General features: G+C 37.4%; 1 protein-coding gene and 1 long non-coding RNA gene across 3 annotated transcripts; one reads left to right on the top strand and one right to left on the bottom strand.

Annotated features, from left to right (window-relative positions):
• Nucleotides 1–35064: 35064 nt before the first annotated feature.
• On the bottom strand, nt 35065–98419 carry cdh2 (cadherin 2, type 1, N-cadherin (neuronal)). Of its 2 annotated transcripts, XM_030160575.1 has the most exons (18): nt 97831–98419; nt 94242–94447; nt 91823–91911; nt 90141–90249; nt 58351–58571; nt 54218–54385; nt 52620–52775; nt 51140–51284; nt 50672–50844; nt 49081–49218; nt 48446–48631; nt 47791–48044; nt 46971–47113; nt 45776–46009; nt 44721–44954; nt 44337–44476; nt 39591–39755; nt 35065–36412 (listed from the first exon to the last, which is right to left on the bottom strand). In XM_030160575.1, the coding sequence occupies exons 3-18, from the start codon at nt 91880–91882 to the stop codon at nt 36206–36208; spliced, it is 2733 nt and encodes a 910-aa protein (XP_030016435.1). In that variant the 5' UTR covers nt 91883–91911; nt 94242–94447; nt 97831–98419; the 3' UTR covers nt 35065–36205. The 2 variants fall into 2 exon arrangements, with proteins under 2 accessions (XP_030016435.1, XP_030016434.1); XM_030160574.1 differs by lacking the exons at nt 94242–94447; nt 97831–98419 and having other exon boundaries at nt 91823–92088.
• Nucleotides 98420–101702: 3283 nt separating this feature from the next.
• Nucleotides 101703–117891, top strand: LOC115437837 (uncharacterized). Its single transcript, XR_003937987.1, has 3 exons — nt 101703–101931; nt 103771–103774; nt 117881–117891. It is a non-coding gene; the product is annotated as an uncharacterized LOC115437837 (long non-coding RNA).
• The last annotated feature ends 26288 nt before the right edge of the window (nt 117892–144179 follow it).

Here is a 144179-nt window from a genome sequence, read left to right on the forward strand (position 1 = left end):
AATCAGAAATGTTCATATACTGTATGACCAAAGCAGTACCTATAAGGCACAGGTGTCAAATGTGCGGCCTGGGGGCCAAAACCGGAAGGTTCCAATCCGGCCCACGGGATGAATTTGCAAAGTGCAAGTTAGGGCATTGAACTCAAAAATAATATCATAATAACTCATAAATAATGACAACACCATTTTTTTCCTCTTTGATTTAGTACAAAAAACATTAAATTATGAAAATGTTTACATTAACAAACTATCCTTTAACAAAAAAAATGTGAATAACCTTAACAAATATGAACAACCTGAAATCTCTAAAGAAAATTAAGTGCAATTTTAACAATATTCTGCCTGTTACTAAATGTTTTGTGTCTTTGTAGATCTGACCTATAATGCAGATGTATAAATGATAAGTTGAGGCAAAATATTGATAAGATTGTACTTATATTTCTTAACAAATTTAATTTTTTTCAGGTTATTCACATCCTTTTTGTTTGGATAGTTTGTAAACAAAAGTAACTGAATATATATATATTTTTTGCACTAAAACAATTTGGAGTTGTCATTATTTATTGGCTATCATGCTATTATTGTACTGGTCCGGCCCACTTCAGATTAAATTGGGCTGAATGTGGCCCCCGGAAGAAAATGAGTTTGACACCCCTGCTATAAGTATAGCACTAATGGATAACTTGAAATTAATTTCAGAAACCATGGATGTCACATCTGCTGGACTATCTGGACCATCTGTCTTGTTATCAGCACTCAGCTGAAATGGTATAGGGTATAGGGGTTCATTAACACCTATGGAATGAGCAGTTTACACATTTGGAAAAAGGCATCATCAGGTATGTGCATGGTGTAGAGCAACATATGCTCCCATTCCCGTACAGATATCAGGCATATTATTATCACGAGCATAGTTCAAAGACAATGCTAAACTGCACACTGCATGTACTCTGGAATAGAATAGAATAGAATAGAATAGAATAGAATAGAATAGAATAGAATAGAATAGAATATCATTGTCATTGTAACAAGTAAAACAAAATTAAAAATGCCACCCAATCTGTGCATGAATCATATGCAGAACCTATTATAAAAAACACACATACAAATAAAAGCATCTAAAACAAGCATGGTTTCATTGTAGAAGAGTTCAGGAGTTGAACTGACCTGTTGGGCAGGTAGAATCCTATATCAGACAAGAATGAGACAATATTTATCTACAAAATTCAAGCAACTGGTCTCCTCAGTTCCCAGATGTTTACAGACTGTTGTTAAAACAAGAGGAGATGCCACACAGTGGTAAACATGGGCCCGTCACACTGTCTTTGGAGACATTCTGCTGTAAATAAACATTTGTTTTTGCTTGAAATGGTGCATTTTCTCAGTGTAAACATCTATTCTATTCTATTCTATTCTATTCTATTCTATTCTAGTCTAATCTATTCTATTCTATTCTATTCTATTCTAATCTATTCTATTCTATTCTATTCTAATTCTATTCTGTTCTATTCTATTTGCTGCTAATTCTATTCTATTCTATTCTATTCTAGTCTAGTCTAATCTATTCTAATCTATTCGATTCTATTCACTCCTAATTCTATTCTATTCTATTCTATTCTATTCTAATCTAGTCTAATCTATTATATTCACTTCTAATTCTATTCTATTCTATTCTATTCTATTCTATTCTATTCTGTTCTATTCTAGTCTATTCTAGTCTAATCTATTATATTCACTTCTAATTCTATTCTATTCTATTCTATTCTATTCTATTCTAGTCTAGTCTAGTCTTGTCTAATCTATTATATTCACTTCTAATTCTATTCTATTCTATTCTAGTCTAGTCTAGTCTAGTCTAGTCTAATCTATTATATTCACTTCTAATTCTATTCTATTCTATTCTATTCTATTCTATTCTATTCTATTCTATTCTATTCTATTCTATTCTAGTCTAGTCTAGTCTAGTCTATTCTTGTCTAATCTATTATATTCACTTCTAATTCTATTCTATTCTATTCTATTCTATTCTATTCTAGTCTATTCTAGTCTAGTCTAGTCTAGTCTAGTCTAATCTATTATATTCACTTCTAATTATATTCTATTCTAGTCTAATCTAGTCGAATCTATTCTATTCCATTTGCTTCTAATTCTATTCTATTCTATTCTACTCTTGTCTAGTCTAATCTAGTCAAATCTATTATGTTCTATTTGCTTCTAATTCTATTCTATTCTATTCTATTCTATACTATTCTATTCTATTCTATTCTATCCTATTCTAGTCTTGTCTAGTCTAGTCTAGTCAAATTTATTCTAATTCTATTCTCTTCTCTTCTCTTCTATTCTATTCTATTCTATTCTATTCTATTCTATTCTAAATTCTATTGTGAATAAAATGTAAGGTTATGAGATGTGCACATTGTTGCATTTTTTTTTTTTTTAACACTTTCTTTTTATTGTTTCTTTTTCAAGAACATGTAGCAGATACAGACATACAGAAGGACAACAAAAAAGATACAGAAAAACAAACCTCAAAAGAAACAGAACAGAGTGGATTGCCGTGTCTCTACAGTTTACTCCAGTGCTCTTATCGATAAGATCGTCCTTATCCTGTCGTTGTATAAACAGACCATTTCTCCCATTTTTCTCAACATTGTTCTTCTTGAGTCCTTATCTTATGGGTCAACAGTTCCATTACATATATCTCACTCAATGTTGCATTTTGTTTTTATTTACATTTTACATACTATCCCAATTTTTTTGGGAATCGGGTGTAGACTATATCAACAATTTACACACAAAAAAACAGATCTGTGGGCCTGACAGAAGTTCAGTTGGACAGGAGAGTTTATCAGGATCCCTGCAGGGTAGAAACTCCACTGAGTTCTTTTAAACAGAAGCTGTTTAATTTAAGTGTGCGTCCAGTGAGCTGGAAGAGAATTACTGTTTATCTCTACAGGGTCTCTATGCAGCAAAGAGAAGCATCAGGTCAGCACAACCCGCTGCAGCCAAATGGACAGACAGAGATAGATGGATGTTCAGAACACCTCAGAACCAAACAGCTCATAGGACACATTTTCTTTACCTGCAATTTAAGATGCTTAGCTTAACAAATCTGAGTGAAGCGAAGATAGACGCACGGGATAATGCACTATCCACACATTTTTCTTCCTTTTTACTTTCCACTCTGTGTTTCTGTAGCTGCAAATTGAGAACAATTGAAACACATGGCATGTTAGAAATCAGTTTGACTACTCTGGCACCTACCAAACTGTGAAAGTAGGACTGGCAGTGCAACCATATGCTGTGTGCCAGATCCTTCTTGTTACACAAACACAACTCAGCACACGCACACACGCACACAAGTATTTAGCAGAAATATGATTGATTTCCTGCTCTTTAATATGTACATCCTTTCTTCACGCCCTGTAGTTTTAATGCCAGTAAAAAAAATAAAAACAAATGAAGCCCTATTGGAAACACACTCCGATACCTATAGGTTTTCTCACAGTTCCAACACCACATACAGGGGTGTAAGAAAATATCGGTTCTGCAATATATTGCGATATTTCATTTCACAATACTGTATCGATATTAAAAAGTACTGTATCAAAATTTTTAGGTATTTATTCAAATGGAGATATGGCAGAGGTTCATTTTTGATTTTTGTTTTTCTTTATTGTTTATATCTTATTTATTATTCTTTAACACTTTTTATTAAATAATGGTTATTTGAATTATCCTAAAAGCACTTTTTACTGTCTGAGAGGCAGATGTTATAATGTTATAATGGTTTTACTCATCATTAATAAGAACATTAGTTAAGCATTAATAAATACTGAATTCATCATTTATAAAGCAAATTTCTGACATGAATACTCATTAATACATGGTTTATCAGCACAGTTATAATGTTTTTACTCATCATTCATAAGCTCATCTACAATGTGCTTAATGATTGTATTTTCATACTTTATAAATGATGGATTCAGCAATTAAAAATTTAGTATTGCATCACTTACAAACCAGTTATGATGTGCATTTATGCTCACACATACACTATTCAGACATGTACTAATGGTTAGTGAATATGTTAGTGGGTATTTTATACTAACTCACACATTTATTTTCCAATAGATGTCATATAAACAGTTATTAATACAGGAATTCATTATTTCAGGTAGTTATAAAGCACTTAGTACTCATTAATTAAGTATATGGTGTGAGCTCGTCTAAAGTGTGCACTATTTATGACATATAAAGCATTTACAAATGAGATTTAAAGGGTGGCAATGCCTAAAGACTCACAAAAGTCTGAGTTATTCGAACAAAGGGCTGACAAAGCACATGGGATTATCAAACAAACTGCATGATTGAATGAGGAATGATTATGATTATGAATGATTAGTAGAACATTTATAACCATGCTTATAAACCATATACTAATGGGTATTCATGTCAGAAATATGCTTCATAAATAATAATTCAGTATTTGTTAATTCTTAACTAATGCTTCATAGTGTGTACTTATTATAAAGTGTTACCTAATAATGTTCTGATGTTAGTTCTGAACTAATAGAATATGAACATTTGAACAGGATCTTAAACTGTAGTGTCTGTAAAACAGAATTTAAGTTTTAACACAAGAACATTTTGTGATATAGCATTAGATCCTGTTGTGATCAATAAAAATGTGTTCAGTATTTGTGCATATTTCTGGTGTAATTCAGTTCTTCCAGGAAATAATCATTTTAAAAAAAGAAACAAACAAAAAAAAAAAATCAACTTTTTTTCAGTATCATGATATATCGTGATATATCGTATCGTGATCCTAGCACGATGTGTTTTATATCATATCGCCAGATTCTTGCCAATACACAGCCCTAACCACATATATTAAAAACAAAGTCATTTAGATTTGTAAGCCTGAAAGAGAAGTTTATGAACCAGCATTCAAGGCTTTGTAATGAAATTACAGTGTTTTGTTTTCTGTTTTTTCTGGCAGGCAGCACATTTGGCCTATGTGATAAGAACAGAATGTAACCCTTTTCTAAATGGAACAATTTCTTCTCTTTAGGCAAAATATATGTGAAGAATTATTCATGAGGCACACTTTTATAGTATCCGGCTCGGCTTGTAATTCGTTGGTCACATGGTGTCATTGTATCTGGATGATAAACTGACTGAAAGCAGCCAAAAGGACATCCAGGAATTCTTTTGAAGTGCTCGGCGTTGCTCATATCAGTTGTATATGAAGTATAATGAGGGACCTCCTTGTCACTGTCACCCGTGATAGATTCATTAGTCTCCGAATCACGGGGCTAATGGAGAGATCACCCAGTAGGATACAAAGGAGAGATACTGTAGCATGAGGTTACAATGCCACATGAGCACTGAAATAGGATGCGGATTTATTTATCATGTTAATGTATTCGAGAGGAGCTCATTTTTTCTGTCACCATGTATACTTGACTGGATAGAGATTAGCCGACGAGTCAATGTGACCTTTCCGTCTGTCATTCCTTTTTCCTTCACACTGTCTGTTGCACCCAGCTTTGGTATTTTTCACAGACTGTGCGTTCGAAGTGAACGTGAACTTGGATTAGGGAAGGTCCTTGGCAACCGCAGCCTTTCTGCAGGACGATAAAGAGCAATCTCCAAAGCTAAAGTGCTTCTTGATCCACTGCCTTGGACGACAGAACATTTGAAGAACGCCTTCAGGAAGGAGCTGATTGGAGACGTTTACTTTAACCTGATCAAATATGCACTTATCACCGCACTCGCATATGAAGGCAATTATGATTTGGAAAAGTAAATTCTGTTCTTGTAGTGTTTGTTTATTTAAACTTGTCAGTATTAAATGTGATAAATACAGAATGAAAAGAAAAAAAAAAATGCTAAAATCGGTTCTCTGCTTAGTCTGACTGAAAGCTTATGTATTTAAATGATCAGAAATAACAAATAAAAATAGTACTATACCCAAGGTGAAATAATGATAGACAGATATTTTATTACATTCAGTTTCTGAGTGTTTACGCTAAGTTTCTGAAGAGTCTTTGAAAGACAAACATTTCTCGACAGGCATCACAATCCAAAGCCAAAATGGATTCATAGCGCAAAAAAACCATCTTGCCAAATGTTTGTAAAGATTAACCACAGTCTAACTGGCAGTTTAATTATTTTTGATTGCACATTATTAGCAGTGCTTTCAGTACACATTTCTGTGTCTCTTGTTTAGCAAATGAGACCCATTGTTGATTTCCTATTTTTCCATGTCACCAGAGTTGAGGACAACACTGTTGGCACCGAGGATGAGTGGAAGGAGGAAAAAAAAAAAAGAGCACTGACAGGCTTGAGCAAACAATCTCAGCATGATCAAAGCTGCTGAGTGGAAGAGAACACTGTGTACAGTGATTGGAGAGAGGGAAGAGGAGGGCACTGTAGTGAAACAGATCACCTCAACACAAAGTTTCTCTGACACTGCAGTTCATGGCACAGAGAACGGAGGTGCAGTTATAGTCCATTAATCATTACAACCACACTAATGTCAAACAATAGCTTTGTAACCTACGCAGACTCCTGTATACTGCACTTTTTACAGCCAGGCAGAAAGTGAGAGCGATGCCCACTACATAATTAAACTGTAGTCTTTATTTCTTGGAGTATTATGTTATTTCATAAGGTGTGACAATAGGGAGCAACCGGTGCTGTACAGAGGAATAAAAGTGACAAGGTAACAACCTCCATTCTGTATCACATTCACAGTCTGCCTACTTGTACATAATTATCACATTTCTTCCCTGCAGTGAGGATTGCTGGTGGGAGCTGCATCCCAATAGAGGGAGAAAGACATGTGACACCCATATTCACCAAGTCCTGTCATTAGACGCTGAGTTGAAACAAAGTCCTAATGGCGACGCATTGGAATAAGGAGCTGACAGGGGCAGGGCGGGAAAAGCATGTAACGAGGTGACAGAATTAAACAGAAGCAGTTAATGGAGAGTGATTTAGAGTTAGCTGAATTGTGCAGAGCTGTATATAATGCATTACAGGTTCATTTCTCTGATACCACCCTGTTATTATTACAGGTATGAGGCTTGTTCTGGCATATTTTCATTCATATCTATTACAGCTGGAGGTAAAACTGAAGAAATGTAAAAAAAAAAAAAAAAAAAAAAAAAAAAAAAAAAAAAAAAATATATATATATATATATATATATATATATATATATATATATATATATACACACAAATAAAGGATTCCATTTTCCATTTAGAAAAACCTGAAGCTAGTCTGAAATTATAAAACAACAAAACCAAAGCTTTTTATATTTTTCTATGCTGCTTAGGATTTATTTGCGACACTACTATCAATAAATATGATACTTTTCATTTATTATATAGAAAACTGGGGGGAAAATGTGTTGTTGTCACAGTGAGAACATTTCAGATATATATGTAAATGTATTCCAATTTGTGGTCCTATCTCTGGATACATTTATTTGTTAAGAAGCTAATTAAATTTGCTAAAATTACAGATGTGACTGAAAATACAATAAAAACAGCACGTGTGCATTATGTTACTGTGATTTAGAGTTAAGTGAATTATGGAAGAAAAGGAGAAAAAAAACAATTCAAATAAAGGATTCAGTCTTCCACTTAGATCAACTTAAAGCTAGTCTGAAAGTATAAAACAACAAAATCAAAGCTATTTATATTTTTCTACGCTGCTTAGGATTTATTTGCAACACTATTATCAATAAATATGATGAACTAGAAAGAGATACTTTTCATTTATTATATAGAAAACTGGAAAACTTTCACAGTGAGAACATTTTATATATATAAATATATGTAAATGTAATCCAATTTGTGGTCCTGTCTCTGGATACATTTATTTATTAAGAAACTAATTTAATTTGCTAAAATTACAGATGTGACTGAAAATATAATAAAAACAACACGTGCATTATGCTTTTATCATAAACATCCTAAATAACTTTATTGCATTTGCATTAAAGATGACACTGGTAAATTAGTTAGTGGGTTCTGTGTTCTGTGCTCATATTCAGCTGAGGATTCTCCTTTGCATATACCAATCGTTGCATATTGTAAGTGCATATATGACTGTGTAAAGCAGACACTTCTGGGTCAATTTCTTGGCTAGATTTTAATCCAATCTGTTCCTTCTAAGTATAATTAAAAAAAACACTGCTGAGGAATACTGTACCGTGTCCCAATTATATTTCTCCAAATGTTCCCGTCTATATTTCTGCAGTGTGCAGCCCCCACTCCTCCCACTTCTCTGTTTGGGTAACAGGCATCTGAAATACCTGGTTTGTCTGTAGAGCTTTTCACAATGCCCCAGATCCATCATTGCTGGGCCATTGAGGCACATTGTGTGCATCCATTAACTGTATCTATGGTGGAACCTTACAAAAGGCCAGCTTGAAGAGGGTCACTGGTGCGTGGGCCTATGCCATCATAAATCTGGTGCAGTCCAGAGCAGAACCTCCCCTGTGCTCAACTAATGGCGCTCTAATCGCTGGTACCCCTTCCTTCTTGGGTGGGGAGAAGAGGTGTGGGTGTGTGTGAACGGCTGAGGGTTGGGACGTGGTGTATAAAGCATTACTCATTTGTTTCCAAGCTCTAAGACCAATGAGCCTGAACTAATCACCAGTTTTTTGTCTTTTCCATAAAAGTGTTTCTGAAGAGCACAAATTGGCTGACCATTTTAGAGACACTTCCTTTGTCAAGATATTGATATTAATCATTGTCTTCATACACGGTCCAGCACAGTGTTAATATCCATATGAATAAAATATAAACTGCTCATAAGGGACGGTCGACCCTTCCCTTGCTTGCCTTCGGAGGGATCTCATTGTTCCTCATTATTGAAGTGGGTCACTGGCTCCTCACCTCTCAGCTCACCTGTGGAAAAACATACAGAATGGGTTTCAGAAAACCTGAAATATTAATGTTTCTCCACTTGGATTCAGTCTTTATAAACATTATAGTTAGCTTCTTGTTTCGCCTTAGACATAGGGATTGTTAACGGCATATATAATATTAAAAACTGCTACTATACAGTTGCGGAAAAAAATATCAGACCATCAAAAGTCATCAAAAACAATCAAGTACTAACTCCTGTGTGTGTCATGTGACTAAAACAGACAGAAAAGAAAACATGGAATGCCTAAAAGCACTGTTTTTGTCAGTACAATGCCATAGATATTGATGTAAGAACTTGACTGATTTTGGTTATAATCAAGTAAACATGGAAAATGGCTAGATATCAGCTCTGAAATTAAACTCTTATGAGCTATTTTTGTTGTTATTATTATATTTGTCCAAACAAATGTACCTGTAGTTGTACCAGGCATTAAAATTAGCAAGAAATTAAAGAAAACGAGGGATGGTCTAATAATTTTTCCCACGATTGCATGTGTTGTTGTCATTAGTCATCTCCTTTAACTCTTAACTCTTTATCGGGCAAGTGACTATTTTTGGTCATTTCCTCAAACATTAAATATGAGGCCAATCCCATGCCTAAGTCAGATCAAGAAGCATGTTGGTTTTTATAACACTATACAGTGATTCAGAGATTTTAAAGAAATTCTGAAGCTGTAAATAGTGAATATGAATGATTTTTGTCCATTTATGACCTGATAACAGTTGTTTTATTACATGTGTTTATGTTTTATCAAGTGCTGCTTGGATGTTTTATGACAAGAGGAGGAGACTGTTGTCACACCAGCTGACGAGGAGGTAGATGACGATGTCCAATAACACACTAAGGTGGAAATTTTGAATTTCAGAGCAGAATGCCCTTTAAAGCAGTGGCTCCCAACTTTTTTTGGCTCATGACCCCATTTTAACATCACACATTTCTGGCGACCCCAGATATTAAAAACTGAGACTTTTTTTTTGCTAAAATTAATCTGTTTTTGATCATGTAATCGTTTGCTCTACTATGTTACAAATAAACGTTAATTTGAGACGACATTTAGTCTATATAATGTATATTTTTATGGACGGAGGCAGAAAAAACAGGTGTAGATTACTGCACAAAGTGAGAATTTTATTTTCCTTGGTCAGGATATATACAGTCAGTCCAGCTTGAATTGACTGATTGATTGATTGATTGATCGGTTGGTTGGTTGATTGATTTCAAACATGCAAAGAAACAAAATAAAACAAAATGAAGCAAATTAAGACAAAAACTAAATAACATTTAAATGAATCTATCTTCAAGCACATACAAGTCTGAATTTTGCATGGTCGAAAAGGAGTAGGAAGAAGTAGAAACTTATTTAATCCTAACCCTCAGTGCCTTTACACCTTATATAATACAATTTGCCTAAATTTTGCATCAAACCACAACAAATACATACTGCAGTAACTGAATTATACACAACAAAATGTTCATGGCAGTACAGTCATACAAACAGACTCAACAATTCAACAATTTTCTTCAGTAATTACAGCATATTTATCAATGCGACATTATCCATAAACAAACGGGTCTCACTGTCATTATTAAATACTGTACCTCTCAAGAATCAATTCTTTATATCTTTTTTTAAACTGAATTATGTTTGATATTTGTTTTATCTCCACACACAATTTGTTCCACAATTTCCGCAATCAATTATTTACAAGGCTGACAATTAATACTGAAAAAAACAACAACTCAAAATATGAATTATGAAAGAGCTGCAGCATCTGAAACCGACCACAATGAACATTTGACAGATAAACAGAACCACAGTGCTTCAGTTTCAGCTTCACAGTTTTATCATGTCTTTTATGTATTGTGACTATCTCTCTCAACTCACCATATATTCTTTATTTGTACGTTTTTTTTGTTTTTTTTTTATCAGTTACTAGAAATTTCAGGTGACCCAATTTCGATTCTAGGTGACCCCACATGGGGTCCCAACCAAGATTATAATAGTTTTGGATTTTTCATTATAGTTTAGTTTTATTTAGTTTTGACTTTTTTTTCCCTCTAATTCAGTTAGTTTTAATTAGTTTTTAGAGCAGGTTTGCTAGTTTTTATTAGTTTTCTTTTTTTTTTTTTCTAAATGCTTATTTTTTAGTTTAGTTTTAGTATTAGTTTTAGTTTTGTCGCATCTTTTGGGGACCAGAAGACGACTGTAAACCACAAGTGACCACAAGTGGCGGACGGTTAAATATCATACGGTGTCGCTAGCTAAAATTGCCAGAGTGAAATAAATCGATTTCGTATCAATCTGACATTGACAAAGATGAAAATTAAGGGAATTTTTAATCCATAATTTGTATATGTTTTAGTTAGTTTTGTAAGCACACAATACAGTTTCAGTTAGTTATCGTTTTTTCTTTTAATAATAGTTTTTATTTATTTCAGTTAACGAACATGTTTTTTCAATTCTAGTTTTGGTCATTTCATTAGTTTTTCTTAACGATAACACTGGGTTACAAAAAAAATGTTTTTTGCAAGTTGTCTGGGTTTTTTCAACTGAATTAGGACCATTTTGCACCGCTAAATCCAAAAATGACATCTGTTTTTCTCAATCAGGTCAGGTTTTTGTGCTAATTTGATTTTGAAAAATTTGATCTTCTCACAAAATTGATTACATTTTTGTGACTTTATCAGTTGATTTTTTATATAGTTCTCCCCAAAAATGGTTTTAAGAGAAAAAAAATCATTTTCTAACAGGATTCCTGTTTGGTACAATGGTGTATTCACCGCAGATGTAGCAGAATATGTCAGGCTTATTTTTGCAAGATCTTCTAGTCGAAGCCATTTCATTCACCTGTAACATTAGTCATAAATTGGCAAAAGTAAAATCTTCAGAACTCATTTATTGCAAGAAATATGAAAGAATTTTGTATCATATGATGTCAAAATGCCCATAAATGTAAGCAAAAATGTTAAAAAGCCAATATGTAGCATAGTTCAGAAAGTTGACCTGATTGAGCAAAATTAATGTGATTTTTGGATTCAGCACACCAGAATTATCCTAAATCAGCTCAAAAAACTTAAACAATAAATTTGTTGTTGACCAGTGTAATAACCTTGGTCCCGACCCCAAGTTTGAAAAACACTGCTATAAAGGGTTAACAACAGTAGTTTTAGTATTAGTTTTAGTTTTGTCGCATCTTTTGGGGACCAGAAGACGACTGTAAACCACAAGTGACCACAAGTGACGGACCGTTAAATACCATATGGTGTCGCTAGCTAAAATTGCCAGAGCAAAATAAATCAATTTTGTATCAATCTGACATTAACAAAGACGAAAATTAAGGGCATTTTATCCATAATTTGTATATGTTTTAGTTAGTTTTGTAAACACACAATACAATTTCAGTTAGTTATCGTTTTTTCTTTTAATAATAGTTTTTATTTATTTCAGTTAACGAAAATGTTTTTTCAATTCTAGTTTTGGTCATTTCATTAGTTTTTCCTTAACGATAACACTGGGTTACAAAAAAATGTTTTTTGCAAGTTGTCTAAGTTTTTTCAACTGAATTAGGACCATTTTGCACCGCTAAATCCAAAAATGACATCTGTTTTTCCCAATCAGGTCAGGTTTTTTTGCTAATTTGATTTTGAAAAATTTGATCTTCTCACAAAATTGATTACATTTTTGTGACTTTATCAGTTGATTTTTTATATAGTTCTCCCCAAAAATGGTTTTAAGAGAAAAAAAATCATTTTCTAACAGGATTCCTGTTAGGTACAATGGTGTATTCACCGCAGATGTAGCAGAATACGTCAGGCTTAGATCTTCTAGTCGAAGCCATTTCATTCACCTGTAATATTAAAAAAACCATTAATCATAAATTGGCAAAAGTAAAATCTTCAGAACTCGTTTATTGCAAGAAATATGAAAGAATTTTGTATCATATGATGTGAAAATGCCCATAAATGTAAGCAAAAATGTTAAAAAGCCCATATGTAGCATAGTTCAGGAAGTTGACCTGACTGAACAAAATTAATGTGATTTTTGGATTCAGCACACCAAAATTATCCTAAATCGGCTCAAAAAACTTAAACAATAAATTTGTTGTTGGTCCCGACCCCAAGTTTGAAAAACACTGCTATGAAGGGTTAACAACAGAGCGATACAAGGACATTTTGCAGCATGTTGAAAGACTGCAACCTGGAGTAATTCTTAACTTGGAAAATGCAGAAATACATTCACGCTCTTGAGAAAAATGTGATTGTTTTTTTTCTCTCTCACTGCTTTATCTGTTATGAAGGAAGCTTTGTGAAATTTGCACTTGAACTACTGTATATTTCAAATTATGTGACAGTTTGTTTAATGTGTTTGCTGCGCTGTGAATGCTGAGCGTTTTCCCTGTAAGCGTCACCATGCTCATACAAGAGTCGCCTAATTTGCCTACAGGGTCCTGGAAATGGCAAACTCCCTCGTGCTGTATAATATCATCTATTTTTATAAACCAGGATAAGCAGGATCTGGGATACTTATGGGATGCCTAACACCTGGTATCCCACAGTTCTCTCTAAATTGTCTGAATCATTTACTTTTTTTTTTTTTTTTTAAATACCATTTGTACCATTTGTTCGTTCTTCTCTCCACCAACAGCTTTGTGGGCAGTTGGAACAGAACATCTCCCACTGGAGTCTGTGGGTGTCCTCTCAAACCAGAGGAGCTCCTGCTGGTTTTCCTACTGAATCCTACCCACACACATCCAAAGGTGCCCCCTACCCACCCACTCATCACCACCACCTCTATTAGCCAATCGCTCCATGCAAGTCCTGGCAGGCATCACAGCATCTAAAACACAAACAAACATGTCCACCTTAATACTGTCCCCTGGTGCCCGGAGATGCAGAGTGGTGCTATTGGCACAAAGACAGCAGTGGCTCTACCTGCTAAAGGGCCCCTAGTGCTGTCCTCTCCTTCATACGGTGCATGATCAAACCTCCGAGGAAGATTCAGTTCAAGTACTTAGAGGACAATGGCTTTTTTGCTGCCAAACACTGCAGGGTTGATGGAATGTAAGTCACTTTTCACATCAATTACACTATTTGCATAATAGATCATGTCCAATGCTTGATGTCCAATATTTTTGCTTCATTTCTTTCCCTTTCCTCTGTACCACCATTCTCTCTTCTTCATTGCTGTGTCCTCAAAGCATAAATAAGATATAAGCACACAATATATTTTTGTGTTTTTACATGCACCATAAGAGCTTTTTAATGATGCACATTAAACACAATGCACTTTGCATAATAGACCATGCACAACTTTCCTTTCCTTTCCTTTCCTTTCCTTTCCTTTCCTTTCCTTTCCTTTCCTTTCCTTTCCTTTCCTTTCCTTTCCTTTCCTTTCCTTCTTTGTTCTTCAGTCCTTTCCTTCTTTGTTCTTCAGTCCAGTATCCTCCAAACAGTATATTTACTCACTGACATCCAGTGCATAAATAAGATATTAGTGTACAACTATACATTTTCTTTTTTTTTACATGCAGCCATAATGATGCAACTTTTTAATGATGCATATTTATTTAGAAACCTTTTGCATAATGGACCATGTCCAATGTCATACAATACTTTTCCCCTTTCCTTTCCTTTCCTTTCCTTTCCTTTCCTTTCCTTTCCTTTCCTTTCCTTTCCTTTCCTTTCCTTTCCTTTAATTCCCTTTGATTTCCTTTCCTTTCCTTTAATTCTCTTTGATTTCCTTTCGTTTCCTTTGATTTCCTTTCCTTTCCTTTAATTCCCTTTGATTTCCTTTCTTTTAATTCCCTTTCCTTTCCTTTCCTTTGATTCCCTTTGGTTTCCTTTCCTTTAATTCCCTGTGATTTCCTTTCCTTTCCTTTGATTTCCTTTCCTTTCCTTTGATTTCCTTTCCTTTCCTTTAATTCTCTTTGATTTCCTTTGTTTTAATTCCCTTTGATTTCCTTTCCTTTCCTTTAATTTTCTTTGATTTCTTTTCTTTTAATTCCCTTTGATTTCCTTTTCCTTCCTTTAATTCTTCCCTTCCCTTCCCTTTCCTTTCCTTTCCTTTCCTTTCCTTTCCTTTCCTTTCCTTTCCTTTCCTTTCCTTCCCTTTCCTTTCCTTTCCATCCTCCCAGTGGTATTCACTCATTCAAGCCCAGTGCATAAATAAGACATCGGTGTACAACACTATATTTCTCTGTTTTTACATACAGTCCTAAGAGCTTTTTAATGGTCCTTATTACATTACATAATAAGCTTAAAATATGACATTTATTGCAGTAACCCGTTATTATCATTGAGGCGTATGGAGAATTACACATGAGAGAGTCTTATCAGATGTTCATTGGAGCTAATTTTCACTGTGTAAACATGAATGTCATCCTTGATGAGGTTGTGCCCATGAGTCCAACAATGCTGATAGATGGGCAGTGATCCACCTGTGTGTTAGTCAAGACTCCTCTGCTCATCAACGACAAACAGTACCTTGCTTCTCCCGTAACAAGTCCAGAGGCATAGCAAACATAAAAAAAAAGGACAAAATCTTGAATACATACTCAAACAAGCAAGCCTCCAAATAAATAAGGAGACCATGTTTTTGTGTACCTGTTTGATGTTGCTTGGTAATGACTTCAGAATCATTCATGCATACACTGTGCTTTATTTAATGGGATTCTTACAATGCATTTAAAGGAATTTCGCTGTATGCATTCAGTTGGTGATAAGATTATCTAGACTGATGTACAATGGCTCATTTTAGAACCGGTGGAGATTTCGTCAAAAGAGATTATATGATTATATGGGTAATCCTTTTTCGGTTTCTCTGAATGAATAAAACACACTAAATATACTGTACCTAATACACCAATTTCTGCTGATGTGCTTAGAAAACTAAAACATGCAAAGGAGACACAAAGGTTTGTGTGAATCTTAATATTACAAATTCAAGTCTGCAGCATTCTGAACACATTCTGCTCACACTTCACCCCAGCAGGTAGGTGAGCTAAAACCTTTGAATATCATTATTTCTTTCTGTGTGGCTACTGATGTTTTTCAACAAAATTTGCTCTTTCCTTCCACCTTCTAATTAGTGTAGAATCTTTGCACTAAAGCTTTGTCGGAGGAGTTACACAATAACTAGGTCTCAAACTGACACCAGTGTCTCCATAAAAAAATAAAATAAAATAAATTAAAAAAATCCACAGCACTCTCAGAAATGGGGAATAATAAATGCAGACTCCATCTCAACCCACTGTAATACAATAAAAGTATAATTTACAGCATCACAAAGCAGACAGAACAGAGCAGAGTAGAGAAGCAGGTAAGAGGGAATCAGGTGAAGAACTGAGGCAAGCTTCACCTTTTTTCTTATTATAAAGTGTGATTGATCACAGTATCACGCCATTAATGGTGTTGGAGCTCACATGGAGACACTGGGATAACAAGGTCAGGCTACCACATTATTGTGCAATGCTGTTCCTAGACAGGGTGGCAATATCCTCCACTTCTGACTCACATCTCAAAGTCGCCTCATTCAGCCTGACTCATATTATTGCGAATTGGGATAGCGTTACTATTTATAATCCCATTAGAACTCTTTTTTAATGAATATTTTGTCTATGAATGTTGAACGGCTGAATGACAAGGACTCATTGGCGCTGGTTTTCAGGACTAATGCATCTTAATGACGTCTCTCTGGTAACTGTTTAAGACAATAATAGCCGGTAATGGCTCATAAACTGTGGCATTATTAAACTAATCATTGATCTCAGCCTCATATGCAATTGCTGTTTCCGTCCATGGATGCCTTATTATTGATGCATTTTTGCAGAGGTGCTAACCCCTTATGCAAAGAAAATATATTTCTCTATATATTGACTGTCAATATATTACTGACTGAAAAATGTATTACTGTATAATATATATTTATATTTAAAATATACAGAATAATATATTGCGTCAATATATTTTGTATTATATTACAATATATTGAAAAATACATAAAGAATTGCCGCTTTCCATATATTGAAACATATATGACAACATATTTACTTATATATGTAAATATATGTCATTATACAGGGTGGGGAAGCAAAATTTACAATATTTTGAGGCAGGGGTTGAAAGACAGTGTATGACCAATTAGTTTATTGAAAGTCATGAGAATTTATTTGGCACAAGAAAATTGACATAATAGAAAATGTTTTTATTCTATGTGTCCTCCTTCTTTCTCAATAACTGCCTTCACACGCTTCCTGAAACTTGTGCAAGTGTTCCTCAAATATTCAGGTGACAACTTCTCCCATTCTTCTTTAATAGTATCTTCCAGACTTTCTCGTAATAGTTTTGCTCATAGTCATTCTCTTCTTTACATTAGAAACAGTCTTTATGGACACTCCAACTATTTTTGAAATCTCCTTTGGTGTGACGAGTGCATTCAGCAAATCACACACTCTTTGACGTTTGCTTTCCTGATTACTCATATGAGCAAAAGTTTCTGAAAAGGTATGGATAATAGTGTTAGGTATGATTATGACATCAATATATGTTTGGTTTCAAAACAATTGACGTAGTGCCTGCTGAGAAAAAACAACTAAATGTTCATTGTAAATTTTGCTTCCCCACCCTGTCAGTTTAGTAATATACTTCATCATGTATGTATGCATATATAAATACATATATTGTCTGGTGTATTACTAAATATATGTAATTATATATTTAGTAATACACTTCAAAATATATGTATGTAATATATATATGTACATCTTTTTCATCCTATGTTGCCAAAATGACTAAGGTGGCATCTTATTGAGCTTTTTTTTTTTGGTTAACACTTTTTTCATGTATATCACAATGCATATTTTCATGAAATATGTTATTATGCATACCAAGTAATGTAAGTGTTGATAAATATCTGCTTTATGTAAACTTGTGTCAATGGAAAGAAATTGAGTTTCCGTAAAACTATATGTAAAAATATAGGGCAGTTTTTGTCTTCATTGCAATATATGTTTTATATGTATCAATATATGATTAAAGCATATATTGCAGTATATCGGAAAATATATGCACAACTTTCCCGTATATGGAAATGTATTTTTTAATATAATGCATTATATTTTTCAATATGTTGCCATATATTTTTGTTTCATAAGGGACGCATGAACTGTGGAGCTCCGTCTGAATGCAGAGCTACATGTATGGACATTTTCAGCTGCAATGAGGCAATTTGTAGAACATATGGACACGGGGTTACATTCCCAGTCGTCGGATAAGCCGAGGTTGTCGATGTATGGAGATAATGAGCTGATGCTGATATTTTATATTAATGCAGGTTGTCATTGTCACTGTATTTTGCATGTAATTAAACTGAATCCCTGTTATTGTTACACTGCTGGCTGTACTGTTGCATTAAAGGCATTTCTCAGGTCAAACAGCTTCATAAAAATTACATCACAAATAGAACCAAACTCAAGCGTTGGAATTATACATGACAAAATAGCTCTCTTAGTTCACATATCTCCGTTTAACTATTCATCTGACATTTTGGCACCTGACTCTGCTTATAATTTATTCCTCACATAGAATACAGGATTGCATGACACTGTATTTGTATTCCTCAGCTGTTTTTTTTTTTTTTTTTTTTTCACTGTAGACCATTACCAGAAACAACAACAATATTCAAGTAACATTCAAAGACCCACGTGAAAAGGCACGCTTGGCATTATTGTTCCTTTTCCTTTTGAATTGTTATTGTTTGTGCACCTGACCAAAACCACTTCCAGTGTGTTTTACATGCAGATAATAAAGCGGTTTCAGAGTTCTTAGTTCTTTTTTTTTTTGTGTTTGGGGCTTTAAAGCTATGAAGATGATTTATCCGACTTGGCAGGCGTGCATTTGCGCTTGTTTATAAACTGACGACTTTATGAGGTTCTAAGCATTGGCACTGCTGTCTTCATCTGTCTTTTGGTACTGCTTTTTTTTTTTTTTTTTTTTTCCCCCGACTGTAGGAGAAAACAAACCATGTAAACATTGCATTTTTGTGTGTGTGCCTGCGTGTAGGGGATTTAAAACAACCTGTCTGAGGAGGTAAAGCAGATCCATTCCATTACAGAGCTAAAGAATGGACAGATTGTATGGGAGGGGGGGGGGGCTGATCTGGACGTTAAAGTTGCATCGGGGTGTCATGAATTTCCTGGGGTTGTTCTAATTTAAGCCACGATAACAACCTACACACCTACTGAAACACTGCGGATAAGAACATCTGGGCTCTTTGTGTATTTGTTTGCCCATAATGCAATTCTCCCTCGCTATAAACAAGTCAAGTAAGGCAGTCCTTTCACTGCTCCCGTTGAGGATGCTTCTTTGTTCTCTTCGACTATGCTGTTCTTTTTTTTTTTTTTTTCTTTTTTTGTGCTAAAAATACAGGTGCGGACAAACAGAAAACAAAAGGATAAATACATATATTACAAATTTAGAGTTCAAGAAATGTTTAAAACGGTGCACTCGCATTTTTATTTCTGGCCTTTTTCTCCCCGCGGCATAGCACTTATTAAGGTGTTATTATAGCGATGATAAAATAGAATGGTTTCTCATATGGGATGTGGCATTTTGTGCAATAACTAGACTGTATACCAACATAAATCAGGGGAAAATATCATCTGGCGGAGCAGCGTGTACCATTTTTTCAATCATTTGTGTCCACAAGTGACATGCAAATGAGCCGAGGACTGCAGGTTAGCAATTAGGCTCAGTGTGACATTAGTGAAATGTCCCCTGAGTAAAATACATACGTGGATTTTGGACCTCTGAAGGACACAGCTTGTAAAAAAAAAAAACTTTCTGTGACAGAGTGAAGCCATTCCCAGTACAAGCCACTCTGCTTTTGAAGCTCCACTCTACTTAGAATTGAGGGTAAAGGGTCAAATCAAGAGAAGACGGCATTTGTAAAAACGATGGCCTGGAGAGAGATTAGCCGGCGCGGGGTGAAAACTCATTTAACATCATCCATTCGGCGTGTAAATCTGTTTTACACCTTTTGAGAGGAGCTGGGGCAACGTCATATTAGCATGAAATACCAGTTTGAGCTATTTATTATATCATGGGAATTTTGTCAATTGAATTTAGAGTGTAAAAAGGATTAAAGAGAGCTTATAATCGTTGTGTTTATCACTGCTTACCCAATCACAGTGGATGGTTTGTCATATATGTCAGGGCTGACTAATGATATTGAGTAGCTAATTCATTGCTATGTTACACTAATGGTCTGTAATTCATGTAATAAGTGGCATTTTACAGATGTCAAAGGAATAATAGCCTGATTAAAACATAGCCGAATTGATGCACACCCTCATATGACATCTTCCAGTCTTTGACAATGTGTGAATGAAAGCTGCTGTTCTTTAGTCTGACTGTGGTCGGGAGTTTTGTGCTGGCCTCTTCTGAAGGCTTGACACTTTAGCCTTTGGCTATCCATACAAATGGGTGACTACAATAGAGTCAGTAGACAGGAAAGACCGGTCTACCCACTGGCCTCTTTTCTTCTCCTTATAGACAATAATATAGCAGCCGAGTTGTACAATCAGCAGCGCATTGATCTGTGGGTCGCCCAGCCTTCAGCACATTTATTAGCTACTGATCGTGAAGTCCTTCACTTAGGCAGCGTAAGACCACAGTGACATATTTGCTCTCATTGGAAGAAATTATCCAGTTATTGCATGGATGTAGCCGAGGGACATAAAGTCTTAATGACAAGAGGGTGATGGAATGTCAAGTGGTTAAAAGCGTGAATAAATATAAAGGCTCTGGAGGGAGTCTTTGTTTCTTTCTTTTTCTTTGCTGTTTTTATCTCTCCCCTCCTTCCATTTTGCATATTTTATTTCACAGGCATAAAATAAAAAAAAAAGTATTTCTCTAGAGTGCATAGTTCCCATTTGCTTGTGCTCGATGTAATTGTTTTTTTTTTTCTTAAGTCATTTTCAGGACGTGATAAAGAAGGAAAGTGCACGGGCGTGTGAAAGATAGAAAGAGAGAGACAGAGAGAAAGAGATGGCCTGGATTGTCTGTAAATGTGTGCGCATGGTTTACATGTCCTTTGTAGAGCACATCAACCATTCATGCAAGAGAAACCACAGCGAGATGAGAAATGCCTTCCGTGCACTCGCAGGCAGCAGAAAGTGACATTGAACGTTCATATACAAGCTGAAAATCTCATGCTCAGCCGATATGCATCTTATGAAAGAAACAGCGTTCATCATTTTCGTCTCAGTGTGCCCCACTCTCTCCTCTCTGCACTCCCTCCCTCCACCCTCGGTTGTGTGACCGGGGGTGTCACGGCGGTGTGTGTGGACTGAGAATGATGGCAGGATGGGGCCTGATAAATGAGAGCTGATAAATCAGTATCGTGAACAGAGGCAGAACAATATCTGCTGAAACAGAGGGTAAGCTGTTCGAGGGATATCTGCCTGCAGTTGCTGAGAAAGGGGGGAGCTGTAGATCAAAGTTGCAATGGTGGTGTGTTCTCCAGAACCGGTCCTTTCCACTCTGTGTGGGTGAAGCAGTCCAAACAAGCTGATCTAATATTACACTTAGGGCAACAGAGTAGAAATGAAATTGATTGATTCTACACAAGTGACTAAATCTATACACAAATACATTAAAGACTGCATATGCCCTGCATGTGTGTGTGTGTGTGTGTGTGTGTGTGTGTGTGTGTGCTCTCTGTCATCCAGCCTACTTACTTATTCATTCGAAGGTAGCATGCAGGGGCTGGGAAACCATAAGAAATATGCTCTTGCTGCTGCGGGCCAGAAATTTCTATCGATAGCCTGGGTAGCATCCATCTTCCCAAAGTCCACCAAAGGTCAGGAGCAGCATAACTTAGACGGCGGTTTGCATCTGATTCTAGTCTGTATTCTGCATGTTTACTGACAGTCCCCCCGTGGAGGCCGGGTGGCTCTGTGACACTCGCTCAGCACATCCACACACATCGGCCGTCTTGTAAATCTGCGATGGTGAGGGGGTGTTGGCGAAAGCGTTGTTTCACAGTCAATAAAAGCAGCCCTGGGGTGCTTGTAAGAACAGCAATCTGCAGCCATTTTCCAAAGAGAACATCTTGGGAGTATTCTGGGGTTATAAGTTGACTTCTTCCTCATATTTGGTGTTATTATCTCAAATAAAAACTAAAACAATAATCTGCCCGGCACATATTGCAGTATCTAATGGGAAAAGATATGGAGTTACTGGAATCCAATGCGCCCATGAGAGCCAGCTTTCACTCCAGGATAGACAACAAAGCCCTCATAGCCAGCCAACCAATGAAAGCACATTATTTATTTATTTTATTGAATTCCTAAGGTGTTTGCTTTTTTTTAATTTAATGTGCATTTTGTATGTCAGACTTTCACCCAAACTGGCAGATAAAACCAATGTCATTCCCATCCAACCTAATTAGCTTTGCAAATCATTTTCTGCATATTTAATTGCCTTGCATTACTATTTTTATTCATTTGTCAGCTAGCTAAAATGTGCAAATGAGATACTGTTTTGAGCAATTATTTCACCCATACTTGCTGGACCATATGGCAAATAAATGATGAAAAGATGCTTCACACACAATAGTCATTCTAATTATTGTTCAGTCAGTGTCATGATTGTAATCACTCAAATGTATTGTTCTTTAAATTATTTCAGGGGTGTCAAACATGTGACTCGCGGGCCAAAACCGGCCAACCAAAGGTTCCAATCTGGGCCATGGTAGGAATTTGCAAAGTGTAAAAATCACGCTGAGGATATTAACAGTCAGGGGTGTCAAACTCATTTTAGTTTAGGTTCCACATACAACCCAAATGTGATATCAAGTACAATTATATGACATTATATCTATAAATAATTACTCCAAATTTTTCACTTTTAGTGCAAAAACCCCCCATTAAATTATGAAAATATTTATATTAACAAACTATCCTTGAACAATTAAATATGAATGACCTGAAATCAGAAGAAAATTAAGTGCGAGTTTAACAATATTCTGCATGTTACTAAATAGGGATGCACCAATACCGATACAGACACTGATTGTTTGGAAGTTCAATAAGGCAGGGTAACTGTGAAATGAATTGCCCTTCAGGGATTAACCCATCTAGCAAGGCCCTTACTAAGCACCAAGTGGGCCATTTTGGCACACTTGTGGAATAATGTCAAAATATTTTCATAGTTTGTTTTTAATTCTTTTACACTTTTTTCTATTTCATCAACTTGAGCCGTAAATAAAAATACCAAATACTCAATAACTGTCACATTTTTTAACCCTTTTAATGCCATGTTTGTGATGTAAACAAACCATTTTTTTGGATGCAAAAAACACAATTTTTTTTTTTTTTCAATATACTACATAAAAAGTGGATCACATATTATTTGATTTTTGCAGCCTGGCATATGTCAATGATTAACTCCAACATTGGTTAATTTGCATTATTATTTTTGGCGCTAGGTCAAATGTTCAAAAATACTAGCATCTGTCACCAAGTGTGCGTAAAATGCACACCTATTAATCAAACTATTAAATATTATATATTGATTTATTTTTCTGCTCTAATTTGATTTTATTTTTGTAAATAAAGGTCAGCCCTAACCATACATATCAAATGGAAGAAATACAGGGTGGGGAAGCAAAATTTATAAGGAACATTTAGTTGTTTTTTCTCAGCAGGCACTACGTCAATTGTTTTGAAACCAAACATATATTGATGTCATAATCATACCTAACACTATTATCCATACCTTTTCAGAAACTTTTGCCCATATGAGTAATCAGGAAAGCAAACGTCAAAGAGTGTGTGATTTGCTGAATGCACTCGTCACACCAAAGGAGATTTCAAAAATAGTTGGAGTGTCCATAAAGACTGTTTATAATGGAAAGAAGAGAATGACTATGAGCAAAACTATTACGAGAAAGTCTGGAAGATACTATTAAAGAAGAATGGGAGAAGTTGTCACCCGAATATTTGAGGAACACTTGCGCAAGTTTCAGGAAGCGTGTGAAGGCAGTTATTGAGAAAGAAGGAGGACACATAGAATAAAAACATTTTCTATTATGTCAATTTTCTTGTGGCAAATAAAGTCTCATGACTTTCAATAAAGTAACTGGTCATACACTGTCTTTCAATCCCTGCCTCAAAATATTGTAAATTTTGCTTCCCCACCCTGTAGTGCATTTTGGGCACACTTGGGAGACAGATGCTAGTCTCGTAATTTTCTTTTGTTTACAATGTGAAAATTTTAGTTGGTGGCCAGAATTTTAAAGATCATACAAAAATGAACAACTTTTGAATTCTAACCTTATTTAAATTGTAAAAAATAATTTAAAAAGTTTTTTAAAACAAAGTGCAAAGTGTGCCTAAAAGGCGTACCCGGATACTGGAGGGTTAATGTAGTAGTGTGAATCAGAATGTGAATACCAGTATTCTGGTATCGGTCCGATACTAAGCACGTGTACTAAGCGCTCATACAAACACACCGATACCACTTGACAACAGTGTGATGTTCACCTCATAGTGCAGCAGGTACACAGCCGAGGAGTAATGTCAGCTGTGTGGAGATATTTGGAAATAAACGATGGTGACAAAAGTAACGGTGACTGTAAGTTACGTTGAAGACACAGATGGAGTGTATTGTCCGTCCTCTTCGTTCATTCCATTCGTAATTCTGTCCGTTTTCCAGGAGCCTGCGGATTCGTACCCAGAGCCATAAAAAGATCATCATATTATCTTATATCTAAGGCTCTGTGCGTACCTAGACGGAGAAGCAGTACCACCTGGAACTGTGGAGGTAGAGGATCTGTTCAAAGAGCGACTGTGTGAGTTAGAGAAGAACTACTGACATATTTATGACAACTAGCCTCATCAATATCAACATTAGTATCCACATTAGTATTATCTCCTCTGTCGTCGCCATGTCTGTTATTACTGACTTTCTCCTTTTTCTTCTCAAAAAACTTTACTCTTCTTCTTGGTATTTGGCCAGTATGGTTAATTAAGAGCGTCGCCTTCTGGTGGATTGATTGAGAAACACTCATTCCAATGCATTAAATGTCGGTAACAGCAATTGGTTACAGTCAGACTAATGACAACGACAACAAAGCACATTTTAAAAAGTAACTTAGAACTGTAATGGTATTATTAAGTACTCATATCGGTACTCTGTTTCGGGAAGTAATCAAATGTAAGTACTTGTACTTGATATGGATAAAAGTGGTATCGGTGCATCCCTATTACTAAATGTTTTGTGTCTTTGTAGATCTGATCCATAATGCACATGTATAAGTGATAAGTTGAGGCATAATATTGTTCAAATTGCTCTTATTTTTCTTTAACCCTTCCATTGGTCCCTACAGTATTCAACAGCTGTTCTCTTGTATATTTATGGATTTTATTATTTTAGTTCTATATCAGCTTATGCATCATCCCATACATTGCAACTGATACCATTATTGTAACTTTACTGTTTTTGATAAACCTGATCTGCAATAACATGTTTGACTGTAAATCAATTGCTAATTGCTAGTAGACTGTTTTTTGTTTTTTTTTACTTTTTTTGCATATTATCTCCATGAAGTAAGCAGTAACTAGTATTAGAGTATGCTAAAATGTGAGAAAACATCAGATTACCAGCATTAAACATGGTTTTATTTCAGAGTTTTCACACAGTATATCAGTAAATACATGTTTCTTTGCTTCAAAAATTAAACCCACGATGTCCAGCTAAGTCTATGAAAAATAGGTTCATAAAAAATTTTTAATCACACTGTTATTTTTTTCATGCCTAAAGAGGAATATACACCCTCTGGAAAAAAAAAAAAAAAAATCTTGACTAAGGTTCTCATAATTCATGCATAAAAGGGTTAAAGATTTCATTTCTTTTCAGGTTACTCGCATCATTTTTGCTTGGATAGTTTGTAAATATAAATATTTTCATAATTCAATGGTATTTTTTGCACTAAAACAAAAAGTAAAACTGGAGTTTTTATTATTCATTGGCTGTTTTGCTATTATTTTACTGGCCTGGCCCACTTGACATCAAAATGGGCTGAATGTGGCCCCGTAATAGAAAATGAGTCTGACATCCCTGATCTAGAGTATATTTCTGCACCTCATGAACTGTCTGAGTTTTTTTTTTTGTCCCCATCCATTGTTTCATACTTTCACACTACATGTCCATAAATGTCACAGAATTGTATGTTTTAGGTGTGGATAGTGGAGGAGCTTTGTAGCAACTTGCCGTTATGTCCTGGGTCTCTCAAATTGCCAACATTCCTTCAGGGATAATCCGCGTTGTGAAATTGAAGTGCAGTACTGGAATATCAATTCTTTTTTTTTTTTTTTTTTCCCCAGCGAAGGTTGAAAAATGAAACAGAAGTTGACCGCTCGGTGGATGTGAAGCCACTGGAACAATCTGAACATCAAGACGACAGTACAGCAAGGTGGGAAAAGCCTGTTTAGAGGAGTTATGGGCCCCAAATCTACAACGGAGCTATGAAGCTGTTTGTCTTTTGTATATAATTCAGCTGTGTAAAGCCCGACCCTTAATGTATGCAGTGACTGGCTGCTCAATTAGTAACTCAGGGTACATTTAAGTCATAAAAAAAGGATTTGATGAAGCCCTTTTGAGACAATGAGCCTGTTTAGATGACCGTAAAAGCACTGGCGGCTCGTCAATAGAGGGCACGAAATGTTGATTCTGGCACAAGGAACAAAAGGTTAAATTTTGGTGGTGATCGGGGGAACGGGGACAAGACGTGGACGTGAATGGGGGGGGGGGCAGATTTTTTGTTTGTTCGTCTGACTGTTAGCAAGATAACTCAAAAAGTTATGGGCGAATTTTGATGAAAATTTCAGGAAATGTTGATACTGGCACAAGGAACAAATGATTAAATTTTGGTGGTGATCGGGGAGGGGGGGGGACTGATCTACCTTGGCAGAGGTGTGCGCACTCCAAGTGTTTTTCTAGTTGTATTTCTGTCATACATTCGCACACAGTGATGGTAGACTGAAACTTCCTGTTACTGTCTTCCGCTCATGTTTGACTATGCAACTTCCATTCTCTACGATTTTTAATTGTTTATACAAGCCCAGATGTAAAAGAACGAAATAAATCAGATTACCATAGACATTAACATAAACATAACAGTATTGGAGAGAAGTCCAGGTGTGTTAATCTGATTTCTCATAATCAGATTACTGCTGTTATCTGATAAAACATATCAGATTATACCAGGGGTCTCAAACATGTGGCTTGGGGGCCAAATGCGGCCCACCAAAGGTTCCAATCCGGCCCCTGGGATGAATTTGCAAAGTGCAAAAATTCCACAGTCAAGGGTGTGGAACTCATTTTAGTTCAGGTTCCACATGCATCATCTACAGTCAAAGAATAACAGCAGAATAACCGACAAAAAATAATGACTGCATATTTTCTTCTTACTTTGATATGAAAAAAAATTGTATTACATTATATCTATAAATAATGGCAACTTCAAATGTTTGCCTTTGTTTTAGTGCAAAAAATAACATTAAATTATGAAAATATTTACATTTACAAACTATCCTGTAACAATAAAATGTGAATAACCTGAACAAATATGAACAACCTGAAATGTCTAAAGAAAATTAAGCACAATTTGAACTATTTCCTCTCTGTTAATCAGTGTTTAGTGTCTTTGTAGATCCGATCCATAACGCACATGTAGAAATGATAAGTTGAGGCATAATATTGTTAAAACTGCACTTATTTTTCTGAAGAAATTTCAGTTTTTTTCAGGTTATTTAATTTGTTTTTGTTTGGATAGTTTATAAAAGTAAGTACTTTCATCATGTAATGGGGTTTTTTGCACTAAAACACAGACAAAAATTTGGAGTTGTCATTATTTATAGGTTTTTATGTTATTATTTTACTTGTCCGGCCCACAGGAGATCAAATTGGGCTGAATTTGGCCCCTGAAAGAAAGTGAGTTTGACACCCCTGGATTATACTGTTTACATGATCACCTGAATATTCTGACAACTCCACAAATCGGATAACACTGGTCTACAAGGAAAATGCTTCCAGAATAAAAGTAATGAAATTTTACCACATGAGAGTAACTGATAAAGAAAAATCAAGTCAAAAATGCTGGTTGGCTGAACTTTCCAAGATACAGCCTTGGGTCAAAATGTGAAATTCAAGAATTAACGAGAGAATGGGTTGGACTCAAAAGGAATATTTGTCTCAGAGCTACAAGATCTACTTCAAAACACTGTCTGCACATTAGAATACATTCACTTTACAGGTTCTATTTAGTGGAAGATTTATAAAACTATTATATAAATGTACATAAACCAATATATACAGGGTGGGGAAGCAAAATTTACAATATTTTGAGGCAGGGATTGAAAGACAGTGTATGACCAATTAGTTTATTGAAAGTCATGAGACTTTATTTGCCACAAGAAAATGTACATTATAGAAAATGTTTTTATTCTATGTGTCCTCCTTCTTTCTCAATAACTGCCTTCACACACTTCCTGAAACTTGCGCAAGTGTTCCTCAAATATTCGGGTGACAACTTCTCCCATTCTTCTTTAATAGTATCTTCCAGACTTTCTCGTAATAGTTTTGCTCATAGTCATTCTCTTCTTTACATTATAAACAGTCTTTATGGACACTCCAACTATTTTTGAAATCTCCTTTGGTGTGACGAGTGCATTCAGCAAATCACACACTCTTTGACGTTTGCTTTCCTGATTACTCATATGGGCAAAAGTTTCTGAAAAGGTATGGATAATAGTGTTAGGTATGATTATGACATCAATATATGTTTGGTTTCGAAACAATTGACGTAGTGCCTGCTGAGAAAAAACAACTAAATGTTCATTGTAAATTTTGCTTCCCCACCCTGTATGTGTAATAACACTTAATCATATACCTTGAAAACATCAGCGAATCGGCACTTTTGTCATTTATTTTCCAATTAATCTTATTAAAATACGTAACATTTAGCACATTTAATGTCTGAAGCAAATCATTTCTAAAAAATTGTAGACCAGTGTAATGATAGTAGTCTTGGCGTGCATGTAAACAGGCTCACTGAGACACTAATCACATGTGGGACTGCTCCACATAAAGCAGAAAAAGTAGTTTAGGGGAAACCTTCATGCAACGAAAATATATTTCTCTATATGTTAACTGTCAATATATTATTGACTGAAATATGTATTACTGTATAATATATATTTATATTTAAAATATACAGAATAATATATTTGTCAATATATTTTGTATTATATTACAATATATTGAAAAATACATAAGGAATTGCCGCTTTCCATATATTGAAACATATATGACAATATATTTACTTATATATGTAAATATATGTCATTATATATTTAGTAATAAACTTCATAATGTATGTATGCATATATGAATACATATATTGTCTAGTGTATTACTAAATGTATGTAATTATATATTTAGTAATAAATTTCAAAATATATGTATATATATGTATATATATATATATATATATATATATATATATATATATATATATATATATATATATATATATATATATATATACATCTTTTTCATCCTATGTTGCCAAAATGACTAGGAAGGCATCTTTTTGAGCATTTTTTTTTAGTTAACACTTTTTTCATGTATATCATGATGTATATTTCATGAAATATATTATTATGCATACCAAGTAATGTAAGTGTTGATAAATATCTGCTTTATGTAAACTTGTGTCAATGGAAAGAAATTGAGTTTCAATAAAACTATATGTAAAAAATATAGGGCAGTTTTTGTCTTCATTGCAATATATGTTTTATATGTATCAATATATGATTAAAGCATATATTGCAGTATATTGGAAAATATATGCACTACTTTCCCATATATGGAAATGTATTTTTTATTATAATGCATTATATTTTTCACTATATTGCCATATATTTTTGTTTCATAAGGGAAGTTTAACTGGAGTAACTGATTTTAGGAAAGCAGAAAGAAAAGGGAATGCGATGAAACCCGCTGTCTGGTTTGAAACCCTCAAAATTTAAAGAAATGCTTTTGCAAAACAAATCTCAGCCAGTTGCAGTTGAAACAACACCTTGAGGTCAGACAGTTTGTTGTTTAACATTTCATCTGACTGGACACCATGAAATTCTATGTTGCTGCTGGCGCATGGCGTGCATAACTATTTGTACTCGTACTCGGTGCCAGACAAGGTCAGTTAAAAACAACTCAGTAGGATTTGAGTTCTGGGCTCATGTAGGAGGGAAGCATGAAAATAGTCGTATTCTTAAGGGGTACAGGATGTGGAACTGATTAACAGAGCAGCTACACTGATTACAACATCTGGAAAACAAAAGGCAGGTACGGTTCACTGGTTCCTCCCTAATAGACATTCATTGGTTTTGTGTGACGACTACAAAACTAAACTTGCTCCTGTCTAATTTGCTTGAATTAACAAGCCATGTCCACATCTATTCAAGTGGGTGCAAGCGCTGGCTCTGTGAATTACAAGTCCCAAAGTAATAAAGGGGTGAAAGGAAGGGCAGGTGAAGGCTAAACGGCTGACGTTCCACCACTTTCATCATCCAAAGACACCCCGCCGCACGTGACGGCCGAGCAAACTAGCACCGCAAACCCACACGCTTATACAGTCTGCACACACACTAACATGTTTTTCTCGTCTTCATCCTTCCACAGGTCCTGGGAGCCCCGATACCTGTGGGACCCTGGGGGTGTTTTTTTTTTTTTTTTTTAATGTTCATTTCGAGGTCAAGTCCAATCTGACCTACAGAACCCTACAGTACAAATGTGCAGCAAACAGCAGACAGGTCCTGGATGGATATGGTGTTTCCATGAGCTTTTGCCCTTGACTTAGGGACACAGTAGATAGTGTTACATAAAGGGGCTCATTGAACCTCATCTGTGGACTCGGATTGGTTTCAGGTGTGTTGTTTTTACTACAATGTGAGTAAACAACACATAAATAAGAGTATAAATGACTTAGTCGCCCCTCTAGTTATATATTCTACCGTAACTATTATCCTTAAAAGCAGGGGTGTCAGACTCATGTTAGTTCAGGGGCCACATTCACCCCAATATGACCTCAAGTGGGCAGGACCTGTAAAATAATAACAGTGAAAAAAGTAAAATTACATTATGATAATGTTTACGTCCACAAAGTTTCCTTAAAAATCTGAAAAACATTAACAAATTGAAATCTCTTCGGAAAAACAAAGGCAATTTTAACAATAATCTGTCTCGCTTTATCATTTACACATGTGCATTACGACTTACATTACAATTACAAATACATAAAACATTTAGGAACAGGCAGAATATTGGTACAATTACATTTACTTCTCTTAAGATATTTCAAGTTGTTGGTATTTGTTCAGGTTATTCATGTTTTTTGTTTGTTGATATAAACATTTTCATGTAATTGTACTTTTTTACACTAAAACAAAGTTCAAATCTGCTGTTGTCATTATTTACAGGTTATTATGCTAATATTTCACTGGTCTGAACCAACTGAGATTTAATTGGTCTGTGTGTGGAACCTGAATTAACCCTTTCATGCATACTGGTCACTACAGTGGACAGTTATTCTACAGCTGTTCTCTTGTATATTCATGGATTTTGTTGTTCTTTTTGTTGGCTTTTTTTTTTTTTTTTTTTTTTTTTTTACACATATCTTTATTAAAGTTTTAAGACACTACATATCTTTTCTGACATAACTGGTAACATTACGTAGATCTCTCCTGAGCATTAACCCCCAGAATCACAAGCCCTCCCCACAGTTTTCACACAATTTATCAGTAAATACATGTTTCTGTGTGTCAAAAATTAAACATATGGTGTTCCACTGAGTGGACATTTTTGCAACTTCATGAAAAATAGGTTCATAAGAACTTTTTTTTTTATATAATTATTTATGTATTTTTAAAAAATCTTTAAATTATTTTTATTTTATTTTTTCATTTATTTTTCAAAAGAAAATTTTCAATCGCATTGTTTTTTTTTCATGCCTAAAGAGGAATAAAAACACTCAGGAAAAAATTTTGATTAAGGTTCTCATAATTTGTGCATGAAAGGGTTAAAATGATTTTAACACCATTGATTGATAATTTCCTCAGTGTAATTTTTGCATTTCACAAATTCATCCCGCAGGCCGGACTGGACCCTTTGGCGGGCCGGATTTGGCCCCCGGGCCGCATGTTTGTCACCTGTGCTTTAAAGAACTGATGTTTAGCGTTTTTTTTATGGAGTTATGCATTTTAAACATTTCCCTGTAGTCTAGTTTCTCAGCTTTTGAGAATCATCACATACGACCTATTTGAACATACAGAGGCTCTGTAGTGAACATGGAAACATCATCTTCTGCAACACTGGTTCACCAGTAAAACCAGTGTAGTTTGACAAATGACTGACTGTCGACACATGTTTTTACATCTATTTTGCTGAAAAAGTCACTCGTGCTTAAGAATTCTCTATTTTGATATGATAACCTTCATATTTACTCTAGAATTTTATGAACATCTACATCAGGGGTCTCAAACATGTGGCCCGGGGGCCAAAACAGACACTCCAAAGGTTCCAATCCGGCCCACAGGAGGAATTTGCAAAGTGCAAGTTAGGGCATCAAACTCAAAAATAATACCATAATAACCTATAAATAATAACAACACCAATTTTTTCGCTTTGATTTAGTGCAAAAAACATTAAATTATGAAAATGTTTACATTAACAACCTATCCTTTAACAATAAAATGTGAATATCCTGAACAAATATGAACAACCTGAAATGTCTAAAGAAAATTAAGTGCAATTTTAAAAATATTCTGCCTGTTACTAAATTATTTGTGACTTTGTAGATCTGATCTGTTATGCATGTGTGAATGATAAGTCTAGGCAGAATATTGATAAAACTGTACTTATATTTCTTTACAAATTTAATTTTTTTCAGGTTATTCACATCCTTTTTATTTGGATAGTTTGTCAACGTAAATATTGGCGTAATTTAATGTTATTTTTTGCACTAAAACCATTTGGAGTTCTCATTATTTATTGGCTATCGTGCTATTATTTTACTTGTCCGGCCCACTTCAGATTAAATTGGGCTGAATGTGACCCCCGGAAGAGAAAGACTTTGACACCCTTGATCTACATGATCAGTGAATTAAATATAAGGGAAAAAATATGCTTTTCATAAAAAAATATTCAAGGGGTAACATTATAATAAAGTGATGGTGAGACATCACTCGGGAAAGGTTAGTTGCTATAAAAAATTGTCTAAAAGAGTGATATTTTGCTTTGTTTTTAATGGAATTATGCATTTTAAAACATTTCCCTGTGGTCTGCATAAACTGTAAATGCTATACTTGGGTCTGAATTCTTCATTAATTCAACTCCACAGGTCCATCTTCAACCCTATTTCTGAGTAATGACACCAGAAAGGTCGTTTTGAGCGCTGGCCCTTTAAATGCAAAATTAGCCACTTCAAACCACACCCCCTTCAGGTTGTTATCTGTGCTGCTCTGTCCCGTTCAACCAACAACTGAACATTTTAGGTAACTGGCTCGAAGTTTGGACATATTTTCAGTTTTTACTACAACCACTGCTGCTGACAAACAATTATGTCGTACTCAGAGAAATGTTTGTCAGAAGTCTTGACCTTATTTGTGCAAATGTCGTGACGGAACTAGTTTTTGACGTAACAAATTAATCAGAAATTAAAACGGGGTGTAGAACTCTATTCGATTTTTGCCAAAATGAATATATAGATAGCTTTGCAGCATCTGGAGGGTACAAATTCAAACTTTTTGAACTATTAGGCTCCAAATACACAAATAAATGTACCAAAGATGAATAAAAGTGGATTTAGCAAAATATGACCCCTTTAACAGGGTTCCCACAGGTTTCTACAAGTTGAATTTAAGTCTTTTTTAAGTCCTTTAGTAGACTACTTAAAGCAGTGTTTTTGCCAATATGGTCATGAAATGGGCATTAAAGCCCATTTCACGACCATACTGGCAAAAACACTGGTCTACAAGGAAAATGCTTCCAGAATAAAAATAATGAAATTTTACCACATGAGAGTCACTGATACAGAAAAATCAAGTCAAAAATGCTGGTTGGCTGAACTTTCCAAGATACAGCCTTGGGTCAAAATGTGAAACTCAAGAATTAACGAGAGAATGGGTTTGACTCAAAAGGAATATTTGTCTCAGAGCTACAAGATCTACTTCAAAACACTGTCTGCACATTAGAATACATTCACTTCACAGGTTCTATTTAGTGGAAGATTTATAAAACTATTATATAAATGTACATAAACCAATATATGTGTAATAACACTTAATCATATACCTTGAAAACATCAGCAAACCGGCACTTTTGTCATTTATTTTCCAATTAATCTTATTAAAATACGTAACATTTAGCGTAGATTTTAGGAAAATGTATTGATTTACTTCAACACCTTGATTCCCACTGTTCCAGGTCATTTCTCTTTGGGGGCGGCAAAGTTAGCGATAACTGGTTCCTACTTTCAATATAAATTGTCGGATGGGAACAGAGTCAATTAATGTTACTTTCCTTGTAACTTGAACACATTTCAACACAATACAACCAACAAGTTTATGGAAACATACCTAAAGACCAACCATATCAAATTTAATACCTTTGAAAGACTCTTTTAAGGTATTAAATGCAGATTTACAAATTCAAGACTTTTTAAGACCCCGAGGGAACCCTGTTTAAGATAGATCGCACAAGTCACATTTTAATTAAGCCTCTGAAACCATGCTGAGTTTGAGAAAAAATAAAAAAAAAGAGGCAGTTTTTTTTAGCTCCAAAATTAGCATTTTATTTGGATGGTTGGGGTCAGAGATGTATAATTTGCTTTCCAGTACACATGGTTATCCACAAGGTTTCAATCCAAAACCTTTTCCAGTCTTAAAGCTGATTCAGTACTTAGTGCCTAACATGTCATTCCGCCCCACTCTCCCCCTTTTTGGTACAAATTCAACAGTTGTGCTGACAAGATCACTACTTTTCCGTTTTTATCAATGTGTTTTTTTTTTTTCCTGTTTTATACAAAAAACTCTCTTAACTTCTACACATTTAATGTCACCCAGATTTTTATTTTTTTCACTTTGTAAATAAATTTGGGAAACAACATTTGTCTTTTTTGTTGTCATGAAAAGATAAAAACATGCAAAAAACTTTAAATTTTTAGTCCAAATTATACATTTACAAGTTTGGAACTTTTTGCACTTCTTCATATACTACATCAAAAGAAAAGATAAAGAAAAAAAAACATTATGTACACACATCTTTTTACAGTGAATTAAAACTTGAAAATATCAGAAGATGACTAAGGCAAATGAAGTGTACATAGATTAGACCAAAACAGTTTTTTTGTTGATTTTGTAAAATACTACATCACTTCAAATAAAAAAGGAAAATAAAAGAAAACAAAACAAAAATTTGCTACAAAAGTATGATTCATAACTCCCTTTATTTGCAACCAGCTGCATAATTTTAATTTTTTAGTGAAAAAGTCTAGAAGTCTAGTGTACTGTACAGTGCTGCTCTTAATTGTTTTTCTTTCCATCCAAGCTAACGAATGATCCTTCATTTCTTCGTCTTTGTAGTTTAAATAATCCTCAACAAACAGGAGCATTGTGTAACCAAAGAAAAAAAAAGCATGTAGAAGCATACCAGAGTGTAACATACTTTGTTTGAAATCACTCCAAAAGTCAGTACCATTAAAGCCTTGAACATAAAACTAATCATTTAGATCCAAAAAAATGTACAAAAAGGCACATTATATCCCAGTGCTTCTGTACTGTGAAATTCAAGTGTAACTGAGCGCATTCAATACCAACAATCCAAGTGGTGACAGTCCACCAGTGTTCTGTCCCATATTCTCCATCACTGGACCACAGCCTATGCCTAAGCTTTCAACAAGCATATGTATGCGTAGACTACAACAATAAGCCTAGGTTGGTTGTTTTTGAAAAAATTTCAGAATCAATGTTTATTTTTTGTTTCTTTTTCTGTCGCAGTTCTGTCACTCTCTCAGGGAATATCAGTATATCAGAAGCTGTCCGTGTCCTTCAACAGGAAATCGTTCCTTTTCTTCTTCTTTTTTTTTTTTTCTCCTCCATCTTTTCCTTCATTTTTGAGGAGTGGCTGTGTGTCCTAGTCGTCACTTCCACCGTACATGTCTGCCAGTTTTCTAAAGCGAGGGCCCCAGTCGTTGAGGTAATCATAGTCCTGGTCGCCCCCGCTGCTGGAGGAGTTGAGGGAGCTTAGGGAACCGGCCGTGGAACCGCTGCCCTCGTAGTCGAACACTAGCAGGGAGTCGTAGGGTGGAGCGGTGGGGTCGTTGTCTGCGGCCTTAAGACCCTGTACGGGAAGAAATGAAACCGTGGTTAGATGAGAAGATTAAGCCACCAAGACAGTCTGCAACAAGGCGTGAACCACATCAACGTGGCTTCCTCACAAGTACGGGCTAATCTATTCTAAACCCGACCGCTGCCTCGCCCTCCACATGTTCAGGAAACCAGATTCTTGTCTGGATTAATCAGGCTCTAATGTTCATGTGAATTTCCTCTGTGTTTTGCTGAGATTCTCCTGATATATCTGGGATGTGGGATTATCTGGTTCTTGATCAAAAGCCAAGATTGAGCATGAGCAGCAGCTTCAAACTACAGGAATCCCCCCTCCCCCCCGCTGACCCTGGTGCCTGCCCACTCTTCATTCTTGTAAGACCCTATAGCTGTTTTCAGGCCGACAGAGAACGTGTTCACACCCAAAATCAGAACGTTCGGCAACTGAAAATGTTGTTCCCGACGTTTCTAAGCAAACCGTGACGACATGAGTGGACGTCACCAGGTTGATCTGGGTCAGAAGCAGAAAAATAAACAAACCAGGAAAATGTGAGTGCGGGAAATGGCAGAGAAACCGAGTTGTGATGTTCTGTGTTGCATTAAATAAAAACCATCTTTTGAGAGCTTTGTGTCATCTTTATTGCCACTCGTACATTCACTTGCAGACATGTGGTTTTTCTCTTACGACCTATCCCATCATGCATCAGTCCTACTACATCTGCGGTAAATGTCGAAGGAAAAACAGTAACAATACGACATCTACCTTTTTTTTTTTTTTTTTTGGGTGGCGAAGCAGCGGCCTCTGTTGAAAACGCATCATAGACTCGTATAATGGTATGAACATGGGCCATTCACGGGTAAACACTTCAGTTCTCAGTGTTACTGGTGCAGGAACTGGCTCCAACACCGGGCTGGCCGGTCTGGAAACATCTTATGTGAACACAGCTCTGGCACTGATATGCTGTCATCTACAATCTGGACAGTGGTGACTTTAATACTTCATATTTATCTGGATCCTAAACAGTGGCACTTAACACTAAGCAGAACCATTGCTCACATAGAAGGAGAACACCCATCCTGTGGCTGATGGTGTAGGAGGCTCTACTTTTCAGACTGCACTCGGCATTCCCAGAAATCCTCAAAGCGCCATGAGAGGTCCTTATGGATTGTTATTGATTTTCAGCCTCATTCCCTAACGGGACTCTGGAGACTTGATGGATTGCTAATCTAGGAGTTGAGATGTGTTTTGGCCATGAACCACTTTGGATCCGAGCCTGGTTTCTCCCTCTTACTGCTACAACTGAAGACACCTAACAAATAATAAATGAATTAAAAGAAGTGGAGCAACAGAACACAGAGAAACGAGACCTCAGCACATTGGGAGTTTGTCAAAGATTTATAGTTTCCTCCACGCTGCCATTATAGTGTTGAAATGCTCTCAAATAAAAAGATGGATTGAATTAAAGTGCCTGAGCACTTAGCGATTATTTTCCACTTGTTAGCTTTCGTTTAGTATTTGCTCAGGGCTGCGATGCTGATAATTTTCGCTGGAAATATGACAGATGGATCATTCATTACAATTACAGCAATAATGGCACTGCTGGTTATAGCCCCTCCTTTTACAACCAAAACCCCACTGGCACTTTCATAAGGATAGTCAATCACACAACTCAGCCCTGTAATTTCATTATAACCATCATCCACTATGCTGGGGACAATCACAACTCTGTGAAATGGTGAACTGTCCTCACTTTCTAGAGCCACAGATAAAAAAAAAAAAAAAAAAAGAACAGAGACATGTAATCAAATCCACCGGTATTTCTATTCAGAAACATAATGAAGGCAATCATTGAGCTGTGTCTGCCGCTTTGTCTACCTGTGACCATCAGAGGTCATGTCAAGTTGGTGCTAATGTATTTAATATCACCCCCCTCTGTGGGAACACACTAGGACTAAACTAATAGCTCTTTGTTTGTCAGAATGTGAGGTTAAAGTCCTTACACTAAAGCACTGTCTATTTTTTTTCCCTTTTGTCCCAGTAATTTAATTAAGAGCCACAAGCTCCTGGGGTTTTTTGCACATTTCAGGATGTAGATGAGACCCCTCCCCCGTCCCTCTCTGTCCCTAAGCTCCTGTGGCAGCGAGACCCTTATCAGTTAGGTCAGAATCCAGCTCCATGTGAGCACTGGAGCTACCATGACTGAGCTTTAGCAACAGTCAAATCTGGGACTAAAAACAGATCAACATTGCCTGGTTGCAGCGAGCGTTTTTCTAGGTCAGGACACACACTTGAAATATCTCTAAGGTTTTGGGAGAATATTAATATAACATGTAAAAATGAGGGATTGTGTATGTCGGCAAATTGGTCCTAAAATGAACAGCGCAAAACTTTATGTTTCCGTATCAGCTGTTCAGACAAGTGTGTTAGGTGTATACATGACACATGGTGAGAGGGAAAATGAGCAGCACCCGAGCAAAGGGATCTGAGAGATAGATGGTCGGGGAGCAGAGCTGAAAGAGCAAGTTCTAATCTAAAAACATGGGCACCATCCAAAAACGGGCAGAGAACTCCATTTGTAATGCTGCGAAACTCTTGTCTGTTGGAGCTTGTGAAAAATACATGACTGCTCTTTTCATTTTACATTCTCCCTTCATGCTGGAGTCAATGATGGCCTCAGGCAAACGAGGGCACACTGAACAACGCACTCCAATAGAAAGCCAATGTATTGCTTCTCTCATCTCCTATTTCTATGCTGACACATCTATAACTATGCTTTGGCAAGAAAAGAGAAGAAGAAAAAAAAAACACAATTAAATCTAAGTGAGCATTGTGTATTTTTGGGGGTTTAACATGTCAGTGCGGATGTATGCGAGATGAGAAAAGCCACTTTCTCTTGAAAAAATGATGAAAACAATTCTAATATGTAATTTGATCCAATTTGAAAGTCCATTTTTTCAAGGCAGTACTGAACTATTGAGTTATACAATAAACTGTTTATTTATCTAGTTTATTATAAGAAAGCTATCCAACTTGAAAATGAAATTCAAGCTCTGTGGCAGCGCTGATCCTCACATTTCAGTCCTTTTCCTGGGATTTGATTTCACCGTACAGCAAAACAACACAACAACAGTGACAACAAGGCGGTTTCATTAACTCTGTGTTCTTTGGTGCCTCTGCTAGCTGGTGTTTTTACCTCGTTGATGAAGTCTCCGATATCTCCGGGGTGCGGTGCTGCTGACCTCATGGGGTACTGTGGCTCGGGGTGGAGGGGTCTCTCGTCTAGACGGCGGATCCCCACAGGCTTGATGGCATCAGGCTCTATCGTGTCCGGCTGCTGGAGCTGGCTGAGGTCATAATCCTATTGAACACACAGCCATGTGGAAGTTAGCTTTGTGGTGCGACAAGACCCCAATGTGGGGTGATGATATAAATAGGTACACATAAGTTAGGAAGAGAAGTTGGAGTGAGTGAAGGAAAGATTTTAAAGTTGAAGTTAAATAATACAGAGAGGAGAGTTGAGGAAACATGAGGCAAACTTTAATCTTCTTGTCTGTGAAGCACAAGCCTAGGGACAATTTGACACATTAAAGGAGCCAGCACTGAGGGGGTCCACGCTGAGGACCACATCATACGCTGCCTATGAGTATTTGTACTTGTGTGGTGTGATGCAGGAAGGATGTGCAGGCGACTGTTTTGCTCTAATCAATGCCCAGACACGGGATGGTGGATATGCATAAGCCATTCCTAATCCTATTAACATTACCAAGACAACCTGAATGGCTCACAGTTTGTGCAAAGTCATGGGCAGGGAAGAGGGAGAAACACTGAGGAGAGAAAAGGAGTGAAGAGCGAAAGAGCCCGGGTGAAGAGCGGAGCTGAGCAGGGCTGAATGACTGGATGGTATCTCAGTGACAGCAGATATGATAGAGAAAATGCCATTTGAGAATCAGGGTGTGTGCCTAATAAGCGTGCATGATGGATTGTCCCTCTTTAGAAGATTTTCGGTAATCCATCCATCTCTAATACCCCCTCTTCAAAATTGTCTTTGCTCAGTTGCACATGTACCTACACACAGAAACATTTGCAAGCTCACTGTCTGGAAAGAAAAAAAAAAAACAGCAGCAGACACTCCGATGTAAAAATAAACATGAGAATAAATATAAACCTTGTGATGATGCACAAACAACCCCAGATATGCAAACATGACAAAGCAAGCGGCCACTTGACAAACGCCTACTCATTTCCACACTAATAAATATCATCTCAAATCTAAACCAAACACTGGTTATTCGTGTTTAATTTGATTTCATGGTCAAGGACAGTAAGCCTGAGGCTAGCTGGAGGGTGTACAATGGTCATCACACAGCACGCAAAAATGCTATCTATCATCTTTGATCCATTTCAGTCTGACTCCTGTTTGACCTTCTGAAGGGTCGTGCACTGGAGGGGCCAGGAGTCGGTGACAGAAATTGCTCCAGAAGCGTATAACGGCTGAAGTAAGCAGTAAGGTCTAATGACAAACCAGACCCTTTAGGGAATTGACTCTTTACACGTACTCTGGCCTGGTGAAATGAGGGCCCCTGGCACTCATGACCCACATTCAAATATGAGGGGTTGCTTCTCACTCGGCCTTATGCACTTTATCTCCAGTGAGACGTGGCTGAACCATGAAAAACAGATCCCAGACTGTTTTAGCTGTTGAAAATTGCCGACTTGTTTTTGACTCGTCTTATGTCGACATTGCCACTTTCCCACTGGAACTGTCACAATATTAAAATTTGAGGTGACAATTAATTGTCATATGAATAATTGTGTTTAAGGATTTTATTGTCAGTTCTATTAAATTCATGCCACCACTGAATGAGTTTATTAATAGAATTATTCTGTTTCCTTTGGTTAATAAAACATGGCAGACATAAAATGATTTAAAAAATACAAATCCCATTACTACAATATTCAACCGTGTACAAATCCAAAATACACTGTGTGCTATGGTTAAAACAGGTCATAACTAACCCTTTTCGGACTGCCCTTTTATGTGGCCGCCTAGGTGTCTTCATGTTTTCTTTGTTAGAAAATATCTTTTTTGCACCTTTGTTTTCAGGAAGATCTTAACTTTCAATATCTGGTCATTAATGATCAATACTACAACTAATAAATACTTAAAACAGTGTGTTTTAGTAAAAAAAAAAAAACAGACTTGAAATTTGTTGCATATTTATTATCAGAAACAACTGTAACAAAACTTTCTGAGATTGCAAAAATAAAATTTCAACTATTTTACGCCTGCTCAAACATGCTTTTTTGGTCTTGAACATTCAGTATCTATATTATGGCTTCATATTTTTTTTTTTATTTCCAGGTGTTTTTTAGCCTGTGTGGAAGTCTCTGAAGCAGTTTATTTCTACTTGTAATGGAGTCCCACATCGCTGCCAGAAAGTGTTATTTAGTGTCAGAAAGCTCAGGATCTCAGCTTTCAGATGCCGTTTGAATTTTGTGGATAGCGCAAACGGTTCAGCAGTCACAGTAATTTGAATGCTGTAAAGTGCCAAATGTAGCGCCGGAGAGATTGTCATTGTTAAAGGGTTAAAAATGTAAACTGTGTAGACATAACTTATTTATTTATTTACCTTTATTTAACCAGGTCAGTTGAGAACCATTTCTCATTTCCAAAGATACTCTGGTCAATAGGCAGCAACTTAAATACAAAGAGCCCATTACTGGAATATTAGACAAAAGGTACAAAAGAAAAGAAACAGCTGCAGTGCTGGTGTAACTTGCAGCAGCAGGAGACCCAAAGAGATGGTTGTCATCACGTCATTAAAAAAGTACCAGTCAAACAATGCTAAACGATGTGGAAATAATAAAATACATTGCTTTTGTGACTTTCAACTGACTATTCAACTGACAACTATTATATATACAGTCGCAGAGAAAAATATTAGACCATCAAAAGTAATCAAAAACAATGGTTGTGCAATCAAGTACTAACTCCTGTGTGTATCATGTGACTAAAACAGGCAGAAAAGAAAACATGGAATGCCTAAAAGCACTGTTTCTGACAGTACAATGCAACAGTTATTGATGTAAGAACTTAAGGGATTTTGGTTATTATCAAGAAAACCATGGAAAATGTCTAGATATTAGCTCTGAAATTAAACTCTTATGCGCTATTTTTGTTGTTATTATTATATTTGTCCAAACAAATGTACCTCTAGTTGTACCAAGCATTAAAATGAACAACAAATTGAAGAAAACAAGGGTGGTCTGATAATTTTTTCCGTGACTGTAAAAAAACCAAAACACTACATGGTAATTTACGTAATGATAACTGTGACAGGCCTCGCTCTCATATTAAAGTGTGTTCAGCGTCATTACAACCATGGTAAAGAATTGATTTTTGAAGAATTGACACCTTATGACTTGTCTTTTATTGTGGGACTGACTACAAATCCAAACATTTCTCAGACCTCAGTGCCAAAGCAACATGCCCTAAGTTAACATGCATCAAATTATTTGGGGGTCACCTGAAGCAGCAGACAACTCATTTCTGTCTTACATTATATTATTTCACCTGCGAACTCATGCACAACAACTTCTACATTTGCTATTATTTAGGCATTATTTTTCTATGTCTGCAGAACGTAGCCTGATCAGCCGTCTGCTGTTGATGAAATGAGTGCTTCACAAACGAATACAAACCAGGGAAATGGCAGCAGCAACTAAAATCATATACTCAGAGCGCCCAATGGTCTGACACTTCAATTTCCTCCCCAGCGGGAGATAGGGAGAACAGAGGTGGGCATTATAAAGACCACATTGCTGGGAAAGTCAGCTCCATTTTTTACCTTGCGCGGACTCCCCCCCCCAATTCTGCAGACAAGCCCATTTTCTCCTGGCATCTTGCCCTCCCCTGCGCCACTCAAAATAGAAGCTTGTTTTCCCTCAATAAATCGCAGCACCCGATCGTTTACTTTTGAGGGGTGTTATATCACGCAACAGTTTCTTTTTCAAACACGCTTTGGTCTCGGAGTTTGTGCGTTTTGTGTGTGAAAGTGAGTACGTGAATACACATGTAAGTGCGCTCCCTCCTGCCTAATCACTGGCAGATGTGTAATGGCTTTCCAGTCATATTGTTACCTTAGACAGACCTTCATTATTTTGCCACAGCAGATGTCTGTCTCTAAATGACATCAGCTTACCAATTACAAGTCTCCAAGGCTAATTTGGCACTGTGCTGGGTCAGACTGGGGTCCCTTGCTCATTTCTGTCATATCTGCATAAGCCACTGAGCACTTCAGCCAGCAGCAAGAAAATAGCCCATTTGGTATATTACTGCCGTTTTTTTTCTTATGAAATGATTGTGCTCTGCTAACAAGGGGTCATCGGGACAATTGAATTTGTGTCTGTATGCCTGATCACTATAAGGGGATACAGATATGACATTGATGCCTGTGGTGTTGCATTTCTATTGCACAGTGTGTGCGTTTGTGTGTTAGGGTTATGAAGCGAGGAACAATTCCAATATATCCAGAATCAAATGGATCAGAATGTGTTGCCATATTGATTCCACGTTTCGATTTCTAGCTCCTTTCTTCTCTTTCCGAAGAAAGAAGTGGTATTTTTAATTATTATTGAAACCAACTTGCTGTTCATTGTGAATGACATTGATGTTCTTTCTACAGGACCATAATTAACAGGTCTTACAGTAGAAACTTTAGTGTTATAGAAGTATTGGTGATTCTTGCTGTGCTGCAACATGTTGCAACATGTTGCCACATGCCACAGTCATACATAAATTGTTGCTGCCCTGCAGGAGCATGGACCAAACAAACAAGTAGAAAAGCTTAAAATTTAACCACAACCTGTTGGTATTGTTTAAAACAACCCGGCTATCTGTTAAAGTCTGTATTGTGTGTGTGTTTTACATCTCTCTTACCTGATCCTCCTCTCCACCGCCTTCCTCATCATACTTGAGAATGTTGTCTCTCACATCATCCTCAGGATCAATAAGGAGCTGCTTAGCCTGACGCTCCTTATCACGACGCTTCATCCACACCACAAACAGCAGCACGAGAACTGCAGACAAACAGACGGATGGACTGTGAGAGACCCCATATTACGAAACCTAATAAATTCCATATTTTCATACAAATGTAATCGGATCCAATGTTTTAGAGCTTGGATAGGGGCCGGTCAAGGCTATCTTTTTGGTAATCCTGCTGTAATCTAGCGGTATCCTGGATAATGTTTAGCTGTCTTTATAATCCCTGTGTGTGTGTTTGTGTGGTCTGCAGTTCGAGAGGGGCACCGAGACACTTACTGAGGAGGATGATGATGCAGAGGAGGATAGAGATGATAGCGCCCGTGCCCAGACCGGCTGCCATGATGTGCTGCTGGTCTGTGCAGTCTCCATTGACGTCGCACTGGCACACTTTAATCCGTAGGTAGGAGGTGTTGGACATGGGCAAGTTGCCTGAGTCTGTGATTATGATGGGGATCTCATAGATACCACTTTCAAGAAAGCCAATCTTCAAGCTCACCTGAGCGTAGTCACCTGAGAGTTTAAAAGAGTGAGTGAATCATGATGTCTGGAAATGTGAGGGAATACATATGTAGCACTGAGTACAGGGATTAAGTGTATTTGGGTGTTAAAAATAAAATACACATATCACTTTTCTTTAGCAGACAAGTCTTTTACAGGGGATTAAATCAAAACTAGAATAGTTGTTTTAAACAGACCGTGTTCACAGTAAGATTACACTCCTATTACGACAAATATGCTGCATAAATTCCTACCTGGAAGTTGCATCAGCATATCTAATCCAAAACATGGTCAGGATTTAGATTTGGGGCTTATAAATCTACTGAATACCTTTTGATAATGCTGCTTAGGCTAAATTCCCAGCTGCGATAATCCCAATGCTATTATCCTATTAAGATACATTCATTGCATTTCAACTCGCACTATCTAATAGTGAACACACAACAAATGAGTTCTTCTACTTATTTTTTTTTAAATTAGCATCACACAATTAGTAACTGTTGACTTAGGAATACATAATACTGATATTTCTAGTCACTGCTATACCTGACCCCGGTATGATACTGTATATATAAGTCTTTTGTGTTGCAAGACAGATCCAAATCTCAGGAATTAAATGCGAAACAACAGGGTAAAGGTTATAAGTTCTATTAGTATGAAGTAGTAAAGTACTGTCATTTCTAGTTATTAATAAACCCCAATGATTTCAAAGCAAATGTGTCTTTGAAAGAGGGATCTGAAGCATCAATGACAAATGACAAGTTCCTTTTAACTGCTGTAAGTAGCTTTACTCAAATATGCTCCATAAAATGACGAACTGAACTGCATCTTACCACTGACTCTCGTAATAGTCCAGTTTCTCCTAACATCGCTGGGTACGTGGGCTAACTCGAAGGCAAATGGCCCGGCATTAGGGTTCAAGTCGCCATCAAGTGCGGTGATGTTGATGGCATTTGGTTCTGGTTTTTCACATATCTCCGCCTCCTGAGGAAACACCCTTGGAGCGTTGTCATTGATATCCAACAGGTAAATCTGGAGAGTGCCTGTGCCACTTGCTGGAGGTACACCTGCAAGAAGCATCAAGGACAGACACATTAATGAAAATTATGAGGAATATAGTAATATAGTACATAATATAGTTCATTCTTTGGGTCTCGTACTATATTAATACACTCTAAACCACTATTTGGTCTAATGGGTGAAGACCCATCTAAACTGCATACTGATCTGGGGAACTCAATCTCCAATGCGGACAGACACAGAAACAGAGAGATACAAGAACATTTGGGTGTGTGTATACATGTGTATGTGTGTGTCTGAAGAACGTCTTCCTGACGAAGGGCACGGGATGAGAATACTAAAGGAGACAAACAGAGCCCACTGTCGCTCCTCTCAGGCTCCTCTATGTATTCACTAAGCTAAGAGGCTTTTTTACCATTCAGGCCACGCTCAAAGGAGCTAGTCATCCAATCCTGACCCATTAATGCTGAGAAACCTCTTTATTGGTTGAGTTTTTAAGCCTATTGGCCTAAGCTATGCTCCGTAGAACAGGGTAAACCTGAACAGAGGTAAATCCTGCCAGTGCAGGAAAAAGGTGAATATATCCACACGCCTGCTGCTTGCAGGATTGCTATCACATTAACCTTCAACTAACGTGGTCAACATTCCTGACGAGCCAAGTATCTGGTCCAAGGTTGACCTTCAAGCATGGAGGCTGCCTTTGAGACAGAAACTGAGACCGTTTCAATGGGTCTTGGCACTCTTGCTTTGGAGGAAAACGTCACAGAAACTATTCAAAGTAATGCTAGGTAGAAGAGTGACCTTTGAGCCGTAGGCTACATTAGACAGGTGTGATGCTTCCTTTGGAAAAGGCAGCATTATGTCCTTCTGAATACTCTAACTATAACACTCTGGAGTAGAGTCCTTGTGTAATAGCTTGGCTGAAAGACCAAGACTATGTATCCAGTGAATCACAGGAGCTCATCAAGGCATTTTGTCAACTTCAGCAGTACTTGAATGGCTACATACCATTATCAGAAGCCAGGAAGGTTGCATTGTACAAACTGTTCTTCACATAGGGTGACTCTCTGTCCAAAATGGCAATTGTTGAAATTCGACCAGTGTTTGGATCAATCCTCAGCCAGTTGGCTGGATCTGAGAGTTTGGAGTATCTGAGAGAGGACAAAAAAGAGACATTTACACAGGTACTCAAAATTCATACTTCACACATCATTGTTTATGGTCAGGAAAAATATTTCTTTAGTGTTTTTTTTTCCCCAAATAGGTAGTCAGACAGATTCAGTTTTGTTCTCTGCAGAAGGAATTCTGTTGGTTGATTTTGTCTCAGTTCCTAGTTGGCATCTTTTTCTTCTACAAATGTTTTGTTTACATAAATAAATATTTCAGATGTTATGCTCTTTACATAATTATTCTAACTTTTGAAAACAGCCTCACAGGGGAGCCCAGACTGCCTTGTTCTTATGAGAAACTAAACTAATTTGTAGGACAAACTGTAGAATTACAGAATTAGCTTATTTCACAGCTGTGAGGCTTTGTGAAGCAAGATGCTTGATAATGAAAAGGAAAAGAGTTGTTCATTCAGAATGATACAGTATGATTGTCAGAAAAAAGTTATCATGGCTAACTTATGATAACACTGCTGTGATTTAAACATCTTCACAGTATCTTTAAGCAAGGCTAGAAATTACAAAAAATAAAGTCTGCCAGAGAAGCTGGAGAAATTCCTCCATGATTCCCACATCTGTGAACTGGCCTTTGAAGATGTTTAACAATTGCATCAGGCACTTTTCAAATTCTGTCTTTTTTCTTTCTAACTGTAAAATTCTACCTGATGCTTTGCTGCATGAAGCGATCAGGATCCTGCGCTGTGAAGGTGGTCAGAGTTGACTCGGGCAGCATTCCTTCTTCCAGTTTGACGAGTTTGGGGTTGGGCTCAAAGTAGGGGCTCTCGTTGACGTCTATCACTCTGATGGAGACGGTGGCGGTAGACTGGCGAGGCGAGTGGATGCCTCTGGCCAAGGGAACCTCGTTCCTTGCTTCCACTGTCAACACGTACGTCCTACTGATTTCATAGTCAATAGGCTGGCAAATCAAAGAAAAAAAAGTGTACAGAGTGTGAATAACACATCGAAATACAACATACACTTGAAAAGAAGGAACCCAAAAAGGCTATAATTAACAAACATATCATTATGCTGAACTTGTAACATGATAATGACTTCTATTGGCTGAAAAACAGTATTGTGAATTTGAGATGTGTTCACATTACAAGTACTGAATTACATTATGGATTTTAATTTCCAGATATTTCGAACCCAGAATATATGATTTGTCAGTTGCAGCTCCAATTACAGTCAATGCAACACAAATATTTTCTGAAACCACACCACAAAAACAAAAACTCGCAGTGCAGCATATATAATACATGCAGCACTACACATCTCAGTGGGATTAAAGGGGAGGAGTTGAAGAGAAGGACTCACCTTAACGACGGTTACCAGGCCTTCGTTAGTGGTCGGATCAGTGGGCACGGAAAACCTGCCGGTGGGGTCGCCCCCGGTGATTTTGTAGACGGCATTCCAGGCTGGAGTGTTGGGCTGGTCCTTGTCAGTCACCGTCAGGTTGGCCACAATGACATTCACACGGTTTTCAGGCACCTCACCGTAAAACTGCATGAATAAACCATGAACGTACAGAGGAGCGAGCTGTTAGTGATACTGCTGTGGCAGCAGAAAATACACCAAACTCTGCCTCACACAGCACAGCAGGACCAATCTTGGGTAAATAGACATCTAAGGTAACTTATCATGTCGTCATGGTCATCTCATTCCCTGGCCTCTCCTGATAGCTCAACAGTAGCATTACAAATCTCAGTGATTCGCAGGCACAGTAAGTGGCTCTTTCACTGGGGCAGACATCTCTGTAGTTGCATGTGTCAACATTTGGAGGGGATATAACACTTTACGCATGGCTGGCTACTTGTATATCTGTGTGCCTTCGGAAATGCTGGGCAAGCAGAACAAGTCGAGTAAACACTAGTGCAGCTGAATGCACATATCCATAGTGGGGTGGAATGGGGGTTCTCTATTGATGTCTCAGATAGGAGTTTGTTTCTTACCGTCTCAGCGGTGAACTCTGGTGGATTGTCATTAATGTCAGTGACTCTGATGACGGCAGTGGCTGTATTAGACAGACCGTACATGGGATTGCCCTCCATGTCAGTGGCCTGGATGATCAGTGTGTACTGAGGCACTTTCTGTGGGGGGGAAGCAAAAACAAACAATTAAGATGATTAATTCTTTGGGAAAACGGCCATGTTTGGAAAATAATTTTAACCTTTAATCAACATTTCACTCCCTTTTTAAACATTTTGCATAATGTAAAAATCATCTGCATTTACATCCAAATATCATCAACTCCCAACTACAGCCTTAATTCTCAAAAGTCACATAACATTGATGATAATATACGATATCATCATTCTCAAATTCTCAATCTATACTGAATATTCTACAGCTTAGAGTTGCTCAACACAACACTAATGCACACTACAGCCTCCAAAATAATAACAACATTAAATCAGCACTACTCTGACACCTCTCTCAGCTAAAATCCTTTGTTTTTTTTGGCTACTGTATTGTAATAGATTTAACAGTGACCCTTATGAGCTTGGGGACCCACTGTACATCGATATTAATGCGTTCAACTAAAATGAAACAAACCTCAACTGGCAAGCTTCTTAATTATGATGACTAATGGTGGCTTTTTATATAAATCTGATTTATTCCCTATGGGGGCAGCCGAGTTTGCCTGCATATGTGAAACTCACACTGCTGCTATGTACAGCATCATGAAGCTAACAAATGGCTCTTTTCACATTAAAAGCCACTCAGGTAACGGACCAGTTGCTAGGTAATGAGAATCGGGCAAATTACTTTCATGGTGGCAACTGGCGGACATAAAATGGCAGCCCCAGGGCAGAAGTGATTGAGCAGCCACCTAGCCAGATTGCCCTCACTAGTATTGCACCAACTGGCTTGAGCTTTATACTTTACTTAATTTATTTATTTTCACCAGCAGCCATGCGATCCAATTAAAAGAGAGCTGCAACATTTACAGCACAGGGGGAGAGAGACAAAGAAAATCCAAGAAAAAGGCTTCAGAGAAAGAATGAGGGAAGGGAAACATTTAGCTGCTCAGTGATGCACGCTGCCTCCTTGTAAGAGTAAAGAAGTGTGAAACTGCCAAGTCCATTTCTACTTCTCATTTAGTTGGTAATCAGGAAAATTCACTCTGGCTCATTGGTTCTTAGACAGTCTGGATATTAGCAAAGATACCCTTGCTGTGTTTTGACATCATATTAGAAAATGCAAAGCTCATTTATGTAAAACACAGAAAAGTGATATCTTAATACGTATCTGCAACAAGCAGAAAATTTAACTTAAAATAATAGATAGCGATGTTAATGAAAGTCTGATTATAAGGATATACAATCTGGTATGTGGTAAGTCTAAATAATCATAAACAGTGTCAGAAAACTTGAGTTACAACAGCATTTATCTGTGTTTATCAAGACAAAGAATAATAAGTAATAAAATAACTGTATGTAGAGAGTCAGCTGAAATGAGAGTAGAATGAAATACCACTGAAAATAAAGAATAAAGCTGGTAATGCGTGATCTTATCAGGCAGATGATACGAGTCACACACCTCTCGGTCCAGGCCTGCTGCCACTGTAATGATGCCTCCTGTTTTATTGTTGATGGTGAACATGTTGGAGGTTGGACTCTCTGGATTCTGAGACAAGATCTTATAACGAAGCATCCCGTTAGCTGTTTTTGGGTCATCTTTGTCCACAGACGTTACAGTCATAACAAATGTTCCTGTGGGATAGCAAGACAGACGAAAGATGCAAATAAAAAAAAAACAAAGATTAAAAAACCATATCTACATGTGCGTTTACATTTAATACTGCATTTAAAGACACTGGAAGTAAAGTGTATTTTGTTTTACTGAACACAGCTCGATGTGTAACCTCATCATTTTCATACAGCAGAAGAAAAGCTAAAGTAATGGTCACCTCAGGAATGCCATCAGTGCTGTGTGACCTGCTAATAATGACTGTATCTTACTGGATTGCTCATACTGTGTGGTTCTGTGCTTAATTTGGTATATTACCTGGTTTCGAACCCTCTGGAACAGTGCCATTCCAGATTTGATGGCTGAACTCGGGTCTGTTGTCATTCATGTCGATCACATTGATCACAATGTCAATAGGGTTTTCTACCTGGTTGCCGTTCAGGTCCACTGCATGAGCTCTCAGCTGCAGAAAAGAAAAAAAAAAACAAAAACACATTAACACAGCTGGACATCAGGAAGCAAATGAGGCATTTGATGGAACGCATACAAGGGCATTTGTCGACTATGCAAATAGTATATAAGGGCAAACCATACAGAACCACTGCATTCCTTTGACTATTAACCACTGAAAATATTTTTATCATTATTATTATTATTTTCATTAGCATGTACATGATCAAACAGTTCAGATAATCCCTTTTACTGTGACCAGGGAAAGAATTTGGCTTTTCTGAAGAACAAATCCTTCCCATAACTACAGCTACCAACATAAAATAGAAATAAATGTTTAGACTGAGTCCGATATTGGCCACCAAGTCAACAACACAAGAATTTTATGGCCTTCACTTGAAATGGATACACTGATTTTATTCAGTTTGGTTGCCTACACTGGGTTACCGCAGGTTCAGCTCTGTTTTATGAAAACAAATCTGATCTGCTGTTTTTTTTTTTTTTTTTTTTTTTTTTTTTTCATGTAAAGCACATTTTTTTCCTAAAATAAACACAAACCTGCATGGTTGGTATCCAACAGAGGTTTTTGGGTTCACAGATATGTTTATAGTTAATCTAACTCAAATAATGCCACATAATGAAAACAGGCTTTACAGTGAGTCTTCTTTATGTACATCCCACCTATAACAGATGACATTACTATACTCTCTAGAAATAGTTAGATTTTCATATTAAGGATGCAAAGTGTGTAAAGTGACGTAGTAGAAATGGTAGGAAACACAGGGAAATTCAATACTCAATTAAAATACAGTTCCAGTCCTGTACTGGTCCCACATTTCTGGCTCAAATCAGTCTTAGGGGTTTTTGTTGTTTAAGTCCTTACATGATTTGCAGATAAAACATCAGAAGCGACGAAGACAGCAAATCGTTTCACTCAGATATTCAGTTTGTGTAAAAGTCTTTTGAGTCCCAAAGTATGCTTAAAAGACCATTGAAATGTAATGGAAACTCCACTAATGAGTAAAACAGCTCTGGGAGGTGCTGGAGGTTATCGAATTATATCTACCATCACTTCAAATCCTTTAAATTCTCAGACGGATAAGTCAGATTTCCTGGGAGACCTTCATCACACCCCTGCCTTTATTCAGTCTGAAGAAAATGTTTAGGCTACACATGACCCTTGGGCACGTGCCAACTGAATGGAATGAATAGCATAACTTGAGAAACACGTCTCTCTTGATGAATGAGGCTGGAAAAATCATTTGCAAATCACCGGAGAATTATTTATTACCGTTCTCATTTAACTTGTCTCTGTTTTTCTATTTTTATTTCATTTCATTAGACTTACATGGAAGTTGGGGATGTGCTCTCGATCCAGGGGCTTGTTGACAGATAGCTCTCCAGAGATTGGATCGATGATGAAGATGCCAGTGGGGGGCTGGTCAGCACCGGGGCCTGTCACACTATATCTTAGGGATCTGCTTTTGTCATGATCTGATCGGATCTGTGGGTAAAACAATTTTTTTTATTAACAAAAGCATCAGAATGGTACATAATAATTATTCACAAATATTAGGCTGATCTACTGTAAATTGTATAGAAGTATTATACAGAAGGTGATATAAATGGATTTTCTGATTATAAAACCCAGAAGTATTCCAATACAAAAAAATGGGACTAATGGCCCTGTAGCTCACTGGTATGTTGTAGCAAGAATGAAATACAAGTTGAATTTGTAAGGTTGTCAGGCTAGAGTCCTGTGGTCTTGATGCAGTAGAAGTAGGTGGTACTTTCACTTGAGGATAACTCAACAAATTAAATGAAAGTCCAAATATGACTTGTTATCAGTGTTCAATAGTAACTATATTAATATCTGTAACCATTTCCATGCTATAAGCCATGAAAATATGGCCCTTTATAAGTAAAGGCAAATGTTTAATATTTCGAAACTCTAAAATATCTCTAGACTGTGAACAAACTTTGTAGACACTGTGCCAAATGAGCTACATGTAAAATTTGAAATGAATCCGATCTGTAGTTTCGTCAGAGAAGGTATTTGAAGAAATTCCTAACGAAGATGACAGCAACGAGGACAACGGCGATGGACACAGCGGCCGGGAGCTAATCAATCATTAGCGCTACTACAAACACACTGGCAATAATTCATATTGTTTAAGATTAAATCACAATATTGGTATAAAATACTGCAGAAAGAGTGTGTTGTCCTGCAGCGTATGTCTATGGATTAACGTATGACTGAGCTGTCCGTCCTTTCACCATGTAAGCTGAGACCATTAGTGTCTACACCCTGGATTCACACTGAGCAAACAAAGTATGTCCACATCCTGGTATTATCCGCTAAAGCCCAGAAACATTCATGCAAATATAGCTGGATTAAATATACTATATACAAATATCATACACAGGACTTAACACACCAGTGTGGAAGTTGGCTTAATATGTGTAAAAAAGGATCTACTTCTCAAAATGTCCCAAGTATTTGGCTGTCCTGTCAGCCACCCACACACCTGGCGCTGACCACAGAATTGTTGCAAATGAATGTTCCCAAGTGTGTCCTTGAGCCTTGATAAAAGGAGTATAATATCTCAGCAGGCAACTGAGGAACAATTGCACTGGCGAGCACTTTAGATTTCCCTCTGCTTCTAAATAATGCCAGGTTACGCTGGTACCGACTGCCCTCTGAAACAAAAGATAAATAATACAGCGGAAAACAGAGCCCTGACCTTTAGCAAAGTGTTGTAAATATGAAGCATTTTGTTGAAGGTATAAGTCTCATATCTGTGACCCTCTGAGTGGGAGCTCAGGGCAATGGGGACCTACAAGGTTGTCATATCAAGCAAAAAGCTTTTTCTTTGAAGTTGTGAGAGCGCTGTGCATGTGAGTGTGTGCAGGTGTGCCTGCATGTGCCTGTGTGTGCAGCCTTACCCTGACAAGCTCTTGCGGGAATGGGCCTCGTGAGTTCTCCGGGACATTGATTGGGGGGATGACCCAATCTCTCTTCATGCGTTTCAGTTGGCTGTCTGTGTTTCGTGATGGAAACACTATTTCCTTCAAATCCTTGGACAAGACTGGAGGGACTGGATCTTCCTGGACCTGGAATCACAAAATGAACTGGTTCAAGAGTTGGATAGTGATCACATGTATGCAGCAAATGTGTAAAGTATAATATCATTCACTGTTCAGTGCAATATACATACATTTAAATGAATTTACACTTTGGGAATAATATAATGACGGAGCCTTTACCATTATACATTAAATTAAATTTATGTTTAATTCTAATGTGAGAAGTACAAGGAGTATAATACATACAATAAAGAATAAAAACATAATTTCATCATGTATCATATATTTAACAATGTCCCTATAAAATGATAAATAAAATATGAAGTAATCAGTATGCATAAAACCTGGGATTTACATTTAGACAAATATGATTACTGTGGGCAACATCTTGATTTGCTATTCCAATTTGAGGTAGATTGTTTCACATATCAGTCCTTTTTTATTTCTATTTTTTTCCCCCAAGTCAAACATGCAAAGTTTAACAAGCATTCAAATAGAAAAGTGTTTGTGTGTTTCACACAGTACCTCTCTCTGGTCAGAGTCACTAAATCCAAACCATCACCAGACAAAAGAGATGCATTTATTACTTTTATTTTCTAAATTAAATAATTACAGTAGTTATGTTGCCTATTTTATCGTCAACTTGCTTTTTCCAAATAGTGATTTGATTAAATGATGTGGTATAAGTTAGATCTGTCAGTGAGTAGGGTAGGGTGGTTAAGGATGTGTCTGCTCAATGCACTGAAGCATTACATCAGCTAAGCTTAGTGACAATGGCAAATGAAAAGTATAAAACAGTATGGTTGGGCAATATATTCAGTTAACTAGATGAATCAAGGTTTTGCACTCTGAAAGCCTTTATAATTCTTAAGTTGGGAAAATAAATACTGTTTTTGAATCAAGCTCTTCAGTTCATGTAGCCAGAAAACAATTGGTTAAAATTGTGAATTGTTCAGGGGCGCCCTTCTCTGGCACCTCACCTGGAAAGACCACAACCCACATGGGCCAGGGCCTCACTGCAGCAACCTGGGTTCAATTCCAAGTCCAAGCCCTTTGTTTTATATCATTCTGCCTCTCTCCCCATCTTAAAATATCTCTAATAAAGGCACAAAAGCCCCAAAAATGTCTTTACCCAGCTCTAAAAAACAGTATACAAGTTTCTATGGTATACAGTCAAGCACTGGCTCAATCCTAAACTATTTATTCACAACCAACAGCATCATCCTAGTCCATTTACATAAAGCTAAAATAACACCAGACATTGACGCTTCTCTTTTTGGGAATATAAAAGAGATAAAACAGAACAGGCTGCCACATCTGCAAAACTTAATAAGTGCTTCCAAATGTGATTTAATACCTGGCCTAAATGTGTTTTCAATCAAACAATCCATTTTTATGACTTTATTTGTAGCTTAAAATGTCTACAACACGACGTGTGATGATATGCCTTGAAATGCTTTGGTGAGTCAACTGTGCGCTGGTTTGCTTTAAATGGCAGACCTCGTCTTATGTCCTGATAAAATGCACCCACACAGACAGACCAGCTTCCATAATGGATCTGCCATCCTCCCTCGGCTGTAATGAATGAGATTTGAAACAAAGGAGGATGGTACCTGCAAGCCAGACACTAAACACACAGATGGCTCAAATTGCCTATGCTGCTCCAGAGACTGAGGAGACTGAAGTAGTGCCAGAGAAAGTTAAAGTAACCTTGAACAAAACGAGGGAGGAAGGAAAACAGATAAACAATATGTAAAATCTGTCAAAGTCAATGAATGATAGCTGGGATTTCAATGGAATCGTCGCATCCCTTTAAGTATCTTCTCTAATAATTTAAGTGTTGATTGGTCATGAGGTATTCTCGCAACGTACTGAAATTGTCCTACGCAAACACAGAAATTAATTACCACTTTGCCACCTTATAACGTGACCCATATCCCAGTCTCCCTCTCCTCTAACATCTGGGGAGCTGTCGGAGAGCTTCCACTAATCATGTTTGAAATCCGATTATACTACTTTCACACATTGCAGATGCAGAGAGAGGCAAGCAGACAGATAGCAAAGAGGCATGCTTCAGAAATATCTATTACCTTATTAAAATGGACGCCAGTGAAAGCAGTAATTATTTGCAACCTGCGTCTGAAATGATGAATTGCACGGTGGGTTTGTTCAGCCCAAGACACATCTATCTCTGGAGTGCTGGAGGTCTGTGCCCATCCACACTCTCTGAACACCCTCCATCTTCTGACTAGGAGACCAGGAGAGTGTTGGGCTGACTGATGGCCTGATTGTTTGTACGTTGGGGAATTACATTAGTGTGCATTCACCTCTTTTAGAAAAACTCCCCTTTTCAGATTCTGAAAAATTCTCTCCTCACAGACTGTGGTGAAGCTGAGGTTGTAATAAAAGTAGAGATAGCGGGTGAGGGCACTCTTAACGTTAATGAGGATATTGTTTGGTTGTCATTGATTAAAACGTTTCCCTAAGGCGGGTGCATTCATGGCACCAAAAAAAAAAGTAATCGCTGATGTGATTAAGAGATGTGAGATGATTCATGACAATAATTGCACTGGAGGCGAAATAACCGCCCATGACCTCATAAACGTGCATGATTTGGCAAAGTCAATCCCTGATTTCATTATGGACAAATCAGTGCAAACAGCAGAGGCAAGAGAAAGGAAGTAGAACAGAATCTGTCTGCACATGACGCTTAATATGACTTCCTTAGTGCTATTTAAAACTTAAAACCTCCATAAAGTCTATGTTTATCTGTTTTGGCCAAGAATGTATTTTGCCTTTGACCAACCCACAACAGTGACTAATGGTATCATTAAAATCACATACCTGCAGGAGTCTCTATAGTAAATGAATGTCAGTGGCTAACGACCGTGTTTTGAAAAGCTGTGAAATCATTACTGGATACAAGTTTAATTTCAGCCCAGCAGACCACTGCGCCGGCACCGCTGACAGTAACTACACATAACCGTCAGCATTAACTTCTAATCTGTACCCACATAAAATAACAACGCCTGTGTATACTGAGATTATCTGTTCTGCCGCACATTTACAAACGGGCATTTGTGGCCATTTGTTTAAGTATAATACCGGGATTAAAATGAAAAGCACATTGGTCTTTGTAAAATAAACACGATTACTGCTTTTGTGGGTGCTCATTAAGACACCAAAAGGCTAATGAAAAATCTTACATTGGTGATTATTAACATATGGAACTGATGGACCTCATATAACCCTGCAGACCGGGACAGGAGTCAGAGTAGGACACAGATTTAGGAGTAGTCTCTGTGGATCCAAGTCTGTATGTTTTCCCTTTAAGTTTAAAGCAACAGATATTATCTAATTGAGAAGGATCACATAATCTACTGGCACTGAAGTTAAAACCTCTAAAATAAATTTGCCTGTGGAGCTTTTCATTTCCTGGTTACAAGGCAGATGAATGGGACATGTGCGGAGCTTTATTCAGGCACTTCCTCTGATCTTCCGCCAACCACAATGTTGACACAGGAGCACATGGTCATTCTAACTAATTGCAGATGACTGCGCAACACGTCCAGTGGAACGGTTAAAAACGGCACTCTACAGCTCAGACAGATGCTTCCCATCTTCTAAAGCAGTGAGAGAGGTGCGTCCCCTTTTGGATGACAAGGCAATAACCTCCCATTCACAAAACATGCTCAGTGAAATCAACTTTATGAGGTGCTATTTTGCATCTGCTCTTGCTACCCACTGACCGTGTTGAGTATATGTTTGTGCTCCTGGTAAATTGACACATTAAGTTTTAATTAGCGAGTCCCTCTGAACACCTGCTACAATTTAGGGAACTAGTCATCTGTGAATGTGCAGTGTGCCTAATAAGCCTAAGTTATTTGTTGCGAGGGCAGAATTGATCATTCTACCTTCACACGGCAGTAACATTAGTTAGACAACTGAACAACAACTCTGAGATCTTATAGAAGTGGATGAGGTGTGTTCACCTGCTGGTTGGAGGCTGTGGAGGTCGTCAGCCTCGCTTGGGTCACCCATTGCTGTTGAGCGCTGTCATCACTGGCCTTGATCAGCAACGGTGACAGTTGGAACGCAGAAAGCTGAAGATTCCTAGCAGCGTAAACCGCCCCATCTGCCTCTATCCGGAAGTCAGACGGGTTACTGGACTCAAACCGGATCTTGCCGCCTCGGTTGCAGTTGTTAAACCTCACTGTAAGAGACAGAGTAAGGATGATTTAAGTTCAAAATGGTTCTAACTGTAAAAACAAAAAAAAAAACAACAAAAAGAAAAGAAAGGTTGAGACAAAGGAAGTGGAAGACAGACAGTGAGACAGACACAAAGACAGAAGGTCCACGAAGGTTTACCGATTCTCCCTCTCACTCATACATTATTCACTTCAAGCTGTGCCCCAAAGGTATTGCTCAAAACAGGTGCAGTGGAGGAGAGAGTTAGAGGGGGAGAAAACTAAATCAAAAAAGGGAAGCATGCTCCTTTAGGGCTATTAAGGAAAAATACCCAAAGAACCCAAAACAATACATCTAAAACTTGATGTGTAAATTTATCTGAACATGCAGTTGCATTTGAGACGTGAAATTCAACATGTACACTTTTTTCTGTTAGGGTTTTCGCTGTTCTTTTTTCAAGGTAAAGCCTCTCGTGTTAGCTCTGTCCCTGCCGGCGTATAGGGATACCTTCTGTGGATGACTACCAATCTTCAGATTCTCAAGAGACTCAAGTATCTGTGTGTGATGTTTATTTCATCAGCATGTACACAGAACACACACTCAAACTCATGGATGCATACAAACACAGCAGACAGGTGACTCATGGGGGCTCGAGTCCCACAGGTGCCTCAGTGGCAGTGGTACAACATCGGTTCATGTTACAAGTGAGTGACAGTACAGCACAGCCCAGAGTGCACATATAAACACACACACGGCTCAACATTTAAGAGCTTCACTGTGTGATGTGTTTGTGTGGATGTGTCTCCCTGGAAGGCCTGCCTTGATTTTGTAGCACACAAAATGGCATAAAGGAAAAGATAAAAAATTCCTCGCGGCCGCAGAGATCACAATGTTACCATATATCGCTTGTGTGGAGGCTCTGCTGGTGCTGCATTGAATTATTAAAGCAGATGTGGAATTACTTAACAAAAGCCTGGAAGGGGGCACCTAATCTTCCTTTGTGCTTCTACCTTAGGGAACCAGTGGTGTCTTCAGAGTATTGCCTGCATGAGTGTGGTGAGTTCCTCTGGGGTTGGGGAGAGGATGTAGTAGATCAGCTTGGAGTCGAACGGAAGTCATAAGTTTAAGCCTCAGGCCTAAATTAATAGCATCAGCCAAACACTTGCAATCAATCGTGCCAAAATGTAACACACCCTGGCCCTAATAAATCATTCAGTGATGAGAGGGGGGAGAATTTCATACTTTTTTGTTGCTTGTAACTGCAGATAGTTTTGGTTCCCCTACACTGACAAAGGTATATCTGATCTCAGTTTTCTCAGTGAGCAGCAATAGTACAGAATTCAAATCAAGATTCAGAATACTTTATTAATCCCAGAGGAAAATGTCATGTGTTACAGTTGCTACATGCAAGTAGCGATAAGAAAAAGTAGCAGGACAGAAATTATTATAAAAATATACATGTATGGAAAGCTCTAAATATCTATATTAAAACACAAAATTTGAACAACTATTTGTACAGTATGTACTAGACCAATATCAATACGATAAGTTAAAGAAGTGAACATGAATAAGTGTGCAAAAAATTGTATTTAATGACTGAAAGCAACACAGCAGGAATAAATGGATGCAAAAGGAAATAAAACTACGGAGACATACTCTATAAAAACACAGACCATGTATCTGAAAACAAAAAAGAAAGAGAAAGAGAGAGAAAGTAAAAAGCCACGGCTAAGTTCTGAAAATGTCATACTGTGCAATTGCAATATATTCACACTGACAAATGAACATGCAGTCGTACTCTGCTTTATCACAATCTGCAAAAAAGGAAAACAAATCTTCGTCAAGAACCATATGCTCCAATCCGTTTACATCCTGCTTAAAGATTTAAACACTGACAAAACAAGAAAACAGCACTGCAAACTGGATTTTTATCTCAACAGCAGCCATTTATCTAAATATTGCTAAACAGCACACAAGGTGAAACAGCCTTGTAGGAGAGACACTGGCCCCAATAATGAAGATAGAAGATGACAAGACATTTCTTCTGCACTGGAATACACTAGACATTGGCCATCACCTTCCTTGCTGCTCTTGTTCAATTACCCTTGACCAATTAGGATTTTTTTCAACCTGACATCAGAAAGATTACCTTCTCTCTCTGAAGGTTTTGCCGTATAACAGGCCTCCTGTAAACTACAAGCTTACCATTTTATTCAGCTATTTTAAAAATCAGACTGTATCCTGTAAAGACACAGAAATAGGTACTTTTCCTGATGTTCTACTTAAACCACTTCCCTCCCTCATCACTGCATCTTGGGTTATTCTAGTTAGCATCCTGTCACACACGAAACTGAACACTGGTCTGTCTCAACTTAAAAAGGTAGTAAATGAGCTACAGATGTCAAGGTTTTTTTTCTTTTTTACATTTGTCAGTAGTTGAAATGTCAAAAAATGCAGCAAGTGCTTAATTCTGGCTGAACATATATTCCATAATTTCTCCCCAAAACTGTGGCTCATGTGTTTCTTTTTTTTCATGTTTCGACAATACATTTTTGTCGATGTGTGTACCAACAGGGCTCTTGACAGCAGCGTTCCCTCTGTGACTTATTTTAGCCCTACCCTCTTGTTGAGCTGAGCTCCAGCTCTTTAACATTGTCTGAAATTTGGCCATTGGGACACCTCTGAGAGGCTCTTCAGCAGTCAGCCCCCACAGTAATCGCTGCACAAACTCCCAGCAGGGACAACCATTTCCAATGATAATGAATGGGAATGTCCAGCGTGTGTCTATTCATTTATCAGACACACTCTGGTGCCTTGAAAAAAACATGGAAATGTGGATTGTGGCATCACTAAAAACCTCGCTGGTGCATCTTATCTATATCTAGATTTATTGGATCCCCAAGGTACAAGGCTAAATGAAATCTTGGTTGCCACACCCTATCAGACATGTCGTCATGGGTACAATGATAAAGGCCTTTGGTTTGGACAGAAATGCCGATGCAGCAGAGGGGGGCTGGGGGTTAAAAAAAGAGGGGGAGAAAAAGGCCTGTCAGCAGAAAGGCCTGTCCAACTAATGCCCTGCACCGGGGCCCAAAATTACCTCCGACTCAATGATCCTATTCACAGTTTAGATGCCCCCCCTTCCCTCACTGACAAGCAACACAAAAACCCAGGCTAACCTCTCCGAAGTGCCAGAGTGCCTCTCCATTGTCTGCTCCCTCACGTGACAACTCTAACTCAGACACAAATAGTTAGAGAGAGACAGAGAGAGGAAGAGAGATACATTTCATTTAGAACATGGAATGAGGACTCCTGCATGGTAACTGCGCAGAGGCAAAGAAAATATTCCACATTTTCAGTTTTCATATCCGCCTGCCAAATACATTGCCTGTAAGTGAGAAAGTGGAAAGCCCGTTTAATGTGCTGTAAATGTGACAACACTCAAACATCTCATGTGAGATCATCGTACTGTACCATTGTCCATTTGTGGGACGTGAGGTCACAGACAGTTGAGAAATACTCATCATAGGTGTTTCGTCGGTTGCTACAAATAAATGCAGATGTAAGCAAATACCCTAGTGGGACTGTCACTCCCTCGCCCACGCAAATAGTATAACACCCCTGACAAAATGCATTATTCACATATGAATGTGGCCAGGTTCAGTACAGTGGCCTGTACTGGCAATGAAACAATGCAACATGAAGCAGAAGCTCCAACTGAATGTGCTGTGTAACACATCCATGCCAACTCCACTGTTTATAAGATCCCGTTAAGCCCCAGCGGAGCTTTCACTCTGGAACCTCGATACAAACTGCTGTGATATGAAATTCTAATCCCCATTCAAGATTGGGGAGAACATGTTAAATTAGGGTCAGCATTCTCTAACAGTGCACAGAAATTGTGCCCAACCACAAAAACACTACTCACAGCATATTCTTTAATTGGCCAATTATTGTGCAAACTGCTAAAAGCACAATACATTACTGCTTTTTTTAATAAGATGTTTGCTTGCTATAATTGTGCATGCATATGTTATTCTTGTATTTTTCTAATACTGTTATTATGAATGCAAATTTCACAGCTTCAAGGCTGGTAAGTAAACAGTTGCCAATGTGCAACTTATTACACCCTATTCTTAACAACTATAGTACTTTGTGTGAAGATTTCTTTAGTTCAAGCCTATATTTTATAGAATCAAATCTACATAAAAACAAATGAGCAGCTTTGGACAAAGGTGGCTGCAAATTAATAGATGGAAACTCCAGGTGTAAGTGTTCTATTGCCTGATCTTGTAATAAAGATAACATCTATAAATGTATAATATAAACACATGTAGTAATAATTATAAATCATACTGTGTTTTAAAAGCTGCAATAAATTTGTCAACAATATCAATACACCTGGGATATAGAGTAGCAATTGTTATAGTTAAGGTAATGCTATATTCCACTACTTGACTCAATCAAAACACTTATACATGTTTATTCAAAAAAGCTAAAATGCCTACATGAGACTTAGGTACATTTCTGTTTTCAGAAACTAGGGTATTCTTCAGAGAAAGTAAACTGTTTGTAGCTGAAGCTTGGATCTGGGAATGATGATACTGCCTTTTGCCAGACTAAGCCCTTAAAGGCATTTTACTAATGCACTGCACTTCAAACGCGCAAAGCATTCCATGCATTTATAGCTGGGCCTAAAATATGTAAGGGATTTGCATGAAAAAAACATGCTGTGTTTGTACTCTGTTCAGTGTCTCTAGCAATTAAGAAAACTAAAGAGGAATTGCATCAGAGCATAAACACATTTAACAAGCAGCTGGCTCATTTTCCTAGCTTGATTGCAGTGACCATTCCCCCAGCACTTGGTTTGTGTAGTTTATGCATATTGTTTGAGTTATTTTTCCTTCCACAAACTGCTGCCTCAATTAGAGAATAGTGGAGAGGCCCTCAAAACGGCGTACTGATACCACCTTCGCTTATCACATATACCCACATTGGTATACACACTGAGAAACAAGCGTACTGCAGACATCGGAGTGGCTACATCTCAAACACATGGATTTTTAAGCTCCCTTGATCTAGCAAACTAGCCCTTAGGAGATTGAAACAATTTTCAACCATGTTAACTTGGACTTTGTTGTCGTTCTACACTGGAATTTCTATCACACTAGCACAAGGTCATACAGTGAGTGCAGTGTACGGCAAGTCTGTCTGACGACTACTGTATTGAAAGGACAATTACAAGATAAGTAGACTCCCCACTAAGCCGAGAGTCACCTCCATTTTCTTGTGAGTGTCAAAGCCTCTCACTCCTCATGTTGGGCACAAAGGTTTTGCATTTTGTTTCATTAATGATTAGTCAAAAGGGAAACACTTAGACCTTTTCACAAGAGGTCTGCTGTCTACACATCAACTACATGCTTAGCAGATACTACCTGCTGAGTTCTGAATGAGCAAAAAGCAAGCCGAAGGCAAACAGCAGCCGTGATCTGCCTAAAATGACATTCAGTAAGAACCTCTTATCCTGGTGACAAAATAGCTTAAAAAAACAAAACAAAACAGAAAATGCAAGACGACAGCTGAATAAGTAATATTTGGCCTTTTTAAATTAGCGAACTCGAAGTTAGCGGTGAAGGGGAAGCACAGTGGAACATCACAATTATTCTCTGGCCTTTGTTGGGTAAATGAAATGATTCTGTGTTTTCCAGTACAATGACAGGCTAGTATTGTGTGGATTACTGTGTCACTGGAGCCAAGAGCTGATAACGCTAAGCTACATCCTTCTGCAGTTATCAGCGCATAGCTACTGGGATTTGGTTCTGTGAGTTATTGAGACGAGCAGCTTGATACAGAGGCTTTAGGGGGGTATTAAACTGACCACATTACCAGGATGTCAAACATTCTTACTCTTTATGACGCAAAACCCAGAGAAATAACCCAGCATATGCAAACAGGTGGATCCCACAATGAAAATCTCACCAGGAAATTTGCACTCCATCACAGTGTATTTCCCACTCTCTTTGAAGTCCAAAGTATGATAATTGATCATTTTTAGATCATAAAGATTGAAGGGATAAAACACAACGTTAAATGCAAGGTGAATATAGAGTCTTAAGCCTATATCCTGCAGTGCTCTGTTGGCAGATCCTCACATAGCAATTATATGTAACGAGGTGCTGAACATCATGTCCACACCGGCTATTCTTTGACCTTATTTTGTACCCTCTGATAGGTCACAGGAATATAATTGCTCTATCTACCTTAATTTACCCTAAAGCTGCTGGCATTGGTCGCCGGCTCTAATGATTAAAGGAGGGGAGTAGCTAGCGACTGGGATCTCAAGCAGAAGCAGGTAGCGGTAAAATAAGCAATCTGTGTAAGGTTGGAGGCCAGAGGCGGGTGTAGACACTGAAATGCCTTTTATAAATCAGATTGTGAATAATAAGCCATTTAAGGTGACCACATGCATCACTTTTTATTGTTTCTGTATAAAAGAGGTCATTCTCTGGTGACCACACTGCAGTAATACACATTTTAGGAAATGCTCCACTGCACTGTGCATCCATCTCCACCGCTCTGCTACTGTGCTGGAAAAGTGCTACTGCGTCTGAGGAATTTTAAAGTGAACCGAATGTGAACCCATCACTGAGGATCCTGGTGGGTGAGAAATAACCATGAATATTAAACGTCAGTTATTGATCATGTTCATTTATGATGCACTTACCACGGTGAAAACAAAGTTGCCACTTAAAAGACAGGAGCTCAAGGTATTCAGAGCCAGTATCACCGAGCACTGACTGTAAGGAGAACATGTTATTGATACAGTATTCAAATGTCAGTAGTATAAACAGTATTTAAAATTTCTTTATACTGTATATCTGTAGATGTCGAAATAAAGCCCAAGTGAACAGAGAAGTAAAAATGAAAGTAAGAGTCTATGGCAAAACGAGCTGATCATTATGGACCTCATGCTTCCATTTCGTGCTGAACTGAAGCTGGTCACGAGGGCTGGGCACTAAAACTGCCTCAGTGCAACTTGTAATGTGACATTATTAGGTCCTTTTGATCTCAAAAGCTCAGAGTCTGAGGTAGTTACTTTCTAGCCTTGATCATGTCTGTCAAAATACCATCATAGAAAATCAAAGAGACAAAGAATGCAATGACCGCTGATAAGGTAGCCTTTGCTGACACAGAGTTTTAAAGAATTTTTAAATCATCCCCGTAAAGGTTTCTGTCTCTGACTTGTTGCTATGAGAATGAAGACAGAATATCTATCTCTCTGCCCAAAAGCTTATCAGCCATTGTTTGCCGGAGGCAGTTATTATCCAAAGCTCTGAGTGGGGAAAACAAAACAGGTGACTTATGCAACAATGTCAATGTCTCATTCTGCTCTCACCAAGTGGAAAACTAGTCGCATTAAAATCATGCATAATTAGGTCCTCCTGCTCCACTGTCTCTAGCTGTAGTAAATATTATAAATCACACAGGGCACTGTTTTAACAGTGGAACAGAACCTTCACTTACCTAACAGGGGGAGAGTGGGGTAGTAAAACTATAAAAAACATCTTGGGTGGGATATCATTTTTATATTCCCTCAGTTATTTTTTATTTCATTTTTGTGTTTGAGTTGTAAAGTGGAAATTTTAAAAAATTATTAAGAAATAATGATTTGATTTAAAAATCACTAAGGTATTGTTGGATGTATTAAAGCATATATTGATATTACCTTTGACTGTACATTGGGCATGTTCCAACACAATTAAGAGTCACACTGGAACCTTTACTGTGAGAAAATAAACTACATGGTTCATTAAAATTTTCATTTGCACTGTACAAAGGTTGTGCAAATTAATGTTCAAGACGGCAAGTCCATTTCCCTGAAGACTGACCAGCAAGGAAGCCATTTGAATGTTATCATTTTTGACAAAATTAACATGGTTGTAAATCACTATTTATTTTAATTCCGCCAAGTTATCTAACATCCTGAGTCATGAAATGCAGTTCATTTAATACTGCAAGGAGGCTGCATTTGCATGCGATATCTCCAATGCACAGTCATATACTATATTAAATTATCTGTGTGCTTTCTATTGATAAATGCATGGCTTTATTCAAATACATATTTACTCCTATTAGAAAGTGTTAAATAAGCTGCCACAAAGGAGATCCACACAATGGAACAGAATTCTAATTTACATGAACTACATTTAACTATATATATATATATATATCTCAATACATTAAAAATGTTTTGTTTTTATAGCAACCTGCTCAATTTACAGAAACCTCCCTCTAGGGTTTACATGGGATGCGGTCTAATCTGCAAAATATCCTTTCACGGTTCATAAATCTTCATCTGAATGAACACAATTTTCTTAGCAATAATGACTCAGTGCTAATTATCAGAGCTGACGGCTAATGAAAAAGATATTTTTTGCATCCCCTCTACCTTCATATGTATAATATGAGGACCTGCTTTGCATAGCTGTGTTGTCAATCAAACCCATGCAAATGATGAGCTCAGGTAGACTGACACGGTCTACTGCATCCAATTACAAACTTAACCACACACACAAACATGCTGTTTCTGTTCTTTTTTTTTTTTTTCTTTTCACACACATAAAATAGCTGCACGCATACACAAACAATTACCCTTATACATACATTTACTGCAGCAGTTTTCGTCAGATGCAAGTCAGGGATTTCATCAAACAAAGAGCCTGGAAACCACATACAGAAAAAGGGCTACTGTATTCTGTAAATGCAAAATAAAAGCTGTAAAAAAAAATACATGTAGATCTGTGACATTCTGGGGTTGTTATGTCACAAGTTCAAGCTTAGTTTTTGAGAACAAAGCTACTGGAATTCCTGAGACTGTGTCTTTTGTTTTGGAGAAGCTGGGGCACGGGGAGAAACACGGGGGAAGCATGTGAATCCTCTGGCTGTGCAACAAAGCTGCAGACAAAGGAAGATGAGGTTGACAGCCTCTAGAGACGATTATTATACTGTAGGATAGATACTCCATTTCTGCATCTTTAAAATTAAGAGAAAAAATGTAGACACTTACTTCTACACCAAAAATGGATGCATGTTTACCCTGTGTTGGCGGTTACTTGAAACTCTATAAATGCATTGTAATGTTTGCAGAATTCCTGGAGGTATGGACTTAAAAACTGTTTTTAGATTTCAAAAAAGAACAAAGACAAACCTCCTTCGCTTAAGAGTCTATAAGGGCATCTAAATGCATCTTTTTCAAGCTAAACAAAGCCAATGAGTCATCGTTGAGTTGTGGGCAGACCATTACAGTCACAGCTACTGACCATTATGCTCATTTTACTCACTTGCCCTATGCCACACATCACGAGGAATCTCTGTCTCTTTCTCTACAGCCTCTTCACAAACATAAAACAAAACTCCAGGCTGTAGAATCACAGGGTTTATAACCTGCCTCTTTTGAAAGGTTGAGGGAGAGAGAAAATGTAGGAAAAAAAATCCATCCTCAAAACAATGACAGCAAGGAAAAAGAAGCTTCTTCAAAGAGAAGGATTAGGGCTGCTGCCAATACATGGGGTGTGCGCGTTTGCCACTGCACGTTTGAATCAATACGTGTCAAATTCCGCCTGAAACACAATTAGCCCGTGCTTAAAGAAAAAGACGGAAAATACACAGAAGGAAGATTAAAGACAAGCCCAATGTTCCCTTCAAAAGCTTTCAAATTCAACACATACACAGCTTTTCAGACGCATGACAGCTTGTTATGTGCTGCTCCAGTCAAAGAAAGCAAACAGAGAGGAAAGCATGCATTTGTATGAATTTACAAATGCTGTCTTAATGTGTCAACTAAGCTTATCCCTTTGTACTGCGTTGCTTCCTGGCGATATCAAGCTACAAATGAGAAAACGAAAGAATCCGACTACTAACCTACTTTGACCTGTTTGACCCTCCCCCACATAGCTGGTACTCAAAAGAGATCAACTGACTGGAACAGAAAAAGGGAGGGGGGAGTTTATTCTATGGGTAGATGGTAGTATAACATCCATCTGTGCAAAGCAATTAATGTCTGTATCTCAAGGCTGAATGAATCATATTTTTAAATTGACAGCAAAGTTGTACACTTGGAGCAAACTGGGATTTTATTGTTCAGACTGCTGCCAATGTGTAGACTTTAAGAATGCAATTCACCATTTTAGTATTGTTAATGTTATTTTTGGTTTGTTTGTTTGTTTGCTTTTTCTCGTTAATGCACAAGCCTCTGACACTCAATGCAGCATCAATTTGTAAAAGAGACACATCTTTCTATTAGGGCTGCTTACTTTCATATGCATGACTTCTTTTTTTTATTTCAGAGCAGAGGCAATTTAACACAATCCAACTGACTAAATTGACACACAGCATTGGAATCTCGCCTTCACATAATGCAGAGGGAGTCAAATTGAAACTGTGCAAACTATTTTGATCATTCAAAATAGTTTCCCAGTTCAACATAGTCGTATTTTGAAAAACAACATACACATATATGCATCGGCAAAGTATGTGCTTAACAGTTTATTGAGACAACCATAGAAATTATTTACTGATATGAGCAGAGACTGTGTTACACATCACAAATAGACACTGATATAATAGTCTTTGCACTGGAAACCTTTAAATATGCAGCATCAGGCGTGAACAATTAGCCCTGGCATATGTCCGGCACAAGGAAGTGTCTCCTCCCACATGCATTATCTGTGTTAAGGGAATAACAGTGCATTAATATGTGTAGAGGATGGTTTTGTCAGAGTACAGCCCTCTTAGACCTATGTAATATGCTGAACTGAGTAGGATCTGTGCAGCTGTGCTTCATTACAGACACAATGAGTCCCAGATTAGGGGAACTGGAAACTGGAAAGAGGGAGGGAATAGAAGATCACATGGGGAGGGTGAAAATGATTCCAAACACATCTGTCCTCAGTTTGTCTGCAGCTATAACACCAAACCACAAGCATGGCCATGTACAAATCTGTCTCCACTTGTAAGGGCCGCCTGCGGAAATGTTTCCAGACCTTGGGTTTTTAACGCGAGGACTCGTGGGAATAGTCTGTCGCCTCACAGTGATAGCAATGTTCGTCAGGGTCACACCGATATCGACAGTGGTGGCATGAGCATGCAGGTGGTATAAACATGTGAATCACTACAGACAGCTTCTAGTGCTGTGATGAACACTCCTTAGGTGTGTCCTGAGGAAACAATCAAGAGTGTTTGCAGTGGTAGACATTCTCTTTCCCTTTGCTTGTTCCTCTGCCTAAAAATATCACACAACAGCCTGATCGCCAAACAAAAAAAGAGGAACCTGGTGTTCAGCTGCACAACACTTTCAGGCCCGACTTGACAGTGCATCCACACAGATGTGAGGTTACCTTTCAGATTTCTAAATGCAAGCAATCATCGTGCCTTCACCCGAGTCACCTGAACTGACCCGGAGAACAAGAAAGGCAGATAAGAGGGAGAGAAGTAAGGTGCTACGTTTGGTTGGTACTGTCCAATCATTCTGCTTCAGCGAAACCTCTCAGGCAAACACAAATGCAGGTTCACAGTGTGTTATGCCAACAGAAGCAAGATTCACCAGGAAGACATCTCACTGCTATTAGAGCTTACTGAAAAGCCTTTCTATCCCCCTCAGAAAAAGCTTACGCATACGGAGTGATTAAACATCAAACCACGGTGTTGCACCCTAATCCACCACCCAATTCCTGATATGCCTCCCTGTTTGTCTTGCTTTATTCCTTCATATATACATAAGTAGAGAGTAGCTGATTCCCAACGCTATTCAGAATTAATCCTTAAATGAGATGTTGTGTTTGAAAAATAGTAGTAAGACTTTCTTACACAGTTGACAAAATGTCCTTTGTCACAGTTTATTACTGAGGGGAAATTCTACAACTAACTTGTAGAGTGGAGTGGAGTATGCGACTTCAGTTTTCATCATCTCAACAGGCCAATGTTAATAACTGGTTTGGAAACACATGACAGAGACAGGGTAAACTGTTGGTTCTTTTCTTTAAATTGTTCCAGGTGGAGTCTTATTTTCTTTGAAACTCCCAAGCTAGGCCTCCAGGTAGAAGAATAGCAATACCCAAGACTAAAATTGATCCTCCTTTTTCAAGCACATAACGAGAACAACAGGAATGATGGGATGGGGGCCGCATCAGTAGGTCTGCAGCTACTTTTATTACTTACACTGTTCCTCCATCTTATCTGGTTCAAGGCCGTTCACCCAGACTTATCCAGATTCCTCTGATTCACTGAAGTGGGCACAGGAATGTTTTGTTTTTTGGTTTTTTTTCCACAAGCTTAATCTAATTACTTTCATTGGCTGATAAAACCCTGAAGTAAAAGGAGACTTATTATTTATTGCTTTGAACAAAGTGTATCTGCACCAGGTGTTTGAGCATGCTCAGATGGATGAAAGAAACCAGACCAGCACTCTGGGGCTCATAATAATAACAATAATAACCTTTTATTTTTTTGTTCATATCTTCTGTGGTCGAGGTATGGTGCAGGTGCTTATTAGCCAATATGATCTCCTCTGCTACTCTATTTCCTCCAGGACCACACTAGACAGATCTGGCAATATACATGGACGCTCAAGATGTACAGCCTAATAACTCACATTATATGAATTCAATAACACGTGTCTATAGCTGTGCATGGGTGTTGATAGGAACAGTAAAACAAACTTTAATATCCCAGTGTGTTAGAAGTGTTAATGATCAGTGCTAAGGGTATTTAGGTAGTAACTCACTGTCTACAGCCACCTCACTGCCACTGACTGTAATTTCATGCTTACATGAGAACGTCGAAGACATGTCCCTCCAAAACAGGCACACATCGTGACAATAAATTATGCTCAGCTGATGTTTTTACAGGCTTACGAGTTCTATGACATCAGCACTGAACTTCAACAGCCTTACTGGAGCCTTTAACCTCACTGCATCGTGTGATTCACCCGCTCTTTATTGTCCTGTTTTTTGTTTTTTTTTAGGACAGTAGAGCACGGACCACTTTTAAAGGTTATTCACCAGCATGCTATTTGGGATTTGAGGGCAAATAATTAGTTACCAGAAGTAGGGCTTTGGCGAGGCCTATGACTAAAACAAAATACAGCATACATGGCATGCTATGAGATCACAGACTGGCAACCAGCTGTGTCTGTTGATGATGCAGAGCTCTTTCAAGCCCTTTCAGCATATGGTTTGAATCAAATACATCAGAGTCATAGTGAGTTTTAAAAACAAGCAAAGGTCCCATGTATTTGCAAATGCCGGATTAATTAAAAACAGTGAAAAACAGCTCACAATATGCATCTTGACATGTAGAATGCTGACACTGTACTTATTGGACCACATGATTTACACATAATAGAAAAAACTTGGCCAACTGTTACAGTGCAGTCCAGCAACTGTTTTACATTAAATTTTAAACAGCATTTGACAGTGAAGCTCATTCTGACTGCAAAACCTTGTGCATTTAAATGAAGTATATGACTGCATAATGTGGCGGTGAAATATCTACATGCATTTTATTCTATCTCTTAAAAATCTGTTCAGGTGGGATATATTTAAAACATCACATTGGATTAAATAATATACAGCTATTACAGCCTTCAGTGTTGGCCTGTAAGTTGTTAGGACACCCCACCCACCCACCAAACTGTGAACATGCAGGCATACATTATACACAAATTACAATCACAAAGTGGTAAAACTTTACTGGATCTAAGTTTACTAAGTGTGAAGGCCATTATTTTTTGAGAGCACACTGCTTTACTGAACAAAACCAAAAAAAAAAAAAGCTGAGAATAAGGTTTGCAAAGACATTTTGTATACTCAAAGTCATTAAGTCCAGCTGTGAGGCTTCCATTACTGAAATGTCAAACAGGGTGCTGTTACATTCATTAACTCTGCACACAAAGGTGGAAGATGACTGTTGTTTTAATCTTTAGGTAATGCAAATAGCACAAAATAGTAAATAACTGGTTAATTTGGCTTTTTACAGAAGAACAAAAGCAAGGTTACTCGCTACTGCCCCTCATTTTAAGCTTGAATTAGACACTTAGCACAGGTTCCACTGAAGTGTACAGTAAAAGGATTTTCCCTTACTAACTAAGGTATCTAGGAAACTATGTAAGTAGTAAGAGCAGGAACATAAAAAAGTCGTACAAATGACAGCACATTATTGTTCTCGTTTAACTGGTGTAAAATGTAATAGTCCTCACACCTGAAATGGTCAGTTGATACACTTAGTTAGTCTGGGAAAGGGCGTTGTCCATGAACCTCAGCGTGTTGCTCCATCTTGTGTTACCCCCCCTTCCCTCCATCCTTTGTGCACAGGGACAATAACAGCATGGATACAGGGAGGGGGGGGGACTGCTGGGCTGACGGGGGGGATCTGGTTACCTTCTCAACCAGTGCCATAACAACATATGGAGGAAGCTCAGTTACATGACAACAGGTCTGTCTTACTATCTGTGTCTAGTTTGTCTTAAGATCCTCTAATATACACATTTTTAAAGTAGTAGGTAAATACACCCCAGCGTTCTCCTACATGAAGATATCAACACACAGGAAAGTAAAAAACAAAAATTCTGCATGAATATTAACTAACAAATAATTTCCACTTCACCACTAAAAGCAAATGCTGCATTTGCTTTAATGCTGCTTCACTGTATTGTGTGTGCCAACTGTAAAATATCACGCATCCTCCAAGCAGAGGTGGTGTGTAGGGATCTATCCCTCTCTTTTGTATACTAATTTACATAATGTGGGCGTACAGGGGTTAAAGATCATCTCCATCACAAATCCCTTTGAGTGAGAACTCACAATGGGCAGGAGCTGAATGCTTTTAGGGGAAACTGGCTCCTCCCTTGGTGCTTTGCTCCTCCATAGATATCCACACACACCTCTACTACATCCCGTTATTCGCCGAGTTTACTGTTTGAAAAGAATCTTACAGCCCGGTCTGTAACCTGAAGCGGTCTATTGCATATCAGTTTCTAGCCAGGAGTAAGGTGAGCTGTGTGGAAGGGAGAAAAGGAAAAAAAAATGCCCTTGTGAAACAAAGAGAAAAGCGAGGGTGAAAGCCTAGGTCTAATAGTGGCTGTTTTATTATATCCTGGTCCATGGCGGAAACTGTGGGGCTTCTTTCAGTTGTCACATTAAAAGCCCCATCCATCAGAAACATAGTTCGCTGTATTCCCTACTGACTAGCAAAGAGGGGACACTTTCCATTGTGCTGGCCAACACTCCTAAACCCAGCTAGTGTAAATAACATTTCCATTGGCACTCATTATGGCCAACATGCAAACAAGGCCGTAACATTCCACAGAGCAGAAAACAATAAAATTAAAGACATGGTGGGAGAGAGGATTTCTGCTCACTAACTAAGCATAGCTAAGCAGAGAGCATACGGTCTACCCTTAACACCATTCAGAGTGGATATTATCTAAAAATATGTAGTTCATGTAAAGTTCATTGAGCACTAATAGGACATGGTGCCAGTACTGGGGTATTAAATCAGATTCCTTTCTTGAGAACTACAGCTGTTGTTTTCTGGTTGGGACTTTAGCCTCAAAGAGGGTTGTTGTGCGTGAAGTATTATGATTAAGTATGCAGACTGTCAAAATAACAGCAGATACCTTTAAGTGTCTGCAGCTGGGATGCGAAAGGATATTGTGCTGCATTCAGGACTGGAGGGTCTGGCTAGGAAGGGGATAACATGACAGCTGTAGCAACCCAGGATACCAGGAAGACCTGAAAGCACAAACATTTGCCTTTCTGCCTCGCTGGAATCCACATTAGGAGGTCAGTGGCATTACAGAAACCCCCAGACATGCCCCGGTGGCAGCTGTGTATTGGGGGAGAAGGGGGGTTTATGGCTGAAACACAAACAAGAGATTGGGTGTTCAGAGGGGGACAAGTGCTGCCATGCCTGTACAGTAAGACACTGAAGAACTCCACCACTGATGTGCCTAGAGTACTATTTATTCATGATGGACACATTCACTGAATGAAATACACATTTATGTGTACTTACAAAGTCAGACAATGAAAAAAGGGGTGAGTAGTAACATGAGAAACCCCATGTGAATCATAAATCAATCAGGATAACATCACCAGGGTCATGTGATCTCACACCAAATAGTGAAATGTTTGATGTTGTCCTTGCATATGTCTCACTCAATCATGCTAAGGTCTTCTGCTCAAGTAGACCAGTGGGAGGCAAGCTTTTTAAGATCAATGTAACATATGGAACACACCAAAGTAAGAGGGAGTGGCGCCCAAGGGTTAGATTTAAACATGGACAGACAGCTGGTGCCGTGAGCTATGACAGCAGAGAATTCATATGGAATTCAATTCCCCTTTTTTACGGCTGTTCAATTGTGGGCAAATTGTGGAGCTTCTCTGGTAAGAACATTAAAGGACCTTTTTTATGGGTCTACAAGCAGAGTGCAGGTCACTTTAATGAGGGGCAGTGTCCAGCTCATGCTCCTCCTTGCTTTAACTGCATGTTGCTTCAAAGCCCACGTCGGACCCTGAGCCACATCAGGGACATCTGGCCCCTCCATCTACAAACACAGCTCTTAATGGGCAATTACAAAGTCTAGAGTCTGGGAATACGCTTCGATTTATAGTTCCAATGTATCCAAACCCAGAATCCTCTGTCCATCATGGCCACATTAGGTTATATGAGACAGGAGGCCCATCAGACCTAATAAGCCTTATCCTTTCCAGAGGATGGCCATTAAACTCCCCCCTACTATGCAAGCCCAGCCATCAGCTCCCAGTCTAGTAAATTAAACAAATGAATGGCGTCTTCAGTGTTACAATTAAAGCATAGAATAACATGAGAGTATGAAGCTCATTAAAACTATACTCCATCTACAATCCATGTAGAGTCAGGAAAAACTCAATTATAAATAAATGTGTAAGGCAGATATTCTGTCTGTGTATGCACTGTGTATTTTGTTTCACCCTATTAATGTCAGGCTCATATTCAGTTGTACTATATGGCAGAATCTGAGTTTTCTTGAAGGGAAACTGTGAGCGAGACAGGTTACACAGAGCCGTTGTAGTTGCCCCTGACAACCCATGGCTTTTGCCAAGTTGAGCCCTCTTCATTTAAGTTCCCTCTTCTTCATTTAGCTCTTCCTCCCTCCTTTTCAGTGGGGGTCTCCTTCTTTTATTAAGTCCCCTCCCCCTTTCGTTACAAACACAACCGTGTTATCCATGTCAAATCCATTGGAGACAGCCCGAAGAAGTCAATATGGAGCCAATAGATTCTATGCTTTCACAGTGGAACTCCTGAGGCTAGAAAGGCAAACACAGCTGAAACTATCACGGACAGCTCAAAACAACTGTAACATTTGTTTTTATCTAAGGCAAAATATAAAAATGTGTATAGATTTTAGGGAAAACCTGATTTTAAAAAACAAACAAACAAAAAAACAATGCACCTGCTCTTCCTTCATGCATTCAGTCAAGATTTACTCAGGTGTGACTGTGTGACAGAGATGTTCCAGTAGCATAAACTCTTTTTTCCTCCCAAGCAAGTAAATGGAAAACATTTTAGCCGAAATGAAAAGCTGGATGTGTGCTGGAAAAGTTTACAAACACATTAATCCGAGTACATAATTTATAAGTTCCACATGAGAATTCAAATGCAAAGCAGAAAAAACTGAATGTTATTTGATCTCCTTTATCCCTTCCATTTGGTGTAGAAAATATAAGTGTTAAAGTGTTAGCAGTGTAAAATACCAGTTAAGAGAATAAATGATATTGTAAGAAATACATGCACTATCATGCTTTGTTTTCAGGGTCTTTTTTAGCAATTAACACCTGCCAACAGCCTTTCACCCTCCTGTCCAGAGCCGCAGGTGTGAGGAGGCCAACGTGTGACCTGATGAAAGACACACTGCTAGTGTAGTGCCAAGCAGTCATTTCCTCTCACTGATAGGCCATTCTTTATTTAGCGTAGCCTAAGGAGGTATGCTTAGCCACCATGCAGACCAACACACACCGGCACCGGCACTAAAAATAAACCATTACCACCAGCACAGCCCACTGGTCACAATAACAGCAAACTAGCTTTTCCCTGCCTGATATGATAATGAGCCTTGGAACACATTAGACAGAAAACAGGAGAGGACTTTACATGGCAACACAGGTGAACGTATGAATCACCACCTGTACAGCACTATTTCTCCCACTCTTCCCTCTGCTCACCCAATAGCCCCAACTCCAGAAGTGACAGTGAATACTAACAATGCAAGCTAGTGTCTCCTGGGCCTCTGTACAGCAGGCACGGCGTAGAATCATAAATGAGCGACTTTGACAGAAAACACATAGGCTTGGAGAAAAAAAAGGGGTGAAGGATGAGCAGCAGAGGAGGCAATGAATTTAGAGGTTGGGGGATTTTTGATATGACAGGGGGTAGTTATTTGCTGGCAGCAGCAAGCCCTTTACCAACAAAGGGCCTTTCATATTTCCTGTGAACAGAGACAGAGACTCCCATTAATCCCGGAGGGAGGGCTCATCTCAGGCTTCTCCTCCGCACATAAATTACTCTTCTTATGCCCTTCCTCCCATTACTACTCAGTGTTTACTGCATAAAGGGTAAAGAAAGAAAGTAGAGGAGCCAGCCGCACATCTTTAATGTGTTAGGCCGCTCTTCAGAACCGTTATGTCAACGCTAACACATAACACACATGCTAACATTTGCTTTGCTCCAAGCCACAGTCAGGAAGCTGTGGTAACATCACTCTCCATGTCCCTCGTCTCTTTCTGTCTCCCCATTTCAATTCGGTCTGTCTTTCACATATGGGAGGAGTGACAAAGCTTTGCCCAGCTGTCGCATTTTTGAGCACATGAAACCCACTCTTGATGGGCATAGAATATGCCAATCCCCACTTATCCCACACAGAATGGATTTTAACAGTGGTGCACAGCTGTCTGTGTACACATGCTTAGACCCCTTGGTGGTCTGGTGGAAGGCATGATAAGCGGCTAAGGAACCATCGGCTGGCCTGTGTGGCATCCTGTGAATGAATTTGAGGGAAGTGCAAAGGAGAAAGAAACATAGGGGCGGAAATGCAGAGAGAATGAGACAGAAAAGAATTTTTAAAAAAATCCCACTTATGCATGTGCCCAGTGTCTGAACCGCCCTATTTCAAACAGACACAAATCAATGATGGTGCAATTGCATTTTCCAACTGCATTGCAGACGGACTAATAAATGACGACTGGGGGATCAGGGGATAGGCTGAGGGGAGGCTAGACACAGCACTGGTTGTGGTAAGTTTAAAAGAATGCTGTTCCAGCCATCAGTGGGGTCCGACACTTACTGCGCACACACACATATTTTAATGAATGCAACAGCCCTGTTCATAAGGTGCTCAGCATGAGAGTGCTCTGGATGTTGGTTTGTCTGCCATTAAAAGCAACAAAAGCCTTACTGTTTGCACGACATTGTAGTGATTATAGTAGTAAATGGCAAAACAATCTGAATGAATAACCATCATAATGAAATGATCATTCCACTTTCCTGTCAAATTATTAATTTAGCAGCATGTGCATTCCACACTATGAATAAATGCTTATATTCAAGTATTAAGTCATAAAAATGTTGCAGCTTTGCAAGTGTATGCAAAAGTGGATTATATTGTACTTCATCTTTTATCATCAAATATCTATTACAGCATAGCCTCAGATTCCTAGACCCCTAAATAACAAAATAACATAGATCATTTCATTCCGAAGATAGTAACATGTGATTATATGACAAGAAGTGAAATTAATATACAGCATTAGAGCTCATGAATAAATATCCTCCTTCAGTCAACTAGTTAATCGTCTAACAGATGTAGAAAAGAACAATCCACGCTGGTGTTGCCCACTACAGTCACTGTGCACAGAACAAGGTTGGTAAAGACAGAACAAAGCCTTGTTTGTGTCTTCTGACCTCAGCTCTCCTAGACAACACATTCTTGGTAGGACAGAGGGGAAACATTCACATGGGTTCACCACAGTTGTTTTTCCGCTATTTATCCAATAAGACACCCCTTTTAAAAGACAAGCCATGAGTGTGTATGTGTGTGTTGGGAGTCAGGGCAGCGTTAAACAAACACTAAATACTAAAGTAATAAAGGAATCTGTCACCCTGATGGTTTATGTTCTTAGCAGGTCATTTACAGCAAAGTTTGTTTATATTTGGGCAGGAATAGTGTTGACCAGTGTTTGGGTTTTGTCAACCTGAGTGGATAATGACAATGACAAATTTTATTCCTCCAAAAAGTTAAAGTAATAGTGCACTGTAGTAATCGCTGATTCTTCAAATAAGACTCATCTTTCTTCATAAATAAAAACTTGTGACTAAGGTCTTTTTTGACTGAAAGCTTCCATAACTAAAATACAACACAGAGCAGATGTAGTGTTCATAGTAAATGTTTCTGACTGACAGCTCCACTGACCACCAAAGCACAATAAAATGATTTAATGTCCTTATCATCCACAAATATCAGTAACTATAGCAACCATGGTACAGGCAAAAAAAAAGCTTGTCTTGATGCTCAACAACCAGAGGTGCAATTTTATCCATCAGGTTGTGATAAACCAACAGTGACACCAAGTGTTTTCCTTCCTGTGAAATTTAGAACCTTTGGGGAGAGTGTTTGGTGTGAAGTGAACATTTGGTCCCAGACCACAAAATAAACCACTGTGGAAGTAACTCCACTGGAAAGGCACCAGAAAGGGCTGTGTGACAATTTTACAGCTTCATCTCTACAAGTGACTGGGATGACTTTTTTTTGTAAAATACAAAAATGTGATTCATACCTCAAGAGGAGAATGAAAAGGGTAAAAACCTATAATTCCATGTGATACTTGATGAACTCTGGTACACACTACAGATACCAACTACATCCACACAAAAATTCAGCTCCTCGAACATTTTAAGCACTCAGTTTTTTCCAGAATGTAATGGACATCCTCTTTCTACCTAAACTCTATGTAACCTTCAGATTTAGAGTGACAACCATATTTAGCTGCAGAGAGAACATACCCTAAGCGCACGCCCACCCCATCAGCTGGCACCCACTTGTCCACAGCCAGTGCTCGAGGTTTAAGCTTTGCGATATGGGGCTTTTCAGGTCCAAAATAGCCATCCCACTCAAAAGTACCCATTACCCAAAGGCAAAGATAATATATAAATATATTTTTATACATAATGTACATTTGGTGAGTACTCTACCTAAACAAGTCCACAAAACACAAAACATGCTCAAGCACACAAAATCTTAATGCATTGGTCTTTTTTACCTCATCCTCTGGCTATTCTGCAGCAAATAAACACTTGAAAATTCAACAAGCTCCTCTAAATTAATACTACAGAGAATGGCTGAAACAGCATCAGGGATTCTGTCTCTGCTCTTGCTCTCTAAATAAGGTTATAGCCAAGCTTACTCATAATGTGTAAGATATTTGTAAAAATGGGACAAAGGTGCAATATTAAAAATGTCCTTTAAGGTGGACCTCATCAGGAACATCTAATAACAACAATGCATTTATGGTACGATGTCTCTTTTTTTCTCTGATGTATTACTTATTTCCACTGGGATGTAATTGCGATCCTACATATAAACAATACATCAGGCAGAGATAAGCTTCTCCAGAGTCAATAAAAATGGTTTTAGTTGAACCCCATAAGGGACTGGGAATGATTATAAACACAAGTAGTGGAGCTGGAAAAATAACATCATAGCATGTTGATCCAATATAAATGCATGTCTCCCTTGCCTCCCACTAGGTTTTACAGACTGGGAGCTCTAAAGGAGGACAGGGCTGAGATAACATGCATTAAATCATATGCATCCCTTTCTCAGCAGTCCACACAACATTCTTGACATGCTTCATTTTAGTCAAACACATTTTGCCAGATGAGTTTACCTCATGTCTTGCAGCTGCAACTGCACGAGTACATCACAAGCCAAAACAAAAACAGGAAGATTAGTGATTGAAATCAAACTGCAAATCCGTAAAAAAAAAAAAAAAAGGGAACTTGATTTTGAAGCCACAGAATCCTTCAACTGATAATAATGACCCCAGTTCTGGAAAAGCTGTTGTAATATATTTTGTACTCCAAGTGTTAATCCTTCAGGCAGTTCACGCATTTCACTCTGATCTCTCATAGGCACATTATGATTCAGTGTAATTCCCGCTGTATGTGCTCTCAATTTCTATTTTGGCACAAGACAATTGGTCAAACAGTATAAAAAAACATAATGATTTTAATGAAAAGAAGGAAGAGAAACTGGAGAATAAAGTTGCCTGTAGGTTTGATTCAAAGCCCAGCTCCTTAATAAGCCCAATTCATTTCCCCCCTGGGTCTGGCTCCCTCGATCACTAGTGACAGGCGTGAAAGGTCAATAACCTTGGCTCATAGCCCTCATATGGTTAGCAATGCTATAAATTAATGGTTGAGGCTGCTATTCCAAACTCTTCAAGTCAGTCGAAGGAAGCTTATCTTCTACAAAGGTCACAGTGCTTAGAATACTTAGTGTGAGAGTGAAGGGCTGACACAGGACCTGTATGATATTGAGTGAATTGCTCTCGGGTGTATGGACGGTAAGTAGGATACTGGCAAGCATCTGAAAGAATGTGTTACTGATGTTCAGCTTACAGAATGGGCATAGTGTTGTGAGATAAAATTCCAAAATCAATAGAAAATGCTTTGATATTTCTGTCTACTTACAGAATAAATGTTAAGCTTCAAAAATGTAAAGTCAAGTGAGTCTGGAATATGAATGTGGTACAATATCCCTCCATACATCATGTCTAAAAATATCAGGAAGTGATACATGTGACCGCAAAACAGCAATGTCTGTACAATGTCATGCAATGCATGCAATAACCCTGCAAAAAGTAACACCTTGAAAATTTTTGTTAAGACTATTTTTTCTCCTCCAAATACCCAGGGATTAGACCCTCCAGGCAGCTGGGATTTTCTGGTAGTTTTTATGGCCTTGATCGCTTCATCATGTTACCTTCTAGGTCAGAAAATATGGTTTTCTTGCAATCTTGTGACTCTCAATATCAACAATCGTGCAATATAAATTATTCATATCAGCTTTTTTTGGTCCAAGCACATCTATAACAAGAAGGGAGTTCATAAAAATTCCTGAGCCAGGTTTTCTTGTTTCTTACCCTTTTTGATCTCAATTTGAGGAGGAATTAGTGTTCGACTTAATGTAACTCATCTCTTGCTAGTCTGAATGTAGCAGAATCACTGTCATGTACAAATGGGACTGCACTGCATTAGGAATGTAAATATAGATTTAAATTATTCGTGTAGCCCTAATTGACAGTTGTTCTCTTCCTATAACCTCACAACAAATCAAACCCACCAAGCATAAAATGGTAGACAGGAAAGCAAAACAGTCTAGGGAAGACAAAGCTTATATTATACAAATAAGTTGGTTTTAGACTTTCTGGCCTCAGAAACATTACAGTTGGGCCAACAGCTTCATATCACAGGAGAAAAATAGTATGAAAATCACAGCAAAATTGAATGTAAGTCCATAGGGGAACATAGATACATGTCATGATGCATTTCATATGAATTTGTGTACTCATTTGTATATTTATGTGTGTGTGTGTGTGTGTGTGTGTGCATATATATATATATATATATATATATATATATATATATATATATATATATATATATATATATATATATATATATCCCTTTGTCTTCTTTTTTTCTTCATTTGTGATATTTTGTACATATGTTTAAGTGTAAGTTTGTGTTTCACAAACTCTGTTACATTTGTCCATAGGGATAGGTGGCTTTTTTGTGGGTTTTTTTGTTGTTGTGTGTTTTGTGTATGTTCTGTTTTGTATAAAAACAACAATTCCTATTGTTTAGACATTTTTTGCACTATCACTGTAAAAAAAAAAATCAATAAAAAATAACCTTGCAATTTTTTTTTTTTTTTTTTTTACAAATCACAGCCAAAATGTTACACAGTACTGATTTGTCTTGTGCTACTGTGCACATTTGCTGAGCACACTTTAAGCACGTTGGATTCAACATGTTTAGAAAAATTAGCAGACCTTCACCCTGTACTATCAGTTATATCCTTGAGTGAGAATCTACCCCCTCCAGCCCTGGTCCTGCTGAGCCGGCAGTGCTACAGGAAATAAAGTGGCGACATGCTGCACGCTCTTTAATGCCTCAGTAAATATCGACAAAGGCAGAGATAATATAAACTCAGACAACACAGGCCACAGAGCGATATGTTGCTCAATGCCACAGTGTGCACTCAAACGGAGACTGGAAATTGCTGCAGGTCAGTCATAATATCTGTGCCATGATGGCAGGCACTGGTATCAGCAAGGTCTGGTTACTGTAGATCACTTGAGACAAGTAATATGGTGAGCTGCAAATGCTTATCTGATGAGCCAACAGTTTGGATAAAAGTGGAAGAAGGTGGGGGAGGCAATGTCCCAACTCACCGGTCAACTTGAGATTGAACTGAAATATTTATTAACTGTAAATAAATAAAAGTAGTGATTTTTGTAAGATAAAAAAAACAGAAATCATTGTCCCTAGAATGATGAGATCAATCACTGGTGAATGAGACTGGTTCATTCATATCCTGTTTCTCAGCTGGCTCAGACACATGTAATGGTTTAAAAGAGGCCACAAGAAAGTATCTACAATTCCCATCTTCACAACTCCTCAGAAAGACATCAATCAAAAATATTACCAACACCAGTAAAAATTGAACATCACACTCCTGGCTGAAGTCATGTAGTGACCAAGGTCAGACCAAGAAACACAATCAGTTGTAGAATAAAGGGCTAAATGCTTCAGCACTGTCCTTGCTTTACTCAATTAACCCACATCAATCAAAGTGCAGAGCCAAGGGAGGTCCTCAATCTTTAAACTCACATGTTGGAGGAGGGGGTAAAAGAGGGAGGAGAGGGGAGGAGGTGATAGAGGGCTAGATAAAAAAGAGGATGCATAGAGAGTGTCACGAGATACGACCCAGCGAGTCATCAGAGGCTAGTGTCCAGAGAATCGCTGGTGCGTTGAAATTGAAGCCTCTGCCGGAACACAATAGTTGGCGTGGCCTGCAGGAGGTAGTCGTCTCTTCCCAGGCAGGATATTGGCCTTTGTGAACATGGTTACAGTATCTGGGTCAATTAATGTGTCCCTGCTTCAAATTTCTCTTTGTTGTCAGAGGAATAATAGAATGCCAATTCATGATGCCCCTTGAACACAGCAAGAGGCTTGAAAATGTAAGCTATGCGTCACTCGCATACGGAAAGAGACTAAACACTGGACTACTTCTGTTTCTATTTTTTACAGTTGCTCAAACTATCTCATTAATATATTCATCTGAGTATTAGTTTCCCTGTTCGCCTGTGCAGACAAAGATGCTGTGTCTGGCTGCTGTCTGACGTTCACAACTACAGTATGTGAGACAGACAGAGCGGCTGAATCTACATCTGGGCAGCGGATGAATGCACTCTTGTCTAAAAGCAACAAAGCTGAAGCTAAATGTATTGCCCGACAAACAAAAGATTTAACGAGACAGGGAAAGTAGTGGGGATTGGGAGTGGGTACCCTTCGCATGCCTTGCGATGGAAAAAGTAAGGATAAAGCTCTGTACTCCCATCTAGTTTAACATAATGAGAAAAACAAGCACTGCAGAGAGGGGAACTGTGGGTAAAATCGAACAAGGGGTATTGCACAATAAACAGCTGGGGCAACACTACAAACAGAGCTTTCTTTGTAGATAGAATCTGTGAAAGAGATATGGAGTTGTTTGCTCTACTAGCCAAAAAAGGCAGTCCCACAGAAGAAAAATGGCACTGAAATCCACAAATCAGTCCCTAGAAAAGTAAACAATTCACTTCGTAGTGCTGATGTATTGTTCTCTAGGTGCAAGCTGGCATTTTCTTTTCCACATTGGTTCTAGCATTTCACCAGTGAAAAATAACACTAGCCTAGTTATATAGAGGCATATATGCAGAAAAGTCAGGTCAATACAGCTATTTATGCATGGCCTCATTACATAGTGGGGTCATCGTATGCGCTCTCTGGGTGTTCTTAAATAAAACACATTGAAACCAGTGTGCCAGTCACACCATACCACAATCACTAAGAATAATTCTAGCTGTCCCTTCATGTCATGCCCAACTTCAAACAGAAAGGGATTGTTTTAGAAAAACAAATAAATCTTTTCTCTCCTGGCAGTCTTTTAGATGGAAGCACACACATCAATTTAAAAACCTTTGCAATACAGCGTCATGGTTGGAGTGGCCCAGGTGTGTTCTCAAACCAAATAACCTATAAACCCCCACTAACCTTCACATGGCAGTGTGAAGGAGCAATACAGTTCAATGCCTCCTTTTCAATTCTCTATCCAGTCCCTGTGGCAGATAATACACAATGAAATTTTGATTTAGAAAATGTAGTTACCTGCAACCTTCTGAGAGACAAATGATAAATCATTTATCTCTGCATAATGTGATTATACTGCTTGGTCTGACTGTTTGACTGCTAAGTCTTTTGTTGATTGAGGTACTTTCACCCAAATAAATGGTTTCAGAAGTCTCTGGTACAAGGAGAGCCCCCACACTTCTACAAAACCACGTCACCACCAAGAGCCGTCTGGGATAGACAAGCTAATTATATGCCAAGGACAAACCTTCACACGCACAGTCACCGGCTCGGCACATTAACTACTGGCCAATGGCAGACGTACACACTGTTGGTTGCCAACAGCTGAGGGCAGGGCCTGTAGCTGATAAGAGCAATATGAACAGAGGTGATGAGAAGCCATCAGGACAATGTCAGCCCCCTACAAAATACTTATCTGTATTTAGACACTGCACAAGAGCCTTGCTGCCACCAAATATGGAGAAAGTGTTTTCAAATTATCTAAGGTTTGGTTAACAAACTTAGGGCTTAAAAAGGTCAGGCATAAATAAAATATGTCCTATCCTGTCATGCCATCCTGCAGGCTCGCAAAGTACCCACACAAATTAGCCACAGATGGGTGCACTTGCTTTAATATGCTAACATTATTATTATTTCATTTTTATGATATGGCCGTAGGACTGCAACAGAGTCCTAATCTTTTGATAAATGACTGTGGTGGCCCTACCACTAACGCTTAACTAACTGTGCTTCCCTGTCAAACTGTAGACAAGACTACGTCAAGGGTTGGTCTCCAAACCCATATAGTGCCAAGATTCAATCTGCCATGACAATATGTGGTGGTTATCTAGGCCATACTGCTCCCAGGAAAAGAAAGACAGGCACAGTGGCAGAGGATGAAAGTAAATTTATGCAGCCTCATAACAATAAAGAATAAAACAAATTCAACTCCAATCCGCCAGTGATGCTTTAGCTGGGAATTGGAGCGCAGTCCTCATTACAACATATTGATCACTGCAAACAAAGACCCTGGATTTATTGATCCACTTCTAGAAAAAGAAAAAGGAGGGGGGTGGGGCAATGAACTACTCTTGCAAACAAACTTAAAAGTCCAACTACAGCCTGAGCTGAAAAAAAAACACAGAAGGGTTGAAGTATGACCTTAAACAAAAGAGATGAATGATCGTGGGATTTCTCTTGATGAAGAAAATACAAAAAGTATGGAGTAACCCCAATGGCATTAAAAAGAAAGAGCTACACAGTGGGTACACAGTTTTTGTACTTCTCATATCTATTGCCAATGTTGCATTGACATGGATTGAAAATAGTAAAGTGTAAAAAGTGGTAATTTACCAGGGTAGAGAACAAATACTGTGAAACATGTTATGTGAGTCACTGTAAAACCTGAGTTTGTCAAATTTGGCTGTGCCTGTTTCTCCTTGCAATGAACAATTGAATTTGTGGGCTAGAACAACATGCAGTGAAGGGTGCACTGCACCTGGGGCCTCCCTGGTGATGGGTCAGGACCCCTTGGCTGGTCTTCCATTCATCTAGACCTGATCAGGAAACCCCCACCAACCTCACCCCCAATTTGAGAGCAGGAAAAAGGTTGAGGATGTTGCTGAGCACTTGGCCAAGTTTACAGGAGAGGGTCGAGCAGGGTCATGTCTCACCAAACACTGGGGCCCCCTAAACACATCTGAGTGGCCCCAGCTGTACCCAGGGCCATCAGAAACTCAACAGAGCGCAAAGAACCACAACAACATAAAAAAGGGCTTCAGTCAGTCTGAACGTAGGATTTCATGAACATGATGTTTTCTTTGTCACAAGGGTGAAATTTTGGATTGTTTATAAGGTCCACCTTAGACAAACTCAGTAAAGGAGTGTAATTACACCTAATGACAGATTAACTTGAATCCATTTGATATATTTAGCCTTAGCTATATTTCCCCATTTGTCCTCTCATTGCTGACGTTGACACTAATTGTTTCAATCACATTATTAAACTAGTCAACTGTAAATCCCTCCACATAACTATGTGGAACCAGCTCACTGGACCCTCTTGACACACGCACATTTAAAGGTACTTGAACTAAGGGTAAAGCAGACTATAAACATGCTTCTCTTTCATCGCGAGTGCTCGCATAATTGTGAAGAAAAGTAAAACACAGTGCTGAGGGGTGGAGAAGAGAAAAATGAAAGCAGAATGAATAGTTGGGGGTAGGGATAGCAGAACAGCAGCATAAGAGTGTGTATTAAGCTCAATTAGGCTTTTGGGCTTTTCATTAACCCAGTTTTAGGGAGGGAAACCTCTGCTGAATAATGCTCCGACTGACTCACTTTGCAACCCTGCATTAAAGACCTCATCCTGAAAAAAAAGAAAACCAACAGTACAATGTGTGTCAGCTCTCCAAAGCCACCAGAATTCTATTAGACACCCAGGGGCAAACCACCCGCAGCCACAGTCTACCTGAAATTAAATGCAATTTAGTAAAACAAGTCACTTTATCAAGCAACTAAACTAGATAAGAGGAAACACAGCACAAATGTTTAAAGACTTCAAAGCTGCTATTATCTGTATGATGTTTGGATTACAAGAGATATGAGTGGCTGTCCACACAGAGCAATTATTCAGAGCAAATATTCCAACCCTTAAAGCAAGGTCATATGGGCCCCATCAGGTAGACAGTGGATAACCTATATACATTGTGTGGTTTTAAATCTGCAAACAATAAGTGTAACCTCCCTTTTACAGATCATTGGCGAGAAGTTCTCATTGTAGAATTATTATCCTTTCTGGCTTTTCTCTGTGGTGCTTTGCCAAGCAACTTTGAAGAAATGAATTTTAACAATTCCATTGAAAATCAATGGGGCATCACTTGGCTAGCTAACAGCTAAAGTTCAGTTACGCCCCATGGAATGTGATTAAATCTTACCAACAAATAGCTATGTTAAATGGCCGGACACAATTGCCATCATCAAATCTACAGGATGTCTTTCATTTAGCGCATACAATGCCGGCTGTTTACATGTCGAGTGCCTCCATTTCCAGGTTTTACAGACCTCAGGATGTGTATTCTCTTAATCAATAACAAAGAAGGGTTTGCAATTAGATAGGACAAAGCTATTTAACAGCTCATCTCTGCTGCATGCATGTCTGCCTTCAATGCAATATGAGCAAAGGGGTCACGTAACTGACACCTTACCAATGCACATATAGTATTACAGTGATATTCATACAGATTCTATTTCAAATAAGCAAAGTAGTCCCACAAACCCCTCATGATAACTAACCTATAACTTAAAAAGAAATTTATTCAAAATTGACTTAGCCATATGAGTTATTTATAACCTAACAAAGGCAGTGTGTTCTGTTATAACTCAGGCATGATTAATAAAATAACTCCATTAATTATTTAGGACCTTAAGGGCACAATTGACAAAGTTAATGAAATGCAAGGCAACATAAAGCATTATGTTACGCCATGCGACTAAAGAGGCAAAAAAAAGGAAAAAAAAAACAAAACAAAACAAAAAAACACCCAGCTCCCTAGTTAAAAACAGTATTGGAAATCAGCATGGTGAAAGGAAAGTTGGAAACTTTAGGCATAGTCCACACTATGGGGGCTTTGTCTTTCAAAACATACCACAGGAGCTTTTCATTAGAGAATGCAGTTTCATTAACATCATCCCACGCTGCTGAGCCCTGCTGCATTACAATGACACAGGAGTGCCCCTCTGTCAAGGAAATCTCTATAGAGCAACAACCCATCGGGGGAGGGGAAAGCAGAGTAAAGAGGAGAGGGGGTAGTGCGGGGGGCAAACAAAAGGGAACCTGATTACCCCCAGTCACGGCTCATCCACAAGCCAACAGAGGGAAATCCATCACCTGCAGGATCAAACAGAAACTTGTGCACAAGGTAAAGCCTAGTGAAAGCTGCACCCACCCAGCTAAGCACTCTCTTCCCTCTCTCTTTTCTTTTTCTCCTCACTGCTACCTCCTCCTCCACCTCCTCTGTGATTCACACCAATGGCAGCCTGCAAGTTTTAGGCACACACTGTGAAATCCAACACAAGTGAGAATGCTTTCTGGTCCAAACGACCTCAAGGCACTAACCTCTCTAATGGCACATTGGTGATATATTCCAGCTTTTATTACCGTTTGTAGGCCTACATACTTTTACACGGTAGCTGCATCCACATTTTACTTGTATTAAACTCCAAAGAAGACGTATTGGTCATGCCTTCAACAGTGTAATGAACTACAGCCAAAAGAGAAAAAAAAAATTGCATATTCTTTTCCTTTTATTTGCACCAGGTTATATATTGAAGAGTAAAAAAAGAAATCAAACATTCTAGGATGATTTCCAACAGAACTACTGCGCCATACACATCTTAAAAAATACTTAAACTGCTGTAATTACCCTCCTTATACTGAATTAGTAATGTAATGTGATACATGAATGTGATTGAAACAGGAACCTTTAGGCAAACTAAAGTTTAAAGTAACAGAAATACATCCTGCATGCTGCTTACCATTGCATCAAAGAGCTGTTTAATTTGCAAAATAATGGCACGTGATGACAGAAATAATTCAATGTACCAGCACAAAGCATGGGATTTTTAATAGCTAGGTTATTTGCTTGATTAAAATTGCATAAGTATTCAAATCTCTGTGTAATTGATTTTTATTCATTGCAATAAGTGTCCCAAGCTAAATCAAGTTTTTTTTCTTGATTTAATACCAAAGCCAGCAGTTAATATTCATCTAAAAATGCAAATTGCAAAAACTGTTTAACCACAGTGAATCATCTAGCCTTTAAGCAACAATCTGCTTATGTTTGTGTCTGCACTGAGAGGGGAAAACACTGCATGTAGGCAAAATGGACAAGAGCTACGTATATAAAATTAAACCACTTTCCAGCTACTTTACAATACAAACTACACAGCTTGCAATACATCACAGCAACACAGAAAAAGATGTCAGGCTTGTTCTGATCCTGCCTGAAATGTAACACATGGAAACAAGCGCGCACAACTGATGTGAGAACCTATACGCACACACACAGACGAAACAAGCATCCAGCACAAAGAAATTTTCACAACTCACCGTTAAAAAGGGGCTGTCCTTTCTCTGTGATATCTGGCACCACAACCATGTATATGTCTTCCGAGAAGCCTGGCCTGCATGGTGGGGTGCCCCTGCCCTCTGCTGCAATCTGTAATGGTGGGGGGAGACAGTTGGGGGAGTGCAACAATGAGTCATAAATCAGTGCTCAAAAATGCAGCCTGTTACCTCCTAAACCTCTTGGTCACGTTCTGAAGTCCCCACATTTGTACAAAAGCATCTGTTGTTTTTATAGCAGGGACCGCAATTAGGATAATGAGGCCAAAAGGGTTAAGCATTAGCCAAAAAGCATGGCTAGGCAGGAACAAGCTCCATTTGTCCCCCAGGAGGGGCCCAGGCAGAGGGTAGGGTTATAGCCAGCACTCACGTCGGCTCCTCTGATCAACACACTATTCTGGACAAACACTCCACATTAAAGTACAGGGTCAAGGAAATCAAAGTAAATGCTGGCAATTCATCCTCTACTGTGGGAAGAAAGCAGAATAATAATTGCTGAATAAAAGCTACAACTACGGTGCTTTGTGTTTGGAATCCACAAAAAGAGAACTGTGCGATGAGGATGCCAGCATATACAGGGGAAATAAAACTTATGACAAACACTGGGACTTGTGTTTCCACATAACATTTAGTATGAAATCACAAAGCATAAATGTGTCCAAACATGGCACATATAAACCATTCAACAACCTCAGCATTGATTCAGCTACTGGAGCATACACACACACATACACACATACATGCCTGGCCCTACTTTCTTCACATGCACACTCTAAAGAATGAAAAACGAGGAGCCCTGCTGAAAAAGAGCATTGTGGGTATCAGTGCCACTTGCCATTCTTAATCAGAGGAATTTAAATGGAAAACGCTTGCAGAGGGGGAGGAGCAGAGCTGGAATTCTAGCACAGGATACAGCCATACAACAAGGACACAAGGATGTACAATTATGGATGTAAGGTGCCAGTACTTTTACCTCATACTAGCCCAGCTGCCAAAAGTGCACAATTTAGCTAGCAACTCCTATACACACATTGTAATAGCAGCTAAATAACACACTTTTATTTTACTATAAGCGGGCAGTTTTCAAACCTTTGAGCTGGACAACAAAATTATTATCTCTCCTCCTTGTAGTTAGACTATACATAACCTGTAAAGACAATGTTTTACTGGAGGCTACTTTTCACCGCTGCTCGTAATGGCTTTTTACCAGAGAAGCAATTATCTCGCCGGGGGACAGGGACACGCTGCAGCAATCTACATAAATATTAAACCTAAACTAAATATAACCGACTGAGAACTAGGTTAATGTGGGCCTGTATCGCCTAACTTCCAGACAATAAAGATTCAGCTATATGAAGTATCGGTCTACCACGCTAACATGAAATTATTTGGAATTCGGAGATATAAAATGTAGTTTTGGTGAAGCATCTCGAAAACACGCGATACTTGCAAAAAAAAAAAATGAAGGCACGAGCTACTTTAGTCAATTCTCATTACGTTTTTTTTTTTTTGTTTTTTGTTTTTTTTTTTTTTTAAGTGAAGTGCTTGTTAGGACACCATCTTCGGGTTTGTAACTCACCAAGCATCATCGCTTAAAAAAAAAAAAAAAAAAAATTCTAAACTGTCCCGTCGTAACTCCGCTCGTTACCGCTCTGAAATTACATTACCTGCAGTCCTGCCAAGATCGCCAGCAGAAGCAGACCGCTACCCTCGTGTAGTGAGTACATTGATACGTCTGTGCTTGCTTATTTCCCCCCTGTGGAATCCGTGGAGAAGAAAAGAAATAATGATAAAAATAAAAAAAAAAAAAAAAGAAATGATATCCTCCCGGTGTGACCGCGGTGGAAAGATCCGTCTATGACAAAGGCAGGAGCGGCGGCGGCTTGGGCAGCATGTAGCAGCCTCCTCCTCTGTCTATCCAGTCTGCACTGAGGGAGAGCGCTGCCTGGTACTGAGGCTGCTGCTCCCTCCCATCCAGTCCTACACAAAAACAAAAAAAACAAAAAAAACAAAAAAGAGCCCCAGCCACGGCTATAAACCGCCCATCTCTCTGTCTCTCCCTACTGGCCACATTGACAATTTCACTGCTGGGGCGGAGTGGGGTCTTCTGCATGTACCAGCAGCCCCCCCACACATGAAACAGGATTATAATATTCACACATAATAGTTATGTTCAGTCACAGTGTGAGGTGCTGAGCTCTATTTACTCTGTGTTTTATTCAATACTATTTCTTAGCTGTGGTAGTGGGTGCAGGCTGTGATCTCCTGATTAAATTTCACAGACTCTACTATCTTTTTTTTTATATAAATAAGATCAACCCAAATATAAAACTGATGATGATGAATCCAACATTAAACCACATATTATACAATTATAATATGACTCTTATGAGCAAATATAAATGTGCTCTTCCAGGCCAAATCAAATTAGTCTACTCTCACTGTTGCTTGCTTAGTTTGAAAGACTTTCTAATCATTTTAGATTAGCTGCAGCCCATAATAGAAGTCTTTTAATGTCAGTTTGAGGTCACCATTTATTTGCTTATTGTCTGGCTTCACTTAATTATACCCTCTATATTCATACAAGGCTCCCGCTTGAGACTGAGGGAATCAAAGATGCACTGAATGTTAATATCTCACAGCTTATTTAAAGCATATCAGAATATGCAATGTGTTTTTTTTTTAACAACATAGTCAGCAAAACATATTTTTTTTTTTTAGGTTTGAAGTTCATTCAGTGGATTATACTGCAGTTTGCATGGGTGCCATGATTATTTTGTAATATTCAGTCTTTATAGGTGAACACCAGTGACTTCAATAACTATTTTAATTGTTCAGCTCATATAAAGAGTAGCCTAGACTCGATAGATCATTAAGTGGGAGATTTTGATTGCATCAGCCTTTGATAATTGGTGTTTACTGCATGTTTGATCTCAAGGATTATTACTTGTCAATGATTTAGTGCTAAATCTTTATGTGTGCATCTCTGTCACACACAGCCAGCCTCCTTCAATGCAATCTAATAAGCTCACTGTTTCACAAATGACTCGATCACTATAGATTCTTGAATTTTGCATTCCTTTCATTCATCTTCACTTAAGCCAAGAATCCGTAAGTAAAGCTTTTTTCATGTTCCTCTAAAATATGCAATGAATAATTCCCTTGCATTATCTTCTCATGTGATACAGCCTGATGAAGGTTAAATTACCTCGGTAGTGCTGCTGACACCTAATTAACTATCAAGAGATGGCTCTATGGAATAGATTGCATCTGTGACACAGAGATATTTCAGTTTACTAGACAAGAAAATCCTTATTCCATTTCCCAATAATAAACAAGGGCTGACTTTTGGTTCACCTCCTCCTGGGCAATCTGTTGTTTTCCAAGTTATTGGCGTTTTGAAGAGCATGCAAGTGTGTGATGGGAGCAATGGTACTCCCTACCTCCTACAAATCAAACCATCACTCTTGAGGGGTGTCTTGTAATTCTAAACAAACAGTAAGCAATATCACTTCCTACTTACAGTAAGTACACACACAACAAATGAGTTGTGTAGATTTTTAAAGTGCTCTCTTCTTATAAGTGAGTCGTGTCACTTACTTGCCATTGATTGGTGTACGTGATCATCCATATTTTAATATTTAATTTAATTAGTGTTCTTGTGTGAAATAAATAGGATCACAAGAAGGGAAGTGTAAAAAAAAAGAGTTTGCAACATCCAGACACATGAAAGAATTTTTATTTTTAATTTTTTTCTTAAAGGCAGTTTCAATGTGCACTAATTTTATTTGTTGTGTCAAAATGGGGCAAGAGATCAAACTGAATGGCCTGCAGATAATTGATATCACATTTTGTACAAATTGTTAAATTTATGTAATCTAATCTAATTGAGAGTGGGATCAAAATGCTCCATCTCTTTGATTAATGCAGAGGCGGTTATCTTTCATCAGTACTTGTCTAAGCAGGGAGAGGAGGAGGCGTTAGTGGGAATCCAATTTGGACTTGGTGCATTCAATCAAACAATATCATGTTTCATGATTAATACAAGCAGACTGAAACCCCGAGAACTGTGTGTGCACCACATACCTGATTGTGGCATGATAACATTGTTCTCCAGGCCTGTGTGACGTAGCTGTGTGTTGCATGTTGGTCGTGGTGCTGACTCTGCGGTTGACTCTCATAAGCACAGGTGTCCAGCGGCTGGTGGCCCGCAGGAGCCCTTGATTCCACACCTTTTACTCTGCACAATTGGATGCAGCGTGGATTGCTGCAGCATGGTGGCCTTGATGGCACTGGAAGAAAAATGGTCGAGGTCAGCAACGCTTTCACATCGGCGGCACTTCTTCATGCTGACTTTGTGTTGAAACAGGAATATCACACAGTTTACTCTCTGCTCCTTCGTACTGTAAAGCAGAGTTCGGACATTTCTACCAAAACCAAAAACACACGATAATAGTCAGTGACAATAGTCGTCTTTCTTTTGAATTTAGTATCTGCTTATATATGAACAAACACAGACAGGCAGCATTTTGAAATTACACTGAATAGGAGGACATACATTCTCTTTTTGTGTAAACATAGATATTTTGACCTCTTCCTTACAGTTGGCTAATTACCTTGTCACTGGAAATCGCATGCATGTCAAAGGTTGGTTTGGAACAAATGAGTAAGTAGAGAGGGGCAACCGAGTCCTCAAAGCCATTATCAATTCCAATCAAGCTTCATTGTAATGCGTTCAATAAAGGATCTCAAAGGACCACAGTAATGCTCTGATTATTCTTCTCTTGTGCCAAATAAGCCCATTCAGTATTCTATGCCATTTGAGCAATGAAGCTAAAAAAGAGTTTTATGTGCACTGGGACACATGCATAAATGTGTATATTTCTATAGTTTGCATGTGCATTTCATCTCTTGGCTATGTTTGTATTGTACAGCAAGGTCACACTGTGTCATCTTAAAAATTATACATAATGTGTGTGAGACTATTTCATGATTTGTTTTGTAAAAATATGTAATTGCACCAAAGATCTGATCATACTGTCTTGTATACAATGTGACAAAGAGTGTCAGAAATTTTCAAGAACACATTTCCTCTGAGCTTATTTCCTGTAATTTCTTGTGAAAAGACATGTCAGTGAAGCAGCTTGGTGCCACCCCTTTGTCGACAAATAAAGGCAAAATGCTTCTTTGTGAGCTCTGGCAACATGTACTGAGTTGCATGGCTCATACAAGTGTGTCTGCCCCAATTTAGAGAATGTAGTTTTTGCTGGGGGCCACATCTGCCTGCTGCGTGCTGGCGTGGCACACAGATCTAATAGTGATTGATTGCCTGATTAAGCCAAATTGTGTTGAACTCCAGAGGAACCCAAGGAGAGAAAGAAGCAGCTTTAGTTAGTGATGCAATAAAAGGGTGGCTATTGATTTGTAATGGCACATTTGTGTGAAACGGCAGTTGTCTCAATTATTTATTATTCACGTGTTATCACATATTGTCTTTTATTCACACTGTGTCTAAGAGGTAGTTTTGGATGTTAATTAATGCAGCTGGTGGCTTATTTTTACACCATTTCAATTCTGATAACTGTCCTTGGTCAGACTGAGCAAGTTTCTGTTCACTGCAGCACAGACTGACAAAATAATAAATAGCTCTAATGCTTCCAGACTGAAACTAACAAAAAAAACCTGTGTCTTAATTAATAGCTTTATCCTTTATACATGACAGGTTAGTTGGTCAATTGCTCATGCTCACACAGTCAATTGCACTTGCACAAGCAAAAACTAAAAAGTTTTGAATTGTTTTAGTTTTAGTTAGATCTGACAAGTACAACAAAGTCATAATATGCCTGGCAAGACTCATCTCATCTCCTGCAGGGGGACTGCAGTATTAAAATCACACTTGCATTTTTAGGCTATATGTTATTATATTTAACAGGTAAAAGTGCATCAAAATGATCATGAAGGTTTTTGGTGTCTTCAGTGTTTTCAGCTCAGATGTTATTTCCTTTTATCATTATTGATCTGGAAGAAGACAAGGTCTCTGGTCGTGACAGCCCGGTCTCTCTGATTTAGGAGTGGACCAGCAGTCTGTCTATGCGGTGGGGGCCTGGATGGATTTATTTGAAGGCTGTTGCTGCTGCTGATCCACCCCTGCGCCTTCCTTGGTCTCACACTGGGCTTTCTTATCAAGAGCTTAATTTTGGAGGCAGCCAGGGGATGAGCCACTGTTTTATTTTTCTAATCACAGAGGTAATGCGATTAGAGCTTACTTCAATAAATGGTAGATTTTTTTGGTTATCTTAATGTTTTCAGCTGAGACTTTAGTTTTCACATTTATTAGATTGCTTCCATGCAAATGGAGCAGAGGCCTGATTACAAAAATGTATTAATAATTACTGTGGGCTTAGGAAAGTGGCAAAGGTCTAGCTTGCTCTATGAGTTTGCCAGATTGCATAAAGAAGTACTGTGTGTTCATTAAAAGAATTAAAATCATGATGAAAACTACGATAAAAGTCAAGTTAGTTAATGTGCCCCTGTAATAAATGAAATCTGGAATATTAAAATACATGATTAGGAAATTGCCTCTATTATGATGGCATAAAATCAGTTTCCATGAACAATAATATACGTAATAAAAAAACAACAATGCAACGTTTTTTCATGAAAAAATGGTTTAGCGATACTCTATTTTTTCCCAAAAGACAATATTGTTGATTTAACACAAATATACTGTGCTTAAATGAGATTAAAATGTGATCCTAATTCACGGTAATTGCCATAGTGCCTATTCCAGCACACTTGCCTGTGGGTATTAGTATCTATTTTTTCCCTGTCAATGCGAACAGGATTATTATCTGGTGCATAATGCTATCTCCACAGCTCATTAGCAGTCAGCAGGTTATCAAATGCTTAAGATGCTGTTTTTCTTCTGTTAATTTAGAAAAGATTGCTGTGTTTTTCATCGGCATCAGGAAGAGAAAATATAACACAAAACTAATAACCTGCATATAAGCAATATGGAGCATTTAAAGTGCATCGCCATCAATGCTAGAGGGATCCTGTATAACCTGCATCCACGGACGCAGACTTCTCACTGTTAACTTGTTTGCAGTTTCAGCAAGGTCTTATCAGTCATAATTTACATAAAGTAAAGATTAATCAATTGTAATGTACGTTGTGTTTTCCTGAGGCTGTCATACTTGTAATATAGACAGTGGTTTGTATAAATAAGTCGACAGGATTCACACAACTTAGAAGGGCATTTGCGGCCAAAGCAGCAGATGTTAGTGGCAGGTTGCTCAGAGTGAAGGGTGCCTCATTTGGCTTGCTCAGGAGGTGATCATGAGACATATTGCCTTTACTCTCACCCTCCACACAGACACATGACTGCAGTCCTTTCCCACCGGGGAACTGAGCAAGAATAATACCAAAGGGTCAGTAGGATGCAGCAAAAACTAAAATAAGCAGCTCTTAGTTTCTGGCTACATTATTTCATTATTTTACAGAGCTTTCATATATGAAATAAATATCAAAAATATCACCAGTATACACACATAAAACTGCTAGGATCCATTTGTCACAAAGCCAAAAAAAAAGGGTTTGGTACACTATTTTTTCTCAAAAAATCCAAAGGAACACTTTTTGTCTGTGCTTTTTAGCTGCTCAATTCTTCTCTCACCTTTCTTGGTGTCTAATTGGGTTTCATTGATTTACTCCTCCATGATGCCGGCTTGGCCAGGTCTCTGCTGACCCTGCAGAAAAATATCAGCCATGCTGTCTAACAGGCACTGTTCTGCAACACACACACATACACACACACACACATACACACACATAGAGACAGACAGAACTCCCCAATACAAGCAGTGAATGATTGTGTCAGTGAGCTGGAAGTGAGTCAACCTGCCGCTCCTGTGGCCCTCACAGCAGAACCATAGATTAGCGTCTCACTGAAACAACAAAAAGGAAAGGGGGGTTGGGGGGCAAACTGGTGGCCGTCAAGAGGCCTGGGGATATGAGCACTCATCGGTGCCTGAGCAGCCATGTGTCACCTTGAGCTCTGCGAAGGAAGTGTCCGGACACAAACCTGCTGGGCCAGACGGAGTGTGAAGAAGGAGGGAGGATGAGGGGACAGAAGCAGAGCTGTCCAGCTTTATATGCAACAACTCAGTGGATGAGAGAGAGAGATAAGTAATGGCTTGGAGAAAATGTGACTGCAGAGTAAAAAAAATACCCTCACAGACAGTAATAGAGAGGATAAGAAGAAAAGGATATAATGCAGACAGAGCTTTGATACCAACTGTGTCCTGGTTTCCTCCTCTCGACTCCCGTCCCCCTTCTGCCATGCATTATAAACGGCTGATTATGACAGTGACAGCTCCTCAGGTGTGCAGTATGCTAGATTTGTTATTCAGCTCACAGGCATTGCTGTCCCTCCCTCTTACCACCTGCACAGTCACACACACATTAACACACACACACAGGAGTGCACACACACACACATACACACATGCATGTACCTACACACACACACACACACACACACACACACACACACACACACACACACAAAGTATGTATTGCTCACAGCTGCTGTGTCAGCGGGACTCTGGAGCCAGAGAGAAGGGATATTACATGACTCACAACTGTTGTATTCACAGTGCTATGATCCAAACTCACATTTTAAACTGCACTTCTATTGTTTCATTTAGATTTTTATGACTTGATAGTGTTTGGTGAAACTTACATTTGTTCCATTTTCTTTAAACAAGTGTTACATTTTAGAGATGAACGGGGCCAGGTTTACATTCTTGGTGCACATTTTTGATACCGCCCAGTGCAAGAGCTCATAACAATGCATTGTATTTCCACATATCGAGTCAAATATAACTTATAACTCACATTACTTAAGCGCCTGAGCATTTGTTCCTCCAAGTACACTTGAGAAAGGACTGTTCTGCGCCTGTTTGATACAGTATTGTTATGGGTTTTCTTTCCTAACATGCATAAAATGTGTGGAAACATGGATGGATGTAGGAACAATGCTAAAACAAACATAGTGCTTAGTCATAATTTTAGGGCACGATGTTAAAAAATTGCATATCTGAGGTGTTGTTTTTGACAAGTCTCCTCACATGGCATTCCTTGAAGTGGCTGTTATTCCTGCAGAGCCCATGGTTGAGCTCTCTAATTTGCTCCAGCTTTGGCTTCACTCTACCATGTAAATGCAATCAAGTTGCTGACAAAGTATTTCTGTTGGCAGAGCTGCCGTCTGCTTTTTACATAAAAAATAAAGAAATAAATAAATAGGAAACTGATCTAAAAATAGAAAGCTTAATTACTTTTCCAGGACTCACTGTGGGAAGCAGTAACTGACAAAGGGTTAGGGTTTCACCTTTTCTTTTTTTTTTTTTTTTCTACGTCACATTGATTTTCAGCAAGAACTTGGTTTTACTTCACTTTCTGCATTTGCCACAAGTGTTTTTTCACTTAATTTAATTTGACAAGGTTAATTTTGCAAGGCACAGTGTACAGTAAGACAGATTACTGACCTTTTGCCATACACATTCAGAGTTAGCTTTTAATTGGGTTCCATGTCCAGTTCAATGTTTTTCTTTTCTAATGCAGGCAGATAGCAAAAGGCAGACATATTAGATGTGATGTAACCTGAGTAGGTTAACTAAGCATTGCACCCCCTACGCATTAAGACTGATTGCAGAACCTTGCATGCGAAAAGGTTATGTCAACCTTCAATTAAAACCTTCTTCACCTTTTTCTCATTCTATACAGCGCACAGTAATGTAAATGTTAGTATAATGGGGGCTAGGTCAAGAGCTGAAATGTTAATGCCCTTGTGCCTAATTTACTTTGTTTCCATAGGGGTCAAAAATTAGCTTTCATAAACGCATCATTACACTTTTATTTTAGTTCTGCCTATAGGGACAAATTAGACAGAGCGTCACCTTGATTGCGAGTTGCTGCTACAAAGTTGCATACCACATAGGTCAGTAGCGGTTGCAGAATGAAAAGAGTATAATGGTGTTTGTACGTGTTAAAGTACATCCAGTAAATTATTACAATTATAGGAACCATTTTCCACATTATACACAAGAAACACCAAGGGATTTTTGTATCTTTGTTCCAACACCAGCAATTATATTAAAAGGAAAAATGAATGTACAGAGGAAATGAAGATATTATGTTATGGATATGACCAGCTGTTAGCCCGGGCCAGGGGCTCTCTTGGCTCAGTGGCGATGAACCTTGGGGACAGTGTCTGAGCATCTGTTGGTAAGAATGCCAGAGCTGAGGCCACTTAAAATAAGACTGAAATTAATACTGACAGAGAAGCTCTTATGAGTGTCATGGGCCCCTGAATGCAATGACAAATTATATTGTGGGAAGAGTTTAGGATTCTGGTGACAAAGTGTCATCTTGCATTAGCTTGCTGAAGATTGGCAGATGAGGCTAAACAAGGTGGCAGTGAGGTGGGGAGAGGCAGTCAGCAGATGAGACTGTTCACTCCTGACAAGCTTATGTTGTTAAACACGGCGAGGAGCAGCTAGTGTAGTCAGTGTACGCACCGCTCACGACAACCTACAAGACTTCATAATCACAAGCCGCTTTATAGTCGGTACTCTTTTTTTGGGATAGACACATACAGTCGTGGAAAAAATTATTAGACCATCAAAGTCATCAAAAACAATAGTTATGCAATCAAGTACTAACTCCTGTGTGTATCATGTGACTAAAACGGACAGAAGAGAAAACATGGAATGCCTAAAAGCACTGTTTTTGTCAGTACAATGCCATAGCTATTGATGTAAGAACTGAAGTGATTTTGGTTATTATCAAGAAAACATGGAAAATGGCTAGATATCAGCTCTGAAATTAAACTCTTATGATTTACTTTTGTTGTTATCGTTATATTTCTCCAAACAAATATACCTTTAGTTGTACCAGGCATTAAAATGAACAAGAAAATTGAAGAAATCAATGGGTGATCTAATAATTTTTTCCGCAACTGTAGTCTATGTAGCGTATAATTGTAGCATTTTTGAAAAAAGCATCTTGTTCTGCCAAAACCTACTACTTTAAACAAAAAAATGATAGGCTGACCACTGATGAGAGCGAATGTTGATATGAAATGCATGATATCATAAGCACATGGAGAACTTAAGTGATTTTGATTATTATCAAGAAAACCATGAAAAATGGCTAGACATCAGCTCTAAAATGAACGTCTTATGAGCTATTTTTGTTGTTATCATTATATGTGTCCAAACAAATGTACCTGTAGTTGTACCAGGCATTAAAACCAATCTGTGTATCATTAGTTCTTTTCATATTCAAATGAGAATCCACAATTGGAAAATGAAAAAATGACTCATTTTATTATTAATGTGCAAATCAAAAATCAAACAACAAGTTGTTTTTCATTCTTTCAATTGTACGCACAAATTAAAAATTTGAAATAAGCAAATGGGCCAAATGTCAGGTTTCATGTTGACATTTTTGATATCCGATTTGGTATGACCCGGAAGTTACTGACTTCTTTGTGTGTTGAGCTGGACAGTCGTGGGTTTGCTAGTATTCTGCCTAATGCATTCTGCGCTAATGGAGAATTTCATGTTATTCAGAGGCAGCAGACATGTTACTCTGAAGGAGGATGACAGATAACTGAAAAAATGGTCAGGATCTTCCAGGTATTGTTGTTTTGTCTAATACAGTGCGGCCATGGTAGCCAATCTGAGTAGAAGACACTTCACAAAACACACAAGTTGCTTTTCATTCTTTCCATTGTACGCACAAATTAATAATTGGAAGCAAATGGACCAAATGTCAACTTTCATGTTGACATTTTTGATATCTGATTTGGTATGACCCAAAAGTTACTGACTTCTTTGTGCGTTACGTGAAGAGTCTTCTACTCAGATTGGCTACCCTGGCCACACTGTTTTAAACAAAACAACAACACCTGGAAGATCCTGACCATTTTTTCAGTTGTCATGTTGTCCTCCTTCAGAGTGACACCTCTCCTGCCTCTGAATAACACGAAATTCTCCATTACCACAGAATGCATTAGATAGAATACTAGCAAACCCACGATTTTCCAGCTCAACATACAAAGAAGTCAGTAACTTCTGGGTTATATCAAATCGGATATCAAAAATATCAACATGAAACACAACATTTGGTCCATTTGCTTATTTCAAATTTTTAATTTGTGCGTACAATCAAAAGAATGAAAAACTTGTTTTTTGATTTTTGATTTGTACATGAATAATGAAATAACAAGTCATTTTTTAATTTTCCAATTGTGGATTCTCAATTGAACATGAAAAGAAGGAATGATACACAAATTTAAAATGAACAAGAAATTAAAGAAAACAAGGGTGATCTAATAATTTTTCCACTACTGTATTATACATTTTTAATCCAAACAGAGTGCCTTTACATCAAATGACAAAAGCCACATGCTTCTGTGTTTATCCAACCTCCACATCCACAGAATGAACTCAGAAAACAAGTCTAATATCCACCTCCCCTGGTACTGAAAAAAAAAAACTATGGTTGTAGAAATGCGAAAATGTAGAGACAGATGAAGACGTCCAACTGAGATTTACAACTTCAGATTACTGTGTTATATTTTTAGCAGTTATTTCTTTCATTTCTAGCAATTCCGCATCTAGGGAAGTAACTCAAGGTATTTTCTTATTGCACCCCAAACCCCCTCCATATTGTCTACCCAATTCAGTGCCAGCTTCGGGGAAACTTTCATCTACATGCAAATGTAGTAAATTTGCACTTTTGTTCCATCTCCCTTTGCTTCTAATTCAGTTATTTCCTTGTTTTTCTTTTCTCTGTGTTTTTGCTTCATTCAGTCCGCCTGGTTAAAGGTTTTTGTCTTTGTATAGCAGTTTATTTTCCGCATTTAATTACCTAAACAGTATATTTTTAGCCTGTTTGTGCACTTGAACTTCATTCTAACTGCAGTCCTTTAAATTCATCCTTGGATTTTTTCATTTTCTATGTGACTCAATAGCATGGTCGTATATCTAAAGCTTTATCCAAGTAGAATATTTCAGAGATCTTCTGTTGTTGATGTTTGGTGCTAAACTGATGCCTGTTAGTCAAATGTGGAGAGCAACAACTTTGTGGCCCATGTCATAATCTAGAGTCTGGAAAAGCTTAGGGCCAACAGATCAGACATCATTATCATCATTTTTGCTGTTGTCGTTGCCCAGAAATATGGCTGAAGTTTTGCAAAGTCTACAATCTGTTATTCTATGTCTTGCATTACAGTATCTTGTCTTCTTTTCAAAAACATCAGACATCTGAGATCTCAGCCCTGCTGCTGGGTAAAAATAACAAATGCTATGAATAGGATGCTCAAAATTGTCCTTGTAATATTATGATGTTAATTTAATTTGTATTCCCACTTTACTATTTGAAAGGACAACATGACATCTCTGCATGCAAAGTAGGGAAAAATGTGTTATCTTATAAGAGCTAATTAGATTTCTTATGTGAACACGGACATGTTGAACAGGCTTCTCCTACTAGTGCCCTTCATGCGAGCCATCCTTGTGTTTATGCTTACCATTAATCCATTCAGCAGTGTGGAAACCATTGTCTGTATCTATATTGGGATAGAGCTTCTTAAGGTTGTGCACTGTATAATTTAATTGGCAGAGTATCTAGGCTGAGTTTTTCTGTTTTCCAGGAGCAGATAAAGCTGAATCATTGACCCTTACTCAAATCCAGTCGTTCTGGTTAACTCTAGGTGCCTAAATAATTGATTTAACTACAAGGCTATCCGAGTTTATACAGCGTTCAATGTTACTAAAAATGTGCCCATGATGCTATCAACTTCATGCTGATCTGTTGATGATTCTGTCAAATGAGAGCATGTAAGTCTCTGTGGTTGTTTTGTTTTGTCCCTCCCTACTGCTCCAGTAAATGGCATAGCTCTGACACTATTAAAATTACAGATTACCTGGTGTTCTGCATATAGTTATAATAGGATGTTTGCCACTAGAGCAGTGGTTTCCAACCTTTTTTGGCTTGTGACCCCATTTTAACATCACAAATTTCTGGTGACCCCAGACATTCAAAATGGGGACTTTTTTTTTTTTTTTTCCTAAAATTAATTTGTTTTTGATCATGTAATAGTTTACTATGTTACAAATAAACACTAATTTTAGACGACATTTAGTCTATATAATGTATATTATTATGGACAGAGGCAGTAAAGTCAGGTGTAGATTACTGCACAAAGTGAGAATATTATTTTCCTTGGTCAGGATATGTACAGTCAGTCCAGCTTGTATTTACAAGGCTGAAAATTAATACTGAACAAACAATAACTCAAACTATGAATTATGAAAGAGCTGCAGCATCTGAAACTGACCACAATGAACATGTGAAAGATAAACAGTACCACAGTGCTGCAGTTTCAGCTTCAGAGTTTGTCATGTCTGTTATGCATTGGGATTGTCTCTCTTAACTCACCATATATTTTTTATTAGTAAGTTTTTTATTTATTTTTATCAATTACTAGACATTTCAGGTGACCCCATTTGAATTCCAGGTGACCCCACATGGGATTCCAACCCCAAGGCTGAAAAACACTGGATTAGAGGATAACTTTTCATCAGTTCTATTTCTTCTGTTTAAAATATCATGGAATTTTTCAAGTTACTTGATGAAGTTAATGTAACTTAGAACATCTGATTATTTTTTGGTAAATTTCTTAACAAATAATATGACTGATTTCTTAATAAACCCTACATCCTATGAGGTAAAGATAACTAAAATATGGAATAAAAGTTAATACATAGCCTAATTACCTCTGCCAAGGAGGTTATGTTTTTGCCGGCGTTGGTTTGTCTAAATGTCTGTTTATCTGTCTGTGTGCAAGAAAACTCAAAAAGTCATGGACGGATTTGGATGAAAATTTCAGGAAATGTTGATACTGGCACAAGAAACAACTGATTAAATTTTGGTGGTGATGAGGGGTGGGGAAGGTGGGGGGGGCCGCACGGGGGCCCACTGATCTGCCTTGGCGGAGGTCTGCGCTCTCTGAGTGCTTTTCTAGTTTATAGGTGTAATACTTCTAACAGACAATTCAATGTACATAAAAAATTTATATATATTTTTTAAACTGTGCACAACTAAAAATGTGTGCATTTTTGTTGATTATTGTGTTATATTGGTAGATTAGATTAGATTAGATTAGATTAGATAGAACTTTATTGATCCCTTGGGCAGAGCCCTCAGGAAATTGAGGCTCCAAAAGCAGCACAACACCGAGCATTAACACGAGAAACCCCACAAGAAAAAAAAGCAATACAAAAGTAATTCAATAACATACCTATTTAAAAAAAAATCTATAAAAAACAGTAGTGAAAAAAAAGTGTAGGCCTATAGTGTGTACATCAAGATTGTGCTCTCTACATATAGCTACATATACATATTTGTTTATGTACACAAAAAAGTGTATGTAAATCAATATATCACAGCATTAAGTGCATATTCTCTTCTCTTTTTTCCCCTGTCAGATGCAAAAGATTCTCAGTAATTGTTCATATCTGAAGACAGGGTGATCTGCCTTGGCATGGTCATCTGGTATATTTGACATAAGCTCATACTCATACTCATTTTGATTATTTGATTACATTTTTTTTACTAACTGCAAGTGATTACAATCACTTTTGTTGTGTAAATTAAATATATAATTCTGTTAATATACATAGCAGTGACTATAACTGTCAAAAAATGCATGATTTTTTAATGAAAGCTATTAAATGTAAAATCATCAGCTGTCAGGTCACAAGTTCTAGTTACTATTGCAGCATGGTAGCACTCCCCCCAGTCAGATACAGGTAAACATAGGTTAAGGCACAATCCCAATTCACCCTTTGGCCCACCCCCTTACCCCACCCCTTTGGCCCTTGCACTTGGCACTACCCTTTGAAACAGTGTTGCAAGGGGTAGGGGTTGAAACATTCCCCTATGAAATGAGACAACCCTTCAAGGCCCGTTACATCATCAGCAGTCATCGATGCTGCTATAAACAGATGCGACAACTTTGCTTCCGAAAGAATTCACCATGCCGTCAGCAGCTGTAAGCGTTTCTACTGCATGGGCTTTGGGCATCTTATTGCAGCTACCAACCACAAACTGCAGAAATGCGATCTATAACACATTGAAACAGCATTAAACGGACGATCAAATGATTAAGTTTACGAAGAAAATACATACATTTGTGTGTTTCTTCCATCACACTGCTGCACTTTTTTGCTGTGTTTACCTCCATCTTGCTAATGATTCAAAAAGAATTATGGGAGATTTCTCATTCCCCTCAGTTTGTAGTGTGGTCCTGAAAAATCTCCGTTTCATAGCCCTTCCCCTCGGATTCATCGAGAATCGGGACACATCTACCCCTTTACGTGAATGCACAAAATGGAGTTGTAGAGGTAAAGGGGAGGGCCAGGAGGTGAATTGGGATTGGGCCTAATTCTCCAATTCTGAAGATCTGAAGATGGTCCCCAGACACCTTCAATGGTGGCTCACCGCTCCTAATGTGCTAAATGTTAATGCTAATGTGCTACGGCCACCCTTAAGTGTTAATGCTAATGTATTAACACTCAGGAGGTAGAGGGGGTCATCCAATAACCGAAGGGTTGGCAGTTCGAATCCCACTCTGTCCTAGTCATGTACTGTTGTGTCCTTGGGTAAGACACTTCACCCTCCTTGCCTCCAGTGCTGCTGCTCACACTGGTGTATGAATGTGTATGAATGTTCAGTGGTGGTCGGAGGGGCCGTAGGCGCAAAGTGGCAGCCACGCTTCCGTCAGTTTGCCCCAGGGCAGCTGTGGATATATATGAAATTTACCACCACCAGAGTGGGAATGTGTGAGTGAATGAATAATGGATCCACTGTACGTGCTTTGAGTATGCGCTATGTAAATCTAATCCATTATTATTATTATTATTATTATTATTATTATTATTATTATTATTATTATTATTATTAATGCTAATGCTAGGTGCTGTGTCCATGTGGATGGGAAAATGCCTTTGGGGAAAATAGAGTACATCTTGACCTTTAACCCTTTAATGTTTGCTGCACTAACATTAAGCATTACTAATACCTGCAGAGCAAGGTCCAATTTCCTACTAGGTCCTCAAACATTGCAGGTTTATTATATTTTCACTATTTCAACACTGCAAACACACTGCAGTTGCTTCCATTTACTCTTTTTTATATGCAAAATAAAAAGCTCCACTTACTATGGAATTGAAGTGTAAGGTGGGAAAAGGATTTTAATTGGTGGTAACACTTTATTTTAAGTCTCCTTATCTACTATTCAAGCGGTATGAAAACCGTTTAATAACACACTGTGGATGTAAGTGCTGTACTTGCTGATACCAACAGTCTCACATCTCACACGGTCCTTTCCCAGAATTCGCTGGACTTTTCAGTTTCGTAATAAAACAAACAAGCGAGATAGGCTGAATAAATACTAAACACACTCAAGACCTTATACGGCTGACTTTGTTGATTTCTCACCCACACATTACATTTGCTGACTAAAACTAGTTGAGAGAATGTGAGACTTTGCTGCGGTGTAGGCAGTGCTTAAGTTTCACAGTGAGATATCTCTAAAGACCTTGGCCTGAGTGCCTTTACTGAAAATGCTCTGAATCGACAGTCCCACTTCCTTCCTGACCTGGTACTACCCCTGCAAATGGCAACATGTGTAATAGCTCAACACGATGACAGGTGGGGGAGTGCAAACAAGATAAATAAGCAGTCAAAGTACAGTAATAGTGCTTTAAAAGGGAGCGAGTCTGCTTTATCTTTAAATGCTCTATTAGTGATGTTCTTTTGAAAAATAGACTACATTCCATTTGGACAGCTCATCGTCTAACCGCCGACAAAAAGCAGTTGTTCAACAAAGTATCGGTGCCAGAAAGGGGCATATGTAAATACGATTATTAATATTTTAATTAGACAGGAGTTTGAAATTGTGAATCCTTTCTACTTGGGTGATGATAGTAAAAGTGTCAGGAAGTGGAACATGCTTGTGTTGCAAAATTAACTTAATGTAGGCATTTAGATACAACAGTAGGAAGATTTTCTCTGGAACACTGAGTGTAACTTGTAACTGGAATGGGTGGTAGTGGTGTAGACACCTGCGCCTCCTTCTCCATCCCTGCACATTGAAGATTATATCATTCATTATAATGTATTAATATGTATTGTTGTTTTACTAGGCATTTTTATTTTACTGCTAAAATTTACTTAGGGGGTCAAATGAGTGGCCATTTTTGTCAAAAAAAAAAAAAAAGTTATAAGAAATACATAGAACTGTGTTGAAATAATGCTGATACATTTGTGCACAGACTACTGATATTATTTGACAGTGAAAGCTATATTTTCAGAAATATTGAATTTTGAATAGCACGTGTATGTGAAAACTTTTGCTGGTGGACGGACGTGACATTACCCATGATGATCTGGTCAGTACCAGTACTTTATTAGTAATAAACTTATATACTTACTATTGCTAATTCTCCTCTTATTCATAAATGTTAGTATTGTGGATCTAAAACAATAACAGCTGACACAAAAACACAACATGTGGCAGTGGACGGATGTGACATGGTTGTTACAGAACCCATCATACTGATGCTCTGCAGCCATGTCACCGTTTCCACAAATGATCCCTGTGCAAAAACTAGGATCAGAATTATTTATTGTATAGTTTATCATCAAACTAAAGAGTAAATAACAATATAGAATTGTTATTTCTTTATAAAAATGCTTATTATTAGAAAACTGTTGGTTTAAAAAGTGACATGTGACATTCTTAATGTATGTATTGGCATAACATAAGCGGGATGGATCAGCACCACACTCCATATTGCAAAGTGTAAAAATAAAACATGTGATATGTAGGATAGAATCTTGTAAGAAAAATTGGGGAATCTAAAAGAATAGAATATTTGTTTTTCAGGTACATTCAGTTAAAATATAACTTAACTCATATGTGACATGAAAATATAGCACTAATTGTGATGAAATTGGACATTTTTGACCTGAAAACATAGTTCATATGACCATCAACATGTTGACACAGAACTGAAATCCTGTAAAGTTGCATAACTTGCATTTACCAGCACTAAGTTCCTTTGGGGATTCACTTATATTGATTTCTTATGCACAAAGACATAAATAAGACCTCTAAGCAAATTTTAGCCGAATTGTACATCTGTTCTTATGTCTTTTTAATCTATTCTCGTATTTTAGCCTATCATTTTGCTTTTATATTTTTCTGTATGACACTGTTTTTAATTGTACAGCTGCTTTATGTCTTTAATCTATTCTTGTATTTTATTCTTTTATTTTGTTTTTTCCCCTGTAAGTCGCTTTGGACAAAAGCGTCTGCCAAATGCATAAATGTAAATGTAAATGAATATGATTTTTCTCTGTTGGTGATAGTTGTATATATTTTTGTAAAACATGCTGTTGTCTATGGCTTTGAATCATCATATAACTGTGATACAAAGGGCCGGATACACATAGATTACATTTCTTCTTCTTTTGTCTGGGAGTGGGTTTCATTATGTAACCGATACACAGTAATACCAGTTGTTGCCATGTTCACACTACAGACAAAAGTGACCCACATCTGATCTTTTCACTCATATGTGACTCAGGTCTTTTTTTTTTCCTTTTTCACATCATTGTGAACTGTACAAATCACATGGAATCTGATCCAGGTCAGCTCTATATGTGGCCCCGAATCAGATACAGACCTGATCTACTTCCGCGTGAGCTCTGTCTAAACATTCACATCGGAATTTTTGTAGGATTTTTACATCACTTTATGAGGAAACTCGTCTCCACTCTTTTCTAGAGGAAGTCATTTATATGCTGTAAAGTAGTTCAAATGAAACATACATGAGTGCAGCACTAAAATAAATCTAAAACATCAAATATGGTAGTAAAACACTGACAGACTCCATTTTACTACACAATGAATATCAATGATACATATTTTACCTTAAAATAAGGGCTAGAATGCACTACTTCTATTTGTAGAGGGGTATTTTCACTGTGTCTATTATTATAGTGTTTCCCATAAAGACTGAATACAATATTTTTACCTATTCTCATAAAATGATTGTGACAATGTGATTTATTGTCTCTAAAGTGTAACTGGGACCTGTTCAAAGGTGATTACCGATGTGTATAAATATGAAAAACAGAGGAATGTATCTGAAAACAAAATTATTCCAACTTTATGGGTCACAGTGTACTTTCTAACTCTATTACTTTTGTGCATGTGTTTCAGCTCAGGACTGTTACCAGTTGACAGAGAAATCTGAAAATGTCATCTTTTTTTGTTTTTGTAATCTTTATTTCAGACATGTAGACAGTGAAATCAAAACAAAACCGACCAATAAAATATTAGTAATGACAAAAATGAATGAAAACAGCTGAATAATACTCAAAAAAAGGACATCCGAATAGTTTTCAGAACTGAGTATTAAGACTGGGATTGTGAACGTAAACAAACTGGCCCTGATCAGAAGTGAATAGATCTGTTTCCATGTGATTTGTGCTGTTCACAGCTGTTACAAGAATAAATATGAGCTATACAGCTCTGGAAAAAATGAAGAGACCACTGCAATTACCTCTGAAATCAGCATATCTGTATGTATGACAGCTATTCCATTCCTGTGTCTGTTGAATTCCAACACAAGTACACCTAATTCTACTGAATAAACACCTGATCCATGTCTTATTTAAGAAGGAGAAGTATAAACACCACTACTGTGACCAAAAGTAATTGGAATAAAAAAATATCTATTGAAAACTACTGGACTTCTGCTCTGACAATGTTTCCAAACTCTGAGGACTGGGTCTAGGTCAATAAAGGTGTGGATGACGGACCACCAGATGAAGACCCTGTCATGGCCGGCTCAATCTCAGGACCTGAACCCACTTTGAAAACTTCTGGAGGAAGATGGATGGTCACAAGCCATCGAACATTACTGAGCTTCTTGGATTTCTCTGTGAGGAGCTGCATAAAGTCATCCAACTACAGTGGTGGAAAGCCAAGACACATAAAAGCTGTCATTGAAAATCAGGGTTATTCCACCAGATATTGATGTCTGAACTTTTCTCAAGTTACAACATTAGTATGGTGTTGTTTAGAAATGAATATGAACTTGTGTTCTTTGCATTATTTGAGGTCTGAAAACACCTGCATTTTTTTTGTTAATTTGACCTTGTGCTGTGTTCTGCAAATACATGCTCTAAATAACAGTATTTTTATTTGGAATTTGGGAGAAATGTTAACTGTATTTTAGAGAATAACACAAAAATGTTCATTTTACTCAAACGCATACCTATAAATGGTAAAATCAGAGAAATTAATTATTTTGCAGTGGTCTGTTAAGTTTTTCCAGAGCTGTATAGGAGTGATACGGTGATAGTTGATCCCAGCTTTTGTTCAAAGATCACTAAAATAAACATACATTTAATACTATGCTATGATGCATGTATGTCCAAAAACATTACTTCCCATCATCTGTGTTTAACAGCTAACAGTATGTAGTAAACTACTTGTAACTCAAACATTCATACAGAGGTGAAACTACTAAACTCTGAGAGTTTCTGCTGAAACACTATGGAGCCCTACTTTATTTTATTGCTGCAAAAAGAATTAGCTAATCTCATTTCTCTCAATTTCATTAGTATCAGCAAATTTTGCCCTTTTATACAAATGTATCTCTAATTTGCACATATTTGTAATGTACACTATTGTGTTGTTATTTAGTTGTAAATGCACTGTCACTGGTAGAGACCACCTGCAATTTTGTTGCACAGTCTCTATAATGACAATAAAGCTCATTCTATTCTTCTATTCTGTCATACAGTATATTATATATATATATATATATATATATATATATATATATATATATATATATATATATATATATATATATGTATATTTATTTATTTATTTATTTATTTATTTATTTATTTTTTACACCAACATGTATTCATTTTAGTGCTGTCAAACGATTAAAAATTTTAATCAGATTAATCACAGGGTGTCTGTGGATCAATTGATCACAATTAAATATCTTTCATTTTTAATCTATATTAATCGTTTTTCATTTTGCATGAGCAAACAGACTCAAGAAAGAAGGAATTATATCTATGCACTTAATATGTTTATTAAACATCTTCAACAGTTTCAAGAAAACAACTTGAAACAACTGTTCCGTCTTGGTTTTTTTGTCCTCATATTTCCAGCCACAGGGCCAACGTCCTGTTTAGTGTCTTCCATCTTTATGGGTTGGTTCTGCTGCCTGTCATTACCAGATCAACTGCCCATTTGCACATGCATGACAATAACTCTACTGGGACAGATTGCCTGAAATGTGTTTCCAGAGCTGTTCAGAGTCATTCTGTGCTGCAGATGGGTTAACTGCATGAAACGTTTTAATCAAACTAATCACAATGATGAATTAATCTGCAATAATGCTTAATTTTAACAGCCCTAATTCATTTAGTAAGAAACCATTTGAATACTCTCTTTCACCACCATTAAAACTAAAAACAACATGTATTAAGTCTACTACATGTTTAATTTCCACATACTGGTGACAGAAAGTGGTATTTTCACATGTGGAATAAATCTAATTTGTGGTTCGACCAGCGATACAATGCTACAGTAAATATCAGGGCAGTTGTTTTAAGACCAAGACAGCTAAAAATTAATAGGATTTTGAAGTGTTACATTTAAGGATTATATTTAAAAAAGCCTTAAGTTCTGTTCTCACACCAGATGTTATTCTCACTAAACTCCAAGCAACACAAAATAGTGAGAAGAGGCTAATTAAAAAATATCCCCTGTATTCCAATCTTGATCCCTGGTTTTAATTTTATGCTTAATAGGGGTGATGATTTCTCATTTCTGGGTAAAGATTATGCTTTAGATACAGTTTTCACAAAGAGTTGAGGGTTTACTAAACTATTACAGCCGTTGTTGTATATATGAGATATACTGCATATACGGTATACACTAGTTCATGGATATATGCAGCCAGTATTCAAAGGAGCAGATAAGCATTTTGATGCCTAAATTTAGTTGACCGTGATTATCATCAAAGCATTTCTGATATAGGAAACAAAAACAAGGAGCTGATTGTAGAAAAGGACTTTGTGATTAGAAAAACAAAGCCTCTTTTGGTGTCAAACTGTCACCGAATAGCGCTGATTAAGGTGCTACAAAAAATACTGCTCTCCAGCTAAAATGTGGATACCATCACATGTGATGACAGCTGGGATCGAGAGGAAACTGTCTTAAAAAGAATACTGTTGTTCCCCTGACATGACAAATCTCCTAACCTAACAAATGATGTGATTAAAATTCCCAAAAGTCTTTCTTGCTGTTGGAAAATATCGGTTTCCACCTCTCTCCCCAAAAGATTAGTAAAGAAATAGTTTATCAAAAACGGAGAAGCTTCACTTACAGACATTTAATCGGGCACCACCTCATTTTTGAGCAGGTAATATTATAACAAAATAACCCAGATGGAGAATAGAGCAAACACATCTCATTTGGTCTTTTAAATTTAATTTTTTTTTTTTTTTTCATACTGATTGATTTTGATAAACATGCCCTGAAACGTAACATAATTAGTACACTTGGGTTTCTGTTAATTCATTGCAGTAGTCAAGGCTTTTCCTTCTGTAAGGAGACTAACTGCATTATTTACCACTCTCTCTACCTGTGTGTTAAGTTCACTGAAATCAGATATTATAATGGTGATGTTGCACAGAAGGCCAAGGAGGTTGTTCAGACTGCTGCTGCAGAATTAAGGTGGTAATTACAGAGACAAATCACTTGAGCTTATCCCAGCTGTGGGAAAAGCAGGAAACCAATTTCAGAACACATTAAAGCATTCACTGTTACAGTACACACCTTGCATATAGATGTCTGAGCTAGATGAAAAGCTTTTGGATGAAAAAACAGGTATTTAATTTCATAATTATTGTGCAGCTACATTGGAACTATATTGTAAATTTGTAAGTAGTATTTATGTAAAGTACAAGTAATATAAATAGCAGATTTGTCTTTATACTTCATGTTTTACTCTTATATGTTTCTGCTTTCTTATGTTATGTTATGTTATGTTATGTTATGTTATGTTATAAGAAATATCGTATCTTCTTCTATCTGCCAGTAATGTGATTTTGCCTTTAATGTGTATTTTGTGGTAATATAAATGGTGAATTTCTCTTTATATTTAATGTTTCACTCTTGTATGTTTCTTATCTTATCTTATCTTATCTTATCTTACCATATCTTCTTCTATCTGCCATTAATGTGATTTTGCCTTCAATGTATATTTTGTGGTAATATAAACAGCAGATTTTTCTTTATATTTAGTGTTATCTTATCTTATCTTATCTTACCTTATTCTATCACCATTACTGTGATTTTGCCTTTTGCGTGTATTTTACGGTAATTTAAATGACGACTTTCATGTTTCACTCTTGTATGTTTCTGCTTTCTTATCTTATCTTATCTTATCCTATCTTATCTTATCTTATCTTATCTTATCTTATCTTATCTTATCTTATCTTATCTTATCTTATCTTATCTTATCTTATCTTTCCTTATCTCATCTCATCTTACCTTATCTTCTTCTATCTGCCATTAATGTGATTTTGCCTTTAATGTATATTTTGTCATAACATAAACAGCAAATTTCTCTTTATATTTAGTGTTTCACTCTTATGTGTTTCTTATTATATCAAATCGTGTTTTATCTTATCTTATCTTATCTTATCTTATCTTATCTTATCTTATCTTATCTTATCTTATCACCATGACTGTAATTTTGCCTTTTGTGTGTATTTTGCGGTGCATAAACTTACAAACTGTACACCACGCACTGATTGTTTAAAATCGACAGTCAGCTTGGACACAACAGGGAGCTGAAGCTCAGAGGCTGAATAGAAACATTATATCATGCTCACTGGTATGCGACAACCGAGCCAGCAATAGGTTTTCAACATTGAATTAATGAATGTTTGGTTACACTTTGGCCAATTTCATGGTAAATTAACTGTGAAAACACTGAAATCAGGGGTTAGTCAGTAGGTTGGCAGGCCTCTTTTGATCATGTTTCTTCCAAATTTTGGAGTCATCCAGTTTGGGCATGTTACAGAGCATAAAGACACTTTAAGGACTGCAGCATTCTCCACATTGAAACAGCATTCGTCTAAATTATACTACTCAATCATTACTTATAGGCCCTTGGCAGCCATGTCAGCATGTGTCTGGAAAACACAGCACCATGCCATAGCCATTCTTGTACTTGTGCTCTTTTATTACAATCTCCAAGGCTGTTATGTTTTCAATTCATTTTATTCATCTCTTTATTTCTGAGTTGGTAGAATACTGCAAGAATTTCTTAAGAGGCTTTAGTAGAATTTTATGTATTGTCAAAGTATATTTGATGGAGAGAGTGCAGCCTTGAGCAAGTTTGCAGTCTTTGAGTGCTTTCTAGTTATTTTAAAAATCATTTTTGAATGTTCAACACATTTAGGTTGTTTGGGGTAATTTAGAAACCAATGTCATATCTTGTATCGCATATGATGGCAGGAAGAAAAAAGAAAAGAAAAGAAAAGAAAAGAAAAGAAAAGAAAAGAAAAGAAAAGAAAAGAAAAGAAAAGAAAAGAAAAGAAACAGACCAACAAACAACCAAAGGCATCAGACTGAAAAATCTCTTGGCTACTATTGTCTTCCATGCTTCATGGTTATGGTTTACCCTCCAAATCAATTATTGTCCCCCACCTCTGTCTGCCACTTCCAAAATATGAGAGAAGCATATATTCCCTGAATGTTTTTTTGTTATTCTTCCCGTGTATTTTTGTGAAAATGTTTATCAAAAGAGAAGCTACACTTGCTTTTAAAATAATTTCAGCTCACTTTTCTCAACAGTCTCTGTGCAGGAGCTGCCGACTTTCAACCCCCACATATCACACTATATAGTGTAACATCTCAAGTTTGTTGCTAAGGCAAATGAACTCTACAGAGAAATGAACTCTGCATGTCACAAGTGAATTGCTGTCTCAGGCAAGAAACACATTATGGTAATACAGCTGGTGTGATTCCACTTATTATGATGTTCAGTAGCATCATTGTCAGAGACTCGTCTGCCTGTAAAAGGTATGTGTTTTTCAAAGTTCATTGATAGGTCATCAAACAAGTAACGTACATATGACATAGTCACAGTTATGTTTTCCATGTAGAAGCTGTGAATATTTTATCAGAGGAACAGTTTAGGTGAAGAAATGCAACATTTCCTTCACTAGTGGAAAATAACTTACAGTTTTATCTTCCACTGACATAGTGTCTGTGTATGCATAAGGCTAAGTGATTGAATGAGAAACCTGCTTCAGTGAGTGACTGAATAGTAAATCTGCTTTAGTGTTTTGTGCCTCACTCTACATACAGGGTGGGGAAGCAAAATTTACAATATTTTGAGGCAGGGATTGAAAGACAGTGTATGACCAATTAGTTTATTGAAAGTCATGAGAATTTATTTGCCACAAGAAAATGTACATAATAGAAAATGTTTTTATTCTATGTGTCCTCCTTCTTTCTCAATAACTGCCTTCACACGCTTCCTGAAACTTGCGCAAGTGTTCCTCAAATATTCAGGTGACAACTTCTCCCATTCTTCTTTAATAGTATCTTCCAGACTTTCTCGTAATAGTTTTGCTCATAGTCATTCTCTTCTTTACATTATAAACAGTCTTTATGGACACTCCAACTATTTTTGAAATCTCCTTTGGTGTGACGAGTGCATTCAGCAAATCACACACTCTTTGACGTTTGCTTTCCTGATTATAGATAATAGTGTTAGGTATGATTATGACATCAATATATGTTTAGTTTCAAAACAATTGACGTAGTGCCTGCTGAGAAAAAACAACTAAATGTTCATTGTAAATTTTGCTTCCCCACCCTGTACAGTATATTATATTATAAAAGGGAAGTGACTGCCCACTGCAGTTTAGCATACTTTTGTATTTTTGGTCAAGGAACAGACTAACAAATATGGCAAGTTGATAGGACCACTATTTTCAGAGATAATAGTAATTTTGGAATACAATAGCCTGTAGAAGCTAATAATGTAATAACAACCGATAACGTAACAACGGCCGATAACATAATAAATTTACCATTTTTCAAATGTAATAGGCCAATAACATAACAACTGGCCAATAATGTAATAAAAGTCCTGAACCGATAACGTAATAGCTTTTGGCCAATAATGTTATAACTTATTACGTTATTGGCTCAGTTATTACATTTGCAAAGATTTTTTTTTTTTTTTTTACCAGGCCAATAACGTAATAACCAGCCAATAAGTTATAACATTATTGACCAAAAGTTATTACGTTATCAGTTTAGGACTTTTATTACGTTATTGGCCAGATATTATGTTATTGGCTTATTACATTTTAAAAACGGCAAATTTATTACGTTATCGGCCATTATTACGTTATCGGCTGTTATTACATTATTGGCTTCTACATAGCCTTACAATCATGTTGCTATGCCCATGATTGTTGATGGTTGAGCGCAGTATCATGCTGCATGATGGGAAATGAAGTTAAAAACAGGAACGACACATTTACTATCTTAATGCTGCATTCCAGGACACCTGTAACTCCAGTTTTTTCAACCTTCTACCTGTGAAAATGCACTGGAATGGAAGTTGAACCCATGACTTCCCAATCGCAAACTCGTATTAGATCGATGTACTCCCAGTTCTGAGCTCTGATGTCACGTAGCCCATGAAACAACAATGGCAGCCCCTATGGATGTGGTGTTTATGCAAATTGTTTATTAAAACAAGGTATTGCTCTGACATTATTTATCCGCAAATGTTATGCATAAACAGCAGCTACTCTAGCATTAGCTAGTTTTCAGTCCATTGAGTGCAAGAATAAATGAATACCAAATACATCTCCAAATAACATAACATAAAAGGTAGAAAAGCTTCTCTTGCCTTATGTGTCATTTTTCCTCCTCTGTTTCCCTCAAATAAGCAAAGAGCAAACACCTTTGGCGATAGAAATGATTGTAAATGACCATAATGTACGGTCCACCATGCTGGTTTGTTTGTATTTAACTACCACAATTCCATGCACTCAGGCAGTTTGTTGTGACTTGCCTGGAACGCTACGAAGTCATGAGTCATGGTTTGAAGTCGTGACTTACGGGCTCAAAAACCGGCCTGGAATGCAGTATTAGTCCCTATATTGGTATTAATACATTCATTGTCATTTAATGATTTACCAAATAATTTTGATGTCAGCACTTATAAAAATATCATATTTTCTCAAATGTAAGCTCTCCCTAGCCTAGCATAAAAATTACCACATCAACACGCTATTATACAGCACTTAAAAACATACAGTTTATAGGATACTTATTGTGACTGGACTGCAATTTTTCTGATCTTAGTCTGTATTTATGTTGATGTGAATTGTTTTATTGTTTGAAACCTGCCAAAGGACTACAGATTCCATTTAGCAGCTATGCTAACTATGCTAACACTAGCATATTTACTCTGATGCTACTACCCAGATAGCAAATATTTTGGCAGTATTATGGCATACATTTGACATTTTTGGCTTTCTTTTGGCATTATGAAAACCTTTAGGCTTAACTGTGGTATGATTAAGGTTATCCATAATAGATATGGAGGCACCAGCAGTATATGGCTGAGTTCTGGCATATGTGTGGTTAACCAAAAGACTGGGCAAAGAGCGGGATCAAGTATAGGGATGGTATGTTTATGGCAAGGCAGAAGATTGACTAAAGAGTGGCAACATCTTATTCCATATATGGATTTTTTTGGTTGTGTTTTGACATATTTCTATAAAGCCAAAACACTGTGCAAAGAGTGGGAATTTCTACCCAGAAAAAAACCCCACTTCATTTTAAAAGCATGATCAACACAAATTTTAGGTGAATTTTGGCCTCCTTTTGGGTCAGTTTTGGCTACTTTTTGGCTGGATTATGGGGATTTGGGGCTTTTCTGGGACAATTATGGCTATATTTTGGAAGTCCGCAATTAGTTTTGGGTGAATTTTGGCTTGCCTATTTTAGGCCATTTAGTGCCCATACATCCGCTCAGAACTTTGCCAAAATAACTTGCCAGTTTTGGGCCAGATTTAAGCCATAATGATTTTGCTATCTGGATATGTTCATTCATGTGCTATATCCCTTCCAAATAAAAACAAGATAAATAAATAAAAACTAACAATCATTATGAATAAAAAACTCTACAAGAAAAGGAGGTAGAGTTACTGAAAGGATTATAGTGAAATTCACTAAATGAATAGTGAAGTGACTTTCATTTAATTGATAGATACACAACAACATTAAAACGCATGCAATGAAATGTACCTGGGCTCTGTAGCAACGTGTTTGTACTTTACTTCTTTCCTTTAGCTCTGCACTGCACGCCCCCTTTAAAAGTTGATGATAAAATTTTATATGGCTTTTGAAGAGCTGTGCCAATATGTTCTCACTGTTCAAGAACCTTGGTTTATCGTTTAAGGCATGGCACGCCATCAGCACGTACCTCGCTGAAATTCAGATGTGGTGAAAAGCAGTTATCTTTTATTGGAGATTTAGATGGAGCTGTTTGGAGTTGGGGCTTTCCTATTCATTTATTCCTCCACCATTGAGCCGCTCAGCTGTATTACAGAATTGATGCACTGTGACAGTCTTAAGCTATTTTTATCTCTTTTCTCTATTGTATTGAGAAATTACAGCTGATACAGTGTAGAAAAGTCATAGATTTTCCAAACTGAACTTGATATACCTCATAACACCATATAAGCCTATGTATTGAGTTTTGTTCCTTTGCGACCTGTAGATCAAAGTAATGGACTATTGGAGGTTGTGCACTCCAAACTAGACACATGAGCTACTGAGCAGTTTAATGGTTTTGGGCTGGTTCTTAATTAAAGGACAGTTTCCCCTGAGTGATTCCTCTCTTATAGCACAGCAAGGCAATTGTACACTTTCATCTGATCAATAGAAAGAGGATGTTTAATAAAAGATACATGAGCAGTCGCCGTGAAATCAATTACGACGCAATTATTCTGACCAGCAACAGCACATTAGCCTGATATGACAGAGCAAAAGTTCCTACGTATTGTCATGACATGTTTCTTATTATCATTCCTTTAGTACATTTGCTTTCTAGTCAGTGATATGATTATCTTCGTACATAAATGACGGTATGCAGTAGTGTTAAAATGCCAGTATCCAGTGTGTAGTTATAGACCGTGCTTATCTTCAACAAGCTGCTTTTCAAGGTCTGTCCTTGTTCTTTCTGTTGTTGTGGGCAGCGTGCATGAATGCTCTAATAATGGTCCGATGACTTTTTGTTCCAACAAGTTCAGCAGGTCAGAGGTGTCATCCATTCTACTTTGGCCAGAGCCGATATTGATCTCCGCTAAGTTTAGCTTCTTTTTCTCTCTTAGTAGCAATTTCCAGCACAGAGGAAAAATACTCTCTGTTTGGACGACACCAGCCATATGTGAAAAATGAATTAAATTTAAAAAAAAAAGAAAAAGGTATTTTAGTTGTTGTGTAACATTTGCTGTGGGCAGTATATTTGTCAACACTGTGAACCACGTCAGTCACAATGTAATGATTTCAGGCAGGTTTCATCATTCTCAAATGTCTCCAATGTGTGTTATTCAACAACACTCACTTACAAAAAAAAAATAAAAAATAAAAAAATAAAAGAAAATCTCATAGGATTTTAATATGACAGTTTAAAGGTGATGCATGTATTTCCAACAGTGATCTCTTTCTTTCCCCAGCTACCATGTTTTCCATCCAGCATACAGAGATAAGAGAGGAAAAAAATGTATATAAAAATGTAATTATTCCGCTTATGTATTTAAAGAGTCATACGTCATCTGTGTGTTCTTGAATGTGTTTTTTTCTACTCATTTTTCCTGTTTTAACCGCTACCCTCGTCCCTTTTTCCCTTTGTTGTTTTTATGCCCAAATGTAACCGACCCGTAACTATTGCGTTGTCTTAAAAAAAAAAAAAAAGGTTAAACCAAGCCCATATGGTATCTTTTCTCTCCCGACTGGTGGAAGAATCTTTGTGTTTGTCAAAAAATTTTACATGTAACACTTGCAAGTGATGCATGTATGTATTTCCAACAGTGATCTCTTTCTTTCCCCAGCTACCATGTTTTCCATCCAGCGTACAGAGATAAGAGAGGAAAAAAATGTATATTAAAATGTAATTATTCCGCTTATGTATTTAAAGAGTCATACGACATCTGTGTGTTCTTGAATGTGTGTTTTTTTCTACTCGTTTTTCCTGTTTTAACCCTTACCCTCGTCCCTTTTCTCTTTGTTGTTTTTATGCCCAAACGTAACCAACCCGTAACTATTGCGTTGTCTTAAAAAAAATAAATAAATAAAAGGGTTAAACCAAGTCCACATGGTATCTTTTCTCTCCCGACTGGTGAAAGAATCTTTGTGTTTGTCAAAAATTTTTTACATGTAACACTTGCAGGATATTGTCAAAACAGAGTGAACAATGTGATTGCGCTAAAATCAGACTGAGCTGAAGTGCGTCTGTATGACCGTGGTACAGTGTAGTGTGCTTAAAACCCATTTTGCAAGTGTTTCATCAGTCATGCATATTCTTTCTTTGATGCACATGGTCAATGACATGCAGAAATGTTAACCTGATTTCAATATTGGATCACTGAGTGTATGACAAGGTTTTTCTTTGCCTGCAGACACCTCAGTTGGATAGCCCTCTTGCTTTAAAGGTAGCATATTGAAATTTTTTTCATCGCTTGCCCTTCAGTTTGTCTTATCAGATCTTTTTTTTTTTTTTTTTTTTGTAATGAGAAGAAACATGAAAAAAAAAAATACATTTCTAAACTCAGAGCAGAGATATGTTTTCACACATAGATGATACATCACTCGAATCCTCTCCTGAAAGTGTTTGATATGTAAAATTCATTATGTTATGCAAGAACATTGTGCATTTTCTGAATACGGAGGAAGAAAAAAAATCGGTTCCTGTCAACATGTTCAGGGGTGAGCGTGTCGAGATAGTCAGCTCACTGTATGACTTTGAAAAGTTCTACAAGACCTCATCGAGTCACGGTCCGGTCTGAGCTGGATGTGAGTGATTCAAGGCAGACAGAGATATCATCCATCAGCCACTTCACCTGAGCTTAATGGCTTGCCGCAGACAGGCATGTTTGACTGTGTGTTTGATGTGTGCATACCCACCTACCCACCTACTCTTTTTATGTCAAAATATCAGCAGGCAGCACAGTGTCAGGGCTCACAAATGGATTTTCTAATCCACTTGTTTGCTAGAAGTTCTTTCAACCCCCAGTTTTGAAGCCCAAGCCAAAAATGTACTTAAACACAAACGTTCCTTTAGACTTCTGTTTGTCTCATCCCCCCCGGCTGTCATTGTGTGTTTTGACTGCCTTAAACCTTTTTTCGTGAAAGAGAAAAAGAGATGCAAACAGGAAAGGCGAAGGACATCAGGAAAGCTCAAATAATGAGATGTCAAGCAGGGCAGGCCATAATTGTTAATTACATTTATTCCAGTGCTTTTGGAATGCAGCCATGATGCTTTCAGGAATATAAAGTGGCGTCCTCAACATGCTCCAGGTTGAGCTTTTTAAATGGATCTGAGAGATAAGTCCTGAAATTCAATAAGTAAAGCCCTGTGTAGTCTACAGACAGGCCACACATGGCTATGTAAGTAAGACAGATCCCTCAAAGTGAGAAGGAGGAAGACTCAGAAGCTTATAAACTTAAGTGAAACACTTTTTAATGTGACATACACAAATGTGGTTCTTCATCTGAAAGGAGTCTGAACTCAGCGGGTCACCAGGACTGGGTTTAACCCTTAAAGACCCAAACAGCCATCACCAACAAAAGCATCTACTGATCTAAAATGTTTAAGAAATTCTGATCCACTACATCTATTAATAAGTTTAAATAATTGGTGTAAAATGCAGTTTGTCATCTTTTCATGGTCATCAGACATGACCCATTTGGATGTCCAGAGGCTTCGTAGTGAACGTGGAAACACCATCATCTTCTACAACATTGATTCACCAGTAAAACCCATGGAGTTGGATCAATGACAGTGAATGACACTTGGTTTATGTTCAGTTAATAAGAGATTTTGATGAAAAAGTCACATTTTCTTCAGTTTTCTCTGTTTTTGATATAATAACTCTCAACTTTAATCTAAGCTTTTATGGATATTTACATGATCAGTGAATTAAATATAGGAAAATACATGATTTTCACTGAAAAAAAAAAAAAAAAAATTGTAATACAGACAGGGATCTCGCGGGGTCTTAAAAAGTCTTAACAGTCTTGAATTTACAAATCTGTATTTAATACCTTAAAAAAGTCTTTAAAAGATTTCAAATTTGATTTGGTAGGTATTGAGTTTATTTTTTATAATTATATTTTAGAATCATTTAAAAAAGTTTATAAGTTATTTTTTTTATTTTATTTATGCTAGTTTGTACTCTGTGCAGCACTTCAGAGACTTTGTGTTGGTAAAATGTGCTATACAAATAAAAGTGGTATGGTATGGTATGGTATGGTGTGGTATGGTATGGTATGGTATGGTATGGTATGGTATGGTATGGTATGTTTCCATATACTTGTTGGCTGTATTGTGTTTAAATGTGTCTGATAAATGCCCAAACTGCGAAGAAAGTATCGTTAGTCTATTTAGTTCCACCTGTTCCAACCTGACAATTTATATTGAGATTAGGAGCCAATTATCACTAACTTTGCAGCCCTCAATAAGAAATGTCTCGGAACGGTGGGAATCAAAGCGTTGGAGTAAATCAATACATTTTCCTAAATTCGAGGAGTCATGAAGTTTAGCTAATATGGCTGTGAAATTGGCATTCAATTCTGTTCTAATTAGTCTTAAAAAGTTTTAAATTTCACTTGTAGAAACCAAGGTTATAATAGTTTTGGATTTTTCATTATAGTTTAGTTTTATTTAGTCTTGACTTTTTTTTTCTCTAATTCAGTTAGTTTTAATTAGTTTTTAGAGCAGGTTTGCTAGTTTTTTTTAGTTTTCGTTTTTTTCTAAATGCTTTGTTTTAGTTTAGTTTTAGTTTTTTTATATCTTGTATCTTTTTTGCTGTGGTATTCAAATAAATTCCAGTCAGGGCTCTGTTTTCTCCCAACTTTAGTCTCCATGTTTCCAGGTAGAGTGAGGACCAGAAGACGACTCGAAACGACAAGTGACGGACCGTTAAATATCATATGGTGCCAGTAGTTAAAATTGCTTGAGGGAAATAAATCAATTTTGTATCAATCCGACATTGACAAAGACTAAAACGAAAGGAATTTTATCCATAATTTTTATACATTTTAGTTTTGTAAACACACAATACAGTTTCAGTTAGTTATAATTTTTTTCTTTTAATTATAGTTTTTATTTATTTCAGTTAACGAAAATGTTTTTACAATTCTAGTTTTCGTCATTTCGTTAGTTTTTGTTAACGATAATAACCTTGGTAGAAACCACTTGGAACCCTGTACAGAGTATAATATTATGATAAATGGTGATAAATTACTTAAAGAAAGGTTAAACAGAGTGGAAAAATCATTTGGGAACTGCCACAAAAATAACACTGGGTCTTTATGGGTTAATAGTTTGACATTCATCACAATGTTTATGTGTCAGCTGGAACTCACACCCGGAATGTTTGCTTTGACTGGCCTGTGTTTGCTTGTTGACAGAAGAGTTGAGTTTCTTCAACTATTCCATGCTGTTTGAACTGGTGCTGTCGGGTCTAGAACAGAAATGGTCACATCTCAAAACATCTGAAGGCAGTAAAAAAAAAAAAAATGTGCTGGACAAGACTACGAGTTGGAAGAACATCCTTCCACTGCTGTCCTTTAATTGAATTCTTAAGACACACTGTCAGTCTTTCAAGTCTTTCTAAAGTCTGTCTCTTTAAATGTGTTGCTGTTGTAATAATGACTCAGACTGAGGAGAACCACAAGAAAAGCCCTGTTCGGAATCAACAACTTTTCTTTTAACACGCATCCACAAGCACATCCTCTGATTTACATATACAGTACCTTTCCAGTTTTCCTTTCCACCCCCATACCATCTGCTGTCAGACATTGATAATTAGTTTTATGGCGTTCTTGGCAGCCAGAGTATGGCTTCACAATAATTACCCTTTTATTGTTTTGTATCCTATTGTTAATGTTGTCGTTTTGTGTCTTGTCCTAATTAAAAGTTTGGAGCTTCGTAGAATTAACGCAGGGTGCCCTTTTTGTCCTTCTACATTTCTCCTCCTGCAAAGCTAACATTAAAGAATATGATGGATGGATGGAATGAAGGGAGCAGATTTAACATGGGACTATAAAGCATCTTAGAGTAAATCCTCTGACTTGCTACATCAAAGTTTCTTTTATCACAAGCTGTACTTACTAAGAGGTATCCAGGTTGCTGGTACTTTTCTCTCAGTATAAACCACTATTTTGTTCTATAAAAGTCTTCTATTACAATCATCACAAGTATCACAGTCAATGGAAACAACCTTCAGATTTCTTTCAGACTTTCTTCTCTTTCCGTCAGCGTTGCCCTGAGTTTTGGACCAGTCAATAATTGTTCTGCATCTCTTACAGTGCTCTTTGTCTTAATAGCTTTTTTTTTGGTTGAATGGTGGTCAGAGCTGACTTCTGCAGGCCTTTAAGGTATTTGTGAGATCTAAGGTGCTGAGCTGTGGTCATTGTCACATCCAAATCCACTAACGTGCATCCCAATAACCGATCGCATTCCAAGGCACACATAGACCTGAAGGAGGACTCAAATGGATCCATTGGAATGGACTTAACTGAGGGAGCAGAAAAATGTCTGGTCAGTCTGGCAGGTATCGACCAGTGGTGGAGGAAGTACTGAAGTTTAGTACTGAAAGGGCTCATATTTATCTAAACCCACTTTTATTAGTCTTTGGTTCATTTTTTTTGTGTATTTGGACCCTAATAGTTCATAAAGTTTGAATTTGAATCCTTCAGGTGCTGCAAAGCTATCTTTATATTCATTTTGGCTAAAAATCGAGTGGATTTCTACAACCCGTTTTAATTCCTGCTTAATTTGTTGGGTCTATAACTAGTTACGTCATGATATTTGCACATTTAAGGTCAAGACGAACATTTCTCAGAGTACGCCATAATTGTTTGTCAGCAACAGCAGTTGTAGTAAAAACTGAAAATATGTCCAAACTTCGAGCCCATTACCTAAAATGTTCAGTTGTTGGTTGTATTAATGGACACAAGTGGCTGAACGGGACAGAGCAGCACAGTCAACAACCTGAAGGGGGTGGGGTGTGAAATGGCCCATTTGCATTTAAAGGGCCAGTGCTCAAAATGACCTTTCTGGTGTCATTACTCAGAAATTGGGTTGAAGATGGACTTGTGGAGTTGAATTAATGAAGAATTCAGACCCTAGCATAGCATTTACAGTTTATGTAGACCACAGGGAAATGTTTTAGAATGCATAATTCTGTTTAAAAAAAAAAAAAGCAAAATATCATTCCTTTAAGTAAAAGTACAAATATCCTGTAAAATATAGACTCAAGTAAAAGTATATGTGCTAAATCAGCAATCTTACTTAAGTAAAAGTTCGAACTACTTACTTTTAAATTTACTTTAAAATATTCTTTTTTTAAGTAAAAGTACTCACACAATAAGTTGTCCCAATGTCTGGGCTGTGGCATTTTGATAAAGAATGCAGATATACTGACTTATGCCCCTACCCATGTTACTGCTGTAATAATGCAACCAACTATACAGTATAATAATAATAATAATAATAATAATAATAATAATAATAATAATAATAATAACTAGAAGCACTTGGACAGCGCAGACCTCCGCCAAGGCAGATCAGTGGCCCCCCCACCTCCCCAACCCCCCACCCCCGATCACCACCAAAATGTAATCATTCGTTCCTTGTGCCAGTATCAACATTTCCTGAAATTTTCATCCAAATCCATCCATAACTTTATGAGTTATCTTGTACACAACCAGACAGACAGACAGATAGACAAGCCAATGCCGACAAAAATATAACCTCCTTGGCGGAGATAATAACAAAACAACAGATAAATTCAACCAGAAAAGGCTTTTGTAGAAAGGACTGTTTTTAGTCCTTTTTTAAAAGCATCCACTGTCTGTGGTGCCCTGAGGTGGTGTGGGAGGGCATTTCACAGACAGGGAGCAGCAGCCTCAAAGGCCCTGTCGCCCATGGTCTTGAGCCGAGTCCTGGGAGGGTGCAGGCGGTGTAGTATGTGTGTATTTTAAAGGCTGGTGTACTTATTGTGTGTGCTCTCTGCAATACTATGGATGACAAGTTATCTACTAGGTATTACCCACTAATTTACCATTAAGTTAAACCAATTAAGACATGATGTATCTTTAAAAGGGTCATACTTTGCTTTTTTAAATGGAATTACGCATTTTAAAACATTTCCCTGTGGTCTACATAAACTGTAAATGCTATGCTTGGGTCTGAATTCTTCACTGGGTACAGTTACGTGACATTTTTTAAATCCCATTTATTTTTCCAGAAGAAATTAATCAGGAACTAAAGTATTTTCTCTTCTGTTTATATGGAAATGTTAAACCCGAATAAAGGTTTACATGAGAAACGTTTATTCGGTTCTGGCAGCCCTTCTGTTATCTTGGCTTAGCATAGTCACTGCATTTCCATGGTCACACGTAGCCAGTTTTTTAAAGGTGATTTGTTGTCTTTTGTAAGCGATTTTGTGAAATCCAATTCTCCCTAATTATTTCTTTAGATCTGCGACTTACTGCACTCATACAATCTTGGGACTGTTGTGTTGGTGGAAGTTGGAAAATCTTTTTATTGGAAAGGATGCATGCGCTAAATTAGTTTTGCTTTACCGTTTTAGCTTAACTAATGCAAAACTAAAGCTTTGCATTAGTTTTTATTTCCCAAGATTTTATTCCTGCAGTAAGTCACATCGCCATGATACGAGCCTCAATTTGTGATCATATTGACCCCACCGGACTAAAGTAATGATTAGGGAGAACTGAATTTCACAAAATCAGTCATAAAATACTACGGATCACCCATGAAAGCCTGGCTACATCTGACCATAGGAATGAAGCGATTATGCTAAACTAGGCTAAGCTAAGCTAACGGAAGGGCTGCAAGAACAAGGCAATCGGTGCACTGCTGTGCAAACTGATTTGCCCACTTATCGAACTCATTAGTGCATGACAAATGAATTGATAAAAAAACAAGTGGTTAACTCTTCCTTCAGGGTTTTCCAGGCTGGTAGATCCCATCAGAATAGCCCACCGGAACAGTTTGGTAAGACTAGACTGCATTGCATATTCTTCCGCCAGCGCAGAATGTGTGCGTCATCGTGACAGGACAAGACAACGAGCATGTGCACAATGGAAGGAATAAAGTCCAAATGGAATAAAGGGTTTACATGTCCGAGAAATAATTTAGTTCGGAATTAAAAGGGGATTAAACCAGTAACTTTATTTGGATTTAAATTTATTCCGAACTATTCTTTTTCAACTGGAATAAGGTGTTTACATGGGCATCTTAAATAGGATCTAACGTTTATTCAGATTAAACCAGGAATAAAAGTTGTCATGTAAATGCACGTATTAATTCAACTCCACAGGTTCATCTTCAACCCTATTTCTGAGTAATGACATGAGAAAGGTCATTTTGAGCGCTGGCCCTTTAAATCCAAATGAGCCACTTCACACCCCACCCCCTACAGGTTGTTGACCATGCTCTTCTGTCCGTTTTTTCCATACCCTGAGAAATGTTCATTGGAAGTCTTGACCTTACATGTGCAACTGACACATAACTAGTCATGAAATGTAACAAATTAAAAAGGAATTGACACAGGTTGTAGAAATACACTTGATTTTTGCCAAAATGAATAAAAAGATAACTTTGCAGCACCTGGAGGGTTCAAATTCAAACTTTATGAACTATTAGGCTCCAAATACACAAATAAATGTACCAAAGAATAATAAAAGTGGGTTTAGCAAAATATGACCCCTTTAAATCATGTATTTACTTGCAAAACTATTTAAAACATGATGCTCTGTCAAGAGCAGTAAAAGCACAGCATTTTTAAGACGCACAAAACAAAACCCAACTACACTACAGACTCACACTGAACTACACACTAATTATACACTCAAAAAACACTAAATATGCAAAATATGTGAAATCTTGAAGTTCACTAATCCTATTGCTGTCTCTTTTCCGTCACCGTTACTTCCACAACTTTCCTGGTCACACAGCAACCAGATTACACAGTTTGCAGTATGGACTTCAAAGCCCATTTTTACCATCTCTTCCTGCACCGAATGTGAACCAAACGTAATGACACTATTGCCAAAAAATTCTTTCATCATTGGAGCTAATAGAGCCGCCTGATGCAATGGAAACAACACAATGCAATCAGTAGGATAACTATTTTTTCATGCAAGATTTTGAGGAAGTTGTGTTCATAAAATGTAACGAGTAACAGCATTAAATGTAGAAATGTAGTGAAGTAGAAAGTATAGATAACTGCCACAAAATGTAATGGAGTAAAACCCAAAGTATGCATTATTATTTTTATTCAAGTAAAGTACAGATAAAATTTACATAAGTACAGTAACGAAGTACAAACACTTTGTTACATTCCATCTCTGGTATCGACAGGCACCAGGGTTTCAAATGGCTTTTTTTGTTGTTATATAGTAGAAATAAAAGTGATTAATTAAATAATTTGTGTGTTTTAAAGTGAATAATTAGGGCAGCAGACTCTAGCAAAGGGAACAAAATGAGTTTATAAATGAAACAAACAGTATAAAAGTACCTACATTAAAAGTCCGATAGAGATTCTGTAGGAAATTAAGAAAATCCATTGGCCTGTAATATTAATTTAAATACATTTCTGTATATTCATATTTGTTTTAGTGTATTTATGGGGGTGTTAAAGTATAGAGGGTATGCAAGTGACATCACCACTAGCGGAAGTCACCACGGTTAAGCCCACTGAGTGGCAGAAAGATGGAGATGAGTGGCAGCGTTAGCTTCAATACTGTCTAAACTTAACAATATTTAATAAAAAATGTGGAAGAGCTGTTGTGAGATTGATTGTATGAACAGGTTTGAAAAGCAGTCGGAGCTATCATATTACAGGCACCAAAAGACAAAGAAAAGAGAAGTAGATGGATCCACAAATCCAGAAAACCAAACCTAGATTTGTGGATCCCGTTTTGTGTCGGGTAACATTAATTTAAGCTGTATTTTTGGGTCAAATCAGACCTTAAATTACGTATTGTTTTGGCTAATGTTACTTCTTAGTAAAGCTCGTGGTTTCATGATCAGATCTGTCATGGTTTTTGTCTTTATTTTGTGATTCTGAACCTTGTGCTCCTACATGATTAGTAAACTAACTTAAACTGAGGCTAACCTAATTTTTCAAATACGGGGGAACTGGAGAATAAAGCTACGACAGCGGATTAGGGCCACATAAGAAAATAAAAACACTTGTCACTACGAGTATAAAGTCATAAAATATCAATATAAAACCCGTAATTTTATGATAATAAAGTCGAATACAAAAAGAATCACAATGTTATGAGAATAAAGTCGTAGTTATAACAAAAACTCAGAATTTGACAAAAATGTCAAACGTTTCTGAGATTAAAGTCATCATATTCTGACAATAAAGCCATAATATTACGAGAATAAAGTCGTAATTTAAAAACAGGTGGGAAAAATGTAATTTACAAGAATACAGTCATGCCCTGCTCGTACAAAGCAGTAGTATCTGTATCGTAAAAAGTGCTTGATCTGAACTAGACTCAGTGAATCTCCTCAGTACCGGTAGATTGGGGTCAGTACATGGTCTACTGGAAATGCACTTTGGACCAGCTGGTTCTGGGCCCTAGTTTTGGACCCTGGTTGTCAGTAATGATGAAACCATGTATATTTGTTTCAGGTAAAAATAGCGATGATCCCCTACACCCTGGATGTCAAGATATGCCATTTCTGTCCACATGTCAGTGTTCATGGACCACTTGTTCTGTGGTAGCTTATACAGATCCATGTCCAGTCCAATCGTCCTTAATTTAATTTCATATTTCACATTTTCCCAGTCTCGCTGTGTTTACTGCTATACTCCACCATGTTGAGCGTAGTTGGTTTTTGCTGCTCAGTCCGACTTAGAGGGGCGTGGCCTGGGGGGGAAGTGACGTACCCCCTTGGATGTTCTCCACTTTCAAAAAATGGATTTGTTTGCAAAATAACTGCAATATAATATTTTACACCAATCTACAAATAAATAAATGCATGATGTGAGCAGATTTACTCTACATCTAAACATTTAATGCAAATAGTGATTGTGTACAGTAAAATATTCACCTATTTCAAGTCAGTGTTTAATAGATGCACATTTTGTCACAATCACAGCAGCGAGTCTGTGTATTCTACATCTAGATATTGCAAATTTTACTCCATTCTTCTTTGCAAAACTTCCCAAAAACTAGGCGTGCCTTGTCTTTTTCAAGTCTATTGAACTGAGGTCTAGGTTTTGACATGGCTGCTCCAGAACATTCACTTTGTTGAGTTATAAAACCATTTCTATGCAGCTTCAGGTCATTATCCTTGTAGCAAATAAATCCCCCAAACTGTATTTTTCCTGCAGACTCAGGTCATCCTGCATTAACTCGCTACCTTTAAAAACCCAGAAATTCAAAATTTCAGGGATTGAAGCATCCCCTCGGCATGATACACCATCACCACAATGCTTCACAGTGGGGCTGGTGTTTTTGTGGTGATGTGGAGTGTTTTGTGAACGCCAAACACAGCATGTTATCTGGCCAAAAATCTCTTGTTTGCTCTTTCAATCTGTTTCACTTTGACATTAAAAGTTTTAGTAAAAGCTACATTATATTGAATATGATTCCTCTCCATGTGCTTGTAATAACATGTATTTCATATTAGCATTCGCTTGTATCAGTTGTCAGCATGTCATTGTTTTTGTTTAACCCTTTCATGCATAGGTCACTACGGTGGACAGTTACTCTCCAGCTGTTCCCTTGTATATTAATGGGTTTTGTTGTTTTAGTTCCATATCAGCCGACACAGTGGACACTTACGCACCATCCCATACCCTGACATTCATACCATTACTGTAACTTTGCTGTTCTTGATAAACCTGATCTGCACTAACATGTTCAAGTGTAAATCAATTGTTATTTGTTAGACAAGAAGGTTTTTTTTTGCATATTATCTCCATGAAGTGAGTAATTACTAGCATTAGAATATGTTAAAATGTGAGAAGACATCAGATTAGCAGCATTAAAAATGTTTTTATTTCATTGTTTTCATATCACTTTCTGGTATTGGGTTTTAAACACGTTTCTTTACTTCAAAAATTAAATGCATGGATATTTGTGTAACTCCATAGGAAAAAAAAAACTCGATCGCATTGTTTTTTTCATGCCTATGGAGGAATAAAAACACTAAAGAAAAAAATCTTGACTAAGGTTCTCACAATTCATGCATGAAAGGGTTAAAGCAGTAAGTTCTGGCAATACAAGATGCTTTTTTCAAAAATTCTACAATTATATGCTATATAGAATACAGTTGCAGAAAAAAGTATAAAGCCCCACCCCTCGTTTTCTTCAATTTCTTGTTCATTTTAATGCCTGGTACAACTAAAGGTACATTTGTTTGGACGAATATAATGATAACAACAAAAATTGCTCATAAGAGTTTAATTTAAGAGCTGATATCTATCCATTTTCCATGTTTTCTTGATAATAACCACATCACTTAGAAGTGGCTATCAAACTTAGTTAGCGCAGTGTCATAGTCATCCTCGTCCTCTCTTTCTACAAAGGAAAACGAATTGAATATATTCTCAGCTTTGGCACCCATGGCATATATTAACGTGCTAACCTGGACTTCGTCGTCCTCCTCGTTCAATTTAACAGCTAACCTGTAACGGGTGAATCTCTGTCATTAGGCAGGCTGCTCAAAGTTGAAGTTTTCCGGCGGTTTAAACTTCACCATGGCATCGGTCGTCTCTCTCTTAGAGCACTTCTGAAACCATGTCAAATAAACTGTGGCCGATTCAGGTTATTTGTACCAATACTTTTTAGTAACTCACAGGTGAACAGTCTTGTTATCAGTGTACAGTCATACAACCTTTTTTTCTTGTCTTACTGACTCCTGCTCTCTGATTGGCTACACAGCATGCCATTTTTTCTATTGTCCAATAGGGGTGTGCATTGGCAAGAATCTGGCGATGCGATACAAATAACAATACTGTGATCATGATATGATATATCCCGATATATCATGATACTGTTAAAAAGGCAATTTTTGGGGGGGGTTTCTTTTGTTTTAAAGATTATTTCCTGGAATAATTGAATTATACCAGAAATATGCACAAATACTCAACACATTTTTATTTGATCAGAACAGGATCTAATGCTATATCACAAAATTCTTCTAATTCTCCTAGTTTCTAAAGAAACTAACATCTGCCACTCTCAGACAGTAAAAAGTGCTTTTAGGATGCTTCAAATAACCATTATTTAATAAAACCATGTCAAATAATAATAAATAAAATATAAACAAAACAAAAATGAACCTCTGCCATATCTGCATTTGAACAAATACCTAAAAATATCGATATAGTACTTTTTAATATTGATACAGTGTTGTGAAATGAAATATCGCAATATACTGCAGAGCTGATATTTTCTAACGCCCCTATTGGCCAATACTTTGACAAGTTCTTACATCAATAACTTTGTCATTGTACTGCCAGAAACTCTACTTTTAGGCATTCCATGTTTTCTTTTCTGTCTGTTTTCGTCACATGATACACACTTTTGATGGTCAATATTTTTTTCTGCAACTGTATATTTTAGCACCATATTTTCCCTGAATTATTCAATCACAGTCTCCAGAAGAAGGCTTTTTGTGTTTTCTTCAGTATTTCTATTGCTAAATTGTTGAACACGCCTTCCACAGTACGCTCTGAAAGTGATGTGGGCGCTACAACTTCAACGACTTATGACTACTCTCAGATGTTCTCTGTATGAAAAAAAAAAACTCTCTATTGAAATATTAAAGCTGTTTAAGACACACTGGCATCCATAATACTGAAAGGCATTTGTAAACGTCTCTCTGTAAATTGGTGAAGACCCATGCTTTTTAAGTATGACATGTTGTCTATGATGGTCCGCTGTCAACTGTGCTTAAATCCGGCTGTCAAGAACAGGCTCAGAGATCCACAGTCAATTATTTATGCCTTTTCATGTGGGTGAAAATTATTGAAAACTCACAGCAACTGCTAAAAATGACTGCTGGCTATGGTCCATTATCTAAAAAGATTTAATACTTCGTCTGAATCTTGTTTGACCTTATCTAAATCTTAAATCCTGAACAGAAATTTATAGGGGAAATTTTATTGTAAAGGTCGGTATTTAATTAGTTTTGCTCCTTCCTCTCTACTGAACAAGAAAATCTTAATTTATTTGATCATTTTCACTGAACTTTACCGTATTTTTTTCTTTCCCCTAATTACTCGTTTCTAAGTTTGCTTTTGCATTACCCACTATCTCATAACCTAAATGTCACAGAATCACATATTTACACTGGCTAATGACCTGTGCTGACAAGAGAGAGGGGCCACAGTTATCTCTTTATTTAACGCACGGAAAGTAATGATTTGCACTTAGAGGGGGCTCTGGTGAGGGTCGGACATTTCAGGCTGTGTCCTTTAATGGGGCCTGTCTCTAGTGATTAGGAATTGTTGACAGGGGAAGTTATCGTGCCTCGTACCAGACGGAGTGCTCTGTTTCTTTTGTCTGTTTATTACCCCGGTCCAGTCTGTGCTTACCAGAAAGTACACACATGTACAAATTGACCAAAAGGCAACACACAGACTTACTTTTGCTCATTATATCACATATCAGACAAATATTTTCAAGTCGTCGGGGGGTGAGGGGTGTGTGTGTGTGTGTGTGTGTGTGGGGGGGGGGGGGGGGGGGGGGGGGGGGGGCTGCCTCTCCTCCCACGCCTTCCGAAAACTTCAGGGTCTCAGAGACACACTGGCAATCACACTCCAGCTCTCTCATCATTACACCCTGGTTCATGGCACAGTGTCTGTACTTTCTATTCTGAATCAGGCTGGAACCAAACTAATTAGACTGTCATTTCTGTTCTCTTGTCTTAGGGGGCCACTGGATTTTCTGTGATTAGTTGCTTCCATGTCAATTCTGAAATGGTCCGTAGGCCGCAAACTCTTTTCTGTCTAAATTAATCAACAATGTCCTTTCTTCTTGCTGTAAAAAGGCCAGACCTTAAGCTAAATTGTAAAAGGATGGCAGTTTTTTTTCCTCCAATAGACAAAAAGAAAATTTGACACCCTTTTCCAGAGCATCAGTGTGACTGTGGCGGTCTGTTACTGTCTCCATCCCCCCTGGAGAGCAAACCTTTGTTCACCCTTGTAATGCTTGCTCACTGGAGGTTATAATTGACCTCCACCTTTGACCTGTACACACACACAATCATCACGTACAATCATTACGTAAGAACTGATGCATACTTAATAGCTACAGCCTCCTTTTGATGCTAAAGGCTAAATTAATTTGTATGGAAGTCAAGGATAACTAATGGGCAGGCTGGACAAATAATATAATAAGAACCCTCTTATTCTACAGTAATTCAAACACACAGGGCTGATTTGATTTTATATTCTTGCCAAATGCATACTCATCCCCATATGCAAAAGGGAACCTAATGGCATACTAATGCACAGTGTTAGCCATTAAGCATGAACCATTTCAGCCTAAGCTACCATGAAAGCCAATCAAACCATAGCCTTGCAAATTCCACTGTGTGCCTTATTTTTCAGAACAGTTTATTCTTCTGAAATCAGCAATTACTTGCATAGAGTTAATTGCACACTGAACTGCAGATGACCTCCCTTGCCCTTATGCCGCAGTGTATACACCCTGAGAGTGTCTAATAAATGTGTCAGAGAAAAAAGATTCACCCACAGGATTAGTCTGGGCTCACAAAACACGAAGACGTCTAACTAAAATAATAAAAGCTACAAGAAAAACATTATTTTGAGTTGTATCTGCCAGTGTAGGCAGACATTAAGGCTGCAAAATCAGTTCCTATGTAATCTTCAACAGCTAAAATTTGCTTAGAGGTCTAATTTATGTCTTTGTGCATAAGAAATCAATATAAGTGAATCCCCAAAGGAACTTTGTGTTGGTAAATGCAAGTTATGCAAATTTACAGGATTTCAGTTCTGTGTCAACATGTTGATGATCATATCAACTATGTTTTCAGGTCAAAAATGTCCAATTTCATCACAATTAATGCTATATTTTCATGTCACAAATGGCCAAGTTATATTTTAACTGAATTTACCTGAAAAACAAATATTCTATTCTTTTAGATTCCACAATTTTTCTTACAAGATTCTATCCTACATATCACATGTTTTATTTTTACACTTTGCAATATGGAGTATGGTGCTGATCCATCTTGCTTATGTTATGCCAATACATACATTAAGAATGTCACACGTCACTTTTTAAATCAACAGTTTTCTAAAAATAAGCATTTTTATAAAGAAATAACAATTCTATATTGTTATTTACTCTTTAGTATGATGATAAACTATACAATAAACAACTATGATCCTAGTTTTTGCACAGGGATCATTTGTGGAAACGGTGACATGGCTGCCGAGCATCAGTATGATGGGATCTGTAACAACCATGTCACATCCATCCACTGCCACATGTTGTGTTTTTGTGTCAGCTGTTATTATTTTAGATCCACAATACTAACATTTATGAATAAGAGGAGAATTAGCAATAGTAAGTATATAAGTTTATTTCTAATAAAGTACTGGTACTGACCAGATCATCATGGGTAATGTCATGTCTGTCCACCAGCAAAAGTTTTCACATACACGTGCTATTCAAAATCCAATATTTCTGAACATATAGCTTCCACTGTCAAATAATATCAGTAGTCTGTGCACAAATGTATCAGCATTATTTCAAAACAGTTGTATGCATTTCTCATAACTTTTTTTTTTTTTTGACAAAAATGGCCACTCATTTGAGCCCCTAAGTAAATTTTAGCCGTCAAAGATATTTTATGCCCTGAAATTTGACCCGGCTTTGTCACAGTTCATCCTATATAGTCATTAACCTGTGCCACATGGCGACTTCAATCACTTCTTGTAATGAATCGCTTTGTGCAATGAAACTGTGTCATTTAACACCCTACAACGCAGCCCCATGCAAGATAAAAAAAACTTGTTAGTTGATATGGGGCTGGCCCATGTGCATGCTAGCTCCGGCCTTAATCGGCTGTGATTATTACTAATGGCTATAATGATGTACATTTTCTCCCCGGCAGGACAGTGCAATTAGGATCAAGCGAATTCAGTATCTCCTCAGGCAGTCCCCAAACCCTCTTTCTCTCACAGTCTATTTAGTCAAGCTGCAGCATATGCACACATGTACAGTAAAGCTGTGCGAGTATGTGTTTGTGCTTAACAGAAGGAGAAAGATATAGACAGTTAGCCTGCACTGCCATGCATACTGTTTAATAAGACCCAATATATATTTTATGGGGTATTCACTTTCACTTTTACATTGAAATCAAACACAACAGTTCACATTTCTCGACCCAGCCACAGAGATTCCAATTTAACTTTTTGATAATGGCCGGTTGGATGTTTTTTTTCCCCTCATGTATGATTGTGTATTAGCATAAAGAAGGAATACCCTCTATTGATTTCTGTTTTTCCTGGTTACCCCAGCAACAAGCATCCCATATTGTTGCATGCATTTTGAAGAGTCTGCTTTCTTAGGGTTTTCTTTCAGTAGTGACTCCTTCATACTTCAGACTTTTGTGCAAATTAAAGCACCCAAACATATTCCCATACACACACTGACACATTGTGACGTCAAATAAAGTCACATCTCCATGGAAACTGGAGTTGAATAAAGAGATCGCCTTAATCGCTTGATAAGTAGTACAAACTCTTCTCTCGTCTGGCCAAAGACATTCACTTTCCAATATCATCTTAAATTCACCATGTGAAAAATGTGGAGCCATTTCATTCTATTACCCAGAGTTATACATGGTGACATGTGGGACAGTTCTCCAATATGTTGTACTTGGGGTTAATTAAAAATGTAATGGTCAAGTCTGTATTTCTAATAGTGCTGACAGGGGCCCATAATTCATTCAGATTGATTAGATATTAAACCACTGGTCTGAATAACCAGTAGTCAGAGATGAGTCTATGGAACAATTATCCTGAATCAGTGCTGATGCCGCCTATTGCTGCGACTGGGACGTGGATTGAAATCTTAAGAAGCAATGACAGCTTGTTGAAACTGCTCGTACAGCCAGACAAGTGTTTCTCTTTTTTTTTTTTTTTTTTTTTTTTTTTTTTTTAGCCAGTGTGAGAGACAGCTCATTACTTAAAAATCTAAAAAGTAGAAGTTTAAACTTATGTGTGTTATAGTTATTTTTAAAAGCATGTCACACTTTCAAACTCAGTGTGAGTTTGTTTGTTATATGTAGAATTAAATTGAATGATTGAAGGAATAATTGTGATAAGTTTTGTCTAAATTATTTTCATTATCATTATTTTTTTTAACTTAACCTTTATTTAACCCATAAAAATCCAAACAGCCACTGGCGACCGTAACCATCTACTGATGTAAACTTTTAAATGACTATCGATCCACTAATATCATCAATTCCTGTAAATAATTGGTGTTAAATACAGTTATTCATCTTTTCATGGTCATCAGATATGACCCATTTGGACGTTCAGAGGCTCTGTAGTTACCGTGGAAACACCGTCATCTTCTACAACATTGATTCACCAGTAAAAACCATGGAGTTAAATCAATGACACACAATGACTGTGGATGTACACACTTGTTTTATGTTCAGTTAATGAGAGATTTTACTGATTTTACTGTTTCTGATATAATATCCCTCAACTTTAATCTGAGCTTTGATGAACATCTACATGATCAGTGAATTAAATATAGGAAAATACATGATTCTCACTGAAAAACTGCAAAATGCAGAGGATAATATTATAAAAAATGGTGATAAATCACTTAAGAAAAGTTAAATATAGAGAAAAAATATATATTTTGGAACTGCCACATAAGTAGCACTTAGTCTTTATGGTTTAACCAGGAAAAAAAAAAGCTCATTTAGATTAAAAATCTCTTTTTCAAGAGAGTCCTGGCCAAGACAGCAGCAGCAGAAGTTACACAAAATAGAAATCTCAGCCATACTTGCACTAAAAATATACATAAAACACAATAACAGTCAGTTCTAAAACCATACATAAAACACTAAACTCAGAACATACATATAAACCACCATCATTTAGTTAAAAGGTACTAAAAGTATAACAACAATGTTCCTTAAAAGCATCTCAAAGCAGAACCTGATTCAATCCATTAGAAACACATCTACGTCCAGATTTGTACTTTTTCCATTCATTTAAAATGACTTTTTAAAGAGACCAGTTCCTTCAGTTTGATCTCCTTCTGTAAGTTGATTATAATGCTAATAATAGGTTTTTTGTGGTATTTTTACATTTTATAGTCATTAAGAAAACATATATTTGACACTATTCTACGCTAAATCAAAAGAATCATTTTCCTGTGATCTTTTCTATAGCATGGATAAAAAGTGTCAGGCAAATCCTCGGAAAATAACACGATTTACTGCATTGTACATCTGCACAAAAAAACAAGTCATGAAACCATCCATGTGCCATCTTCAGGCGTTCTCTACCATCAGTAAAAGAACTACACAGACTCTATCGGTGTTTCCCATCCTCTTCCCCTGAGGCAGCGCTCTGATGTGGATGAAATGAAGAATTATCACTCTGGAAAAAAAGATGGGCACCTTCCTTCTGTAGCTTGATTTTATTGTATGTTCTCATGCTAGCGGTGTTTATATGCATTAAAAGATTAAACAGAAAATGGAAAAGCAACTACGGCACCCTGACTATTGAACTTAGAGCAAAGAGCAACAAAAAAAAAAAAAGAAGCGTTTTCTTTGATTTATCTAACAGTAAAAGTGCTGGAAGGAGCAGACAAATGTGGTTACACACGGTACAAGTTTAGAGACTTTAAAAAAAAAGGTGTCAGGAACTGAAATACATCTGCGGCTCTTGAGCTATAAAAGCTAATATCTGAAGGAGACAGAAGAGGAAAGACTCCTGCCAATTTGCAGAATCCTTTGACTAACAAATTAATGTAGGAAATAAATTATGCAAATAAATGAATCTGCCCGTCTTCATTAAGAGTGAGATGAGAGCATCTAAAAAAACTGAAGATCTAAGGCTTTAGTGGTGATACTTTTGGTTTGTAGAGAGGCTAAAGATGGATACTAAAAGTGTTCAGTGACATATGAGATGTGACTATTAAATAATGAGACTAATGCTCTAACACCAGATAACTAAAAGTGTGAGTGAATCTATCAGCGACTCCACACTAATACGAACATTCTCAATAAATTAATATTTTCATTTCGCTGAGTAAAAAACAAAATGATTTATGAAATATCTGTCAACAATATAACATAAAAATAATTACAAATACTCCAAAATTTTTGTGTCTAGTGGACTTTAAAGTGGACACTGTAGATCAGGGGTGTCAAATTAATTTTAGTTCAGGGGCCACATACAGCCGAGGTTGATCTGAGGTGGGCCAGACCAGTCAAATAATAACATACTAATATATTAATATCAACTCCAAATTTTTCTTTATGTTTTAGAGTGAAAATAGCAAAATTACATTATGAAAATGTTTACATCTACAAAGTATCCTTTAAAATAAGATGAATAACATGAACAAACTGAAATTTATTGTAAAAAAAAAAAAAAAAGTGTAATTTTAACAATTACATGCCTCAGTTTATCATTTACACATGTGCATTACAACTTACAGATCACATTGGATCTACAAATACACAAAACATTTAGTAACAGGCAGAATATTGTTAAAAATACACTTGGCTCTCTTCAGACATTTCAGGTTGTTCATATTTGTTCAGGTTATTCCCATTTTTTATGAAATGATAGTTTATTTTCATGTCCAATGCAAAGGACATTCCATTTAAAAAATTAATTAAAAAACTAAAAATAATTTAAAAATTTGTCTGAAAAAGCTGTTCCATTATGCAGTTTCCAATCAAGACAATTGTTTAATGTAAAAAAGCTAAAACGTTCTCTTTCCTGGGTATCAGGAGGTTATGATAATACGAGAGTGTTGACCCATGAGGAACCACAGGTCATATTTATACTGGTATCCATGAACTGAAGTTAGTAAATACATTGTTCCTGTATTTAACTTCATTTCCCATCATGCAGTGTGGGACTGCGCTTCTGGTCAACCGAGCAACGTGATTGTAAGGCTATTGTATTCCAAAATTACTAATATCTCCCAAAATATTGGTCCACTCAACTCGCCGAGATATTTAAACACATACACGCACGCGCACACACACGCGTTCTGAGACCTTCCAGTATTATGATATAGATTTTACTGGTCTGACCCACTTGAGATTGAATTGGGCTGAATGTGGAACCTGAACTAAAATGACAGGTAATATCTCCATTGTAATTTTTCCATCTCACAAATTCATCCCACTGGTCAGAATGGACCCTGTGGTGGGCTGGTTTCGGCACCTGGGCCACATGTTTGACACCCCTGCTGTAGATGATATTGGACAAAGCAAACTTTTAGTCTGTCATGAAGTTGAGCAGCAATGGCAAAGTTAAGTTATAAATTCGGTTATAAATAAATGCATTTCGGGTAGTTGATCCAGCAGTGACAGGCAGCAGAACCGACCCATAAAGATGGAAGACGCTAAACAGCACATTGGCCCTCTGGATGGAAATATGAGGACAAAAAAACCAAGACAGAACAATTGTTTCAAGTTGTTTTGTTGAAACTGTTAAAGATGTTTAATAAACACGCTAAGTGCATATATATTCCCTTCTTCCTTGAGTCTGTTTGCTCATGCAAAATGAAACGCAATTAACCCTTTCATGCATGAATTATGAGAACCTTAATCAACATTTATTTCCTGAGTGTTTTTATTCCTCTTTAGGCATGAAAAAAAAAAAAAAATGTGACTGAAAATTTTCTTCTGAACCTATTTTTCATGGAGTTAAAAAAATGTCATCTTGACACCATACGTTTAATTTTGGAAGCAAAGAAATGGATTTACTGATATATCATGTGAAAACTATGAAGTAAAAACCTTTTTAATGCTGCTAATCTGCTGTTTTCTCACATTTTAACATACTCTAATACTAGTCATCACTCACTTCATGGAAATAATATGCAAAAAAAAACAACAAAAAAAAACAGTTAATTGCAGTTTAGTAACAATAACAAGCAATTGATTTTTTTTATATATATATATATATTTTAGTTTAGTTTATTTTGAATATGCAACAAGACAAAGTAATCTTACTTAGTCCTTAGGAAAAACACAGGTAGTAAGAGGTCATGGAAGAAAACAAAAAAAACAAAAACAAAACTTATATGACTTCATTTGCACATTCTAAAAGGAGTGGAGGAAGTACCATTTATCTAATCCCACCCCTTCAACACTGAAACATGTTAGTGCAGATCAGGTTTATCAAGAACAGCAAAGTTACACTAATGGTATGAATTACAGTGTATGGGATGATGCATAAGTGTCCACTGTGTTGACTGATATGGAACTAAAACAACTAAATCCATGAATATACAAGAGAACAGCTGGAGAAGAACTGTCTACTGTAGTGACCTCTATGCATGAAAGGGTTAATGTACAGGGTGTCCCATAAGTCTCCATACATAGGAAAAATAAACGTTTCTTGACATAAACCATTTTTATTTATATAATATGCTCTATATGACTGCCATTTTGTTGGGAACACATTTCAATGCATGTCCTCCACTGCTGAAGAACTATAAACAAGAAATATAAAGAAATACATGTTAGAACCATATGTATTATGTCTCCTATGTATGGAGACTTATGGGACACCCTGTAGATTAAAATGAATGATAGTTAATCGTGATTAATTAATCCACAGCAACCATATGATTAACCTGATTAAAATTTTTAATGGTTTGACAGCACTATTATAAACAGTTTTGTGTTTCAGATGTATATTCATATATATTATGTGGATGTGTCCGTGTGTCCATGCTGACCTCTATCTCCTGTACATAACCCACTGACTGATCCACCTTTATGAGCTATATTTGATGTTTCAGCTGCATGTTCAGATGACATTAGATGACGGCATTTTACACCCTGGTCATGTTGTCAGGTCATCAAAGGGTTAAATGAAAAAAAAACAACCATTTACTCTACATTCACACCTATGGACAGTTGAGGAGGTCCAATTAACCTTTAAAGGTACATGTGTTTGCAGATGCTGTAGAGAACCCACACAGACATGGGAGGACAATGTCATTTGCTTCTATGCTGTTATAGTGAAACATGAAATGTACAATTTTGATGCTATTTTATGATATCTGACTTTTAAGAGTCAACATTTCACCACTAAGCACAAAAAGACCATGTTTTACTATTACACAAAGTGCTGTTATCATCATTGCGTGACTAATTTTCTTAATGGTCTTAAACTAAATGGTCCTGCAGGGAAACTTGTCATTTTTTTCTCAATGCGGCATAAACATGTACATACTAAATTAAACCAATTAGAATGATT

The sequence above is a fragment of the Sphaeramia orbicularis genome, chromosome 17 (assembly GCF_902148855.1).
Source record: "Sphaeramia orbicularis chromosome 17, fSphaOr1.1, whole genome shotgun sequence".
Lineage (NCBI taxonomy): Eukaryota > Metazoa > Chordata > Actinopteri > Kurtiformes > Apogonidae > Sphaeramia > Sphaeramia orbicularis.

Excerpts from the sequence above, each read along its gene's own strand:
- cdh2 (XM_030160575.1), bottom strand. The coding sequence starts at position 91,882 with ATGTACTCACTACACGAGGGTAGCGGTCTGCTTCTGCTGGCGATCTTG. Across the intron at positions 90,250-91,822 it reads CGATCTTGGCAGGACTGCAG|ATTGCAGCAGAGGGCAGGGG; the intron begins GTAATGTAATTT and ends CCACCATTACAG. Across the intron at positions 48,045-48,445 it reads GCCTGGTAACCGTCGTTAAG|CCTATTGACTATGAAATCAG; the intron begins GTGAGTCCTTCT and ends TTGATTTGCCAG.